The sequence below is a fragment of the Ammospiza caudacuta genome, chromosome 1 (assembly GCF_027887145.1).
Source record: "Ammospiza caudacuta isolate bAmmCau1 chromosome 1, bAmmCau1.pri, whole genome shotgun sequence".
NCBI lineage: Eukaryota > Metazoa > Chordata > Aves > Passeriformes > Passerellidae > Ammospiza > Ammospiza caudacuta.
Genome location: NC_080593.1, coordinates 33,846,187 through 33,990,365, shown reverse-complemented (window position 1 = coordinate 33,990,365; position 144,179 = coordinate 33,846,187). Strand labels below are relative to the sequence as shown.

The window sequence follows — 144,179 nt, the reverse complement described above, 5'->3', positions numbered from 1 at the left end:
ACACCATCTTTGTGGAGTTTCTTTGCTATTCTTTTTGTAGAAAATGTAAACTGGAAACCCAAACACAGCAGAGTGTGTATACGTATACACTGTGTATATATATCTGCACACATATATACTATATATATGTATACATATATATATGTATATATACACATATTACAAAAATAACTGAAGAATAAATTACATGTGGTAAGTCATAAAGTGATTAGGATATTGATATTGAAATAAAGGAAACCTCACTGTCAGGTTTAAACATGAGCTAGAAAGTAGTAACTTGTTTTATTTCATTACTTAAAAGCTTTTAAGAAATCATCATAAAAATGAGGATGTAAAGCTATAAGCAAAAGAGGAAAAAAGCTTTTGAATGCATAATTATTGCAATTAGATATAATGTAATCTGATTACTACTTCTAATTTATAAATTAGATATTATCCTGTTTTTAAAAAAAAGCTAGCAGGAAATGTCAGCGTTGTTCAAAGCTAAAAAATGAGAATCAAAGCACCAGTGACAACTGATCAAACTGTGTGTCATAGTACTGAAAAATTACCAAATCATTAAATTTAAAAAAGACATTAAAATTATTTTTTGTTTAACATTTACATTTGTAAAAGCTACATTTAATGTTTCAATGAAACAAAATACTTAAAGCCTTTATATGTGATTATATACAGCTGATACATGAAGGAGACATACTAGAGAGCATGGAGTACTTTCCCTCCCCCATTACAAAAAAAATTCTAGTAACACTAGCTACACAAACAACATTCAGAAGATAAATATTTGAACAAATTTCTCTCAAAGCTGAGAAGAAAGTTATAGTATCTTAGATTTTTTTTAACAGAATGACAAAGAAAATAAGAGAGTAACAATAGAGCTATTAGAAAAAAACATTTATTTCAGAAACATCTTCATTTGGAAAACACTTGCTGGTGTACTGATAAGCTCCTAGAATTAAAAAATACAATTAGCCACAAAGGCTCTCCAAACCTTGTGTTTCTGTTATTTTGGTCAGGTACTGAGGATGTGTTAGTAAGCCAGAACTGTAAAGTGCTTCAAGAGTTTAGCTCAATCTTTTAAAACAAAAGAAAAACCTACATTGTCTTAAATAAAAATGGTAATATTCTTCTCAACATTATTCCAGTTTTCCTTTTTAAATCCTTCCCACCTTTTAAATAAATTTGCTAAACAATTTCTTTGTAATGTGCTATCTTAAAAATAATATGGAAAAAGCAATCAAGTAATGAAAATCTCTGACTGGCAGTAACAGCTATTTTTACGCTGCTTTTAATGATAACTTGTTGCTTTAGTTAAACATTATCACGCTCACATTAAAAATAGCATTACTGCTAACTCACATAGAAGCTGAGACGGTGAATAGATAGATACATTTGTGCAATTCAGTAAGACTGAGCAAAAAGATACACAGATATTTATCTTACAAAGTGCTACCATCAACAAAATACAGCGGCTTAAAGTAGTTACCTAAGAGATGTTATTCCCAGGCTACTAAAACCTGTTTCTAAAATTACACAGATTCCCAGCTGGATGCTTTAAAAGAAAAAAAACATGCCCACACATGTTTATGCTACCCCTTACTAGCTGTCTATTTAATAAATCTGTTGTTTCTGTAATTCACAGGTTTAAAATGCTCCTTCTTTGAAAGTAACCACAGTTTTCTTTTTAAAGAAAAGGAAAAGGAAAAAAAAAAGGGGGGCATGTATTTACATCCACTTTGACGCCAGTAACTACCGCACTGAAGTTAATGGGAGCTTTGCTAGGGTGATCAGACCCCCTAGCTCTTTTTAATAGCAGTTAAATGTCACATATAAATACAACACCACAGTGAAACATACGCCTTTGACAGGATCTGGGACAAGACACTACACAGCTGCTGTGAACAATAAAGAGCAAAACTGACGTTTAATCAAAATAAGTGTTGGTGGTTAAGAAGTTGTGTTGAAGCCTGCCTTTTGCTTGTGAATAAAGTCAATATTCCAACGTGGTAACTACAGCCACAATGGAATCAGCAGCTCCTGTAACTCACAGGGAATGGGGAGGGCCACATCCATGCAGGGTGTTACAGCTATGCAGGGCCACATCCATGCAGGGTGTTACACCATCATCTCACAGAGGGAGATACTCCCCACTTCAGCTGCTGAACCAAAACACCTCTACCAGCACCTTCAAATATAGATGCCTAAAGTTAAACGTTGGGTGAAATCCTGGCCCTAGTGAGGTCAGTGCAAAATTCAGCCATTGGTTTCGATGGACCTCATCCAGGATTTTCACTGGGAATGAGTATCCATAATTCCTTGGGAGCTGAGAATCTCCAGCAAGCCTAGAAATGATGTAATTTTTATTTATATTTTTAAACTTCTAAGCAACCATGCTCAAGAATTTTTGCCTTCGGTACTTAAGCATGATAAAACCAGTCTTTCCATAAACATTACAGACGGACCAGAGGAAGATGTATTTATATCTCAAATTGTCAGCAGCATATAGTTTGTACCAATGTTGTTTTGCTGATGTTGCTGAGCTACTTTAAAAAGTGAGTACCTTGGTGGGGTGTGTAATTTCATCACCAATGTCAAATGACTTCTAAAGATGAAACTTCTCTGATGCAAATGTCTAAAAGATGCTTTGAATATGTTTGATATGATATAGCAACTTTTAAGATGAGGAATTAAGTTATCTTTATTTTTTAAATCTGAGACACGAACTCACTGAAGAAATTATTTTAACTGCCACATATGTCAAAAGAGCATGACTTACCCAATACCAAGATTTTAAAAGTCACAAAAACATAAATAGGTAGCATGTAGACCTTCACCAAGATACATTTTTAAAAAAATCATCAAAAAGATAGGTCTGTTTTGAGTATTTTGTAAGGACATATGGTTGCATTAACAACGGGTCTTCTAGATTCATGTTACCAGACAGCCCTGCTTGTGTGGCATACACATGACCAGTAAACAAAGCAGAAACTGCTCTGTGCTGTCCTTAATGTAGCAATACAGGAATGATTTTTCATGATTCTTCAGAAGCTGGGCTTGCTTTACATCCACATGAAATGCTGTCATCACTAGGTCCGAGCCCGGAGGATGAACTGCAGAAAAGGGGAGAGGGGGGGAGGAAAAAAAAAAATAAAAGGAGGAAATTGGTTTTCACAACACACTCAAAGCCTGAGTAACAGAGGAGAACTTTAATTATCTCCAGTCACAAAGAGAGACAGGAAATTTGGACTTTTAATTAGCCATTTGGAGTGCAGTTGGATATTTTTTTAGCAAGATAATTTAAACGCGAATAATTCAAGTCTGACTAAATGAAATTCACATAATCAGAATGCAGATAATTGAATTTCTACTGCATTCATTAATTCAGTGTGGAGGTGTGTGTGAAGACTTCTATGATGAGCTGTCACAGCTCAATAAAATCTCAGTCAATTAATTTTTTCATTATCTTAGTATTACATCAACAAAAAAGTGAAGCATGTGCGTGTGTATGTATGGATATATAATCTCAGAAAGTAAGGATATACAGAAATCACCTCTCTGAATCAGAGTCTGCATCGTTTTTTCCTTTTTTTTCCTCTTCGTCTTCTATAGGAAAACGTCTGTTCAGAGAGGCGAAACTGAGAATGGCATCAGCAACAGAGAATTTGGTCTGCCCAGACACACAGGCCTCCATGTCCTCTGGGCTTAGCTGAGTCTGTAGGAAGAGGTGCAGCCTACTATCTGAGAGCAGTAATGCATCTTGTAGGATCCTGGAAAAGGAAACAAAGGCAAATGTTTATGTATGACCTGCACACACACACATATATATATTCTAAAGTGTTTTCCCAGAACAAATTCTAAATGATGTCCTGCTTTTAAAGTTTTCAGATGAATCCTAAATCAGTAACAGAAGGCAATGAACATATTAAAATGATTAGATGTGTGTTACCTTCTTATTACATTATTTGGAATTTTAGGTGAGTAAAAACATGAAGTTAATAGTTAGGTACATCTGCTATTAGAATAACTTCAAGGACATTTTTCCATTTAACCATCTGCTATTACCACACGGATCAATTAATGATTTTTAGGCAGTTGGAGGCATATACTCTTACAAAAATTTGGTCTCTTTTTTTTTTTTAATAGCCAATCTTTTATAAAAATTACAAGTCATCAATTTGTTTGGTGGAGTAAAGAAGTGTGTAAGAGACAGTGTGTAGGCAGAACAGACTTCATACATGTGCAACATCAGGACTTTGGAATACCTGTCAACATCTGAGCCAACACTAGCCAAATGATTTACAGTTATGCTGGTTTTCAATTACTTGCAGATAGTTTTCAGGGCCTCTTAAATTTTATTTTATTCCAGCTATTATTTTCAAAAATAGGTTTTAAAATTTGGTTTGTATATATTTTAAATTAAACTTCCAAATAAATTTAGCACAGAGTATTTACTTAAAACACATGAAAGTAAACAAAATACAATACATTCCAGTAACACAGAAAGTTGTAGAGAGTTTTCCAAGGCCTGAGAATTGAGGATCATTGTTTCTATATTTAAATGAAAGATACACAACTTTTCTTCAACATTTCTTTAAAGAAGGAATTCTTTACTATACAAATCCTAGAATGATTAACAACAAACTTCTTCAATTTGTGTGTATCGTTTTACTCATGTAATAAAGACATCAGAGGCTATGACCACGCCAAAGAATGCTCCACAGAATATTATTAAAGTATCTTTAAACATCTCAAAGCTACTCAGACTCAATAATTACTTATTTATACCCGTTTAGGCTACAGTTTTTACCAAAAAAAGTCATTGCTGTGCAACAGGAAACAAGAGATGACATTAATGTAAGAACTAGTAAGAGCAGAAAGAAATATTGCATTTTAAAGGTACTCTGACTAAAATGAAAAGTGTAACTGATTAGTTCCTTCTCTTGAATAAGATTAATGGTGTGTTTGGACTGTAATGTTTTAAACACAAATACGTTCTGAAAACTGTTCTCTAAAGCGGCCAAGATTACAATAACATTTAATAAACACACAAAAGGATTTCTGGCTTCATTCAAGCCCATAAAAATCTGTCAAATTAAAATAAGTAGTAAGAGATATCTACATGAAACCACAAGAGACTTGTGTGCATGCACATTTCACTTGCCTAGGTGAACACGCATTCTCAACCAAACACTTCCAGCTCTGGCACCTTCCAATGAGGAAATGTCTCCAACAACCCTAATGATCTACCAGGTGTGGGTGAAATTGAGCCTCAGAATGATCACATTTTGCTGAAGTTCAAAATAAGCACACTTTTCACACACAGAGAAAGCCTTTTTAATCCAATCTGAGTTCTCACAATTTTAATAGCAAATATATGTCTGTAAAATCAATGTGGGTAATGTATTAATAGACAAAAAAACTTCTTTGTAGTCTAAAATCCAGCAAAGGCTGTGTAAAAATGATTCAAAACAGAATTTACAGGTCCACACACCCTGACAGCAACAGCTTCATGATTACAGTTTGAAAAGCCATCATTCAGCAGCCACTAAAAGAGGATTTCAGCCTTGACTCTTGATAAACGCACATTCCAAACAAAGACAAACATTGCAACAAAAAGGTAGAGGTATCATTCCAAACAATAAATCCACTTTTATAGTTTATGCAATCAGGAGAGTAAATATTCTACTTCTCTTTAAAAAAAACAAACAAACAACTAAAAGAAGAAAAACAAAAGAAAAATAATGTGCTGGAGTTTCCTGTAGAGTAACTACAGTTACTGTTTTTCCCAGGCACAGTGAGGAAATGCACATTTCTGCAATTCTAACATTTGCGTGTCTAATGCCAAGTAACACAGCAAAAAGCCAAGTCATTAAATTCTGTGAATGGCATTTAGTTTCACAGATTTTCCTCTTGCTCTACCTTCAAAAGTTTCCTGCCAACCAGTGAAAACACGAGTAACTAACTGTTCATGAGATTACACTACACTTACAGCTCTGTTGCTGTTTGAAATGTATTTTATTTTCTTTATAAAATAACGGGTAATCTTTAAAATTGATTTTAGATGGTTTGAGGCATTACACCAGAGAAGTAATGAGCACTAATGTCAATGATATTGGACACAAATTCATTTTAGCTTTATTTCATGTCCAGTACAATTCTGCTAAGCCTTGAACTGCTAAAGCACTGTTATTAACTCGGCAGTAACCTAACACATGGAACAGCAAACAAAAGTGATAAGAGTACAGACTGATCAGGACCTCAAGGCTACTGTCCTTTTTCTGCAGCTATAATTCAATTTCCAATTTTACTTTACATTGGATTCATTATTTCACAGTAATTTTCTTTTCTGCTTCATAGTGCCATCTGGAGGTGAAGGGAGTGAAGAGAAACCAAGGTGCAGAAATGGAAAGATGTTCATAAAGCTAATCACACCCACACTCATATATGTATATGTGTGTGTTCACTATGTGTTCACATTGAGACCAAACACTCAATGCATTGTGCAAGTCATTTAAAACCATCCTGGAAGCAGATATACAAATACCTTTTACCTCGTTGTACCCTTGAAGAATTTCTGTTTTCTCTTAATTAAAAAATAACTGCTGCTTTTCCCACCCCCCTCTGAACCAACAGGTTAGACTGCTTTTTAATTGCAAGCTTCAAGCAACCAAACTGTAAAATAAATTCTCCACTACCCCAGGAGTGTTATGCTTTCCTGTTCAAAATACTCTTTCTTCAAGGGAATACCCACACATTTGTCACCAGATGGTACTAGTAGTATTTAGTGCTGGTATAGTAGTTCCTCTCTGGGGGCTTTTGCTGTCCTGGGGGCTCACTGTGTGAAGGGCTTGACATTTAAAAACTAGACTTGGCTTTGAGGACTTCAAAAATGAAAATTACAAACCACCACCCAAGAAATTAAAAAGGCAGGAGGAAGGGAGGAGCATCACAACATTAATACTCGGACGTGTTCACGGAGGCCGGACGCGTGCGCAGTCTCGACACAGCAGGGAGAGCTCCCAGCGCTGCTCCTGCACTTCCAGTGCAGCCAGAGCAGGCAGGGCTGTGCTCACAGTGATGGAAATCAGCGCTCCTGGAGAGTCACGGCTCACGGTAATCATTGCTGTGAACTGACTGAGCATGCTGACGGAACAACAGACCTTCCATGCACGCCTGCAAGAACCGAAGGCTAAACCCTGCAAGTCTTGATCCCATCAGCAGTCATTACTTGTCAGAGATTTCACTCCTCTTGGCCAGATTGCTCACATGCATAATGACTACTTATGTGATTAAGGGGGCTGCAAGATAAGGCTCTACATTAGAATTAGATAATAAAATATTTTTTTATTCACAGCCATGTGAATCTTTGTTTGTCAGCTTTCAGTAAATGCTTGTGATCTCTAGACCTTTAAAGAAGCAAGACTGAAAAACATCCCAAGCAGAAGAAATAATGTCATTTTTGAGGAAATGCTGGATACTATATGAGGAATATTTCTCTTTTCCTGTGTTATGGCAAAAATATTTACAAAAGAAAAAAGCATGTGTTTTTTGTTATTTGGACAAGGTCCAAAATCTGGTTTTCTTCACCATGATTTTATTATGTATATTATACACTGTTCTGCTAGAGAAAAACAACATATGGCTGAACAGTACAACTTAATCCTAACTAAAGATTTCCTGTATCTACTGTAACCTAATACAATGACAGATGCATACTTGAATGTGTGTGGAAGGTTAACACTCCGATTTTGTTTTCAACAAATTTACTCTGCCCATTTACAACAGCTCACGAGAGCAAGGGAAAAACCCGAGGAGCTGAGAGACGGATGACAGCCTGTGCTGTGGTGCCCTCTATTGAGCTCCAGCCCCTCAGCCCCAGCCCACACCAAACAAAGCCCCAGTTTCCTCTGTGAAAAAGCTGACTGTGTTTCCTCCTTCACATTTTATAAGGGAGGAAATGTTACTGATATCAAGCAACTGTGAAGCAACTGTTGGGTATGTGATAATGTGTGCGGTTAGGAGAAGATTAAGCCACATGTGCCTACTACACATAATTCCCTCACCAGATAGGAAACAACAGCAAGGCTCCACTGGAGACAGACACCTTGCCCAAGGTGGTTCCACCTGCCCCACAACTGCCAATGCTCCTGCCTGAGCCCCAGTCTCCCACTTTCCACATCCCTGAGACAGCACCCAGCGGAGACACCTCCAGAAGAGACCTCTGACCCTGCACCAGCTGCAGCTCGTGGGACTGCAGTGGAAAAGGCAAAGAGGTGCCTGACACCAGACACCTTCAGAAAATGGCTCTGCCTTAGGCAGCTTAAATCTGGGTGGCTTCCTCACTCTGGCACCCAGCAAGGCCAGTGCATGGCCCTCTGCAGGAGCAACACTGTGGATGCCCTCTATTCCCTGTGGATCCATGCATTTTGTTTCTCAAAACTCTCAGTGTCTTCCACCCCATCATAAACTGCATGTCTGAAAAGTAATTGAAGAGTAATCCTTCTCCCTAAATCACTAAGTTTTTGGGATCTGACTATATTCAAATTTTTAAAAGTCATCAAATGAACTCAACTTCATTCAAAATGGCTTTGTTAATTAGTTTTCTCATGAGCAAACTCACTTGATTTTGTCTGAGGGTAATCTAAATCCCAAAGTTAGACCTGCACAGCTACAAATGGATGAAATCAAAGAGGATCATGCAGAAGCTAAAATTATAAGATAGTGTTTTACCTCTGGTTTAAGAGTAAACTTTTCTGTGAATTCACAGGCATCCTCAAAGGACAAGGATACTTAGCAGGAAAAACACAAAATTTTCCTTATTCTTACAAAGTAATTCATAATTGAAAAGGGGCTAGCTGACTTCCGTTAATGCAAATGGCCTCTTGAAATATTAAATTATGCCCAGACAAGAAGTGAGCTTTACAGCTCTTCATCACTCAGAGATAATAACCTGTAAGACAAGTAGATCTTACCCTGCATTTGTGCAGTAAAACCAAATCAAAATGGGACACCTGTTCCCAGATTTCACCAAAGTCTAGTGCTTAACTTCCCAGCTGTTGGCCTAATTCTTGAGCTACTGTGCTCAGCACGGAGGGGCTTCACAAAAGCTCTAAGTACACACTGTGCCCTGTGCTAACTCACCCTGGAGTGGGAAGTGAGGAAAGATAACAGAGCACTGTAGCCATCCACATATAGGCAATATGGAAGTGTTCCCAGGGCCAGAAGCTGAGCACTAGAGAGCCTCCAGCTGCTGCATCCTGGCTCCTGCACAGGCAGGCACTACAGCAATCTGGTCAGACAGCACATGCACAAACCTGGTCATACAGGCACAGGGCACAAACCAAGACTTTGAAAGATCTAAACCCCCTCTTCAGAGATGTCTTGGATCCTGGTAACACGTGGGAGTCCTGCATCACAAGCAGGCATTTGAAAATGTTCCCTGCAAACCCTTCCCCAGACAGGTCCACACAGGCTCAAATCTAATTCCTTCCCACTGCCACAAAGAATTGCCAGTAGGATTGTGAGCTTGTCATTACTGGGGTGAATGGAACTCTCAGCTTATCAGTTTTGGGTTAGGGTCCCCCCTTTCTACTGTGTCAGAATGTGCAGCATCCAGACCCAGAGCTTCAGTAAATTCCAGTGTGTATGTTTATTATTTTTATTATATGTTTATTACATGTAATACCTATGTAACATATGTATATTGTTCATATATGCATATGATACACATAGAACATACATCTATACAGAATATATGTGTATATTTTACATACACATGTATATTATACCTATATATTATACATAGGTATATATTATACATAGGTATATAAATATTTTATACTAACTCTCGTTAGGGAGTTCCACAAAATTCAATTTCACAAAAAGAATCATAACCTTTGGTTCAGCGTCATAGATGGGGTGGGGGGAAAGCATCACGGCAGCCGAGCCAATAGGAAGATCCTTGTGTGAGCAGCAGCACAGTGGAGCCAGCCAGCAGAGGGCAATGGTACAGCACATACGGTGCCAGGCTAGTGCATCTCAACACAACCTCCGAAAATTCCTTCCAAATGCTCCCCAGGGCTGAGAGGAAGCTGGCACTTTTCTTGCACTCAAGTTCAAACATTTAAGTAATTCCCTTACAATTGAGTTGCTTCTTTTTCCACTCCTGGACTAACAGCAGCATGGTGAAACATTCCACATGCTGTCATTTTCTGCTGTACTCATTTAAGCTACAGTCATCCACTAAATTGGAGCATGAGGATGCCTTTTAAGATAATCTACCTTTCTGGTTTGCCTTTTGAAGTGCAGACAGCAGTTATAAACATTTCTGATGCTGATATGCCTTGTTACCAGACAGGCCTCTTTCAAAATGAGAGTGTTTTTTGAAATACAACTACTCCATGGGCCAGCACAGCTAAGACAGAACTGCTCAGACACTGGAACCTCAGCTACCACACTCTTCATATTATCACTGACATGCTTCCAGGAGCACAGCCCTTCCATTTCACTGCTTTTCTTTCCTGAGGTATAAAAATATTTTCTAATCCTTTTCTGCTTTTTCTTCCCTGTCTCACATGCCTTCAGCCAGTATTTACTGGCTGACCTTTTGGCCACAGATCCTAAATAACTGCATGCAGAATATTATTCCTGCAGCAGTTAGCTGTCCCTGCCTTCAGCTGCTAAGCCTAACAAATATACCTCGGGACCAATGATTTGTTGTCTGTTAGGGAGGCCTATAATGCACTGACTGGAAAGAAGATGAATAGTCTCTAGTTGCAGTGTTTCACCATGCCCTTACCCTGAGCAGCAGCTAAAGGCAGCCAGCAGAGGCACACACAGCTCCTGCTCCAGCAGCTGTGAGCAGCCTGCTCTCACACCAGCAGTGCCAGGGCACGACAAGAATGGCAGAGAAAAAGCAGAAAATTACACCAACAGGGGCTCAGCCACTGCAGAAGGTGAAGTGTTCATAGCAGTGGGAATGAGGGATGCAGTACTGAAACTCATACACTGCTCCCTTGTAATGCAGGTCAAGGTCTAGCTAAACCTGATGGATGACTTTATACAGATTGCAGCTGCACTGAAAATGGTCACAGCTGCTAGAGCTTGCTTATGCTAGTGGGACTGGTAAACAAAGCAATTAGCATTTTAGGAAAGCTCTGTGTTACGAGATCTCACTAGAGAATTCTCCCAGGCTTGCAGGGGTTCAGCCCACAAAGACACTGATTTTCCATGAAAATAAAAGGGGGAGCTTTCTTTGTACAAGAATATCCAGCTTCTTATTGAAAGCTAGAATTAGACATCACAGTGAAAGATCTCCCAAACTTAGTATGCAGTTACAAAGTGATTTAAATTTAAGCCTATTATCTATAATCAGTGCAATGAAACACAATGGAAAAGCGCCAGCTGAAGTCTCCTTATAACCAACCAATAGAGCTGAAGTCACGTGTATGAATTATGACAGTGCAAGTAAAAAATATAACTAAATGTGTAGCACGTACACATGACCACATGGTGGCTCTCAAGTACCAGAGATGAGCTATTTTAAACTAGAAACTGATGACCTCATAAAAATTCCAACACCTCTGGATAGGCTGTACTCACTTTTCCAGGAATTCTTGTAGACCCTGACGGCGATGGTCCACGTGATTAGGATTGTTCATGTTGAAAAAGGGAGTTCTGGACGGCAGTTCTGGTAGCTGTCTTTATAAACAGGAAAAAAATACACAGTTAAACCAAATATAAAACAGCAGAGAAATATCAAGAAATCAAATGCTGACCCCAAGCATGTGAAAATCATGGGTTATGTTCCAGAAGCTCTTGAAATCACTTTGGGAACACAAGGTTGGGAAACTGAAGGGCCTCACAACACCTCAAAGGGGAAAAATAAATTAACCTTATTAAAAATAATTAATTCTGGTCCAGTTACTAAGCCTACATCCATGTCTGGCTGCATTTTATGGGTTTAAATGGAAATTAAAAACTTTTGCCAAATTTTCCCATGGAGCATACATTTAGATAGTAAAATGCATTCTACAGAATAAACTTGTGCTAGTAAGAAACACAGGATACTTTCCAGATCTGATTTCTGTAGTTCTCTGAATTAGGATGAAACAACCCTTCCCTCCATGACTGACAGATTATTAAATATATAAAGTTGCTCACATAAGCACTGCATTGCTCTGAAGCCTCTGCCGGAGCCAAACAAATTCTCGATAGCGTCGTCTAACACAGGATGTTTTTCTTGTAAAGCATATACTGTTTGTCTGTTGGGAAATAAAAAACATTTACTTTGCAAATCAGCTTAAGCTAAAGTGCAGGCATGGTATTAGCAACACATCCAAAATGTTATACTAATGCCCGAGACACCAATGGAAAGCTTGACATTAATTCAGTTTATGTTAAGGGCTGTGCTTTACCTCAGGCAGGACTGCTGACAGTTTCTACTGCTTCTCAGGGAAATATTTTTCATTGCTTTCTTTTTAAAAGCAAGAGATTTGGATTACAGAACAAAATACAGTGACAGGAAAAACAGAAAAAAGTTTCAGTACATAATACCAATCTTTGCAGGGGAAAAAGATTCTAGCTATTCTAGTTACAATCCTGCAAACAGGTACACAGAGTTTTTGCAGTGCGCAGTCCCACCTGAAATCAAACCAAAGAAACCAAAGTGACTGCTCTCTGCAAGTAGCATCATTTGGAGATTTTCCCAAAGAACACTATTAGTTCACTAGGAAAATGCCAATTTATCAAAAGAGAAACAATTTGTGGAAATTAAAAGCTTCTGCCAAATTTTCCCATGGAGCATACATTTAGATGAAATCCCATGCACCAGACAGGACTGCATTAGTAAAATGCCTGCAGTCCAGCCCACCCTCCCTGCCTGCCAGGAGCCATAACTCCAGCCAGCCACAAGGTGCAGTCTGTAGAGAGCACAAAGATGTCAGCCTCCTGGAACAGAGGAGCGCACCCAGGATACCACACAGTTTGAGAAGATAAATGCTCTAAGATCTGGGTAGAACGGGAACTCAGCTGGCCTAAAAGCCAGGCAGACACAATACTTGGAGTCCATTGAGAAGTCTGGATGGTAGGACTGACCCAGGGACTTGGTGTCCAAAAGCCCTGGCACTGTGGTGGCAGGAAGCTGAATTGATGCTTAATAACTTCAGAGGTGCTGAGTGATGGATCATATATCACTGTATGCTGGCTTTGGCTGGGGGAGAGTTAATTTCCTTCACAGTAGCTGGGGCTGTGTTTTGGATCTGTGCTGAAAACAGTGCTGGTAACACAGGGATGCTTTAGTTACTGCTGAGCACTGCTTGCACAGAGCCAGGCCTTTCTACTCCTCACCCCAGCCCAACAGCAAGCAGGCTGGGGGTGCATGGGAAACTGGGAGGAAACACAGCTGGGACAGCTGATCCCAACTGACCAAAGGGAGATCCATACCATATGGCATCATGCTCAGCAACAGACTAGGGTGGAGGCTGGCTGGGGACTGCCACTGAGGGACTGGCTGGGCATTGGCTACTTGGTGCTGAGCATATGTTCCCATTTGCATCACTTGTCTTTCTACAGTTTTATCTATTTTTCTTTTAAAATTTATTCGTATTGTTATTATTACTATTTAATATTATTATTAATGTTATTACTACATCTTGATTATTAAACTGTTCTTATCTCCACTCACAGGTTTTCTCTCTTTCATCCCCAAATCTGCTCCCTCCAACCTGCTGGTTGGGCAGGGGGGATGTGAGCAAGCAGCTGTATGGTGCTTAGCTGCTGGCTGGAGTTGAATGAAGACACACTGGGTCTAAACAACATCTCCCCAACTCAGCAGTCACTGAGAAAGCCTTAATACATTTTTATTTGGAGGCACTGATGTCTGTGAAACAGTAATACAGCACTCACCCTACCAAATCTACAGAATTTCTATTTACCAAAAATGAAAAATATAATTGCTTTGGAAGTGGTACTTGAAGCACATTACAAATTTAAAAGTTTCACAACTCTGATTGCCACACAGGAGAGAAGTGCTTATCACATAGGCATTTAATAAGTCATCATTTGACTGCTTGGTCTCATACAATAACTGCTTAACTCTTCCACACAATAAGGAAATGCTTTCGGTCTTGTGCCAAACATTAATCATGTAACTTGGTGCTCTCAAATACCTTCATTTTACACTGCAGTTAAAATGCTTGGATCTAGATTTGGCAAATTAGGATAACATCTTCCACATGTGATCCACCAACGAACAATCAAGAAAATAAAATTATGTAGGACAGATTTATGGCAGAAAAGCACCATAATGCCAAGTGGACTCCCATTAACATATGGTGGACTACAATCACAAACGCAAATGCAACCACTGCACACATCCAAGCACCACTAAATTAGTATAATATGAATGTGAAGGTACACTGAAAACAACCACACTGCAGCAACCAATAACTTGGCAAAAAGAACTGAGGACAATTTAAAGTACAAATAACTTGAAAAGAAAGTTGTTTTCCCATGAATACCTGAACATCAACATTCTTCTACATACAGTAAGTTATCACTGTCTGTAACAGTCTTCTAGTTGATAGGTAGAGCTAAGGATTGGTTGTTGCAAGACACTGTGGAATGCACATGTGAGCACATTAAGTTCCACCCCAGCTCTGCTAAACCTACGAAGTGGCAATTGGCAAACCCACTTTACCTGTTCCACTGCATCCCAGTTGTTAAAAGGAGAATAATAGCCTTCAGCATCCCAGAAGCAGAAATTCCATTAATACCCCAAAGACAACTCTGGCTTGGACAGAAACAGCAAAAAGAATCTGTTCTCATATTTTTATACTTACGTGAATAAATATCTCATAGTCTATGTAAGAATGCCATGAGTCTTCTTTCTGTATCCTGGGGTCTCGCACCAAGACAGTTACAAATTCCTGTAAGTGCATAATAAAAATCAAGCAATTAATTTCAGAAGACAAAGGCAGCCTTAAAGACTCTCTTGATTGTTCTGCTGTTCCACAAACTACTGAGTCAGATTAAAAGCTGAACTGCTGTTTTATTGAATTTTGCAACCCTATAAATGGAGAAGCATAAAGCAATGAATCATCTGAGCTACACCACATGCCTGGGAAAGTCCCTGCCAAATTGCTAGCTGAAAAGGAATATTTCAGATTAAGTAACACTGTGCAAAGTCATACATGTTTCATGCATGGGAGACAAGATCTTGGCAGGGACAAACTGAAAGTCTAACATTCAAAGTCACCCATGTAAAGGAGAAGGAGGCAGGTAATTCAGGCTTTTCCCACATTTGTAATCAAGACTGACAAAGAGCACAGCTGCAGATGTGGCATTGGGGCATTTCTGTTCCATCAACCTGCCCAGGGAAGCAACACAGCTACACTGCAGGGCAAAATTCCCCATTTTGATGGGACAATCATATAGAGTACTTGTTGTAGAAGTTGTCATATCTAGCTTACTTACTCATAATTTCTACATTTATGTAATAATTTAGAGGGGTTTCAAGAGAGAAAGAGAAGGCCTGTGGACGTTACTGTAATGTAACACTAATGGGAATTGGAAGAGACTGAAGAATTAAATGTTTCTCAATACTTTCAGCTAATGATCAAAATTTTGTTGTAGAAAAAACAAAACCAAACCAAACCCCCAAATCCTGATAAATCTGTATATTCATGCTAGGATGGAAAATATTCCTTTAAAATACAAAGGTCAAAAGTGTGCTTAAATACCAGCTACTTCTGGATGACATGTAAAGTCTGCCCTACTCCAATTGCATAAATAAGCTATTCACCCTAAAAGCTAAGCCAATCACTTAGCAAAGACTTAAAGAAAAGTGTATCACTTTAAGCAGTAGATGTATTCCCCCTGAGAAGAAGGCACTGCACAGGATCTCCAGGTACAGGAATCAACTGTGGGAGGAATGACAGTATCTCTGGTAAAAAAAATGCTTCTTTTTAGTGCATATTTGCATAAATCAAGAAATCTTGAACTAGAAAACTCTCCAAGCATGTCTTCCTATGTCCAAACCAAAGACACCAGAAATAAAAGCTTTATTCCTCAGCCAAGTATTCTCCCCTAACACACACCTGCATGTAGAACCATTGCAAACCTTCAGTGGACTGACAGGAGAACAATAGCAACCTTGAAAGATGAAGATACACTTTTTCCTGGACAGCCATTGTGCTCTGTAGGTAGCAGAGAGACATTCAAGGTCTGGATGAAATAATTTCCCTCCCTGATTTCCAGGCGTTACTGAGATGGGGAGCCTGTGGCCTGATGGCTGGACACAGCTTTTGTTTTTATGTTACTTAGCCCAGCTCCTGGTCCCAGGGGTGTTTTCTGTATAATTGGTGGTTACTTTTCTGGTGAGTATCATGAACACCTTGCTAAATAAAGCACATTTGAAAGGCTCCTCCTGCCACCTCTGCTGCTTCTTTCATCGCTGAAGAGCACCAGAGGGCCAATTCTCCCCTGCAGCTTTTTAACCCCATGCCAGCATGACACAAGAGGAACAAATGATCAGAGCTTTAATCATTCTTACCAGCTGAGGGTCATGCCTTTACTTTTACAAAAACACTAGTAGGGCCTTATGAGGAAGTTATTTCAGCTCCAGAGAAGATATTCAGCAATGTGCTGAACACTGGAGAGGACACCATTTTTGGGTTGTTTTTCTCCACCTGCCTCACTGCCTGTAGTATTTACCATACGTAGGTAGGTAGGTAGGTAGGTAGGTAGGTAGGTAGGTAGGTAGGCAGGTAGGTAGACTTTCAGACCCACTGTACCACCTTTTCATGCCACAAGGTTTTGTCTTCCCCAAATTCCTATTTCCCTGCATCCCAATCTTCTCCAAAGCTGCAACCACTTACTCAACATACTTTCTTTCCTTTGCTGAGCACTGAATGCATCAGTCCTGCAAGTAGAAGAAGAGAAATTATGCCAAGAAGCTTCGAACAGGACACTGCACTCATTTTCCCTTCAACTGCTGCAGCACAGGAGTCACAACCTCAGGCAGCCTGCTTATAACCTGACCTCAGCCTCCTTCCTCTCATTTACTGCTGTATCGGCTTCTTGTTGACTTTTCTTGTGTCCAGGTTCCCCAAATTACCCCATTTCCAAATAACCTTCCATAACCTTCTCCTTTGTACAGAATCAAAACAGTCTTTGAAGAAAAATACTTCTTTCAAACCTTTACAGTACCAAAGTATTGTGATTAAAAGTTGCTATTGGATATGCTGCTGGTTAGCTATGGTTTACTTTGCAAATCATTCCAGACCACAAGATTTGCACTGGAAAACTTCTGTACACTCTTAACTTGCAATTAACTAGTCACTGAGTTTCAACAAGGAGAAAGTTAAAACCCTTCAGACTCTACCTACCAAAGAAATGTGACCTGCTGTATATGCAGTGGCAGGAAGTGTCTAAGCAGTAAAGAACTGAGCCAAGATGAAAAATGATGTGCAGAACAGCAGAGCACCTCAGCAAAATGCAGCCCTCAGACACAGTCACTGTCAGCTTTGATTTGAAACACTAGGATTTCAACAGAAGACTGGGTCTTCCTTTTTTCCCCCCTTACTTCTTCCTTTTTTCCCCCCTTACTTACCGAAAAAATGACAATACTGAGTTTAGAATGAAGCAAGATATACAGTAAGCAATTAGAAATGAACAATAAAAATGTACAGCCTGTCTCAAGATTTAGGGTTACTTCCCCTATTTATCTCTTGAATCCAGGAAGTGTTGTTCCCATTACAGATTTTGCTGCTCTGAAACAGTGGCATTGCACATGTAGACTGTTCCTTCTCTTGACCTTTAAGTCTTCTCCAGAATACAAGATCCCACTAGGAAAACAGCATTGCTCTAATCAAAGCAGACTAACCACGCAGTATAAGTGGTGATCCACTGCCAGAAAAGGTGCCTATGCTTTTGCATCCCTAGAGTAAAGGTCAGTATTCATATACAGACTGTGTTATGGTCCAAGCAGAGTTGGGTGGCAGAACACTCACTCCTCTGCGAGAATGCTCCTTTGCTCAGTGCATCCTGCATTCACTGGTCACAAACAACCAGGAGATTACAGCAATTCTGGGTAATAACTACCTTTTTCCTCTCTATGTATTCCACTCCCTCCCCATTTTGCTATAAAACTGAGGACACTCTCAATAGATAAGTCTTTTCTCAAGGCACTGTCCACCTGGGGGAGGTGATGCTGACCTCTCCCTCCCACAGACCACTTAAAGACTAACTTAATCATCACAAAACTGCACCGTAGTCCAGCTGTACAATATGGGAGACTCAGTACAAAGACCGCCAAGGTTTCAGGGACTTTTTACTTTTGCCAGCTGCAATCCTGTACAAGGTGTCTCCCCCCATTGCCCAGTGCTGCTTGCTTTTTCCAGAACTGCAGATCTATCTAGCTATTATGTCACATTACACATATTTTCAGTTTTGTAATTTCAGTTTTGTTTCTTTTTTTTTTCTTGGTTGTGTTGTTGGGTTTTTTTTTAATTGAGGGGCACAATATATGCATTTATATCAATGCATATTCAAGAATATGTGTCCTGTAATGCTTCAGAGCAACAATTCTCTCAAAACCGAAATTTGCTGTTAAAAGTGTCCAGGCTTGGGCAAGGAGACCTCTTGCACTGGAAACAGTATATACTCAAAAGAAAGGTACTGGAAGATGTGGCATCTCCATTTATTCCTTTTCTCTGGAAACTACTAAATTCAGAGGCAAACAATTGTCTGTCCAAACTGCTAAAGCTATAGCTTTGATACGGAGCCCAGCAGCCATGCTGACCTAAACATCCTCATGAATATTCAGAATCTTCAAATCTGCCCCAAAAGCAGTCAGAACTACTTAACAAGCAGGAATTGCAGAGCAGTTTCTCTGGCTGCATGTGCTAAACCAGCCAGTTTAAGCATGGCACTGGTGGTATTTTGCTACCCTGTCCTCAAGGCCAGGAGCAGTCCAAGTACATAGGGTCACACATAAATGACAAAACAGCCAAAGTGACACCATATCTGGATTACACCTACTCCCTCATGGTTACAGATCCATGCAAAGAACATGAGTGTTGACAGGAGACTATAAGGACAGCACTGAGGTCACACAGACACAAGCATAGAAAAACAAAATGTTCCATTTTGAATCTGCCTCAAAAGGAAAAACAACCCATAAAGGCAGCTGAAGCAAACACAATAAATCTTTCTCTTTTAATTTTTCTGTTTCTTTTTTTCTTCCCCTTCTCTCTTTCCTTTTCTTGGATATATTTCTGCATAATGCAATGGATTCCTCAGAGAAAAGGATGAGGCAGAAGCCTTCTTATACAGAATTTGACCACAAAAAATGTGCCTTTCTCAGAAATCTCTTAACATTTTCCTACTAGGAAAATAGGAAATCTGACATGGAAATATCTATTTTTAATATTAGGGGAAAATCTGCCACAAGAAGGAGGAATAAAAACAATCTCACATTGGTTGACTACTTGTATTTAATCATTTCAGCTGCATTTTAATTCAAATGTCTATGCTCAAGACTGTATCAGGTGATGAGCTTGTGCTCCTATTACACATGTGATTAGTCAATAACCCCTGAAGAGTAATTTTCCACAAAGCTTCCAAGAAAAACAGCATATCCCATCAGGTTGCCTGTTAGTAAAAGGATCAGCAACAAAGGACATGGGACTTTTCATGCTGTGGATGTTGGCATCTTCACTCCATGCATGCTGTGTAGTAAGGCTGATAAGAGACTAAGAGCTGAGACAAAATAATTTGTTGAAACTTTTAATGTTCATTGGACTGAGCAGAAGAGAACATGCAAACAGGATTCTTGTGGTCCATGCAGCTGATAATCAGAGCTCAGATCCAGATCCAACCATTGTCCCTATAAAACATCTAAAACTGATAAAAAGAAGACTCCATCCAAATCCTTCTCCCCTGTCTCAGTGTCTGAACCCTTTATGCACAGTCACTTACTCTGAATGAATATCTGATTCTTCTACCAGATTTTAACAGAAGGAACTGGCACTGCATCATTCCAGAATATTCTGTATCCTGGCAACTAAAAGTATGAAGAATACAACCAGTCTTCTCTAATCCATGCGAATTGTAATGAAATTAAACCCACAACTTGAATCCTTTTTTATTAAAGCTTAGATACCACTTACCTGTTTTTCATGTTTTGGCGTCATATTCACTGGTTTGTTGTAAAAAAAAAATCAACCTGGAAAAAACAAAACCAGAATAGACATCAGATTGGTATTTAGTAGTTATTTAAAGGTCATTATCACTTTTGCCCTTTATTAGTAGACAGTGGAAAAAGCCAGGCTTAGTGCCATATATGGCAGAAAACACATTGCATTACCTGTGTATCTCAGACTTTATTCATTTTTAAAATAATCCCTTTTTAGAAGCACTGGGCTAGTCCCCTTCTCTATATATTTGTCATACTTGACAGTCCAGTTCATCTCTGGAAGTCAGTGCTTTTCTTCTCTGCTCCAAGAGCCATCTCAGGGCTCATCCTCGCACCCACGTCCAAGAGCTCTGCTGAGCCAGCATTCCCAGTGCTCAAACACAGCCGAGGCAGCGCTGCCTGGGCCTCACTCGCAGGGAACCAAGAACAAGTCTGTGGGACTGCAGCTGAGGTTCAGAGACCCTAAAACATCTGAGTCAAAAGAATCAAATGCCCATCTCGACCATCTTCCTCAAACTCAGAGAAATGGAGACACAAACTGCTTGATCCCTCAGGAGAGCTAAAACTCAGGCTAAATTTCACAGCATCTGTGTTTTCAAATCTCCATGTAGGGAGGGGATAATCAGATCAAAATGAAACATCTTGTCATTAACTTATATTTTAAATCTCCTCTTTTGCTGAAAATCCCAAGAAATCTTTAACTGTGTCTGCAGTCCAATAAACTGGACAGTTTGCTCAGGACAGGTGCCCACATGGGAAGAGTGGGACAGCTTTATTTACTTGCCAGGTTATATACATACTACCTTCTGTTTAGTGACAGAGCTTGAAGCTGCTCTTGTTATTATACAACTACATATTTATGTCAAGTCCAGCCAAGGAGCGCTGAACACCCCACCCCTGACCAATGCCTCTCACAAAGACTGTCAAATAACAAACCCCACCCATTTTAATAAAACAGAGCACAAAGATAAGCACATATACACTTCTTGGACCAGGAAGTTACTCTGGAACAAACAACCACTTTGTTGTCAAATTTCTATAGGGTCAGTCATATCAAAATAGGATACTCTGTTTCCAAATAAAAATGACCATACATAAGACTTCATCCTAAAGGGTGCCATTGTACAGTTCCCATTTCCACAAAGATAAGGCCATCATTTCACTTCTATAGCTAGAATGGTAGTGATAAAGTAGGAATAACAAAAACATATTTAAATATTTTTTTTTTTAAACTCCATTTACATATGCTTAACTAGCATGTATGTTCCAAGCTGAAGTTATAGAAGAGCACTCAAACACTTCTTGCTGCACAGGCTCAGCAGTGTCAAGCCTCTCTGCAAGGTGGGGGTAAAAATTTGGCTCACTGATGCTAACTGCTGTTAATGCAAAAGTATATTATAAACTTTCCTTTTAGGGAGATAATTAGCTTTTTACCTCACAGGAGGGCACCAGCACACATCACAGGCCTTTCATGGAATTGCATAATCATTTAAGCTGTCTCCAAGATCATCAAGTCCAACCTTTGACTGACCAGTACCTTGTCCACTATACCATGGCGCCAAAGCCCATGTGAAGCTGTTTCCTGAACACCTCCATCCACCACCACACCCTGGGAAGCCCATTCCAATGCTTAACAACCCTTTCTGTGAAGAAATTCTTCCCGAGGTCCAACCTGAACCTTCCTTGGTGCAGCTTCCCCTGTCACTGACTTCCCCTTGTCACCACCTCGTGCTCTTCCCCTGTCACTGGCTGATCCCCAGGCAGCTCCAGCCTCCTTTCAGGCAGCTGTAGGGAGCAATAAGGCCTCCCCTGAGCCTCCTTTTCTCCAGGCTGAACACCCACAGCTCCCTCAGCTGCCCCTCGTAGGACTCAGCCTCCAGACCCTTCCCCAGCTCCTTGCCCTTCTCTGGACTGGCTCCAGCACCTCCATGTCCTTCACAAGTGAGGGACACAGAACTGGACACAGGACTCGAGGTGCAGCCTCACAAGTGCTGAGTACAGACAAAAAAAACAGCTATGTTTGGCTTGGGCTGTTTGAAGAAGATTCTTTGTGCTATCTCTCCCCACTGAGTACAGCTATAAACCCATATAGTTTGATGTAACTTCCCCCCCTTTCTTGTTTGAGTGTGCTGAGGTTTTTTTTCAAAATGGCAATGCAAAATTTTTTTTCCAGTTATGTATCTTTATTCCATCAAATTCTGCAGTGTGTTTCTCTCCTGCCTCTAAGCTGATTCAAGTGAGAAATTTTACAAGCCCAAAATATCTCATTCCTAACACTGTTAGCAAATGACAAGGCTGAAATAGCACGTTTCATTCTGTCATCTGTTTTTCTAATGACCGAGTTATGTGTTGGTACAGGTTAGCAAGAACGGCTTAAACTCCAAACAGCCACCACGATTTAAAATATTTAATGGCAAAAAATTAATATTTCAACACCAAAAAGCTTCCTAAAATATTTAAAATACATCAGTTTTTCATCAAGTAATTCGGAAAAAAAAAATCAATAATGGAAATGCAAGCCCCCCAAGGCTGCCTTCTTTCACTGATTTCAGTGAGATTGCCCAGTCACACTGCAGCCACTTGCAAATATACTGAATGCAATATTCTGTCTGGTAGCAAGACATATATTTGGGAACCTCTGTAACACATAGAGAAGCCAGTGAAGCAGAACACACAGCAAACCTAGTGAAACTTCTGCTTAAGAAGTTATCTTTGTATCTTGAGAAAAAACTACTCAAAATACCAGTGATGGAGAAAAACAACCATCAGAAGACAAACAGAAGGCTTTTGGTCTTTTTACTCTAAGCAAAATTTCCTCTGACAGGGAAATGAACAAGTGCTGGGAAACAGAATCAAAAAAAGCCAGTGGTCGGTCTGTAGTTTTGATAAAACACTTCCGGCTGAGGGTGGGAAACCTCCCCCACATTGCTTTGAGTAAGTTTTTGTTCTGCTTCTGATCCATTATCAGTCTGAAAACTTCTCTTTTTTTTTTTTATTAGTTTCATATACTGTATCAACCGCTTCTTGCAGTACATATTTTTTTGGTTCTCAATTGCATAACCAACAAAACTGCCAGGGAACAGCTCCACAGCTGCTAACAGCAACCATCCAAAAGCAAAAAGATTACGTAGGATGAATTGCCATACTTCCTGTGCCTGAAAAAGAACCAGGAAGAAGAGGGAGGAAAAAAACCACAAGTACTGCAGTACTTTTCTTAGGGAAAACAGATAAACTGCAGTGCTCTTCTTAAGGGTAAGAGATAAATAATATCAAGTATTATATTTTATTTCATATTTTAGAGATTAGTTTCTATTTAAAAATCTAAATTAAAACAGATAATCTAACATTACTAGGGATATACACTTTTATCATGTAGATGGACTGCTCCTGAAGGAGGAAGTGATTCCTCCCCAGCGTTCTCATACTGAAAGATGAAAACTCAAGCAGTAGTGCAGACAAAAACCACATCAACTTGCTCTAAGAACAGCATGAACAAATGCCAGCCCTCCTGGCTGCCTCACCAATAGCTGTATTTAGCTGCACTGAAATTTTACAATTTCACTCATTACTGGGCAGTGACCTATACAATATCCTTATCTGCCCTGGGAGTGCTCATGCATTCCATGTGGTCAGTGTTTCCTCTCAAGGATAAATGCTGCTAGTCAGCCCATCCATCCATCCATCCATCCATCCATCCATCCATCCATCCATCCATCTTTGGTTATTTTTAATCATATAACTAAATGACCACCTTCAAGCTTTAAAGGGTAAGTGTGATTTAGTTTTAGACCTTGGTGATGATTCAAAGTACTATCCAGTCATAAGCAAAGTCCTCAGCTGTGCTTTCGGGGTTGTTCCCACTATCAGTATCAAATGAAACTTTAATTCAAGGCTTCAATATGACCAAGAAAGAGAGAAAAATTGAATCTCTAACTGCTTACAAGTCTTTCCTGCATTTTGTGGTTTGCTCACCTTAAGACTCAAACAAAGTCATAAAAATTTTCATTTAGAGCCTGTAGAAAGTTCAGCTGCATCCATACACGGAGCTCACTGTCAAAGAACATGCCCATGTGCACCTGGCCACACTATGTTCCTGAAAGGCAAGCAATCTGTGTGGATTTGTAAGGAAAATACACAGGCGGGGTGATGGTGGAACTGGGAGGAACAGGAAGAATAATAAAGAGACGCTCTGGAGAGCTCAAAAAACCCCTACACCTATAAAAACACAGCATTTTGTGTTGCCAAATTGACCACATCCTAACACAGCTTGGCATTTACAGTAATTTGATACATGGCTATCACAGAACTACTGCTCTTGTTGATGGGAAAAATCTTATTCAGATGCTGCTCCTCAAGCAGGGACTTTCAGTCGATCCAGAATAACTCAAACTCAGCATAAGCTAATGCCTTCTACTTCACCTGCTCCATTTAACACCTGGGGCCAACCCAACTGTACTGATCAGACCCATGAGTTCACTTCTGTTCCTCACTGTCCATGAACCAGATGGTGAGCACTGAAACTCCACACTGTGCAGGTCACAGAGCATATTTCCTCTTTTCATCTATCCTGATGGTAATATGCCTCACCCTCAGCAAATTACTGTAAGGATCTGTTGGTCAAAAGTGAAAGGAATATGAAAGTCATGAGCATTTTCATCTATACACAAGTCTGGGGTGTGCAGCCTGCTTAGTGAAGTCCACAAAATGAAGTACCCCTTGAGCAAATCCTTCTCACTTCCCAGGATCAAAGTACCAGTTTCATCAGTGTTGTATCACAGTAGGAGCACGATCACTTCACTGCTGAGAAAAAAATAAGCACACTGTCTAAACTGCTTTTAAAAGAATGGGAGCTTTCCAAACCACCAACAGAATTCACACACCTTCCTTTCCACCACAATACAATGTAGAAAGACACTGCCAAATATCATCCCTTTGTGGCTGCACTGGAAATTCCCAGGCACTGTTGCCAAGATGCTTAGTTAACTACTCCTTCCTATGGAATTTCACCTCACTTAGTTTTTAAACACTTTTTTATGGCCATGAGGTATAAGACAGTTTCTCCTTAACCATTACATTAGCATTTCTCCCCAGTCAGCCATTCCCCTGTCTTGCAATCTTGCTGGCTAGTAAGACATGTTTTACCAGAAGGATGAATCTGGAACATTAAAAAAGGAAAAAAAAAAAAAGACAATAGATAAGAAATTTTTGTTTGTTTCAGAGGAACTTGACAATCAAAGAGTTAATGAAAAACACTAATTTCCCTCTGCCCTCCAAAATAAATACATCACAAGGATTACAGTGTCAGGTGTGGGTCACAGATTTCCAATTACAGTGGTATTACACCACGCTTTCAGTTGCTTCAAGTTAATACAATAGTGCTGGACAGCAGCACGAGTTACGTGCCAAGCCCTTCTGAAACCTCTAAAAGCCTAAAGATAAACAAGGAAGAAGTGCTAAGAAATCTATTCAGAGTAGGAGAGAGCTATTCAGATGTTTCCCCATTCTCTTTTTGTTGTTGCTGATGGGTTGGTTTGGTTTCTGGGAGGGAAGAGCGTTTTGTTTGTTTTTTCTTTTTCAGGCTCAAATTTCAGATATACCCACAACCAAAGGACTTCATGGATATTCTGCAGCTTCAGTGGGTTGATGATCTCAGAGGACTGCTATGGTTTTCTCTTAATAGAAGCTACTGGTAAGGCTAACACAGGCATCTTGGGATTTCAGGTAACAACTACAGAACAGTAATTGTGGGTCAAATCACTGAAAAAACAGTACATGCCAGAGCTGGTCACAGTAATTATTAATTCCTCAGGGCTAATGCTTGCCACTGCTTCTGCAGACAACCAGGGGGCCACTCAGAACTTTCCTGCAGCTCCAGCTCCTGTGTCTTCCAGGCAGACTGTCAAGCTGGTCTGCCATGGGAGCCTGCCTTTGCTACTCTTTCAAATTTTTATGGTGCCTAAGATTAAACTATGCAAAATTATTTTTGTGCCATACATAATCGCAGGTTTTGTTGCTAGGACACTTTCAGAAGGTTGACAAAAAAATAAGGCAGTCTTTGAAGGAAGCATTGGTGACCTTCAAGGTAAAGTTTCAGGAAGTAAGCTTGCTCCAGGGAGCTTTTGAGATTCCTTAAGCTAGGAAAAAATCAATTTCAGAAGAAACAGCAACCTTGGCAAACTGGCAAATCAACCATCTTTTCAGCTGTACTCAACATGGAAAACACACTGGACAGGCACTAGGCTTCTTACTGATAACATACACAAAATAGGCACACCACTGGCACTGAAACTACCTCTGAGAAGGGAAAGAAGCAAGTAATTTCCAGGCTAAGCCACTTGCTGAGCAGCACTGTGTACTTTGCAAGTGACAGCTCCGTTCAGTTGCAGAAGCGACGAGTGAGGATGTACACACTGTGCACAAACCATACACATATCTTACAGGGTACACCAACAGAGAAAGATAAACCTGCCCTAGGTATTTATTACATGATGCAAGTTACAAACAATACATCAGACAGCTGTTACTTTTAGAAACCAACAAGGTGGGGGTTGTAAAGAGACTAACATCTCAGCACTTCAGAACATAGATTAAATTCCTAAGAAAAATATTAAATGTTCCCGAAGGAAGGTTCAGAGAATGTATATGTCTTTCTTTCAAAAATCATATTTTTCTCAAGACTTAAGTATTTCATTGCATAAAATAAAATAAAGTTACCTTAAAAATAGTATCCTTCTCAAGGTATCTCTGTAATAATTAATTTTTATTTATCACAGGAAAAGAAGGGCTGATGGAAGCTATATCTTTGCTGCTGAGTAAGCAGAGCAAAAGTCAGCAAATACTATGCAGTCTTATCACTACATTTCCTTCTCAGTCTCTAAGACGCAGAGGCTGCCATCACCTGACCCCTTCCTTCCTGACTTACCCGCTGAGACACTTTGAATCTCATGTACCAGAAATTTCTCATTTTCTGCTTATTCAAAATATTTTAATTTATGATACAATTTTTGTCTGCTGCTTGAATTGCTGTTACTTAGCACTACACGTTCCAGCTTAGCTTTTTTCCTGCTGTGGATTTCCTTATGCTATCAAAGCATCTATTTTTGTGATGTGTTACCTGCTCCAATCCAGGAAGTGTTAGTGTTTGGTCTTGTGCCCAGAGAGGAAAGTAAAGCAAAAGTTATAGTTTTGGCTGCAACCACAGAATTAGAAGTCCCAGTCTCATGACATGGGTCTGGGGAGATGGCTGGGAAAGACCCAGCACAGATATAGTAAAAAATGAAATGAACAGCTAAGCAGTAACATCCTGAGACAGACTGATCCTAAGTCTGTAAGTCTGTGTAACTGCAGCTTAAGACAGTGGGTAAGACAGGAAATACCGCAGTCAATATAGTGTGCCCACAAAGCATTCTGATCAACTCTCTTCAAACTCTTGTGTTTCTTGTGTCTTCTAAGTTGACCAAGCCCATGGCAGATCACTACAACAGCGCAGCTGGATCAGATATCCAGTCCTTCACACTATGGCAATTCACTCTTTGGGCTCTCTTCCCCTGAAAAATGCATCAGATGGCCCATCACTGATGCAAAATCTTACTGCTGTCACATTTGTGTAGCTGCAGACACATATTGCACTACTTTGTGGCCTGGGTCTATCAACCATCAAATTAACCAATAAAGAATGTATTAACAGTGAGTTCACTTGTTCAATGGGCTTTGTTACCTTTCTAGAAGCTACTCTGTGCCAGTGGCATGAGAACAGTATTTTGGAAGCAAAGGGCTTCTGAATAGTGTTACTTATTACTAAAGCAGGCAATTCTAAAAAACAAACAGTGTTTGGCAGGAGAAACTTTTCATGAGACTGACCAGTAAGAAAAACAAGCTGAAGATCAGTGATTCATCCATTTACCTAGATTTTCTACCTCTCATTTATTTGAGAGATGTGAATTTTATTGTTTTCAATAAAACAATAAAATGTTTTATTGTTTTAAGATGTGATTTTTATTGTTTTCACCCCACTGCTGCACCCTGACTTTATAAGACTCATGTCAGCTTTTGGCCAGTTCCTGGCATAAGAGGCTTACCTGTGATGTGGCAAATTTCTTTAAGAAGTTGTGAGAGAACAGCAGGAGGCATAGCAAATACACAAAAATGGGAGGGAGAGAAGAAAAGCAGCACTTGACTGCTCTGCCATCACAGCCAAGTCAAAGAAGTTGCTGGTCAGCCTGGAACAAACACTGCTCAAGATAAAGTGGTAAGAGAAGCAAACGTTGAAAACAGTGTTTGCAGGACAAGTAAGGTTCACAGCTTGCTTTCACAGTGCCCAAACCACGTGATGTTTTTCCAACAATGAATTCAACTAGACCACTAAGTAGTCTGAACAATAAATTCTGCCTTCAGTAGGAGAAAGATTTCACACTCACAGAGTAGATGCTGCTGAAATGAGCAGAATGCACAGATCTGTATAGCAAGTCTATGGGAAAACAGTGGACCAAGAGGAAACTGGTTTGTGTTAAATAACACTTATTCCAAGTTAATTTCTTAGTCACTGTCTTTAAACACAGAAGATATACACTAAACTTTTGGAAGTCCCAGACTGTTTTCTGCTTGTGAGCGCTTCAGAGGCAAATACTGTGAGAAAATGCATATGAAGTCACCAGTTGAAATAATTTATAGTCATAAACAATGTCCCAGAAGTCCTTTTCTTTTGCAACACTTGCAACAGGCCTAGTCCCATTCTTTTTGTTACCTGTTAGGTTTAATTTACTTCAGGCCAAAAAAAGCACAACCCAGTCTTAGAACAAGTATCAATTCATACAACCACACCTTTAACTAAACCAGCTGAAACCTACACATTTTGAATGGATGTATTAGAAGTATTACTTCATGATCCTACAGTTAAACCCATACCAAATATCCATCACATGGCTGGAAGGATCTGATAACCATCAAGAGATTCTCTCTAGCCCTACTGGTTTGTAGAAACACAGTGATGTTGCAGTGATATTGCTTTTCAGCCCAGCTCTCAGAACAAAACCACAATCACAGCACCCCAAAGAAACCAAGGGCCCAGACCAAGCAGGAGCAGAAGGTACCAGCTACCACACACCCCCTGCAGCTGGATGCCCACAGAGGGAAGCTCCACTGCAGGTATCCAGCCTAGACCTCACTGCCAGTAATTTTTCTGCAGAACTGACACAAGTAGGTCACTCGGTGTCACTGGAAATGTAAACAACCACTACTGAGGATGCTTTTCCCCTTTATAGGTGAGTTTCAAATCCTGCACCACATTATGCACAGCAAGTGTTTTACATGCTCAGAAAGCATTCTGTGAAGATAGCACTGTCCTTGACAGGGTCTGTATTATTGTTCTAGCAGAACAGGAAGGAAAATGGTTAGACTAAAAACAATACAACTTTTGTAATTATAAAAGCTAGTTATTAACTGACCACTGAAATCCAGAATTTCATCTACATTAAAGAGAGAATAAAGCTATTCAAGGTTGGAAAGTTATCTAGCTTAGCCAAGCCTATGGAGAAAATGCAGCACTCCTTAGAATTTAACTTTGCCAGAAACCCAGTGAAAGGGCAATCATATACATGAACCTACATGATTTTTTCATAACAAATTTCTATTTCAGATGGTCTAGGACAAGTCAGTTTACCACCCAAGGTTGGAATGACAGAAGCTCTAGTGATCCTCAGGTGGTCAACATAATTCTGGAGTGCCAACTAGTGTTTACACAGTGATGTTCAGATGCTGTAAGTTCCAAAGCCTTCTTTTTCAAGCAAACCAATAGGTTTGCTCAAAGAGAAGATATTTAATGTGTACAAGTCGCCTTGGTGCAAAGGATCTGTGACTCTGGAAATCCTGGAGAAAAAGAAAGAATACTTTTCTGAAAGAAAATTATTGCTTATGCACATATGCTATAGCATAGGATATTACTTTCCCAGTTTGACTGAAGCCTAAAGATTGCCTTATGTTTTCTTAAAGATAGTCCACAGGACTTCAAATTATCTTTATGGTTATCTTGCATTAGTTACAAGGTTTGGTGCAAATATTGATGTTTTCCTGAGAAAATCAAGATATTTTCTTTGCAAGTTGACCCACACTATTAACACCAACCTACCATGGTTTGCATCAAACCCCTGTAATTCCTCTGTGGATAGCTCACAAAAAAAGACCTCAGCTGGGAGAGGATCTTGCATTTCTACTCTGAGGTTTAGCACTGGATTACATCCTATTGTTGACATCTTTTTCCCAACCAGCACGTCAAACAGATCTTCCAGCTCAGCATATTCTGTGATTCCTCTTCATCCACCCCGAGAGGGGGAGACAAGGGGCTTTCTCTCATCTGGGATGAGCCATTTGCCTTCCTGCCCCCCCAACTCCAAACAGTCACACCTGCAAACAGTGGCCAGACAGATCTAACAAATGCCACGTAGTCCTAAATCCTTGGGGAGCACAACAACTCGTGTCCCAGCCATTAAACATCACCCTTATTATTTCACATGCCTGAACACACGTGAGGGTGTCTTTGGGCTGTGCATGAGACAAGGCTGTTAGACTCAGCTGTTCCCAAAGCACGATTGCAATGACACTGTGTGCCAACGTGACTATTTATACACAAGCGCCTGGCACGTCAAGGCTCTGGCATTATCAAGATGTTCTTCAGTGCCTTGCAGATATGTCCCTTCTCCCCATAATCACTCCCCAACACCTCCACTGCCACCTCACCTTTTCATATGTCATTAGTAGAAATTCATTTCTTCTGGGAAAAGACACACTGCTCTTGGGAAAACAAAGCCTTCCCCTCTGGGAAGACAACTGAAGATCTCATTAAAACAGAAGCTAAAGTTATGACTAATTTAAAACCACACATCACCATTACACAATTAAAACAATGAGACTAATAGAAGGCAGAACTTACAACCTGGTGACTGCTGCTGTACACAAGAAGCAAGGTAGGTGAGCAGCTAGGGCCTCCCTGAGGGAAAGGAGGAGCAAGAACTGGAAGGATGCGTGGGCACCACGCAAACAGAGGTCAGAGTAAATTACTCATTGTCAATTCTACAGTAAAAACAGAAGCTTTATTACAGAAGCAGAACAATTGGCTTTGAAACATGGTTTTAGCTATAAGTGAGTGCATCTTCCTAGACATCTCTGGTAGAGAAGAAAGGGAAAGAAAGAAGTAATTTTCTTAAGCCTCAAATCCTTTCAATATCAGGAAATAGAAATTCCTCCACACCACAAAAAAGTAAGTATGGAGGGTAACTGGCTTCCTCTTTTTATGCACAAGAGGGAAGATCCATAATGAAATCATTCCTTGTTTACCCATTCTCAAACAAATGGAACTTGATGGTGTGCATCCTGCCCCTCAGCTCTGTGACAGTCTGTAACACCAGGCATATGAAGATGCTGGAGCAAAGAGAAACTCCCTTCAGTCCTTCAAGTACTTCCTTTCGGGCCAGGCCCACAGAGTGATGCTTTTTGCAATAATTTTTTTCAAGGTTCATATCTGTTGATGAATTCACCTGCCATACTGGGAGACAGTTTGACAAAAGTCACGCTGAGGTGCCAGTGGGACAACGTGCAGTGCTGGGGTACTGCAGACACCTTGAGCAACACCTGCACAGCATCAAACTAGAGACATGCCCTGTTTAACTGCAGACTTTCAGCAAAGCAGCAGAAAACAAGCAAGAACGCAGTATGTATGTTAGTTATGTCTGTACCTGAAGTACTGAAGGAGTAAGCACACCAGGGAGCAAGTCAAGGGCCAGCACAAGGGCTGGCAGACCATGTGGGCTCCTTTGTCTGTGGAGAACAGGCCCAACAAAATCAGAAAGGAAACTGAAACAAGGAACCCTGAGGATATTTAAGGATTCTGTGAAGACATTTCACTAATTAGGCCTTGAGAAGACAAATACTGGTTTGAATTTCTCCAAGTTGAAAAACGATCCCTGGAGGAACACTGTGGGAATTGCAGAACCATTTGTGATTTCATCATTGGATTATGTTCCATCAGAACTCCCACTGCTCCGCCTTTTCTACAGAAATCTGGACAAGCAGGATTCAGACAGCTGAACTTAGATGTTCGTGTCTTTGTGAATGCTCACAAGGTGTCCTACTTTTCAGCTGCTGCTCAAGAAGAGGGTGGATCAACTGTGGGTCATGTGCCAGCCTCACACAAGTGTTTTGGATCCCTCGGGACAGTCACCTGGAAAGGCACCAGCCACAGACATCAGGCCACTGACCCATGCCCAAACCTCCGGATGCTGCACAGGCAGCACTTTGGTGCTATGTGCAGTGTAGATGGATTCCTCAGGAGATCCTGCTCCTTCTGCAACATCTCCCACCATGAGGGCCTGTCTGTGCCAGGGCTGCTGTAAGTGTTTCCAGCTCCAAGCTGCCTTTGCAGTCTCTCTGCTTCTTCCTTCCCTCCCACAGATGCTTGATTTTAACAGCACAGAGAGCTGTTGACCAAGCTCTCAGCAATTCAGTTGGAGCTTTTGCCAACAAGGAAATCGTGATGGCAGTCCGCTTTCTGTGGGTGGAGAGGTCACACCTGCAGCCACCAATGAAGTGGCATGACAAGATTTTTAGTTTTGCCTTCCTGTCTTTCAATGTCTCTATATATAAAATATGAATGTTTCGTAAACATACTAATCAAGGATTCTTCTGGATTTCTTTTCTTTTTTTTCCGCCTCCAAGCTGGAGAAGAAGAATGCTTACGAAAGATGTTTCTGTTCCTAATTTCTGTTCAGAGATTTAGCAATCTATGATACGAAGACCCAGAGCCAAACACTACGCAGCAAACTTGTGCATGTAACTCCCTGTAGACATGAAGCATGATTTGCTTCTCTTTTCCAAGACTTATCTTGCCAAGAAGTTGGGAAATTCCTGTAGGACACATCTTCTCTTTGTATTTTTATCGGAAGAACAAAAAAGTTGCTGAGGGTTTCTTTTTTAGATAATAAAAATATGCAAAATATTTAATGAGAAGAAATAAAAACCACAATACCCTAAATTATAGAGATCTCTTTTACTCCTCTGTTTACAAAAGCCAAAACCTTATGCATACTACACACCACACACATGGAAATAAGATCCATGTGACACACTGCAGAGATATGACACACCAAAGTTGTCACCTGTCTCATACTACCTACCTACTTCCAGGAAGCAAGAAACAGCCCCAGCAGTCCTGAGTAAATGTTCACAACTTTTTTGTTTTGTGATTTATCACAGTGTGGGTTTTTTTCTTTTGGGTTTGGTTTTATTTGTTTTGTTTTCATTTTCTTTTAAAATCAACCTGCCGGAGGAGTGCTTCCTTCTTTCACACGCATAAGTTACAGAATTGCGTGATAAAAGCAGAGAAGGTTGCAGTTGCCCAAAACGATGGCAATTAGGAAACATACTGAGCAAAAATTGACTGAAATGAGACCACAAGACTGATTCAGTCCTTTATGGTCAGAAAGGCCCCAACTTCAGCATTGGTACCCTTGAGAGTATCTCTCATTCCCCAGGAGGAGGGTGGGTGGAGGGGAACACCACACTGAAGCAAGTGCCTGATCTGTAGGCTTGGCCCAGCAGGCCAAAGGCAACGCTGCTCTGTGGCAGGGGAAATAAGCTGCCAGGGGAAGGAAGGAGGGAAGCATCAAGGAAACGTACTCTAGGGTTTCTTAGCAGCAGCACAACGGATCTAAAATTTCTGTGAACAGAGCCTTCACCCCCATTATGATGATCCCCATCTGCTCAGTGGTAGCACTGAACTGCCTTGCATCAGTCACGTCACCAGTCCTGGCTCAATGGTGACAGTCCACCAAAAGGTCACCCCATGTTTGCCAACTGATGGCTTGATTCAATGCTCCACTTGTTCTTAGGCCTGCGAATTGCTCAGTTTCACCCAAATGCTCAGTAGTTTTTGCTCAGTATGGATTAGTGCTTGGGAAGGGAAATCTGAGGACACTCAGAGCCTCAGCACAGCAAATCATTACTCATGTGCAACCTCTACACTGCACCTCTGCTAAAAGCACCTCATCACTGAAGGCATGCAGAGATCACAGAATTAGCTCAAGCAGCTACACCAGGGCTGCCTAACCTCCAAACAGGAGTTAACATGGAAAATCACAGCTGTTTTGCAACAGTAGAAGAGCAAAAATCCTTAGAAGTAATATTTTCAAAATATTTCCCTCCTTTAGAAAAAATAATCAAGTATAATTATTTTCCTAATAAAATTTAAAATAATCATCATCATCTATAATAAAGGTAGAAGTATTTCTATGAACACAACCACGGTGTACCAATGCAAGATATTTAAATTTATTAAAAGGCAAATACTCCTTAGACTCAATGCAAAATATACATTATAAACAAGAGGTTTCTGGATTTCCAGTCAAGCATCATAAATAACACCCTAGGCTGAGTCAGGCCTAATTATTACTTGCATCTTCTACACAAAGAAAACATTAGTATTTCCACTTTTCTAAAGAAAGTCCAGTATTGTGTCATTCAGGAAGGCCCTGCCTTGCATTAGTTTCAGTTTCAGTTGTCCCTAGCACAAATAGAAAAACGTCTCCCTTCACTTGAGCTATTTCTGTCAATGTGAGGCAATGAAAACTCCAGCTTCATTTTCCCTTGGGTTATGGGTGATGCGGGCACATGCCAGGTGGGTGCCTCAAACACACCCACGTGGGCCAGACCCTGATCCTCAAGAGCTTGCCTCCTCATTTCCACCTGCCTTTCCTCCCTGGAGGCTGCTAGCAGAATGAGGCAGTATTTCCCTAAAATCCTTGAAGGGCTGCGAGAACACCCAGCCAGCTGTCCTGATCTGATGGCGACTGTGTCTCGGGGTGTGACCCCAGCGAGTGCGAGACGGGCAGCAAACACAGCGCCTCAAGGAAAAGCACCGGCAGCTGCCCCCGCGCCTTTGTGCCCGGCTCCAGAACAGGACCCAAGGCAAATCCAGCAACCCTCAGCCACTGGAACTTGCTCTGCTTTATAAAATCTGTTATTTTTAATTGCATACTGACTTTTCATAGGCTGACTTCATTTGTACCTAAAAATTTCTCGTGCTGCTTAACTTGGATAACACAGAAATTTAAAAATAACATAAGACAGTCTCCTGACTAACAGAACATCGAATCGAATGTTCTGCATTTAATACAAAAGCACGCTATGATATATATTATATATTTGTATATGTATACTGCATGTTATATAATGTATATACACAACAATAACAATATGTATATATATACACACAGAGCTTTTGCACATCCCTGTGATCTTTAGATCGCAGTTGCCAAGGGCGATGGATTTGCCACAGCAAAACAAAGACGAGCGGACCAAAACAAGATTAGTAGTTGCTTAAACCAAATCTCCCGCTGCCCGGCGTTAATCATTGCCAAGGGCAGTCATTTACCGCGCCGTAAACCGCGGCGGAGCCCTGTGCCAGAGACCGGGGAGGGAAACACACTCCGAAGGGCCGGGAGCAGCCGAGCGCCGCCGCCGGGGCCGCAGGGCTGCCCGCTGGGCCAGGGCTTGCCGAGCCGCCCCTGAAACCGCTCGGTGCCACCGAGCCCGGCAGCGCCCTCCGGCACCGCAGCCCGGGGCACGGCCGCACCCCGAGCCCCGCACCACCAACAGGCCAGCCCCGCCGGAGCCGCTCCGGTAGCCCCCAGTTGTACGGAGGTCTGACACCCCCCGATCCCGGTCCCGATCCCAGTACCGACCCCGCACGGCTCACCCGCCGCCGCCGCCGCTCCTGCCGCCGCCCAGGGCCGGGAGAAGCCGGCGCGTCACCGACAGCAGGCGGGGCCGCGCTGCCCGCCCCGCCCGGGCCCGGAGACCCAGAGGGGCAGGGAGGCTTTCCTCGAACAGAGGCTGACAGTCCGGGCCGGGAGACCCAGAGGGGCAGAGAGGCTTTCCTCGAACAGCCGATCTGACAGCCGGGCCCGGAGACCCAGAGGTGCAGGGAGGCTTTCCTCGAACTGCGGATCTGACAGCCCGGGCCCGGAGACCCAGAGGGGCAGAGAGGCTTTCCTCGAACAGAGGCTCTGACAGTCCCAGGCACCGGGGAGGGGAGGAGGCTGAGCCCTGGGGTGCGCCTGTGGAGCGGAGCGGGCATGGAGGTGTCCTGTGACCTGCATCCTGATGGGATCTGCATCCTGATGGGATCTGCGTCCCGTGATTGAGTCACCTTGACTGAGTTGGGCCCCTTGGTGTTTACGACTTGTAACACCTCAGTTGTCCGCACCCCATGTGCTTTATGAGACTGCATCCTAAGTACGCATCTCGCTCCGACAGAAAAGGTCCAGGTTTACCGGGAGATTTAGAAGCCTTTTAGTTAAGGCTAAAAAACAAAGTTTAGTTAAGGGAAAAAACCCAAAGAAATAAAAATTATCCCTGGAGTTTTACAAGAAATGGCTGGACACAAGGGTTAATGCTATGGTCTAGTTGACAAGGTAATGATAGCTCAAAGGTTGAATTGGATTATCTTGGTGGTATTTTCCAAGCTCAGTGATTCTATTGCTCTGTGATTGGCAAATCAAATTGCCTAGTTTTTAAAACCTGAATAAAATATCACCTCAAGGTTTATTTTTGGCTTTACTTGGTTTCTCAGGAATCAATGTTCTAGTAAATTTATTTCCTCAATGGCTAGGTGTTAAAATTCCAAGAGGAATTTTAAATACGTGATTAATGTTGTGTGCCATCACTTGGAGATTTTCGTCGTAATAGCGTTTATGTCACAACTCCAAAACCTCGGATTCCTGGGTTTTGGAATCTGTCTTCTGAAAAACAGCTTGGCAAGCTGGGGGGAAATAATTTATCTGTGACAATGCTTGTCTCTTGCTGTTGCAGCTTTTATTTTGTGTTGGAATTTGTTTAAGAGTAAATTTGTTTAAATGAAAGCACCTTGCAAAATACCCACTGATGAGAGTGGAAGGAAAAGAGCTAAGGTTCTGTTGCAATAAGAAGGGGTAAGAGTTTCTACTTCTGAAGAGCTGGAATGATTACTTATCTCAGTGCTGATAAGAATCCTCAGAGGATCTGAGCAACTTCTCCTATTTTGAAAAAGAGAACTAGTTTTAGTACCATTATATGTATTTACTTAATTTCTAAATACTGAAAAGGCTATAATATTTTTTTTCTTAGCTTTTTTTTTTTTTTTTTCCTGTAAAGTGTGGACAAATTTTTCCCATAATACATCAAAATATGAAGCAAGTTCTGGGATAAAAATTCTCAAAGAAAATAATTATTAACTTGTCCTGAGTACTCCAGAAATTTTATCCAAAAAGAGCTCTTAAGCAAAACACTGCAGAGACAGGTAGGAATCAAGGTGATCGACTACTGGAACAGAGAATTGCAGGGATGTTGCATGAAGTGTCTGCATCACTCTTTTCCACCCCATGTGGGTGTACACAAGGCTCCAATTGTCACTTGTCCTGTAGTGGCAAATTTTTTGGTAGGATGGTGAAAACACCTAAAGGCTGAATGAACATCACCTTTTTTGCCATTGCTGTCAGATGTTACTCTGAGCAACCACTCTGTCCAAGAAAGGATTCACAAAGGATGGCCAGAATGGGAAAAGGCTGAAATGAAAGAATGAGACGAACACAATTAAATAGCTCTCTCTGTGATTGCCAGTATAAACTCATTTTCAGAAATCAAATTTTTTTCTTACATTCTAGCATTCAAAAACTAATATCAGTGAGATTTATAAACCTTGGTTATCTGTGCATAAATGTGAAATAGTGCTACCTGTCAGCCACACAATTTTGCCACCAAAAAAAAGTCATAATTAGCTATAGTTAAATTTAGCAAAAAGGGACTATACAGGCAAATTTCTTAATGGAATAGAGAACAATTATGACAGGGAACAGTTTTTTGTTTTGGAGAAGGCCTGTTCAAACTTCCAAACTGCTTATTTGTAGGATTTCAATTCTTCATTCATTTTCCAGACATATTTTTGTTCTGCCTCACTTCAGTGCTGTACTGAATAATCACCTTTCATAAGGCTATGATGTGCAGATATATCCCAGGAAAGAATGGAAAATGAAAGACCTTACTCAGATGACTGTGAATGAAGATGTGAATGATGCAGTAGAATGAAGAGCCCCTACAGAATTTTTCTTCCTTCCCATTTTTATAGGAAAGCTTACATCACTAGGACCAGATGCCAATCATCATAACATTCACATTTTCTGGTTCTGTAGTGGAAGGTCTATTCAAGCCCTTCTTGATGGATTTCCTCATGGGGAGGGCTTCTCTTTCCATAACCTAGTTTGGTCAATGTACCCAGTTTTTGTTAGCATGGACAACATTTTCCTACTCTAAGTCACCTTCATGATGTTTCTTATTTTATGTTTTTCTCTCTGTTTTTTCATGGATGATGAGGGCTGCATACTGCAACTGCTCTTCCTCATTGCTTTTGCCAGCAAAACAGGCTCTCAGCTTTGATCTATATAAAACTGTCTGGTGAAAGATTCAGAAGGACCAAACTTCAATATTATAAATAAATAAATAAAAAGTACAACATCCTAGGGAAAAAAACCCCAGGATATATGAAGGAGAAAAAGATGAAAGGACTGGAAAAAGGAGATTGATTTCCTGAGGAAAGGGATAGAAATCAGGGCAAGGGGGAGTTTTAGAAAATGGGTGTTGGCAATTTAGTTCTGTTGACAGATGAAAATTTGCATCAAGGAAATTCCTGTCCATTTTCTGTGAAGTCCTCATGGTATTTTTGCCAGTGGCATTGTGCCCCGACATGATGCCCAGGTGTTTCTCAGGGTGCAGCTGTAGTGCTGGAATGGGTGGTGGGGCCTGCTGCTGGCATTGCTGACCTGCTGGTCTCAGGGGACTTTATTCTTTTGACCAAGAACTTGACTTCAATGCTTTGATAAACTAATTGTTCCTCAGGGAGTTATCAAATCTATGTAAAGTATTTTTCCTTGTTTCAACAAAAAATAGACAAGGGAACTTTATTCCATAACAGCTCTTTCTTAAAATTTCTACAGAAAGAAGATTTTATTCTGCTGTCTTTCCATCAGTTTATTTCAGATTAAATCTGCCACAGATATGACCATCCATTTGTTCATAAGGGTAAACTTAAGTGTGCATTCATCTACACTGATATTTTGTTTTAGGTGAGGTATGTATTTTTTGAAGCTAATCTCTGGTTGCCCTCCTTTCGTGCTCTTTGGTTCATTTTGTAGAACAGCCCCAAAATACACAGTAAGAAATGTTCCACCTGAAACATTAAAAAAAGCTGCATTCTAGCCCCTGATGGAGCCAGTCTGAAACCAGTCTTCCAGAGGGAGAAGGTTACATCCTTCACATAGCTGGTTTGCACTGCAGAGCTTTTCCTGTTGGAATCCTGCTGCTTGCTAACATAGACCTAGCCTAAGTCACAGAGTGATTACAATGCTGGTTTTGTTACCCCATGTTTATAATCCCTCAATTATTTCATTCAAGTTGAATACATTTCTGCATTCAGAGAATGTTGGATCCTGACTGCTTGATCGCGTAATGAAAAAATTCCAGGTAAAAAGAAGGATTCTTAAATTTGCAAAGTACACTGCTTCAAACTAAATAATTCGAGTTAAAGAAGAAGGAAATGTGGGATATTATGAAGACAAATTAAAACATTATTTCTAAGACTTTCCCATATTTTCCTTGTCATGGCTGAAGAGGAAGAAATCATGCAGCTGTAGGCTACAGAGGGATTCTTAGGCATTACTCTTAGAAAGCATTAATAAAAAATGAGAAGAGTTGTGTCAATGATTGCAGTTCTGAAAAATGCTTGATAAAGATGCTCAGTGTTTTCATCTTATGGAATGTGTAAGGATTGAAAAAAGAGTGAGATGAACAAAAGAAGGAAATCTGTGAATATTTCCCCTTACTGCTTTGTGATCTGAGGTGAAAAACAGCAGTTGTCCCTCAACTATGGTGTTGTGTTTGGGAAGGAGGGATTTCTTTGTAGCTTATTTGCAAAAAAGCATGAAATCAACACATTTTTTTTCCAATGTCTTGCTACTGATTTGTGTCCATTTTCCAAGTATATAGGGCAATAAGCAGATGAACATATTTAAATACTCCTACCTGCAAATAGGATGTTCCCCTCATGTGGCTTGGGCAAATGTTCTCCTATCTAAAACTGCTGAAAGAATGAAACTCTTGGCTTTAGCTTGTCCATTTAGGTGACCATGGCTAAGGAGGACTTTTGATTAGAACAGGCAAGTTGCCAGGACCCTGGACATTTTCATGCAATGAGTGCAGTAGCTTTAGACTTGGTTTTGCAAATGCTGTGCTCTCACATTCAGTAGTATCTGCTAAATTGCTGTTTCAAAAGTGCCCAGCTTACAAGCACAAAGTCTGCCCAGGCAAAATTGGGTCAGACTGTGGGAGGGAGAGGATTATTTGGATTTGCATGTAATATGAAAAAGGACTGCTTATTTTGTTTTGGGGATTTTTTTCCCTTTTTTTCCAATAATTCCAGTTTTCCATACTATATCTGATCTGCAGACAAGGTCAAATGGAAGGCCTTGATGGTTTTAGTGTGAAGAAGAAGAAAATTATCAACTGACAAGAAAAGGATTATTAATGAAATTCCTTTGCCATCTTTTCAACTTGAGCTGCAGCCAAGAGCCTTATTAAAAACTGAAAACCATCAGAAAAGAGCTATGGTTCGTTGCCACACACTTGTTTTTGCATAACACTGTCTAGTCAGCCTGCTGGACTTGCATGATACTCTGCAGGAAAAAAATAAACAAGGAGGAAAGAAACATGAATATTTTTGAAAGGACTCCTCCTTTACATGTTTGATAGAAGCAAAGTAATATTTTTTTTTCCTTTTTCTCCCCTAAATTTTCTTATTACAAGGTTGTTATTTTATCCTCCCTTTCTTTCTAGGCAATTTTTGTTCCGCTTGGTTTTGTTTCTCAAAGTCAAGTTAAATAAAATTGCATAGAGACACTGTTTATTTTGCATGAATACACCAGACTGACCAACTAAAATCAACATCCAGGGCAAATTCTAAAGTAACAAAAGATACAGCCCTAAAATTTGCCTTGATATTTATGACTATTTCAGAGTGTAAAGCAGTGTAATAGTGTAAAGCAGTGGTTGACTGGAAGAGCCTTATACATTGGTTTTCAATCTGCAGTTTATTTATTCTGTGCTGGTTTCTTGCAGAATGTGAGACCAGAACAATCTTGTTCTTGAAGGGGACTCCAGATAAGTGGGTTTTCCCCATCTTTTCCATCTTCCCTTTCTATTTGTATCTTTCTAATGGGATGCAAGGCACAAAAGCCAAACAGCTGGCTGCCCTATTTTCCCTGCTTATATAGCATACTGCGATGTTTGCAGTCAAGGCAGATTCAAACATCTCCTTCAGACAGCTCAGATTGCCCAGGATTTAATTTGTCCTCTGAAAACACCTGTGCCCCCAGGGTCCAGAGCAGCAGCCAATGGCAAGTCTGTACCTCCAGTGGGAGATGTCTGGATGAGACTGGCTATAAAATGGTAGCTTTTTCCTTAAGTTTCCAGAGGCTTGGCCATGAGCCGCCATTTGGTTATCACAGAAAATGTGCATGTCATATGAAAGGCAGTGCCTGTGTGGATTACTGTGTACTGCCTGCTGTTGTCCTGATACATTCATAAAAAGAGATAGAATTAGAAGAAGCTTGTGATATTTTCAGTCCAAATACTCTCACTTGGTAGAAACCTTTCTGGTTTTTCTTTTGACAAGAAGAAACCAGCAATAAACCGTCATGTGCCATTTATCCCACATCTGGAAAAAAGAAAATAAAAATTTAGCCATTCTTCATAAACTTTAGATGGAGCCCTGCTTTAAGCACCTTGCACATGTGTATTTCCAAATGAGCATCTCTTTCCTCTGGTAAATTACCCCAGAGTTCTCACCACACTCCTGAATGCTTGGAAACTTGCTTCTTCTGCTGATGGGACCCCAAACCTGAGGTTCGGGTGGGTCTCACCTGGTGAGGTGAGCAAGACTGCTGCAGTTGACTTCTAGACAATGTCTTCAATGGCTTGATGAGGTAACTTTTTGTTCCCTTTGGGCAGATAGAAGTTGGAGTACCAACAGTGGGAACCAGGTGTGACAATAAAGAGGCTGGGAGGAATTAGTAATTTTGGAAGGTGTTTGGATTGATGGTTTTTGTCTGAGATGAGCACGGATGGGAGGGGTCAAGTTAGTGGCGAATGTTTTAAGACAAGCTGCAGCCACGTGGCTACCAATGGAGTGAGAAGATCCAGAACAGCAGAGATGCAATTAGGAGAAGCAGGCTTGGAAACAAGGTTTACAGGGTCTGGCATTACTGATAGTGGTGAGGGTACTGGGGAATGGACCCCTTTTCCTAACATCCAAAGACATCCTAACATCCTGGTCACACCCAGAACAAGCCTCTCCCATTGGTACATTGACAGCAAAGTCTCAGGGCTTACCCCTCTGCTGAAGATGTGGCAGCTGAACAATTTGCTGTGCGCCTGCTGAGCTTTGGTGACTCTGCTGTTGGTTCATGTAAATGCCACATCATACAAGCTCATTTAGCAGGAAACAAGAGAGGTTGAAGCTAAAGGCTGTCACCTTGCTTTCCCAGTGCTCTGAGGCGCTGCCTGTGGGTGGATCTCACCAGGCTGAGGAGCAATGGGAGCTTGCTCCTGTGGTTGACTCCTCCTGCCATTGGCCCTGCCTTGCCTGCATAGCCTGGTTACTTGCAGGGTCTGTGCTGGTGTAGGAGCCATTTAGGGTGAATTTTTTTTTCCAGAATAAATACACTGGTACAATTCCTAGTATTAATGTAGTAAGTCGATTTAAAGCTACATTACCTCAGTGCAACTTAGTCTCTTCAGCCCAGGCATAAGCATATGGCCTCCAAATGCTGATTTAGTGAACTCTTCAACAAGGCTTGATTATTTTAGGCATAGTTAGACTGAGACTACTCTCATGTGGTGATAAGATTCCCATAGGCAACCTGTACCTCCAGCATTTAACATGTCAATGGCTGAGGCCGTCACTTTCAGTTGTATCAAAACCTCATAGTTGCTAATAAATTTTACAAGTACGTGTGGTTGAAATCTACTGAACCAACTCTTTTGTTCAGCAAAGGAGATGGGCAAGCAAAAACTATCAGTTGTTTGTCGCAGTCGAGGCGGTCACGACATAAAGCAGAGACCACAAGCAGTCTCAGTTGGTAACACTTGGCAACAGTTTATTAATGAAAATGGCTGATCTTTTATACACTTTCCAGTTGTTTACCCTTCCTCTACCTTAGCTATTGGCCACAATAATTCAATACCATGCCATTGGTGAAAAGTTACTCTGACTCCACCTAACTTTCTAAAAATGCTTCATCCAGCTGCAGAATGCTCTTATCTTCCTTCTCTCAATCTCCTTGGTTACGGCCTTGGAGAAAGCTCCTTATCAGCTTCTTCTTCTTCTTACTTCTCGCTCCTTTAGCTAACAGGCCCACTGCTAGCCCCTTCCACAGTTGTTCAGAATCACCTCTTGTATTTTAGGATGTTTTCCTTAGTTCTTTTAATAGTCACATGCATCAGATGCCTCTTGCTGCCTGGCACAGCCACATAGACCGGTTTTGCCCTCCCTGTTTCCCACATATTCTGTTCCTTTCAGAATACTGTATCCATTTTCTTAAAGTTATTACAGTGAAGAAAAGCTAATACTTTTTTCAGACTCAGTCTAAAATGTACATGGAATAAGCAGTCACATCTGTGTAATATTTAAACTTACAATATGAATGGCACTGTATGCACTAGTATATTTGCAACAGCTTCTTGATTGTCTGAGAAACACCTGCAATGTCATTTACAGCCAAAGAAGCGTGTTGTAGGGTGTAAGTGGTGCTGGACTGTTGTTGCTTCTTTGCACTTGGCAGCCTGGGCTTTGTGAGACTACATGTATGAGTTGCAGCAGTAGCTCAGCACCACAAGAAACCTCTGACTATTACCTCATCATGAATCCATGTGGTCTGTTGTTCCATTTCCTTCATTTTGTACATTTACAGTGAAGGAGTAGTGCACTTTGGCTTGATCTGTGTAAGGTGGTTACTGGGAAACGATCTGAAGTGCAGAACTGAGAGCCCAGCAGCTGTGGTGTACCAGTTCCTAAAGAAGATGCTCTTATTTTCCATGATGGATGCTTCTGTTTGCTTTTAACACAGCTCACTTCTCATGGTCAGCTAAATGCATACTTAATGCAAAAAACAAATAAATTGTCCCCATGGAAAACTGTTGCAGAACAGATACTCTGCAGTGGTTATTCTTAGCTCTTTCCTGTGTAGACAAGTCCTGTGATGTAGATCATTGCTTTGTCTGCCCTTAATGTCCTCGTGTGAGGTTTTTAAATTATATTATGTGGCCAAAAAGAGCTAATGCCAAGATCTGTCTGAAATGTGTTATTTAATTAGCCATGGCTTTAGGAATTTGATTGTCTCTAGTTTCCACCTGTGTCCTGATTTCCTCTTTCTGACTCCAAATTTTAAAACGTTTGGGTTTGTTTTCTGATTACCTTGTAAATTACCAATGTTGGATAATAACAGTGTGGGAACAGTGGTAAGAATTCCTTATTTAAATTTTTACAAAACTGATTGGTCTGACCTTCAGATTTGTTGACATTACAATACTCCTAGGGAGATTTATAATGCCTCCTCTCTCATCTCAGTTTGGGATGTGGGACTCTACTATGCACTTGCTGTGATTTCATGTAATTATTTCCATACTCTACTGTGCTGTGTTCTCACTTCATTAGCACAGTTAAGCAAGAAACCAGAAGCACTTTTGCAATTATTTATTTCTTTTAAAAGAAAAAAAAACAAAGAAAAATTTTCAAAGTTTTTGTATTACTAAGCCAAACCAAAAGGAAATAATAAAGAAGTATTTTGCCTGTGTGAATGGAGAGCCTGGTAGTTGGGCTTGCTGTTGCTGTTACGGCCATTATATTCTGATTACAGAAACATTGAGTAATATCTGGGGAAGAGGGAGAACTGAGATTTGAAGGGGCTACATAATCAACTCTTCTTTACCTGTGCATGTTTTCATTCACATCTGCAATGTCCAGGCCTTGATATACTGACCTCCACTCAAACCAGCCTTAGCAACTACAGAATTAATTTCTCACTAAGTACAGGAAAGAGGCATGCAAATTTCAAGTGAGACCCTGCCAAATTGTCTTAATAATGACATGTGGCGGGGTCAGACACAGAAAGATGAAGTTGGACCTGGTTTTGTGCTTATTCAAAACAGACACAAGCAGTGGGCTGTCTGTAGCTGTTCTAAATGAGCAGCTTCAGGTGGCAAGGAATACGAAGGGTGATAAGCAAGAGAAGGAGGTTTGAACCTCAGTTTTGGTTCAAATATTTTTGAACCTCATTTCTTCACTTAGAGTATCTCTTAAGATTGGAACTGTCTTTGAAATACTACTGTTTCAGTGCTGATATCTTTAGGTACATACATCATCCTCTGCTAATTCAAGCTTTAGTATTGCCTTAAACTTTAATTTTGCTTTCTCAAAGCACTGTCAAATAGATTTATGTCTTTTTAAAAAATACAGCATTGCTTATTTTGAGAGAAGTTTATATCCATCATGGGAAAGAGTGAAGGATTAGGAATCAGGCCTGTGATGGCATTGGTGTTATAGATTTCTTGCAGCTGTGGAAAAAAAATGCTCTGTGTCTTTTTTGATCACATAACACCCCCAGTGTATATGCAGTCATTCTATCTGTATGGGTAAAGTGCTCTCATTTATTTTCACTATTCCTCTTCAGGTGCTTTGCTGCATCCTCAGCCTTGCATTGGCAGGTCAGCTCTGAGTCTAGTCCAGTGCTTACATGTTGTAGGGTGTGAGTGGTGTTACTGCAAAGGAGCAGGAATGTTTCTGTGGGTGCTGTGCTGCCTCAAGGGCTGCTTTAGTACTACAGCTTTCTTGGAAATATAGTGATTTATCAATGCATGGTCTTTTTACCAATTTGAGATATTCACATTTTGCACTTCCAGCTGTTGAGATATGTCCCAAATGTCTGTTTATCACCATTTGTTCTGATTCTTCTGTTGCTCTCGCACATATGCACAGCAGGCAAACTGCACATCACTGTGTACAGCTGGTCTGCATTCCTCCATATCTGCCACTCCACACCTGTCCTGCATGAAGTTAAACAACTCCTGCCTGCTGCCCAAATGTTCAATGAGGCCATTTGTAAGCCAATGAAGCAAATAGTAAGTCATATATTTAGGACATCACACCATCACCACTGTGACATGCAGCCATGAAATCACAAGCAGGAGGGCAATCATGATTCCCCCGAAATCAGCTTGAGAAGTTGTTATTTTTCAGCAGAATTGTTGGTAGTTTAAAATAATCCTTTACAATGTCTTTGATAAAGGGATTTAAAATTCTAATCCATGTCATTTTACATATCTATTGAATTCAAGTTTAAGATTTGTCATTCATCCTAAAAATGCATTTACAAACTTCAGCTTGGGTCTTGCGTATCTGCCATGAGATAAAGAAAACCAAAATCTCATTATTCAGTCCTTGACCCATACTTAAGCCGTTAATATCGAAGACTTATGTTACTATCTTTATTCCCCTGGTTCACTTACTTCCCTCTAAATGATCACAACATCCTCTTAATGGAGGCACTAATCTTCATGACAGGAGCTCTGGCTGCTGATCTACTGGCAGCAAATAGATCAGTCACTAGAAAGCAATGAGTGTAATTCGATTCCTGGACGAGATGTCAATACATGGAACCATCTTGAGGGAAGTCACCATTCATCTCTGAAATTCTTTGGCCACTGCTTGCCATTCCATTCCTGGGACTAGCACATCCTAGTGGATCTTCACAAGAAGATGGCTATACAAAAACAGGTGCTTTCATGGTCCCCCTTCTCCATATGTCATGTCAGAATGGCATAGAATCATAGAAACACAGAATGGTTTGGTCTGGAAGGGACCTTAAGAAGCACCTAATTCACACCCCCTGCCATGGGCAAGGACACTTTCCATTAGACCACGTTGTTCAAAACCCCATCTTCCAGCTCTTTGAAGTCATGCACCAAGAAAAGGGCCAATATGGTGAAGAACAGTTCAGTGTTAGTATCTGTCAGAAAGATGGTGCACGTATTTTGAATATAGCACCCAGAACGTTAGCAGCAAATTTAGTCTGGAGCACTGCACATGGAAAAAGGGGTACATTGTTAGTTTGAGCCCAATCCTTACTATTCTGATAGGCTGTAAAATACACAGAGCTGTAAAATACATAGAGCAGAGAGAAGGTATTTCACTGCAGAATAGCACACAGGCTATGAATTCTTTGCAGTTATGTGGGGAAACCCAAACATCACCCTCCAGCAGCACCTTTTTGAGAGGGGAGGAACAGACAATCTGCTGTTTGAACACAGCAGCTTAGGGTCCCTTTAGCCATGAAACGCGTGCAAGAGTCCACAGCAGGGTGGCACAAGGATGACTGACTCCCTGGAACACCACATCCCCGTTCGCACCGTGCCAGCCGGGTGTTCCCGGAGGTGCCCTGTGGCTCCCCATCATCTCCCCACGGCACGGCCGCTCCACCTGCTGGGCACCGACAGCGCTGGGTGCCGCCAGCAACGTGACTGCCAGGCTGGAGTGCCATCTACTGAGTCACCACCACTGCCACCCTTGGCACTTGGGTGGTTCAGCCACGGGAGTCCAAATAAAAGCAGCAACACCCGAGATGTTCAAATTATGTCTTATATATAACCACATGTTTAAATGAATTTGGTTATATAACCAAATGTTTAAACCTATAAATTGTGTTCTCCATTGCCCCTGAAAGGGTAAAATCAGCTGTAAGTCAACAACCCGTTTAAAAAAAGATAGAGCATATATTTTCTAAGCAGTGACATGCAGAATTCTGAGACACGCCACCTGTACATCTGTAACAGTTTAGAGAAACAGCAGAATTTCAATGGGAAGCACATGAATTCTGCTATTTATCTAAGAACTGTCAGGTATTATTCCATAAAAGCAGAAGTTCTAAGCACCTCCACCTGGGTCATTAATGCAGTGGTTATTGACACTGTCAGGACACAAGCATTTCCAGGTGGCTGGAAGCGTGCTGCCTGCACACGGCTTCACCTGGCTTTTGTTCAACGGAAACGCTGTGTCCTGTCCAGGCTTCTGATGGTGCTTGGTGATTGAAGGAGTAAATAGGTTTTCAGTTCTTCACCTTCCCAATTCATTTAGTACAAAGAGCATTTGGTGGTTCTGGGAAAACCAAAGTCACAATTCATTGCCTGACTTTTGATTGGTAATTTAAAAGGTGCGGTAAAGAAATTCAAGCAGCCTTTCAATTGCAGAGAGTGGAAGAATAAAAAGCATTTAGCAGCCTTCTGTTGTCCAACTTGTGGGAACATACTGGCTCCTGTACAGTAGCCTCCATAACTGTATTTGTCTTGATTGGTGATATTCTCTTGGCTTCTTTTGAAACAGATTGTCCACAAAAAGGAAAGATATTTTTAGCTTGCTGACCATAGCATGTGCACGCTGAAGAGAAATCGTTATTGCCTATGGGACAGCAGAAGACAATACAAATCAGTATTGTAGTAGTAAGTGTTACTGTTCTCTGTAGCTGAGAACTGCTTTTATGTATTTCTCAGTATTTTCCTGTTTCATTTGTGTTTAACTGTAGTTACCTAGTTTAAAATAGCTTTTTGTTGTCATTAAAGGAAAAGAAGATCTGACTTTCTATCGTCATTTATGGAATACTTGAAAATTTGCAACTTAGTCTATTAGGGCCAACATCACTGAGAATTATATTGAAAATTAAAATTTGTAATTCCTAATTTCTTAAGGAAGCAAGTACTGTTTGTCCACCTTTACATCCATCTCAGATGTATCTTTGTCACATCTCTTGCCTTAAATTTCCTCATCCAGAGAGTTGCACTGACCTATTTCTTTGCTGGATTTTGCACTGCAGTGAGAGAAATGGGGGAGTTGCCAAATATAAAATCCTGAATTCAGAGAAATGCGTTTACTAGAAAATTGACCGTGCTGTGACTTGTCAAAATCAAGAAATATTTAGCAACAGCATCCAAAACTGCAGATTAATCAGCTGCAGTAGGTGGAATCCTAGAGAATAATCAGAAATGCTGCCCAGTAACAGACAGTGGTGTTCCTGCAACAACTGCAGAATGTCTGTAACAACCATGTGAGATGCTGTTTCTCCCTTGAATCTCTGATTTTACTACCTGCACAGGATATGTGGTTTAGTACAACTGTTGGAGTATCATTTTAAAGATCCAGCATATAGGGTGATTGCCTTCCTTGCGCTCGTGAAAAATTTCTCCTTTCTAGTTTTACAGGTGTATGTTTGTGTCTGGTTTTCTCTTTTTTCAATTAATCAAATAAATGAAAATTAACTGAAAATTCAAACTGCAACTCTGTTCATATGACTAAAAATTAATTAATAAAACTATAATTTCTTTGTTACACAAAGAAGATTCCTTTATCTATCTGTGATTTCAGCTTTTCTGAAACATTAAGTCATGCTTTTTTGCAGGGTTTTTTGGTTCCAGGTCAATAATTTCAAATGATGGTAAACAATCCACTGAACACAAAGTCTTGCATTACAGTATGGTCTGGTAGAATCATTAGACCCTACCCAATTTTCTGTAACAGCTCCTTTCCTGTGGTGATGTAGAACAGGTGTGCAACTCTATGTGCAAAACTGATTCAGTACCTGCAAAAATGGTGGAGAAGATCATGCCATTTCCCTGAGAACCAGTTCAGGATATAGCATGAATCAGCAAAGTGTCCTTTCATGGCTTCTCCTGTTTCCTGATTTTAATTTTGTTCCTCTCCTGCAATAACATTGCTGCTGCAGTTCCATCCAGCTTGTCTCCCTCTGCCTTGGCTGCAGTGCTGGTGTATTGAACTGGTGTCCTCAGCACACACCTTCAACTGGACTGACCAGCACTGCTGTAATGTCAGGGCTTATTTGCAGATGGGTATATATATATATATATAGATATATCTATATTTACATATATCTATATATTCATATATCTATATACACAGATATAGACACGTAGGTAGATAGAGATATATAAATATAGATACAGATATATAGATAGATATAGATGTGGGTAGTTGTGTGTAGATACTTTTCCCCTAGTGATTTCTGAGAGGTGATTTTGCTCATTTTGTTCCAGGAGTGGGCAGAGACAGGAGCATTTTCAACTGTTGTTTTGAATGTGAATAACAGTGTTGTGCCTAAAAGAACAGTTTGTTCAAACAAGCACAAAAATTTTCTAATTTCAGATGGGAGCCCAGCTGGGGCTTCTGCAGCCTACAGCAACATCTCCAACAACAAACACAGTGACTTTTCCTTTTTCTCTGAAGACCACTCAAGAAATAAGCCTTATTAGGGGAGAGATCAACAGTCATTCTGCATTTCAAGCATATTAACAACATTACCAGAGTGATTTTTTATCAGTCTCTCAATATCTGCCTTCTATACAGTACTCTTAAGTGATCCTTAGCTGAGCTTTTTTAAACGCTTATTTTTCCTGAATATTGCAGGGAAAACCTGCTCAGTCCACAGACCTGTAAACCAAATTGGGATCAAAATGCTTTGTTGATCTGTCAACAATATGGAATTAAGCAGCAATCAGTGAAGTGTTGCATTCGAGTAGTAATGCAACAAGTAAACTCAGACTAGACACATTAGTGTTAATTAACACCAGCAATATAAACACTCCCTGCAACAAATGCAAGAGGTTTCTGAAATGCTACAAGCCTGCCTGACCACACATGCACATTGTTTTAATACTTGCGAGCATCAACTCTGAAACAGTTTCAGCAAAATCAAATTCTGTTTCCTCTTGCAACCTTTTGATTTGTCTTCTTGAAAGTGGTTTTTGTAGCTGATAAATCCCTGGCATGTCATGCAAATAAAGATGTAATTTTTATTCAACTAATGGTGAGTTCTGGGAAGAGAATAGAACAGAAGAAAATCTTTACTGTGAGGGTGGTGAGGCACTGGAATAGAACTTCAAAAAGTTGTGGATGCTCCAGCCCTGGAAGCATTTAAGACCAGGCTGGATGGAACTCTGAGCAACTTGATCTAGTGAAAGGAAGACAAATTCCCCTGTCTACAGTGGGAGAATTGAAACTAGGTGATGTTAAGGTTTCCAACCCAGGCCATTCTATGATTCTATTAATAAAATAGTATAGTTATGTAATGTTAAGACCAACATTATGCATGACAAACTCTGATGTAGAAGTGAAGGGTCCATCCAGGACAGCATCTCTGCTTTGTACATCCCAGGCCCATCCAGCACACGGGCAGAGATGGACACAGAAAGGGAAAGGTGGGCTCTAGAAGAATGTAATAAATAATGACTTTCTTAAAAAAGGAGAGTACTCTCGATTGAATAATTTAATCCAAAAATGATTGAGAAGAAAAAACCCTGCCACCATCTTCTTTTCATAATGATTTTCTAGAGCAGATGTGTGCCTTTTAATGTGTGAAAAAATATTCTCAGTTCTAGAATTTAAATACCTTCAAGCTGAGAATAAGGTAATTTGCTCATCTTCCATCCAAAGAGACATAAATCATCTTTGCTTTGGATGGGTGATGGTGCTTCACTTATAGTTGTGTGATATTACATTGCATTCAGTCCCCAAATCCTATCTTGTGATACAGTGATCACTGATAGAGTTTTTAATTCCCAGACAAGTAAGGAAGAGGGTCAGCAGAGCTGCACCTTGGACTTCTGGAGGGCAGGCTGTTTAGGAGACTGATTAACATTGTCCCTTGGAAGACAGTCCTGAGGGGCAAAGGGGTCCAGGAAGGCTGATAATTCTTCAACAGGGAAATGTTAAAGGCAGAGGAGCAGGCTGTCCCCACATGCAAAACGTGAACCAGTGGGGAAAACCGGATAGCTTTGGCTAGAGCTCAGTCTGTGATGCTTAATGCCTTCTTTGCTGAAGTCCAGTTTTCTTGGAGAATCTGGCCCCTTGAGCTGGCAGACAGGGACAGGTGGCAGAATGAAGCTCCCATAATCCAAGGGGAGATGGTCATCAACCTGCTACGCCACTTAGACAAACACAAGTCTGCGGGGCCAGATGAGATCCATCCAAGGGTACAGAGGGAGCTGATGAAAATGCTCAGAAGCCACTACCCATCATTTAGCAGCAGCCCCTGCTAACCAGGGATGTTTGAGTTGACTGGAGTCAGCAAATGTGACATGCATCTGTATGAGGGGCTGGAAGGATTTGGGGAACTACAGGATTGTCAGTGTAACCTTGGTGTTGGGGAAGGTTAGTGAGCAGCTCATCTTGAGTGCCAGCAGGTGCAGGATAGCCAGGGGATTGGGCCCAGCCAACATGGGTTGACCAACCTGATCTCCTGTGACCTTGTGACCCACTTAGTGAAGAAGGAAAGGCTTTGGTTTGTGTCATCTGCACTTCAGAAAGTCTTTGACACTCTTCTCACAGCATTCTCCTGGAGAAACCAGCTGCTCTTGGCTTGAACAGGTGCACTGTTCACTGGGTAAAAAACTGGTTGGAGGGCTAATCCCAGAGAGTGGTGATTAATGGTGCTATGTCCAGTTGTTGGTAAGTCACATGGGGTTCCAAAGGGCACAGCACTGGGACCAGTCCTGTTCTAGATCTTTATTGATGATGCAGATGAAGGGATTGAGCACCTCCTCAGTCTGTTCATGGACAACACTGAGGCAAGCAGGAGTGTTGAACTGCAGGAGGGTAGGAAGGCTCTGCAGGGTTATCTGGACAAGCTGGATTGATGGGCCAAGGCCCACAGTCTGAGGTTCAACAGGGCAAAATGTTGGGTCCTGCATTTGGGTCACAACAATCCCATCCAGTGCTACAGGCTGGGGCAGAGTGGCTGAAAAGTGGCCCAGCAGAAAAGGACCAGGGGATAGCAGGTGAACGTGGGCCCAGCGTGTGCCCAGGTGGTCAAGAAGGCCAATGGCAGCTTGGCTTGAATCAAGGACAGTGTGGCCAGCAGGACCAGGGCAGTGATTTGTCACTCTGTACTGGGCACTGGCGAGGCAGCACCTCAAATCTTGTGTCCAGATTTGGGCCCCTCATGACAAGAAAGATATTGAGGTACTGGAGTGAGTCCAGAGCAGGACAACAGAGCTGGGGAAGGCTCTGGAGAGTGAGTCCTATGTGGAGTGTCTGAGGGAGCTGGGGTTGCTCACCTGGAGAAGAGGAGGTTCAGAGAGGTCTTGTCACTCTCTACAGCTGCTTGAAAGAAGGCTGTAGCTAGGTTGAGGTCAGTCTCTCCCCAAACAAGCTAAATGATGAGAGGAAATAGCCTCAAGTTGCACCAGAGGAGGTTTAGATTGAATATTAGGAAATTTTTTTTTGCTGAAAGGCTTGTCAGTCATTGGAACAGGCTGCCCATGGGAAGTAGTAGATTCACCATCCCTAGAGGTATTTAAAAGATGTGTATTTTTGACACTTAGGGACATAATTTAGCAATGGACTTGGCAGTGCTGGGTTAATGTTTAGACTCAATGACCTTAAAGGTCTTTTCCAACCTAAATGATTCTTTGATTCTAAGTTTCTTTAACATCCATTTTCCTTATAAAGACAGAATTTCCTGATTGTTGATCCTGCTTATAGAAAATCAGGCAACAAGGCCCTTTGTTGAGGCACTTTGTTGAAAGTGCTTTTCAACAAAAATTCTGGAGCAAAACTATGTACACATTTCAAATTGTAACTCTGTGCAGAACAATGCATCTGGATAACATTTCTGGGAAGGAGAAATTGTCTATAGAAGCCAATGATGCCTCCTCTGGTCTAAGCAAATATGAGGGATTTACACATTCAATCAAGGAAAAAAAAAGAAACCAAACTCTGCCATCCCATCCCCTTATGGGTGACCTTTTCACCAGATCAAAATATTTTGGCAGACACTGCAATGCATGCAAGTACTTGACCACTTACTTTGTCTAGTAAGAAAATCCATCACAAAATGTTATTGCATTCTCAAACACCATGCCATCAACGCCAGCATCTTAAGACAATATGAACTTCCATCTGGCAGGTGCCATCTGGAGCCCTGGGAATCACATCCAATTCTCTCACCAAATTAAAAAGTGCTGCAGCACTCTACAAGGAAGAAGAGCACCATTTCTACTTGCATCAGACTGGAACAATTGCAGGATTTTTTTTTTGGGACAAGTGTTTTGATTTTGCTTGGCATAACTTACTAGTTTTTCAAACTTAAACCATCTATCATTTATTTGAAATCAGAGTCCAGAATGTCAGGAGTTCCTGACAGGCATTTTGGGACATGGAAGTTTTCTATTTAAACTTCAAAAGGATGTGGTATTACTCAAACTGGGATGGCTGGGATTGCACCAACAAGAGGCAGTAGGAATGAAGTACAAAGCCTCTGCAACTCTTTCTTGGTCCTGCTGAGATGAAGGTACTACCAAACACTTTTGGCTCCACTGCTGCATGCCCTCAAGTGTTGTCACAACTAAAGGTTAGGAGAATAGGAAAACACTGTCAGGTGGAAACTGCTTGTGAAAATATACATCAGTCTGGTAAACCCTGCAAGAGCTAGTCTGGATATTCACTCTGCAAAACAAAGCACAACTCCTTGAGCTGGTAGAGTCACAGCATCAAAAACCTAGAGGGAAAAACATGGTTCTGTTTGATACGGTGACATTTTGTTCCAGGAACCTCACAGCCCTACTTCCATGATACAGCACTTCAGCTTCTAAGGTGCAGTAGGTCTGTGCAGCAACTTTTCACTTCAGAAACAAATCTGGGGGCATCTGGCTTGGCTACTAGCCCAAGTTTAGAAACCTCTGTCAGCAGAGTAGACATGTCTTAACATAAGCAGCTAAATTCAGGAGTTGAATAAAAGGTGGCATTTTGAGAAGACATATTAAACAGAGAGGGACACCAATGGCAAGAAGAATACTGAGAATATTGGAGAAAGGTCTTAGAATAGGAAAAGAGTACAATCTTTTATGCTGCAAGAACCCAATTCAGGTAAGCACGTAAGATAATTTGCAGTTAAAGGAAAAATGTAGTTATAGTTACATTTCATTACGACAACATATGTTGAGTCCTAAATGTACTATAATCTATTGCTAAGAAACTGTCACACAGTTTTAAGGAGAACTGCACCATAAATCTAGAAGAATTACCACAAATGCAGAATCCATTTTTGCTGAACTGATAAAAATCACTTGCAACACTAATAGATTTTTTGCAGGTACCATACTTGTTTTATTCAATTTAATAGCAATTACTCTGATTAATTTGCAAGTAATACAATACTAATTAACAAAGTACGAGTTTTATTCTTTCCTAGCGAAGAAGTAGAAACAAGGCTATAAGAGGATGATATCATAACTGATCATTATCTCAATTTTACATAATCTAGCACTACCTGGTTATGTTTAACCTGAGTATTTTCTTCAGCCAGAGTGAGAAGCATTGGAGCAAGCACAACTGTGAATTTTGTGGTTTGTGTTTTTTTTTTTTTCAGGACAGCACTATTAACACAGAGTAATCACAAAATAACAGCCTGAAACCCATTTGGTTTGGTATAAGAAAGGAGACAATGATGAGAAACCTCTGCACAACTCAACTAACTACAGAAGATATCTCATTTATTTCATCGGTAAATTTTAAATTAATAACATTTGTTAACTTTTTGCCTATGTTTGCAGCACATTCAGCATAACTTTACATAACTTGTAACTTTAAAGTGTTGCATTTCATCACCAGCAAAACTCAGTTTGACACAAAGTGAGGACAAAAAAAAGGAAACAAATACCAGTCAGCATATTTACCATCATAACATAAAAAAATCAACACTCTAAAGAACTGTCTAACAAGCTGCAAAGTTGTTTAAAAGTGAATTCAGTGTATTTTTATTAAGTCAGAAGGAAGAACCAAATATAAGGTAAAAAGCTGTATGTAGTTACAATTCTGTATTTTAAGGGTTACAAATTGAGGAGAACCAACCTTTAACAAAAATCTTTGTCTACCACTAACAATAACCAATAATTAAAAACAACCGCTTAACCTGTATTGCTTCAAATCAGCAACTTCACACAGACTTGATATCCACACTTGAAATGTGTTACAGAAACTGCAAAGTTTCAGGCAGTAAAAAAAAAAAAAAATGCAACTTGTACAGAAACAGTTTTAAGACTCTTTACAAAGTACTCCATACTGAAGAAACTGGCAGGAGAATACAAGCTGCTTTGAAATTCCTCTTTAGCCCATGTGTTTATTAAGCTACTGGATAAAAAAGCAAGGATTTCAGAATCCTATATACTAGGTGTATAAATATTCCTATTACGGGCCTCTCAAAAATTAAGCCATGAACTCTGTAGGAGTCTTAAATGTGATAAAATCAGAGTGATTTGTCTAAGGAATAGGCAAGAGAGCTTAGTTAAGCGCTCAAATTATCATTATCTGGTGCAAGGAAGCTCCACGCTAACAGGGATATCAGATTTTTCCTAGAGCCACAAACAGACTGAATTCTGCCCAAAACCAGTAATAAAAAATCTTTAGGAAAAAGTTCATATAGCAAGTTTAGTCATTGCTGTTTAACTATAAGTAGGTGTTCTACGGTGGCAGGCTTTGTTTTGCAATATAAATGGCTTTTGAAAGTATTGAAAGGACAAATAATTATAGTAATGATTTGTGAAACAGTATCAAAAGAACATCAAGCACAGACTGGATTCCTTCCTTCACTCATCAGGCTATGCACACTATAGGAGGGTTTCCAGGAATATCCACTTTTTAAAAATCTTCTGAAAAAACATAGCCAGGCAATCCCAGCTGTCTCACCTTTGAGAAGGGCCACAAAGATGATCAGAGGGCTGTAGCACCTCTAGCACCTCTCCTGTGAAGACAGGCTGAGAAAGTTAGGATTGTTAAGCCTGGAGAAGGCTCCAGTGAGACTTCTAGAACCTTCCAGGACCTAAAGGAGGCTTACAACAAGGCTGGAGAGGAATTACAAAGGCATGTAGTGACAGGACAAGGGGAAATGGCTCCCAACCAGAGTAGGGTCAGGTTAGATATTATGGGAAGAAATTGTTTACTCTGAGGGTGGTGAGGCACTGGAACAGGTTGCCCAGAGAAGTTGTTGACAATCTAGAAGTGTTCAAGGCCAGGTTGGATGGGGCTCTGAGCAACCTGGTCAAGTGAAAAGTGTCCCTCCCTGAGGCAAGCAGGTTGGAACTAGATGATCTTCACAGTCCCTTTCAACCCAAAACCATTCTATGAGTCTATGGACACTGACAGTGTACTACAGGATTATATTTTTTAGTCAAAACTCTAAATTAAGGATAACTGAAATAATCTTGGCCATTGACATATAAGCACAGCTTAAGGCAAACTATACTATGGTAGTCAAAACACAAAGATGGTGTTTAGAAAAAAGCAAGTGAAAAGATGAATGGCAACTTTACTCTTCCTGAGCTCCACACCTTTTACTTCTGCCCTTCTAAAGGTATTATTCAAGCAGCTCATTATAGGACTAATTTCAAAATTCAGTCTGAAATAGAAAGAAAGTCTTTTGCTCCACGTACATGACTTAAGTATTTCATTTAAATATTCCACTTTAAAAGCTGAGCTATGTAAGTATTCTTGAGGTGATGGCCTGTAGAATAATTCCATCTGAACCAGCCCTAGAGTACATTATAGCCTCCTATTAAGAACTGAAATTAAAACAAGGGCTAATACTGTCAATACATGTCAAATATTTCCTAGTGTGCCTGCAGAGGCTACTCGGCCTTGTGACCAACTGCTGTAGCTAAGCTGTGCGGTTGCAATCTGTGACTTACAGGAGTACTCAAAGCACATTAATGTTACAGGCTCTTCCTGACTCAGAAAAACCCATGTCTCAGGCAGTATTCATGAAAACCTCCAACTAATAATCAAAGCCTGGTATTTGTCCAGTATTCTGATAAGAGTAGCAGTGGGGTAATATTAATAATCAACCTACCCCCCGAGAGAACAACTTACAGTTAAATATATTACAAACTGAGTTTAACATATCAAAAGTTGAGAAATACCCCGCTTCAAAAGAGTCACAGCCTATCAGTATAAAGGAAGAATATAAAACTATTTTATTGACCACTGCTCACCAGTATTTACAATAAAGTAAACAATATACAGTCTGATAACATTCAAATTACTACAAAGTTAGTTTTCACCTGCTCTTCTTAAGACCAAGTGATCCCAAATACTAGAAAGAATGACCTTACAGGTTTAAAGGGCTAGGTTTGGGTAAAGAAGATACATGCACATCAATAGTATAGAAGACTACAAAACATCTGTGAGTTTGTTTAGACATTCATTATGATTCTGTAATAACTAAGGAAGTTCATCAATGTTTTATAAAACTTTTACCTAATATGGAGGAAGTAGTAGTATCAAATGCTCTCTTGTGGTAAATGAAACAAGTTGCAGAAAGCTTTTATTTACTTGCTGTTGATGCAAAACATACTACTTCAAAAAAATATCAAATTTGAAACTTGTTAGAATGTATGCTTCTCACATTGCTAATAAATCAAATTTCAGGTTTTAATATTCTTATATATAAAAAAAGCAATGCAAACAATTATTGTGCTTCATCTTCTGGGCATGAATGCCAAGTTAGCCGTTCTTCATAAAAAGCGATTACGATCTGAGGACACTTCACATTAGCTTCTTTGGCCAGCACCAGATCTGCCTCATCAGAGTCTTTCCTGATGTAGAAGAGAGCAGGATTTGAGAAAATTAATAATCAGTATTTCAAAACATTTAGCAGCTCTTCCTAAGTTCTAAGTTCTGAAAACAATGGCAGCTAGAAACCAGTTTCCAGTACACCTTTCACTAAAGCTACCAAGACTTTCCATGCTAATGGTGATGATGAGGTTTCATAGCTCCATTGTTCTTCCCTTCCCATGTGTTTTCTGTTTGAAAGGAAAATGCTATTCTAAGGGAATCAGTCATAAGGTTACATATTGGAGTATATAATGAAAGAAATAAAACTCAGTTACTTTTGTCTTTTAAAGGTTAATCAAAGCTTCAAAGTAAGACTTCAAAATCAATAGAACCAACCAATCTTAAGAGTTTGTACTTACATGCATATTACATTTGCTGTTTATGCAAATAACTTCCTGTATTTCATACTGCTATTCTTGATGCTGTCTTGGGCTAACAAACCAAGTTTGCCAGTCTGACATGACTTCACTTCATTTTGAAGTGTATGCTGCCTTTAAAAGTCAAAGCTTTGTGCATACAAACTCATATCTATGTTTGTTACCTAAGACCAGCTATGAAAAACTAAACAACAGCAACTGAACTAAACAAAAAAAAAGTCCTCTGTGTTTGATAGTCAATTATCACTACAGAAATTCAAACACTTGTGATCTTTGTTTTTCAAATTTTCTAAGTTTCACATAAAATTTATAGAAAATTTGAGAATGCAGAAGGGAGACACTCTCCCACAGCACTAATTTTCAGCAGTCTAGGTAAATCCCAAGACAAATCACATCTCAGGAGATCACTCAGTTTGACTTCATTCAGAAAATCTGCCCTTCTCAAAGGCTGTGGAAAGTCATCCTTCTTATTCCATCACCTTAAGAAATCTGACTCTCAGCAAATATGAATTCAATCTCTTGATTTCTCAAAACTGTGAAGAATCATTAATTTTACTCCATTTGTTCACAAAGCAAGAAATCCTTCTCCCAACACTGTTGCTAATGAAGCTGGTCCCCACCTACCCTCCCAACAACACAAACTCCCCACATCACTCTTGCCTCTTACTAGCCAATAATGTCAAGCCTCTACATATTGTTTCTTCCTCATCTCCTCCTCTGCTTTCTCCCCTAGTTGCTTCCAATTCCACTTTGATGCATGCAGAACAGCTGGCACTATGCTTGGTTAAACAGCTGGCTATCCAGCAGCTGGCTTCTGCTTATTGGAACATGTAAAGCTGGATTTTGCCTGCCATTCCCTCTGCAAGAGCATTATCAAGATCTATTTTTCCATACAAATGCCAATTTCTTTCTATTTTATCAGAAATTACCTTTTAAAGTAAAACTGAACCAACAGAAATGAAATATATTTTGGGTTTTGAAGAAAGAGGGATTAAGTCCTAACTGAATATAGAAACCCTGTTTTTCTAAGAATACAAGGTTAATAAGGAGACCACCAGCTTCTGTGTCTTACTCCTGAGAGGAAGTTGTCTCTTTAGGGTAAGTGCAGCTGCCTGCCCTCCCTTTATGTACAAGAACTGTGGATGTAAGACTTACCATTTCATGAGGAACATAAGCTCTCCACTGCTATCCGTAGCCCCAATTATCCGCTCAGGATCAAGACCCCTTGCAAACCCTCTTGGTTTATCAACCTAGTAAGTTAGAAGATGGTTATCTAGTTTAAGACAAAATTCTATTTTGGTACTAGATACAGGAATTTTTGTACATACATGCACGTGTGTGTTTGTGTATCAGAACAAAAAAATACAGCCTTTAAATCCCATCAAATCTATAATTACATAGTATTTTTTCATGACCAATCTTCAGGCCAAGTAATTTAGAGGTAGGATAATAATAAAGGATTTTATATCCATGTTTCCAGCATTTATTTCTGAAAATATAATAGATGAAACAAATGGTCTAAAATAATTTCAGCAGATAAACAAACAAGCACGGTCAGTAAAAATAACAAAAACAGCAAAGTAAAAATGCATGCCTGGAAGTGGAAAAAACATATCCTTTTCAGCAAAACAACAAGCATGGGTTCCCTAAACCAACAATGAAACTGCACCCTTGGGGAACACCTAAACTCTTCTTGGCTCACTGACACCACACTGGTGACAAAAAAATATCACAACTATTTCCTGTATTAGCTCCTTTATAGGTTCACAATATCCTTTTAGAGACAGTGGCCACTATTGTACTAGATTAAGCCGAACAACTGACTTTATACAGAAAGCAAAATATTCTTTGTATAATTCATGAACTATTCTTCCTGATGCCTTCCAACCTTTTTGACAGTAACCACATGTCCAACTGCCTGCTGTCTCCAGTACATGAAAATGATTGGCAGTGTCAGGTTGCAAACCACTAGTCCAAAAGTTTACAAAAGGAAATGTGAACTGTTGAACACATTACAACGTGTGCATTATTCTGTACTTATCAGCATTAAATGTGTCAGTTTGCCTACTCATTTAAACTGAAGGATAAATCCAGACCTCTCAGGAAAGGTAGGGTTTTTTCACTCACCCCTTCTACTCCTTCTCCACCATTATGTCTGCTCCTAGTCTAAGCAACTGATTGGTTTTCACATTTTGCCATCTTGCCGCTCACCCATTCAAAATCATATACTAAATATGGTAGCAAACCAGAACTTCATCTTTGTTCCATTAATGGATCTTTTGTTCTAATAGAAACCTATCGCTTAATACCATTAATTAATAACTCTTAACCAATGTTACTTTCAATTATTCAGTAAGTGGGACAATGTAAGAACTTTTAATCATCATGTCAGTCAATCATCCTTTACTAACCATTTGGACAGTCTCATCACCCACAATGAATGTATACCCTTTTCAAACCACAGACCCAGATGCTATGAAATTTTTACAGTTTTAAATCAGTGTTCAGTCTCATTCTCAAAGTCACAATATGATTTTTGGGGGATGGAGAGGTAGGAGAGAGATAGAGGAAACCAAAACTTAACACATGAACATATACTTACAGAATCACGCTTTTTCTTTGATTTACTATCATCAGATTCACTATCTGACAAAGATTTTCTTTTGGCACCATCTGTTTTTTCTTTACCAGCTTTCTGAGAGTTCAGAAAAGCTTCAATTAGCTCTGGACAATCTAAGTTCTCTTCAGGTTCCCATGTGTTGTCAGCACTGAAACATACACACATTTATGTAGAACTAAGTAAAAAAGAAAAATGTAAAACTAGCCCCATGGCCCCCCCTTAAAATAAGCAACTTAATTTTTGTCTAATTATATAAGGAAGGTCTGTTAAACTTAAAGATGTTTATCTTGCCACCTTTAGTAGCCTTCATGTTGATGACTGAAAGGATGCTTCATTAGTATGGAAAAACAACATTCTTAATCTGAAGGTAACACAAAAAGCAGCTCTATTAACACCTGTGCTCTCAGTGGGGTATGAGAGCCGAAACAAGCAATGCACACCCTACCAAAACTGAACTGTCCATTGAAACTGACTCACTTCCCTGGCTCCTCTAAAGACTGTCCATGAAAACTAACAGTATGATAAGAGTACTAAGACTTACAGAGTGTACACAGCAGTCATTACAAATAGCCTAAGTATAAATCCATACATATAAGCTTTCAGACATGAGGAACACACTAAAGTTGTCTCTGAGCATTGAACACAACTGTACCTAGAACTATCTGCTTCCTTCAGTTGACTGCAGGAGCGAATAAAGGTGGGCAGAGCTGGGCACAGCCTATGTTTCAGTGAGAATGCATTTTGCTAACTAAAATTTTAAGAACATTCCTCACAACTGCTCTGTATCTCACATGCAAATACTGGCACAGCACTACTGCACCAGCAGGATACCTACAAATTATTTTCCATTACAATAACATATTATTACAAGTTCAAATCAGACCCTCAAATACTAAACACATTGTGCTTCACATTTATGCACACATCACTACACACATTCCAGGCTTCCAGACTGCACACTGTTGCAATGCACTCACTTTGGGAGGTATGCAACAATAATATCATAGCATACATAACCATTTATGCACAAATTCTTCTTTCAGCTGGTAAAGCAAGCTGCGACAGAGTGTCACTGGAAGGAGGCACAACTACATTCCTTCTTAAACAATTAACTGCTTAAGTCTACTGCAAAGTTTTAATATACATATGTAAGTCCTGGGAAAGACACTCAAAAATTCCTTTGATGTATGCCTAATGAAGGCAACCATTCCACAGGCATATTCAGTTAACTTGAGAACAGTTCAGGAAAATTAATAATAAGCGAACTATCGGCTTCAAAGCTGCCTGCAGTTTACATTCCTGCATGATTTGTTACTCAGAAGCACCATTCATTCTGCTACATATATGATAACTGTCAGTCTATCTTACCTTGATAGCTATGGACACAAGCTCTATCAGAATGGTAAAAGAACAATCACTAAGAACTTCGTAGAAGTCCTCAAATATTTTATATAGCCTGAACAATGAACTACATCATCTTCTATTTTATCTTCATACTCGACTGTCCCACTTGATTATGCATTTAAGGATGTCCTTCCCTCAAGCTTCTTTAAAGTGGATGCTCATTGTCCAATCTCTTGGCACAGTTTCAAATCAATGGTGTTTATCATTCTATCAGAAAAAAAAAAAAAAAAAAGGAATGCCTTACTCTGTAAATCCTTTCCACTTCAAGTAGTATTCCACCTTTCCATTTACAACACGTCTGTCCAGGACTTTCTCCACAACAAATTCTTCAGGCTCTGCCTCTTCAACTTTTTTACCTTTGCCATTCTGTTTCTTTCCCATTTTGTGCTAAAAAGAAATTCAGAATAACATTATTCTTTTTTTTTCTTTTGCTTTACACAGTTATTTCACTGGCTTATTAACATTAAAGCCAGAAGCTCAGACTCCTTTCATGTTAGTGCATGTGGTCAGGTAACCTGAGCAAGACATGGTAATCTTTTGGGTTTTTATCAGTTGCTTAATGAGATACCCAACATCAGTTTTTAAAAAGGTGAAATTTTTTTTGTTCACATACTTAGTGACTATACTCCCCTTAAAAATTTAATTCTCAGTGCTACATGCTCAAAACATCAGGAAGCTTCTAAAAGTTAGCTCTATGCCTGTGAAAAGGCAGAGGGCAAGGCAGAAGTAAAAAGAAGTAATAAGGAAACTGAAAATGCATAAAAAAGGGATGGTACTGAAAAAAGGTGGCTTCTACCTTTTCAAAAAAAAAACCAAGGAGAAACTGATGGCAGCAAAGTTTATGATGTATTGCTACAATAAGCAAAATATTCAATAATAACCCGCAACTATTGAAGAGGACACATGCTAGGAGCATTCCATTACTGCAGTCCCTTCTCATTCTTAGCCATGCACCCATGTAACTTACAAACAGATGTCACAAAGGTGCATAAATTTAAAACTGCTACACTTAAGTACAGCACTTAACACATAAATGGAATTTTGCTAACTTAGAAAACTTTTTAAAGTGTTTTAAAGTTTACATTTGATAGTTCAGGTAATATTCTTTAAGTTCTTAAAACAACTATTACATCCACATCATCCTCAAGGCATTCCCAGTTTAATAAGGCACAATTAAATAGCAGTAGAAGGACACATTTCAGAATTTCCTTGTTTGTAATCTTAAAAAAGTTGGAACAATCCTATCATGCTGTATCACAGTTCTGGAGGACTAGCAGACCAAAAGCAGTTTGCTTGCCATTTTGGACTGCATCTAATAAAGAAACTGTCAAGTGGCAGCCATAAACTAAGTATTAAGCTCCTAAGAGTTAAGCAGCACCCTAAATCAAAGTGGACAGAACTAATTCCTCACTAAAGCACTTCCTCTACAACAAAATACAGACAAGCAAATACCACAAAGCACCTCTATTTGCTTGATAGCCATTCTCTAGTCCTCTCTAATGTGGGTTAGTTTGACAACACTGCAATTTTGAAATTTTCAACTTTTAGACTTAGTAGAATTTTGTCTTGATGTGGTGAAAGGTAAAAAAAAAATGTATGTTAGAACAAAAACTGTATTCTTTTAGTGAAGACTGGAAGATGATTCTCTTGCCAAAGCCCTGTCTTTGTACCCCTTGTTTTTAATAATTTTTCTCTCCCTCCCCAAAATACTTCACTCTTTATGGTTAGCAACCCATAAATTGAAGGTTTAAACAACAAAGAGGAGAAAAAGTTTCTCGTTTCTCATTTAAACAGCAAGTTTCTGTATATATCTCACATGGCCATCATTTTGATTTGAGAGCATAGAAGAGAGAACAGAGCATGTATTTCCAATTAGATTTTAGGTGCCTGCATATCCCAGGTGTATTTTGACCACAGCATTCATGTCTGAAAAGTGTTAACTTAAGCATATTGGCTTTTTTTGCCTCCACAGGAAAAAGAATGCAAGACTGATATTGAAGGGAAATACAACATGAAGATGTCCAAGGCTTCTATGAGGGCAGCTTCTTTCAAAAAATGGAAGTGTGAAATAGAAAGGGGTAGATATGAGGGAAATTAACAAATAATAGAAGTAGCAGAGGGGAAAACGACAACACAGAAAAAGACAGACTCACTATACCATAGTAATAACATTATAATTACTGGTGATGAGGCAAGCAGGCTACAAGTGGGGAACATCTCCATCTGTATTCTCCGTTGGACTAAAATTCTTTGATTCAATGGAAGACTGTTTTCTGGTACTCTTTTCGGCTTCACTAATTCTTGTCACTTAAAGATCAATGTTTTGGATTTCTGTATCAAAGCAACAATTTTGTTTTTTACTTTCTAAAACTTAAGTATCTCAAGTATCTTCCACAGAGGAAAATGAATGTCATGGGGGTCTGCATTTTTTTCTTGAAGTGCAGTAAGAAATAGCAAAATAAAGAGTATGCTGCTTCTGTTTTAAATATTAGAGATTTATTAGGTCTTGTGCATCAGCACTGCTCTTCAAACTCTTGAGCCTATTAAAATAACACTTGATTGCAGAGCCTGCAGAAATACTGAACATGTTAAAAACCTGTACATTCTGGGATTATACAAGCCCATGCAAATCTCAGCCCACAAGTGAATTGTGACACCTGACTGAACTGAAAACATACTAAATGCCCACTTGACCCCTGAAGTTCTCTTCTCTAGGGTTGCATGTTGTAAGCTGTAAATTGGACATCTGACCACTGAAGGCTAATGTATGGCTGTTTCTGCATAGAGAAGTCATATGACACTACATATGACAGATGCAGAGCTATGGATAATCACTCTTTCTTGGAGGGGCAAACTTAAAACACTGATGTGACACTGTGGTGTAGAATTTTAACATACAAGATACAAGAAAATCAGAATTACAGCTCTAGAGCTGCCCTATCCCTTAACACATTTAGGTTTTGCATGCAAATATATAACGAAGCAGAATTAGTTATGGTTCCCATGGGAACCATAACTGACTCTCCTGATCTGTGCAGCAAAATTCTTGACATCAAAAGATAAAAAATACTGCATTTATAAGATTTTTTTCCTCTCTCCAAAGCACCCCCTCCCCAGGCTGGCTAACCTCTTTTTCAAATTCGGGATAAGTGGACAATCAATTACTAACAGAAAGTTTAGACATTCACCTTGGTGAAATATTTTAAACTAGTACAACACAGAGGAAGCACTCCATTGCACTTCTTAGCCAGGAGTTAATACAAGTTTTGGATATATTTTGAGCTGAGTAATAATTTCTGTAAATTTAGGAACAGGCCTTTTGAGTGCATTATAAACCAGCTGTTCTGCTACTGAAGTTTTGAATTGTGCACATATATTTTTTGCTTACTTCCCCATCTCAACCTCAGATACATCTCACATTATACTTCTACAGGTCTGTCTTTTGTGAAACTATGTATCATTATTAGTAGAACTGTAGCCAGCAACCAACTGCCCTTAGGAGTCCATATTTTAATGTCAAGCAAAGCTTTAGAGGACTTGAGATCCATGAATGCATCATTAAAATGGTCCAGGAGGGGTTGACATCTGATAATCTCTGCTCCTATGAAATTCAAAGAAACTGTTATTTGTTAAAAAGCATTTCAAAAGGCATCTTAATTATGCCACATCATTTCTCAATAATGTTACTTTTCATCTGTAAAGACTGCCTTTTGTCAGGCAAATAGTTTTCTCCAAATACACTGGGAGAAATTAAACGAGTACATTATTTGGACTTTATTTTTTACATGTATGATGAATTACATGGTATGCTGAAAGGAGGCTAAAAAAATCCTCAGTATTTTCTATCGTAGAATAGATGAAATAGTGCAGAGTCCTTTCACACTTTTTTCCCAACTAGTTTCTCTTTAGAAATGGCAGATTTATTAAAACCAATGTCCTTTCTAGTAGCCTTACTTTCTGGATCTGAAATTTTGGTCAGAATAATGCTGGGGAGGGGAGATGTGGATGTATCTTTTAAATGGAGATGCCAAGTTATAAGTTTGAAGAAAAATATGTTGATTAAATCCTTATATACTTTAGGTGTGCATGAACTTACCAATGTAGTTTTATTGGAGGCCATTTTTATTGCAGACTTGCAGAGCTTTTACTAGAAAAATGCATGACAATTAAAAGGAAGTTTGCATTACTCAAAGAAAGGCATCCCAAGACAAGCATGGTCCTTGTTCCAACCCCCATGTATTCACTGCATACAACATTTCTTACATGGATTAAATCCAGAACAAAAAGTAGGTTACTACTTTGTCTGGCATAACCCAGAATGCACCATTAGGCTAGCCAGGGTAAATGATACTGACAAGGTGGTATATAGGGTTGAAAAAAGATTTTTCCCAAGGCCTTCAAAAGCATAGACATGTTTCTAGGGGAAAGGGGGAGGACCATCAGGGATGCTTATTTCCTTAAACCAAATAGAACAAGAGTTCAGATTCTAGCAATTGAAGATACACCTAAGTTATATTAAATGCAAATATCTGATGGGGAACAGATATATATTTGTGGTGCAATGAATCACCCATTATTCTTACATGGTAGCAAATTCTTATAAACAGCAAATATTTATCTTAATGCAACTATAACGTTGCCTTCTGATTCTCAAGTTGGCAAGAGTTAAGGTCCTAGAACAATATTAACTCAGCTAAGATGCACATATTACATATTTAACCTATGCAAATTACGTTGAACACAATCCATCCCCTTTTCCATGTCATTTCTCATACCGACCAGCTCCATAGGCATGTATTGTCACCGCCCCGCAGCGAGCTATAGAAACGCTAGAATTCCCCATATGCCTAGGTAAAGCAGAGAAGTCCTTTAAGGCCAGAAAGCCTCCCGGACTCAGCGATCCCGCCCAATCCTCCCCTGATACGGGAGGTGGATTTTGGCAGTCCCATGGGTGGCGGGGTAGGCGAGGTGGGAAAAGGGCCGGGGCTAGGGGGCCAGTGCCGAAGGTCTTGCCTTGTGTCTCCCGGAGAGGTAGCAGAAAGGGGCAAAAAAAAAAAAAATCCCCAAAACCCAACAACAGCCCCCCCACCACGGAACAGAGGCAGCCCTGCGCAGGCCTGCTGGGGGCGGCTGCGCCTCGGGCCTGCGGCGGGCGCACATGAGGCCGGCGGGGCCGCCCCGGGCGAGGTAACGGGGACGCAGGCCCCGGGCCGCTTCCGCCGCCGCTGACAGGGCCCCTTCCACGCCGTCCTCCCCCCGGCCCTTCACGTTTCCCCCGGGCCGGGCACACGCAGGGACGGCCGGCGGGCTGGCTTTGTCTGCCGCGCGGGTGCCGCTGCCCCCGCCCCCGGCGCTGCTCTCCTTCCCCGGGGCGACAGCGCCCGCGGGTCCGGGGGCCGGCCTCCCTCCCTCCCCGAGCGGGTGCCGAAGCCCCGATTCCCCGACAGCTCCGCTCCGCCCGCCACCCCCCACCGCCAAGGAAGCGGGGGTGGGGAAGAAGCGGCGGTGGGGGGAGGCGGGCGGGTTGCGCTCCGCATCTCCCCGCGGCGGCCCGCAGCGAGCCGCAGAGGAAAGGGGAGTCAGGGAAAGGGACTCGAGGGTGAGTGGGGTGAAAGGAGGCGGCTGCAGCGAGAGAAAAGAGGGAGAGAGAGAGAGAGAGAAGGATACAGACTTCAATGGTGCCCAGCCGCTTGGGTCTCCTGTCTCCTCCTGGCTCCCGCCCTGCGCGCACTGAGCGGCGGCGGCAGCAGCAACAGCGACATCCGCGGGGGGCTGAGGCGGGGGGTGGGGGCAGGGAGGGAGAGAGAGAGAGAGAGAGAGAGAGAGGGAGGGCGGGAGGCGGAGGGCGGGGAGCGGCGCGGCGGTGGCTGGCGGGGCTGGGCTGGGCGAGCACTGCGTGCCGGCGGCTGTGACGGGGCAGAGCGCACGACGCCGCCACCGCCTACGCGCGAGCCGCTACAACCTCCGACCGTCGTCGCCGCCGGCACAGGAGGGGGGCCAAGACGTCTCTCCAACGCGGGGCGAGCGCAGGACCGCGCCAGGCGTCCAAAAGAAGGAAGATGCCTCGCGGCGACCGGGAAAGCGACTGGGTAAGCCTGGGGGAGCGGACGGGGTTGGCGGACCCCGGGAGCCACGGCCGCCATCATGGCCGCCGCTGCGAATGCGCGCCGGGCCGATGCTGCCTGCCGCGGCGGAGCGAGGCCCTCGATCGGTGCGGCCGGGCGGGCCTCGGGCCTGCAGAGGGCGGGCGAGGAGCGCTAGGGTGGGTTTGAAGCTCATTTGGAGGGGTCCCCCTTGGAGCGCGGCCATTTCCCGCGTTGCGGCGGGGAGGCCTGGGCGTGAGCAAGGGGAGGGGGGAGGGAAGCGGACTCGGAAAGCAGCGGGCCTCTGAGGCCCTAGAACTCATTCATAAGTGAGAAAAGAGGTTCGGGGAGTCGGCTGGAGAGACTTCGCTGCGGGCGGGAGATCCGCGGGTGGATCCGCGGTGAAGCTGAAAGGGAGGGGGAGCAGAGGGGGCGGGAAGAAAGGAGCTGCTCCAGCGCCATTTCTTTGGCGCGCGGGGCGGCAGCACTCACCCTTTGTCGCGGTGCGTGTAGGGCCGCCGGAGAGGGAAAAAGGGAGGGGATGAAGGAGGGGAGGAGAACAGAGCGGCGAAGCGGGCGGCACGCCCGATGCCGACGGTGCGGGGGAAAGAGCGGAGCGGGCTGCGGTGAAGTCCAACTCCCTCCCTCCGCCGGGGCCCCTCGATGTGTCGCACTTGTGCCAAAATCTGTGTAGCTCTCACTTCCTCCTGCCTGGGCGGAGGGGGAAGGGGGCCAGGGAGAGGTTTCGAGGGGCGATGTGCGGCCGCCCCCGACTAATATTAACGCCGAGGTTTGAGCCTTCGGGGCCTTTCCTCAATTTCCGGGAAAAAAAACCAAACAAAAACAAGTGACACGGTGCCAGCAGTGTTCGAGGCCGCTTCGGCTGCGCTCGGGCATGTCTCGCGAGCCTGTCGGTTGTCGGAAACTGCCGAGCTGGCTGAAGTAGTCGATGACTTGCTGCGTCTTTCTGTCCGGAAATTGCCGAGCTGGCGCCGAGCGCCATTTTCGCTTGCTGCGGCAGATTCCGGAAATTACCGAAGCGAGTCGAATGGGCTTCCATTCCTGGTTCGGCTTTTTCCGGCGGCTGTCGAAGCGGATAAGCTCGACGACGACAGCTCCTTCGGCTCATTTCGGAGGCGGCCATTACTAACGGAGTCCATGACTTTCCATTACACGATAAAAACACGTAGGGGCGTTATTCAGAACTGCAGCCCCTTTGGAGATATTTAAGCTCCAGAGCCTGCCTTTTTTTTTTCTTTTTTTTTTTTTTTTTCTTTTTTTTAATAAATTAAACCTCGGAAGCGAGCCCGAGCTGGAGTAGGAGGGCGCTAACACTACGCGGAGCTGAATTTCAAATTACGTAACACCTCGGGCAGCCATTACCAACCGGTTGTACGGTACTCTCAAGCAGGAATTCATAAACCATGAAGAATATGGTACGTGGAATGGGGGGATTTAGAGCTTGCTTTTAAGGAGGGAGACGCGTTTGCTTGTGCAGACAGTGAATTTTTTCGGGGCTGAGCATTTCAAGCAAGCTTGAGTGGTCCGCTCAAGTCCGGGCGCTGCTGTCGGGTCGCAACGCGGGGTGGATGCTGGATGCCTTTGCGCAGAGGAAGGTTCTGGAAGCGGCGACTGGGGCTGGCGCGCAGCCGGGCGAGGCGGCGGAAGCTGCGGTAACCGTGCATGGCGGACAGCGTGTTCTTGAGCCCGTGGCCATGGCTATTAGCTGCGCTGCTGCTGAGGTGTCGCAGGAGGAGGGGGAGTTGGAGCTCCGCGGGTTGGGGGCCGTCTTGGCCTCGCAGGGCGCGGAGCGGCCGAGGCGGCTCTGCGGGTAATGGCGGTGGCGAGGGGGAGGGGTAAAATGGCGGCCTGGCCGAGACTCGAAGTGCGAGGGGCAGTGGGGATCCCTCCGGTAGAGCGGGCAAGGCGGGGGCCAGCTGCAGTCGTCAGGTATTCACGGGGACGAGAAGGAGCGCCGGAGAGGTCTTAGAACCGCGTGTGTAGGTGCACGCTAGAAGCAATTTGCAGCGCTTTCCCTGGAGGCGGCGGCTGCTCCCGGGCGCCATTTTCCCCGCCCGGCTCGGGGCCGCGGTGTTCCCGCTGCCGCCACATGGCGGAGCCGGCGCGGCCGCTGCGTCCCGGCTGCCACAGGCGGCGGGCGAGCAGCGCTGAGGGATTGCCGGGCCCTGGAGTTCAGGGATCCCCCTCGCTTGTTTCCCTTAAACGTTTTTGTTACCCGAATTCTTAATTCCGCATTCAGCGTGGATTGTGTGTGCGCACGTTACCGCTGTATGAAACACCTTTCCTTGCTCTGGTGATTAATATTTCAGCAAAGGTTATGCATATTTTAGTGCTTTCAAGTTGCTTTAAGCCTGTGAAGGAAAGTTTAAAATACACACGGATGAAGATCCTACAGAGGTAAAAATTTGCTCTGGCATTTGATTCCTACCACGTGATGTACTGTGGAAATCTCGAAAGACGTGTTACCTCCAGGTTTTATATTGTGGCCTTTCCTAAGTATGAGGTGTCTATGTCTTTACCAAAAGAGTATTTTCCTCAGGATTCTAAGAGGTACTGGTATGATGATAGTTTTTGTTGTACATTTTATACTTTCTGCACAAACTTTAGATGGGCAGAACTCTGGACTTTGGTAGGAGGTTAGTGTTATTGCCATCCAGAGCTTCTCCAAACTGGCTTATTTAAGACAAATAGTTTCTCTGCATCTAGAGATTGTCTGCATGTTGAGTGGAGCAGTCTGTGTGTGCTGTTTTGGCACAATGGTTTTCATTAAGAACTGGTGATGAATTTCGTTATTGCTGTTTTCTGACGTGTGGTGCCTAGATGTTCTAGGTAGATCATGACCCTAAATACATCTGTAAAATGCATTAACTATTCTGTTCAGTGTCTGGTAGTTATATGTAGTATATTTTTATAATTGTTCCATTCTTTCCTTGAGTTCCATTTACAGGTTTATCGCTGTTTTCAGGAGTAAACGTAACACTGAAAAAAAATATCCGATCTGCCTACTATACTTCCTTAATTCTCATATTTTTATAATAATGTTCTTTATTAAATGTATGGTAATTGATTATACAGGAAAAAGGTTTCTTGTAGATCTATGAAACTGTAAGCAAGTGGTCCCTAATTCTCAGGCAGCAAAACTGAAGGGAGGATTTTTATTTTTGCAGTATTGTTGCTTAAATTTTTTTCTGCCTCCTACTCAAAATTAATAAATGACATATTGATGAATATGATTTTTTTATAGTGGTCTGGTGTGCAGTGTTCTTTTGTTCCTTTTATGTGAAGAGGTGAAAATAAATTAGTTAAAACACGTGTCGGCTACTTTTGAACACGTGTCTTATTTTGCCTGTCCTTTGTGTAAGGAGGAGACAGTACTAGCTTTTTTTTTTTTATTCCTAGAAGAAAAAGAAACTAGATCCAACAGCAGATTCCAAATAGTTTTCAAGAGAAATTTGAAGTCATCAATCTTAAATAGAGGATGTATTTGGAAGGAGGAGGGGAGAAAGTTGACTTCCTTGTCAGACTGCAGTACATGAGGCTGGTAATACAGAGGTGTATTTTGAAGAAAAAACCCTGGGTTGTCACTGCCCACACTAATTGTGTTCTGTTATATGCATCTTGATCCAGGCCTGCCTTGGACAACTTCAGAAAATATGTTGGTCTGCGTGCAGCTTGGCTTAATACTTCTAAAAGCATATGTGCACTGCAGTATTTTCCTTATTTTCTTAGGCTCAGTGTTTTTCTAGTTTCCTATTTCAATTTAGCTTAGTCCCCATTGCACAGTTAATCGTGTTTGTCAATTGCACTTCCTGCTGCTATATTTGAGTTGTATAAAAAATAACCACCACACTAAAGAAAACACACAACCAAACACTCAAGCAGATTTTCTTGATTTTTAAAGTTAGTTAACAGTAAAAAGCTGAATTGATTTGGTTTGAGTTCTCTTGTCCCTAGAAGAACAGTTCTTTTCAAAACAACGTTGTAGGGAAGGGAACTACTTCTTAGTGCATTTTTTAAGTTTGGCATGAAATTTTCACACTTATGAGCTAGTGATACTTTTGTATGTAGAGCCTGGCAATTAAAAGGCCTGATTTGTATGAAAAGTTACTGTAAAAGTGCTCTGAACTGGTCGAAGTCGGAAGGTTCTCCTTTCTGCTTTAGTTTACTGGTATATACAAGAAAAGTGAATTCAATAGCTTATTTCTGGTCCTGATTTTTGTTGGGTTTTTTTAATGATGCTCTTGTCATTACATAAAAGATCTCTTCTTAACAAGTGCAGTGATAGTTTCTCTGCAAGAAAATAAAGTCTTACTGAAAGCATTAGTGGATATGAATATGTGTTATTCACATTTCTACTTTGAAATGAATTATTTTAATGGTGCTCCTGTTGAGGGTGTATAGGTTTATTGGTAATTCCAGTGGTGTGGGATTCCAGATAAATTTTACAGATTGCTTGAGTTTCATTTGTTTTAGTAATTATGGAGAAAATAGGAATTGTTAACCTGTTACAGAACATACTTAGATGTATTTAATTGATTTTCGCTCACAATGCCTTGGATAAATAGTGCGGCAGTATTAATGTAGAACAATTTTAACCAGAATGGTTTTTATAATTTAATGTTACCCAGGATGGAATCAGACAGTATAAATTAATTCCTATTTTCTGTAATAAAAACAAATCCCAAAGTTCTCATTTTCTTTATAAAGCATCTCATATGGGTCTTACAGAGGAATATTCTGAAAGTCTTCAAATGTGGTTCCTTGTTCTTGATGTTTAGAGGGAGACACAGGAATAAGAACTAAAAAAGTTTGTATTGTAAAAGCGGACCTGTAGAATTCCATAAATTAGTTAAATCCTTTAATAGGGGTAGAACTTTTAGAAGAGCCAGGTCTCATTTTGAAAATAAGTCTTACTGAAAGTATTTAAAACCTACAAAAATCTTGGTTAGTGTTTGATTTGCTAATGCAGAAGAGGTGTTTCAAACTATATTAATGTAATCTTTTTTTCTCGTGGCAGAGGGAAAAGGAGCAGTTCCGCAAACTGTTCATTGGCGGCTTAAGCTTTGAAACCACAGAAGAAAGCTTGAGGAGTTACTATGAGCAATGGGGAAAGCTTACAGACTGTGTGGTAAGTTCAGCATACCAATGCATAGCAGTGGCATGGAATGTGTAGGAATTTTAAATGTTTGTTTTCTGGATTGCTTAGAGAAGATGGAATATTAGCTTTTAATGGTGCAGTTGGTTGCTTTACACACAGTTCAGTCCATTGTAGCAACGCGTAAATTTTACTCTTGCAAGCTTGATTAAGTTAGGGAACATTGACAATCTGTTTTCTGTAAAATTCTCCCATATTAACTACTGATTGCAACAGTTCGGCTTTGGTATCTGAAAGTTGTCTGAAGTGCATTAGAAAGTGCTTCCAGGGAGCACTATTACATCTGTGTGGTTGGTAACATTTGGAAAAAAATGGTGTCTTGGTAAGCAGCCTCAGTAAAGCTGGAAAAGGATGTCTTTCTCTGTGATGTTTTCATAGAGTTGTTAAGGTTGGAAGAAACCACTTAGTATTTAACCATGCACTGACAAGTTCATCCCTAAACCATGTCTGTAAGCACCTGCATTTGTGTGTCTTGTAAATACTAACAGGGATGGTGACTGGTAGAAGTTCTCTGCTGAAGTGTCTTGGGAGTAGTAAGTAATAACACAGGTTTAAAGTCGGGGGTCTTCATGAAGCTTAAAAGAAACTATGTGAATAGTTTTGGTTTTTTTTTTCCAAAAATAAACACAAATATAAATGCACCTCACTGATCTAGCTGCATTTCTGAGTTAACTGAGTCTTGGAGGACAGCAGTGGTTTGAATTTCTTTGATCCCAAGCAGTGTCACTCATACTAAATCAACAGACTGTGCTGCTTTGTGTTTTGAAATCAAACCAAGGAAAAAGTAAATTAAGCTTACACACTCTTAATACTGTTACCAAAAAGCTTAACATGAGACAGATAGAAATAGTTTAAATTTATTTAAATTTTATTTAAATAGTCTTTATTGATTCTAGGTAATGAGGGATCCTGCAAGCAAGAGATCAAGGGGGTTTGGCTTTGTAACATTCTCTTCCATGGCTGAAGTTGATGCAGCTATGGCTGCAAGACCTCACACGATTGATGGAAGGGTGGTTGAGCCTAAGAGAGCTGTGGCTAGAGAGGTAAGTATGGCTTTGAAAGCAGGTGCTTCTCATGCTTTGAAAAATGCCTGTTTTGGTCAGACAGGCTTTGTTCTTGTTTGAAATTGTCTGGGTTTAAATTACCTGGTTCAAAGCTGATAGCTGGGGCATTATTTTCCACACTTTTAGTCTCTTATATATATGTCTACTATTACAGTGAATTATGTTATTCTGGTTATGGAATCATGTCTGCAAGGGACATGTCTAGGGTCTGAAACATGTTGTAGCAAACATGTTCTGTTGAATATTTGTAATTATGCAAATTCTAAATTAACTTTTCTGGAATAGTTCCTGTTACAAGCCTCAAATTAATAAACTCCTGTCAGTCTTTCTGATTATTCCAAATCTTTCTGGGGTATTTCTAGAAGGTACATAAAACCAGAGCCAGGTTACTGTGGCACAGAAGTGCTTGAGGAGCAAGGGTGGATTATAAGGCAAGTTCTGTTCACCACACAGAAGCTCTGGGAGGGTTTACCAGATTAAGGTTGGACTGATGAACTGGATTTGAATGAGCTGTCCCAAAGGTATGGGGAAATGGAAATTGTAATCACTGGTACCCCTGTTAGTTATCCCAATTTTCTTTCCATTCCCTGCAGAATGCAGGGTTGGTTAGCATTTGGAAAAAGGTAATTACAACAGCATGTGTGTTTGCTGTTTAATGGGATTAAAATGCATAGTTGTGAATTTGCTGAGGTTGAAGGGCCTTGATACAAGTGCAGTGTGGGTCCGTTGCTGTCAGGGTATTGGGCAGAAGAAACTGATGCATCTTTGTTTTAACAATTACAGAAGTCTGCTGTAACTTAAGTTATTAAATACTTGCAGTTCTTTCAGACAGATAATCTGTGTCATTTTTCGGTGCTTTTAAAGCTTTGACATAAAAGAGGGAGGAAAAACCTCCAAGTAATGCTGTGTGACTTTCCTCTTAGAAGGCCCCTAAATGAGCCTGCAAGGTCATGCCTCACAAAAGGGCTGTACCTTAAAAATCGTAGTTTATCTGAATTCTGTTCCTGAAATCCAGGTAAAATAGTTCTTTGTGAAATTGATTTTTTGGTGCTAATTTAGAAAATTCTTTTAACAGGAATCTGGAAAACCTGGTGCTCATGTTACTGTGAAAAAATTATTTGTTGGTGGTATTAAAGAGGACACTGAAGAGCACCACCTTCGTGACTACTTTGAGGAGTATGGGAAAATCGACACTATTGAAATCATTACTGACAGACAGTCTGGTAAAAAGAGAGGGTTTGGATTTGTTACATTTGATGACCATGATCCTGTGGATAAAATTGTATGTAAGTAATTTCACTCCTTCTTTGGATAGTATTAATTCTTACAGCCTCAGTGTAAAGCTAAGCTTACAGATAATGGGATTTAGTTATGTGCCTGTATTATTTGCTACATCATAGGTTGCTGGATTGTGTGGGAACATGTATTTCAAATAAGCGTTGTCATGTTTGTTAAAAAATCGTATGGTATTTTGTGTTCTCTTATATGATTCAGAATGTGTTTGTGTTAGAAGTCTGATACTCTGACTCGTTGCCAGTTAAATGCTGATAGCCTGTTATCTGATACGGTTACAGTGCAGAAATACCACACCATCAATGGACATAATGCAGAAGTAAGGAAAGCTCTCTCTAGACAGGAAATGCAGGAGGTTCAAAATTCTAGGAGTGGGAGAGGAGGTATGTACAAGTAATGGTTAGTAGTTTGTGGTTGATTTTTGTGTTCACTTTCCACAATCTCACTACTTATAAATGTTAAACTGATACAGGAAACTTCGGTTTTGGTGATGCTCGTGGAGGTGGTGGCAACTTTGGTCCAGGACCTGGCAGCAATTTCAGAGGGGGAGCCGGTAAGACAGGCATGTTTGTAGCATTTACATTTTTTACCTTATTAGTGCTTTTTTTCTGGTTCTGGAGAACTTTGTATGCTGTGGTAACGTTTGACTTAAATGCACCTGTAGCAGGTGAGAGAATTTTTGGGAAAAGTAACTTGCAAGTGACCTTGTGTTTTGGTTTTTCTGTTTTGCTTTGGCTGTGGTTTTTTGGTTGGGTTTGGTTTTTATTTTTTAGCTTTTATTGAAAGCCAGAAGTAATCTAAACGTAAGTATTTGGTAAAAAAGGATTTCTCTGGTTCTATGCAGCACTTGCCTGACATTTTAAAACTGGGTACCATACAAACCCAAGAAAAGAAAAAATAAGCAATGATTGGATGTTTAGGTTTATTTTTCTGAAGTTAATTGTACATGTTCTTAATTGATTATTTCTGAGATTTAGTTCATAAGAGTTTGAGAATTTGACTAGTTTGCTACAGGTAAATTGAAATCCTTTGGGGTTTTTTCTCCCAATAGATGGATATGGAAGTGGCCGTGGATTTGGTGATGGATATAACGGATATGGCGGAGGACCTGGAGGTTAGTTTGCTGTTGTGCTGGTGATGTGTTTTTCTCTCATAAAGAAACACTTCCATATTTATATTCATATGTGTAAAATTTATCTGAATTACCTGAGCCATTTTGTTGGCTTTAAGAAATGTACATGGTTGTTGGCTTGCGTCAAATTTCCATATGGCAGATTGTATGGTTATTTTTTGGACAAGCATTATTATCTTTAGGATAAGAGTGGGTCTTAAATTTCCTGGAAAATGAAGATTAATTAAACCTTTCAGTTGAGGTCTTTAGGCAGTCTGACTGTTGGGGTTTGGTCATAGTTCAGTTAGGGTCGGTGTTAGTATGTGCTTTAAAAAGTACTGTCCATAGAAATGTCTTTACAAAACTATCTTTTTTGTTCTCTCTGTTCTTCTAAACAGAAAAATATTCTTTGTGTATAATTTAAGTGCATTTTATATTGAAAAGCTCATTTAAAAGGATTATGTTCACACAGGTGGCAACTTTGGTGGCAGTCCTGGTTATGGAGGAGGAAGAGGAGGCTATGGTGGAGGAGGACCTGGTTATGGCAACCAGGGTGGGGGCTATGGAGGTGGTTATGACAACTATGGAGGAGGTAACATTTAAGCTTAAATTGTTCAAGCATTTCAGTTACAAATTACTGCAAGTCATTTGAGGTTGGGGGGAATGGGTGTTCGAAAATGTTGTGTAAGGCAGTTGTTGTTTTTCAAGTAGTATGGAATAGAACAGAAATGTTGTTTGGTGCATGCACTGCTGGAATACATGTGTGATTTTGTACTTTATTTAGAATTTTTATAATGGGGTGTCTTTAAGTGTTGCGTCCATTTTAGCTCATGTCGGTATTTCTCCACTTTTGTGTTGACAATACAGGCAATTATGGAAGTGGAAACTATAATGATTTTGGCAACTACAACCAACAACCTTCAAATTATGGTCCGATGAAGAGTGGAAATTTTGGTGGCAGCAGGAACATGGGGGGACCATATGGTGGAGGTATATGTCCTGTATATTTCCTTGTAGTTGGAGTGGGTGGACTTCCAGGACCGGGGGGAAATAGAAGACATGGGGTAACTGTTTTGAACTAAAAAATGGTAGACTGAGATTAGGTATTAGGAAAAAGCTTACAGTGAGGGTGATGAGGTGCTGGAACAGGTTGCTCAGAGGTGGTGTGAGAGCCCCATTGTTGGCAGTGTTCAAGGCAGGGTTAGATGGAGCTTTGAGCATCCTGGTCTAGTGACAGATAACCCTGCCCATGGCAGAGGGTTTGGAACAAGATGACCTTAAAAGGTCCCATCCAACCCAGGTTATTCTGTGTGATTCCAAGGTGGGTATGTAGGAATTGGATAACTTCTGCAGTGGATGTATTGCAGTGCCTGTGTTCTTTCTGCAAGTTTGCTTCAGTGTCTTGAGATTGTAAAGCTTGTCTCAGGGAAATTTATTTTTATTTTGAAACAGATAAAACATACTAACTTTTTCCACAGTGTTGTGCAATTTCAATTTTAAAGATTCTATTTCATGTTCTTTGCTGTCAGCTCACACTATTTGTGGAGAGTCTAGTTACTTAATTTCCAGCATATTTGCTGTGATTTCTTTTTATTCTCCTCTTGTGTCTTTTTTTCTGAGGCATCCTACTTTTTGTTGTCTATAAGTTACTTAATATGGAGTATCAGACTTGTGAAATGGAAACTGAAACATGAAGCCCTTTCTTATAAGGTTTAGCCTGCAAGCAAATTCAGCCCTCACAGTCTCAAGACAGCACAGTGCATCAGATTACATGTGGCACTGTTGAATCTTCTAAGATTACAGCATGTAGTTGCTTCCTGTGGCAGTCTTTGGAGGTTCCTTAGAGGAAAGCAGTGAAATGTTAGAAGTCTGTGTTGCAAATGCTGTCACTGGAATTAAAGCAGATGTTACTCTTCATTTAGTCAAGCTTTGATTGATTGCTTCTGTGAAAAACTTCCCTAGATTTAAAAATGTACTGATGGGACCATTCTGTTTCTTGTTCTGCATCTGCAGGAAACTATGGTCCTGGGGGCAGTGGAGGCAGTGGTGGATATGGAGGGAGGAGCCGTTACTGAGTTTCTTCAAGCATGCCATGGGTAAGTATGTTTTTAAGTGTTAATATTGCAGTGATTCTTGAGAGTAGCTGCAGGAGTTAAAAGCTTTTTAGGATATTATCTTTCCTTTAAAAAATGGTTAGATGAATAATTTCATAACCTATTTTTTTACTCTTTACTTCTGTTGAAACAGGCTTCACTGTATAAATAGGAGAGGATGAGAGCCCAGAGGTAACAGAACAGCTTCAGGTTATCGAAATAACAATGTTAAGGAAACACTTATCTCAGTCATGCATAAATATGCAGTGATATGGCAGAAGACACCAGAGCAGATGCAGAGAGCCATTTTGTGAATGGATTTGGATTATTTAATAACATTACCTTACTGTGGAGGAAGGATTGTAAAAATGCCTTTGAGACAGTTTCTTAGCTTTTTAATTGTTGTTTCTTTCTAGTGGTCTTTGTAAGTGTAGAAGCATTCCTTTGATAATGTTAAATTTGTAAGTTTCAGGTGACATGTGAAACCTTTTTTAAGATTTTTCTCAAAGTTTTGAAAAGCTTTTAGCCAGGATCATGGTGTAATAAGACATAACGTTTTCCTTTTAAAAATTTAAGTGCGTGTGTAGAGTTAAGAAGCTGTTGTACATTTATGATTTTAATAAAATAATTCTAAAGGAAATATTGTGTAATTTTAGATTTTTTTTTTAATACTGTAAAATAAGGCAAGGAGTGGGTAGTATAAGGTCCCACAAATAATACAAAGCTATTGTTGTACGTGTAAAATTTAATGCTGGTGAGAAAAAGTATGTTGTCTGTAAATTACCAGGTTTAAACTATCTAGGTAACTTAAGGGGTATCTCTGCAAGGAGAAACACCTTTTTAGATTTTTTAGATGCTGCTTCTTCAATGGCAAGGAAAGGAAAAAACCCCAGCAAGGTACTCTTCCAGGGACGCAGGTCTAGTACAAGAGAACTCTTGAAAACGTCACTAAAAGTTCAGCCAGTCTTAAAAAGCTGTGCTGTATCTCTGCAAAGCTTTAACTACGGTAGATTGTTTATAAGGATGGCAACGAAGGCTGAGGGTGTAGAGCAAAATAGTTCTAAGCTTCAGTTAAACTTCTTTAGGTAAGATCTTGTTTACTTTTCCTTTCTTAATGTTTCAAACCCAAGAAATTAATAATGTATGACAGTATTCTTTGAGTATAGTGATTATCATTATGTAGCTTAACATATAGCAATGAATTGAGTTAACTATTGCAAATTGAAAAGAAATTTGTGAATCCTGTTTTCTTGTATTATTAAATTTTTTTACAAAAATAATTGTTAATTTCAGCTACTTAACATATTTTTTTCCTACTGGAATCTAGCTATGATATGAACCCTGGACAAGCATAGACTGCTGCCACTGTACACTGCTACAGTTGAACAAATGAGACCTGCAAGTGTCCATTAGTAAAGCTTTGCAAGGGTTCCATCCCTGGTGTTGGTAGTTAAAATGGTAGGTCACAAGTTAATTAAATCATACAACTTTATTTTTGCATCCTGCAACATTTTCTTTTTTCTTGGGAGTCTATGCATTATGGTGGTTGCAAGGTAATGCAATGAAGGTAGTTCTGTGCTGTTGAAAATGAACTATGTTGTTCCGTGTCTTGTCTGCTGTAATCTATTCTATATAACACATTTCATCCTGAAGGTTCCCAAGTAACTGTAGAGTGTTTACGTGTAAGGAAAAATTTCACCACAGAATACATCTGCCTCTGTGAAGGAATGTGTCGTCCATTCTTTTAACAACTGCATAAGCAGTTCTTTAGAGGGCAAGTGAAACCTTCAAATGAAACTGCAGGTGGTATTTCATAAATGTACAGTGTTTTTGTGTAAATTGGAATTTGGCTAGAATGTTGAGGTTTCCACCATTTTTTATAGTTCTTGCAGCTAACAAACCTTAGTGCCAAATTTAGTCAGCCTTACTCTCACTGCATTGAATGTGTGCACCTCAAATTGATGGAAATTTATCAAGTATTGAATGAGTTACTCTGAGTAAGGGTGGCATACTCTACTAGATTTGGTTTTAAAATCAACAAAACCTGTCAAAAAAAAAGGCAACCAAAAATGCCTTAATTTCAAAGTTCATTGCCTCTAAAAGGCTACCCATTGAAGAACGTGGACTCAGCTAACAAAAGTCCTGTTCCTTTTGTGTTAGACACACCAGTGAACTGCTTATACTTTTTTTTTAAAAATGGCTGAAGTTCCCCTATTGGTAATTTGGTTTAGACATATGTGATAAACATCTTCAGATACACTTTTTTTTTCTTTGGCAGGAAGGTGCCATGCTGCAGGTAACTAATGAAGAAGTGGTCAACCACAGAAACGCTTCAAGAAATAAGAAATTCTGTATCATCAGAAAATAGTTGTTTTTGCTGCCTTCATTAAAAATCTAGAGGTTAAATGAATACTGATAAAACATCACAATTAGTACAGATCCCTGTAATGATGGGTTTTTTAAATTATAGTAATAATGTCTTGTAAACCTTTCAAATAAAATTCAGATTCGTTAGGAGAAACAAATCACTAATGTTAAAATAGCAAACATTCTGTGAGTAGAAAGTTTAACTACATATATTTATAACTTTCATAGCTTTAAAATAAAAGTATTTTTATACCAAAGTAGTTCTAGTGTAATGCTTAATAAAATCTTAGTGTGTATTTAACATTAAATAATGTTTATGTTTAGACCCTTCCATGATTTGAAACATTCCACTTTGAGGTGAATTTAAAACAGAATCAATTTGACATGTGTGTTCATGGAACTTGTTTCTCTGACCATGGGCATCTGTTCTCTTTTGGGAGAAACAGGGCTGCAAATTTAAAAGTGCTGATGTCTTTGCTGTTGGAGACAAGTGCTTAAAAGTAGCTTTATTTGGCTGTGTTTTATATTACCTCATACTTTACTGTTAATGAAACTACCACCAAAGCCAGTTTGTCAGATTTCAATAGGACAAGAGCTTTATCCTTTTCACTTTTAAAGTGCTTTTAGCATGAAGACAGACAGACTGACTGGAATGTAGAGTTCCTGCTGTACAAAACTTATTACCCATAGCTGCATCTGGGGGCAGAAGGAAAATACCAAAACAAAAAATGCCAAACCACACAAAACTAATAAAACAAACACCAAGTGTGAACTTGGGAAAGCTCAGTTGGGAGTGTATTTAAGGGAAGATATCTTGAGGTTATACTGTTTTAACCACTTACCTTCATGCATGGTTTATTCAAAACTTGAAGTTTATATGCTTTGGCAGAATCATGTCTTTAACCATTAATAATACTGTTTAAGGATTCACGTACAATTTTCTTCTGTTTCTTAAGCTGAACTTTGAAATACTTGAATAGGTAACCGGTGGGCTGCAACGGAAGCAGAAAATGAAGACACACAAATCTGCTTTACTTTCTTCTTTCCAACAGAATGACCAGGTCATAAGGAATTTGCCTTCTTTCCTATAACTTAGATGTAGTTGATGGAAGTTTTTTCTTTACAGTTGCCAAGTCCACATTCATACACCATTTTAAAAAACTAACCAAACCACTTCAAAGGGCAGTAATTTTTCTGTTCAAAATACTATTTCAGTAGTGTAGCAACAAGGTTTAAAATTTGTTTGCGTTGAGTATGTTTTCCTTGAGAATGTTCTCATTTTGATCTGATGGCAGTGGGGGAAGGGAGCCTGTAGGGGAGACAGCACTGTGCAAGAATGAAATTACTGGATATTTCAAGTCTTGAAAACCTGGTGTCTTTAAGTTTCCTGATGTCCTGCTTTTGAACTTTCATAACTTTTCTCTTGGTACGGCCTTAAAAGTTAAGGAATGTGACAGTCAACAATGGTCACCAGCAAATGTGGTAAAACAATTCACTGTTTTGAGTCAACCTGATACTGGAGGTTAGCAACTTCAAATAAAAGCAGTATTGTGTGCTCAATTACTGGTCATCAATTTGTAGACAATGGATTCTTACTTTCAGTCAAGTGGGATTTTGTCACTACAGACTTAGTCTTCCAAGTAAGTGTAACATTGCACTGTTTCCAGGTACTAACAGCTGAGGATCAGGTGGTCAGTACTAGGTCCAGCTTTCCCCCAGCAAACACTTCGTGCAGCAAACTGAGGGAAGAAAGAAAAACAACGTAACTTGTTGCTAACTGGTACATGAGCCAAAGAACACCCAAAAGTCAAGTATGACTTGTATTTATAAAGTGATGGTGAAAAGAGGTCAGTAGTAGAGTTCTGGCCACTCAGACTTTGTGTTATATACAATGAAAGTTGAATTTTTTTCATTTCTGTTGTGCTGCAGATTCCAAAAAACATTCAGGAAAACGCCAACAATTGCTGTTAATGCTGTAAAATGAACAGGGCATGAACTTTTTTATGTGTAGGAAAGACTGTGTTGTTTTAGTTTGATGGTGAATGTACATGATCTGTGGTGAAATCATATCGCTTCTGGGGAAGAACACCCCAGCCCCAGAAATGGATCTGAATTTTCAAACAGTTGCCAGCTGAGTTTGTTTTGGCAGCACTGGTAGAGGATAATTTGCTGGGAACATACTGGGGCTGTGTGTTCCCTGTAGGTTCAGTGTTATTTTGGTGTTTGAAGTAGCGTGTGATGCAAGTGAGCGCTACCATAGTAGTGCTGTTGCTTTTCCATCTAAGGCTGTTTCTCTTCATGTTTATTCAGCCATACCATTCAGTGTGTCTAGGATAGGAGTGTTACATAGAAGGGTTTGTCTGGGTAATAATCCATTTTGGCAAGAATACTGTCCCTTATAAGAGTCATGTTTTTGCTTTGCAGCTACTGTTGGTTTGTGTTGCACAGAAATTTTGTCAGGAGTTACTCCAGTTAATGGAGCAAGAACTGGTTTGTTCATCAGCAGTAAAATTGTATAAATAATACCTGTGTGACTTACCTGACAGAGTGCTATGAACATTAGGTCAGCAGTGTTCAGGCACCTTGTGAGACCTCCCATGCTGCTTCACTGTACAAAAAAGGGTGACTGGGGGAAAGTCCTAGAAAATTGCTGTTAGCAGCACTTTTTCTTCCCCCCTTGTTATGTTCATTTGGGGATATTGTATGAAAATGGGTGGCTGGTAGACTTCATGGTGGTGTAGTAGCTGTGCAGCAGGTGTCAAGTAGCAGTACTTCATGAGAGATACACACTACAGTACTACAACTTCACGTGGTTACATCTGCCATCTCTTTAGTTTACTTAATAAACAGTTTCTCACTACACCCTGCTGTTGAGTGTCCTCTTGCCTTATTTATAGGTCTCTGCCACCTCCGTCCTCAAGATTCTTTTTAGATGACTCCCAGAGATGAAAAAATGTGTGTGTGTGTTTTGAGACAAAGATTGACAAGTTGATACTCATGAAGTGCTCTGTCCATTCTTTTCCTCATTGAAGTTTGTTCTGGTTCCTTCATCTAAAAACTAGATTGTAAGCTCTTGAGCAGGAACATCTTCAGCTTGTAAAATTTGGCATTGTAAAAAGCCAAAGCCATTGAATAAAACCTAAAACATGAATTCAAAGCTGCACTTTAGTGCAGTACAGCAATGGTCATTTAAAGTGCGTGCAGCGTTTCAGCTGTGTGTCTCGGGTGCGCTTGTTCGCAGGATGCCTCTGCGGGAGTGTCCAGCCTTACAGCTCAGAAAGCAACCACAGTGGGGTTGCAGTTGGATGGAGTACTCAGCTTGCCTTGGCTGCTGGTGGATGTTTCTCCAGAACAGGAGTGAATCTTGGAGCAGCCAGCAGGTAATGCTCTGTAGTACAAGTTGCTGCCATCAATAATGGGTATACAGTCCACAAAGTGTATTATGTAATCTGACCTTTCCTAACCTCTTGCAGATAAGCTCTTATTAACATAAGTGCAGTTTAGCACTGAAGTGTTACAGACTACTTCAAAGCTGTGTCATGGGACCAGTATTTTAATGACCACTCCCACTTGGGTATTTCTGAGTTTTGTTACTGTCAACAGCTATGTTTACAATCATCAGCTTAGTGGTTTCCTAGTTATATTTAATAAGTGTTTTCACTCTAACCTCAGAGGCTTGTGTTTCAACAGAGTAGTGGAAAGGTAGGATGCAGCTGTAATGTTTTTGTGCCATCTGGCTCCAGAGTAGGTTTGATACCATATTGTGTCTTTCCACGCAATAAAGCTCCTGGTTTGTACACTTGGGATCTTGATTTTGTGAAAATCTTGATCTGTCAATAATAAAGACAAGACAGACTTGAGTCAGGTGTTACCACATTTTACAACCCTTTCAGTAACAACTTTGATTTGTCCTGTTTACCTGAAAAGTTCAATTCTGTAGTGTCTCTATTTTGGTATAGAGGTTGCAAATACGGTCTAAGGCCAGTACATAAAGTGCATCAAAAGCTTCAGCTGGCTAGCCTAACCACACATCGTTTAAGGACATGGAACTATAAAGCATAGCCAAGACCAGGCCATGTTTGGGAATTTTCATTTAGTGTGGATTTTGTGTGCGTGTGTCTGTTTGGAATTTTACTTTTAAACAGAGGCTAGTTGCAGAAAGGGAAGTAATTTCAAATGAATGTCTACTCCAATTAAAAATGGGATATCCCGTCTGAATTCCACCTGTTGTTTTATCCTGTGGGCAGGTAGCTGATGGTTAAAAAAAATCCAGACATAAAGTTCATTGTATCATCAGTACTGTTGCAGTCTGCCCAAAATCAGTATTTCAGCTCAGTTTTTTGTAGTAGAGTTTCTTGTTGGGTTCTGGGGAACTGAGGGTCTTACATCAACATTAAAGAAACAGTTTCTGGGCAGTTATGACAGTTGAATTAGCTGAGGGCAGTTCATAATCCTTCACAATCTGCAAATTTACAAGAAATGGAATGGTATTGGGGCTGATAAATGGATCAGTTGGAGTAAGTTGCTTTTCCATTAGTATTGTGTTTTGAAAGGGTTACAGCATACTTTCTTTTTGGCATGTACCAAAATGTAACTGTGTAGCTATTTCCCAATTGGGTATATGCAATACTCCATTAGCAGCTGGCCTTACAAAAATCCACAGAGCTCACCTGCCACTGCTACTGAAGGAGTGGGCACCAAAAAGTTCAGGCTTTTTTTTCTTCCCTGTGTGAAGCCCTAAAGCAGAAATACTTGGCTTTCTGGATTTCTCAGTTGTGAGCGTAACTGTAGTAGCTATGAGAATTTGCATGTAGGCAGTGAAGTAGGTTTAAAGACCTTGTCCTGCAAAGAGTAAGTGCGTGGATTTTAAAATGTTTATGTCATTTAATTGATTATGATCATGCTGACTTGAATATGCACTTCTTTTTTCTTTTTACAACTAGAAATAAAGTTAACAGTTCATCATATATATATATATATACTGATTAGGATAGGTATGTCTCACACTGATGCTTAACCAATAGCAAAAAATAGCATACCGTCAGTAATGGGACTTTCTGCTATGAATTTACACTTAGCAATGTGAGACTGTGGTGGAATCAATAAAGAGCACATGCACACATTTATTTAAAGAAATATTTTAATAGAAAATGCTGAGAAAATTGTTCAAACAGTCTGATTTCATTACTGATAATTCAGTGCACTTGGCACTATCTTAGGGCTCCCTTTTTAGAAAATATCACTTGATAGTATCAGTTTTGTTACAGATAAGTGCAAGTAGCCAACGTGACTTCCATGGTAGTGGCAGTTTATTTCTTCAGCAGGTATAATTTGGCATTTAAGCTTGTATGTGGAGCTCTTACATCATTGGTACAAGTGATTTTTTTATCGTACCTGAATGTAAGTTTGTTCCATTGTCATCGTGCCATGACCAATGAGAACTTTTTAAATACCATTTTTATGTGTTTTAGTTATAAAATTACAAGAAGTATTTGTTGTTATCTAGAAATCAATATTAGTAGTTACTTTCATAATAATATACCTCAACATTCTTTCCTTATCATTCATTACAGGCCTTTTAGGCCATTGCTCTTGCAGACCTTTTTCAGGCTGTAAAACACTAAAGGATAAGATGTTGTAAGTATGTAAGTGAATAAAACTCCTTTCTAAAAGCACAAATAAATGTCAAACTCTTCATTTGGAGCACTATCAGAGTGTAACCTCAAAATTACAAGTATAGATAAACAGTCATTTGGTTCAACTTAATTTAAAGACTAAGTAAAATGTATATTTTAAAAAATTAAATCTGAAACATTAAAAACACTTTAAAATACCAGTTAAAAAAGCCACAGAGAAAAACTCAAATATTTCTTGAGGAAGGTGTCAAAATAGAGGAAAGCAGAAGGGACACAAATAAATATCACAGTCACTAGGAAACAGAACAGAAACTCCTTCACCATTGGTCATTTTTGTGGAAGAAAGTTGAGAATGATTTAGTTGCAGAGGATGAAGGTAAGAAAATATTGAATCAGACACTATTTTTAAGCATGTTTGCAGGTTGAGTGTATGAGTTGTAAAATTAAGTGGCAGGCTATCTTTGCTTGGAGTTATGATGCTGAAAGTAGTGAGGAAAAATGCAGTAGCCTCCTGGGCTGCTCTCCTCAAAGGAAAACCAGGAAAAGCAGAACTGTTCTGAATAAATGCAAAGCATGCAGTTATCTCTTGAGCTTATGTAAATCCACAGTGAGTTTAAGTTGGAAGATGCACTAGAACTATAATTTTTCTTTCAGTGCTAGAGAATAAAATAAGATCATTTTCTGTATAAGAGTCAAGTATTCAAGACTAAAACATTTTCCTGCATGTGTAACATTGATCCAAAGTTGACTTTATCTCTCACAGGTGTTTTCCCCTCTGCCCCCCATTACCAGTAACTAAATTCCTAGTTTTAACATAGGTCTATAAAACTACACTGATGGTCTAGCTCCTTTAATTCTAACTAAAACTAAACAGATTTCCTCATCCAGAAGCCTCAGCTCACAGACCTTCTAACAAATCTCAGCTGGTTAGGTTTGCCAGACTCTTCAACATAGTGTTTCTCCTCAAGTGGAGGTTCTGTTTGAACTGCTGTAATGACTGACTTTTAGTTGTTACACAAGTACTCTTATCATCCTTGCAGGCAAAATAAAGGTGATTTAGGTGATCTCCAGTCATCTTACTTTTGTTTCTGCTCTTTTCTGTTATCTTGTTTCTGTTCAGATTTGGCCAAGTGCTTGGGTATTATGAAAACACTACCATTGCTACTGCAGTGAATGACATACTGGCGTGGGTTAACAGGTCTACCCTGGTCATCCCTCAGTCTACTGAAAATGTCATGGTACAAGTTGTTTAATTTTTGCTTTATCTGGTTGATTAATTTGCTACACTGGGAGTGCTCCTTTTTAAGGCTCTCCTTTTGTGTTTGGAGATTACACACATCTTCTTCCAAGTTAAGAATTGCATTCAGTTTGCGTTTACGACATTTTTGGGCAGCTACCTTGTTTTTTCCTCTTCGCCTGATGTCACGTAGAAGTGATACCTGAGTTTCTGTCAGCTGGTTCTTTGCTAGCATGGTGTTGAAAGAGTCAACAGACATGCTTACAATTTCCTCCACTGAAAACGGTATTCTCAGAGCTTTTGCACGCCACTCATCTCTGCTCCGGTTTGTAGCAGTAGAATTATGGCACCTCTCCTTCACTTCGTTTGATTTCTTCATCCACATCTGTTGATAATACTCTGGAGTGGATGCTGCTTGACTTGGCAGCTGATTGTAAGTGTGATTATGAAGAAACTGCTGAAGCATGGCTTCTGTAGAACACTCTGCAACACCTGGATATTCAACATGGCTGTGCTTAATGTTTTCTTGGCAGTGGCCACCAACAGCTCCTAAGCCGTGCGAAGGAGCAGATTTAACACCGCTGCTGTACCCAACAGAACCTTCACAGCAGACTGAATAAGAGGTGGTGCTGTGATTTGAATTCAAAGGCAGTCCTGAATCTGAGCCAGGCTCTTCAAAGATCTGAGAAACTTCTATAGGACTAAAGCCTTCCTCCAAAGCCAAAGACATGAGCTTAATTTCATCAAAATTATCATCATGGGCTGTTAGATTTCTAAGATCAGCAGCTGAAAACAGCCCTGTCAAATTTGACCCATGAAATTGTGATTCTGGATTTGTGATATCAGTGCTTGATTGAGGGAAAAACTCTTGCCTTTGTAAGTGTCTTGGTTTTGAATTTAATTGAGTGGGGTAGTCTGTTCTTAGTAGTATGGCATCAGGAGGACTGAAACTGTTGTGAAGTGTCTGGGTCAAGTTTATATTGTGGTGTGAGGATGATGGGTCTTGGCCTCTACTAGAAGTAGCAACTTGTGTATCTTCCAGTAAGTTCACCTAAAAGATGAAGGGGGAAAAAATGAGATCTTTCATAAAACGAATGCTTCTACATCCCCTGCCTAAACAGTCACGAACATTTTTTAACATTCCACTACTTTATTCTATTAAAGCCAAATTTTTGTATGTTAAACTCTTCTTCTAGCTATTTGGAATGCTGTTTCCCATCTGTATAAAGCATAATCTGTATAGTCATATGGCAAAAGGAGGAAGGAAGAGTGAGTGCAGAAGTGACTGAAGGAATGGGCAAAGGACTTGCAAAGGACAGTGTGAGACCGATTAGGGTTGAGAGGGAAAAACGGGACTACTGCCAAGTGTACAAACTGTGGCCTATGTGTTCTGTCTGATCTGATCTAAAAAATGTCCTGCTGGGAGGAGTGACATGACCCTTTTACCTGGCAGTGGTATTGATGATTCAAGAGAGAGCTGGTTCAAGGTGCTACACTGTTAAAAACCAAACTTTTTAAAGAAGATAAATAGCTCATCTTCAGAAGTTAACCAGTAAGGACAGCAGTGAAGAAAAAGTGGAAGACAGGAATATTAAGACTGTGCTTTTGCAGTCTCACTACTTATTTCACAGTTTATGAAGTTTTCAGGCCTGTGAGGTGCCACATTTGGTTTAGTTCCATTTAACTGAATTCTATTGCATCCAAAATTCAGCTGAACTGTTTTACTGATCAGTTTGGAGGTAACGTCCCTCCCACCAAGTCATGCCTTTTGTGGATGTCTTGACTTTAAATTACTACTCAGGGTTTTTTTACAAAACCAAAGCTGATATGTGATGCCTCAGTCCTGATGTTCAAACAATAAAGTGGACTAGTAATGCTGTAGTAGCACTAAGGCCCACGTTTTGAGGACCTGAGTTAGAGTTGCTGGGTCTCAGAAGCACAAAGGCAGAGGAGTCATGAACTCCTCTGATCAATACAAAGTACTTGAGAATGTAAATACATCAAGTAGGAAGTGTATAGGATTCCTCCATAGTTGAGTATCCTTACTGTGTTTCAGGAAAGAACTTTCTGATTGCCATTCAGTGAACATGTAAAAAGCACTTTCCACAGGGAAGGAATGATGTACCATAAGGACCAGAACATCTTAGGTTCCCTATTATGCTTACTGGGAGCTCGGGCAACAAGAAGGTGGTCTTGCCTTATTTCTCCTAGGGAGTTACCTTGTACCAGACCACCTGCAGTCTGTGGGATAGAGATGCTATTTTCAACCAATCCTTTGAAAAGAATGATTCTTAGTAAGTCAGCTATCAAAAAATTCCACTCACTGTAAAGACTTGATACTTAGCAGAAACAATCAATCCAAATTCATCAGATAGATTGTCACAAGATGGCAGTGCATTATTAATGTTAAATAAAATATGCAATGTGTTACTGTGTATTGTAACAGCTGTATAAAGGCTGCAGCCAAATTCCTTTCAAATTTTGAGAACAGAGAAAACTAAACTGATGAACTTCTACGTCTCGTTAGTGTGCAATCCATTTCCAGAGCTGAACAGAAGAGGAAGCTAATTTATGGGCTAGAAGGTACTATCCAAGCTAGAGATTCCCAAAACCAGATAAGCATGGAGTTATATGGAAAACACTAATGACCCCAGAAGAGGATCCTGTGATGGGAAGTGTATATAAGATGCCCTTAAAGTATAGCAAAAGAGGAATGTAGGGAGTAGCTTTATGGTCAATAGTTGCAGCTATGAGCTGTGGGAGGAGGGGGAGAGTTCAGGTAAGATAACAATTGGTTTTTGTGAAGATGGGCACACAGAAAGTAAAATATAGTATCAGAAGGCCACAAGATTTAAAAATACAAAAAAACCCCAAAACACTAAATGGGTTTACTGCTAATGCTGACAGACCTGATTTCCAGTGAAGATGATCTGTTGTTCTTGAGACTAGCAACTCTGTAAGCACTTGACCCAATATTTATGACAAATGTAATCCTTCACCACAAATACAATAAATAAATGTGTAATAAATGTAATAAATCAGTGTTGCTCTAGAGAAACACAACAAGAGCTGCTGCATAAATACAAACTGGTTATTAGGCTTTAGAAACGCAACTATTAGTTGAACTAATTGAGTTGTCCAGTGGCTCCATCCAACTTTGAACACCAGATCACACTAAAGATAAAGCTCTTACACCAGACAAGTTGCTGGGGAAAACTTTTCAAGTAAAGCCAATGACTGCTGCCGTAAAAGGTGGATAGTAGCATCTTTAGCAGTTTCAGGTAAGTTTTACTACATTGATTTGTCAATAAATTCCCAGAGTGGGTAGGGTAGGCTGTGGTAGTTTCATTTGATAAAACAGAGTAATTGCTGACTGCATTCAAATCTATTTGAAATACCTGTATTATCTCATTTACCTCTAGCATGTTTTCCACCTGTGATGACAGAAGCTGTAAATAGCCCTCTAAGGAGAGAATGGAATCTACATAGTTGCTGTTGCTCTGTGACAAAAAGAGAAACATGGTGTAAGGCACAGTTATTTCACCTAAAAGGAGGCACAAATCAAAGTCTGAGAGGAAACAGAGCACAGTGCAACACTGCTGCTGACCCCACTATCAAGTCTTCATCCTGACGGGAGATGAGATGTTGCTAGAACGAGCAGATCAGCTCCATGGCCTGAGCACCTCTACTCTGCCCTCAACAGCAGAACTGGGCTCTCCTCTGAAGCTCTACCTCCCCACCAGCATGGAAAAATCAGGTATTTTTTCAAAGCCAAGCTCTCAGGGGAGTGGCAAACAGAGAGGCTGGCAAGGCACCTGGATCAGAGGTTCTCAGCTCTCACAAGGTCTCAAGAAAATTGAGTGCTCTTTTCATTGCAGCTCGTAGAGAGAGCAGAACTGAAGAGTTCAGTGCCCCAAATGTAATTCTACATCTGAGCATCAAGCTTTATATAAATTGTGAGAGCAGTATAATTTAGCATCGATGTCTCTAGTGTTTGTAGGCAAAAACATCCTCACCCACAAACACAACACCTTCATAACACAGAAAATAAACCCAAATTAAAAAATAATTAGTTGTAAGTGTTTTCTGTAAACCTCTGAATATTTCAACTACACAAAAAATAGTGAGGGATTGAGGGAAGGAGGCAATTTTCAAAAAGGTGTACAAGGGCATCATTCACAAAGCACTGTCTGAAGTGAGCATTTCTTTCCTGCCCTGGCAAGGAACATTTCAAATAAAAAGAGGAAATAAATTATTCCTTTCAAAACTTTTTACTACTATTTATCTTAGTGATAAGTTCTGTATCCTCCCTCACTTCCTCTTCAGTTTTCCCTTCTTCCCTTTTTTTTATCACTTACTTGATTTTTGTCTTTCTCCTCTTGTTCTTGCAGTTCCAGCTGATCCTCTCCTGGAGGTGGACAGCAGTCATCCAAAGCTCCCTGACATGCTTTCAGGTCAACATCCTGAAGACACAAATAAAACAGTTCTATTACACAGCTTGCTCTCAAAATTCATCTTTAAAAAGCACTTTTTTCTCTTCCAGTGATAGCATTCCAAATAAAATATGCACTGAACAGGTCATGTGGATGAACTGAGTGTGTAGACTTTGGGGGCAGAGTAAGACCAGTGTCAGTTCAGGGGGGCAGCCACCACCTCTTGGTTTGGTGCCCAGGCACTGAACCCATCTGCAGCAGAAATGGACATTGGAAACAAATTCCTCTAAACCACACAAAGAACCATGATGTGATTTCATGAAAAGTTTGGATTATCAGTGTCTTTTGGAGGTCATTTCACAACAACATATCCAAGCCAGATAGATACTCACTGATGGAATTATAAAGCAGCAATTATACATTACCAGTTGGCAAAATCCCTTGCTTACCTGCATAGTAACAGCAACTCTGTTTACCATCACTTCCATGTAGACATTACCCATTTTCATTTATCCAAGTGATGGAGGTTTTTAATCTCTAGTGATGAGACTGTTCAAATTTAGGGGCCTCCGTAGCAATTCTCAAATATAAAAAAAAAAGTTTTATTTTATTTATATTTGTATCATCAGACTTTTTCATTGTTTATTATATAGGGCTGGAGTATTGCTGTAATAAGAAGGAATCAGTGCTAATTCCTAATTTTTAAAAGTGTGTATTTATATTTTTAAATATTTTTACATTTCAGCTTTTGCAGGGCAAGGCTGTATTATTAAAATGTGAAACTCAGAGGAGCAGCAGCCAGGAAACCAAGTGGCCACACTGCATTAGTTCCAGGTATTCCCAGAAAAATGCTGTGGCAGGAGCAGTAAAAACAAGTTTTCAACAGCAGCAAAGATAATGAGACAGAGTTCAGTTCTAAAAATCTCAGCAAACAATTTACTTCACAGGTTTGTTATGAAAGCATAAACTACATAAAACTTGCAGTTGTAACAGTCATCAAAACATATAAAATTTTATAAATTGTTCCTTCATACAAAACACATTATAAAGTAAATATAAAAAGTTCAAAAAGAGGACTCTGGAGAAAAATTAAATAAATATAACTTTATAACAAATTAACATTATTTTCAGTTTTGTACATTCTATTTAAATATTTAAAAATATGAAAACTAATTTCATTTTAAACTAATTTTGTTTGCTTTCAATTTTTCTGTGCTTTCTTTTCAAGATTGGAAGAGAACTTTAGCTTTATAAACAGCCATTTGAAAAAACAAATAGATCTACAGGGCACTCATCTGTCATTTTAATGTAGGAATGAAGGGTTTCCTTCAGTGATGCCTAACACAGTTTCTACTCATTAGAAATTATATTCCAATACATTAATGTCTTCTTTGTCAGCTGCATCTGGAAATGACCAGATGATTTTTTTTATTGCCAAATATGAGAAAACAAATTTGCTTGCCTAAAACCAGACATACAGACATACAAAAAAACAGTAACAAGAAAACAAACCTCCTAACCAACAGTTTTCTCCATGTAGTTGAACAGGAGAGGGCATTTACTACACAAGACACTGAGAACATGGCAATTAGCTACTTGCAAACACTTAAATGAGTCCAATGGAGCAGATCACAGGCATGAAATTGGTCCCATACCTATGTGCCTGCAAGATCAGGGCTAGGCTTTAATTTTACAGAGAAGCAACCTACCACTTGTCAAATTCATGTGACCTGTTAATATTCTAATTAATAAAATGCAGGATCATCAAAAGTGAGTTAGAAGTCAAGGACAATTTCAATAAGGACCTTAAGCAGCTCCTCTGGAGCCAAGTGGCCTGGAAAGCTGCTGCTGTGGCAGAGCATTCAGCTCCTGGATAACACAGCAAATTCATTACTCTACTGGCTGCAGAAGAGGCAAATGCAGGAAATAGTTAGAAATGTGGTATCTATAATGTGATGCCTCTAAAAACCAACTGCAAGCATTAGGTTTGTATACAGAAGGTATATGAGTCACAAAGTTTTAAAATTTATCACTCCTTTTAAAATTTCCAGGGGTATAAACCTATTCCTGTGCCAGGGCAAAGAAAAGCTTGGGGAAGCCTTGGGAAGAGCCCATGGTGTGTCCTACAGATCATAAAAAATCCTCACAGTTCAACTTTCTTACAGTGGAAATCTGACTGCAGATGATGCTGGTCTGCCGAAGTCTACTGTCACGGACATCCTTTATGAAAAACCCTTTCCTTAGGATTTTTCCTCCTGAGAAGCTGAGAGGCCTCAGGAACAAAATGTAAACATTGATTATCTGCTGCTGTGGAATGCAACAGGTGGATCTGTGACTGGCCCATGTTGGATGTTTCTAATTAATGGCCAGTCACAGCCAGCTGGCTTGGACTCTCTGTCTGAGACACAAGCCTTTGTTATCATTCTTTCTTGTTCTATTCTTAGCTAGCCTTCTGATGAAATCCTTTCTTCTTTATTCTTTTAGTATAGTTTTAATATAATATATATCATAAAATAATAAATCAAGCCTTCTGAAACATGGAGTCAGATCCTTGTCTCTTCCCTCATCCTAAGACCCCTGCGAACACCGTCACAGTCTACAATGGAGATGGTCCTTCCCCAAACCACTGTGAGGACAATTAAATTTCTGATGTACCTGATGGGACATCTCCTTTCTGAAGGGAAACCAGATGCTCCTGAAGCTCACAGAAATTTGTGACACTGTCTTGTATTAATTTCCCCAAAATTTCAAAGACAACTGAATCTTCAGGTCTTTTCTTATCAGTAGATAAAACTCCTGGCTGCTAAGGAAATGGAGAATATTTCCAACTATAAATTTTGGAATTTATCTGGAGTCTACATTAATTTTTATGTTATCTTTTAGGAAAAAATATATATCTATTTTCTCTACTCAGCCATAGATGGTGTCATGGTACCCACAGTTTCCAGGCTGAGAGCCACCAACTGCACTACAGGATCACAAACCATTTTGCCTAAAGGACTCTTGGCCTTAAGCACAAACGGAGGTCAGAATGTCCCTCTGATCTTTGCACAGAGCTCCTGCTGACGTGAATGGAGCAGAGGTGCCGGTGGGGAAGGGAGGGAGCAGGGTCTCACGCTTGCAGTCGTGCCCATTCCCTGTGGCTTGCCAAAGGCAATGTGTCATCTCTTCTGAGTGAGCCTCACAATGCTGCACTGTGTGGCTCTGAAGATCAGTCTTACTAACACCATTTCTTCCTCCAGCAGATGATATTAAAATAGATATCATGACAGTTCACAGTGATTATTACTACAATAGATTTTCCATCCTTTGAAAAAAACTGTTTTCAGCACTACCAGAGGACTTGCGGAAGGATCCTGGCCCTGCAGCCAGGTTTTCACAACAGTGGTGGCATAGATACAGCATACGTAAGGTATTTCACATCACAAATTTTCACCTAGGGCATCATTTCAGCAAAACCCTCTATACAGCAATCAACCACAACCTTTTTGCCTTCATTTCTCTGTTTTGGCTTTTCACAAAAATCCCCTGGATAATGCTGTTTTTTGCATAAACCAGGTATGCCCTGGTTTTTGCTTTTTATTGCACTTTGCACCAGCTTGTTAGTCTTCCTCAGTGATGAAGAATGACTGAACAGCACAGCTCAACAACAGAATGCTTCCTTCCATGCCTGTTGTATCACTTGGGACTGACTGCAGGATTACTGCTATGGGGAGAATAGGAGGGGTCTCTCCACAAGAAACAGCCACACTGTGTTTTTGAATAAGGCATTTCATTAAAGATACCTTAATTCTACAGACTGGATGTACATCTATTGACAGAAGTTTTATTACAGAGGATATTAATCTAATGACAAGAAGGATTAGGCATAGATACTATTTATTCAGCACTGTGCTGCCACATTCAGTGTTTCTGTCCTTCCCATCCTTATTTTGCAACAAGGGTAACAGAATAAACAGTAATAGAGCTACAGCAATTCCACTGAGCCCAGGAAATCAGGAAAGCACATGGTTGTCTCTGTCTAGAGAAAAAGACTTAATTTTTGCTGATTGTAGAAGACTTAATAATACCATCAACTGCAGAAGCCTTTCCCTTTCTACCACTGGAGGGTGTGGAAGTTCCTGCCTCCATCAGTAGGCTGCTTCCAAATGGTAAACTGCAACCCTACCTGAGGGCAACCTTTGATTTGCATTTGGAAGGATTCGGTGCAAGCACAAAGCCAGAGAGCTACACTAAAATTCTCATCATTAAATAATAATAAAAAAATAAAATCCCAAGTATCTGAAATTTTCATCTTGCTCCTGCCACTTAAATTAAAGAACACAGTCTGAGACTGAATATGACATACCAAATTATCCACCAGCCTTGTATGTGGGAGGCTGGGCTCTAACCATGTACCTGCCCTTTCCCTAAGGTGCAGCTCACCACAGGTCAGCTACAGGCTTCAGTTTATCAAAATGAGAAGTAGTAGCTTATGTCAAATCTGCTACTTAAGGAGGGCCAAGAATCAATGTGGAAGGGAGAGAAAGTACGGTTTTGTGGGTGGCCTGGCCTACACTTAATTGGAAGCATGCTGCCTGCTCCAGCAGGTTTCCAGAGTTTCTTACTCTGTGTTAAAAATAGAGCCTTCAGATTCCAATTAAGTAAATCACAGTATTGATCTCAGCATGAACTGGGTGTACTGTACATCAAACTTTCCTCCATGTATCTCCTCCCCTTGCTTCCTACACCCATGCCTTATCTGCTGTCCTTAAAAGAATGTACAGGGAGCAGAACCTGTAATGACACCAAAATACAAATAGGTCTACTGTGGTGTATTGGATGGGTGAAGAAGATCCCTCTGAAGGAGCAGCAGAAAGCATAATAAATCTATTTTCAGCTATTGATCTATGTGCAGGTGGCACACAGGACTAGAACTACACAACCCAGGGCTACAAGTGCACAGAAATACCTGAACTAGCTCTGGAGTAACAGAAAGGGCTTGCTGGAAGAGAGCAGAGCAGACAGGGTGGCCTGCCTGGGTGCACAGACAGCGCTGAGAGGCAGGGGGTACCTGCCCCTGCAAAGCAGTTTCACTGCAGTCACACTCAGAGTTATCACTACAAATACCCCAGGGCTGGAGCAAAGGCACACAAGCATAATTACCTGCAAAAGAACATTTTTATTTTGGTGCTGTTAACTTATGTATCCTGTTCATATGCTATCTTCTAATTACTCTACATTATGCTCTCTTTATTTTAGTTGTTAAGTTTTAAACTGCTCATTAATCTTTGAGATGGTTTTCTACAAACTTTTGTCCCTTCTCCATTACTAACTGCACTTCTCTGTGGAACCAGAGAAGTTATTAGCTGAAAAGATGTGGCACAGGCCTGGTGCTCTTTGCCATGTTTTGAATAATTAAGTGGCATTTCCAGAATAGAATCATTAGAATGGTTTGTGTTGCAACAATCCTTTAAGTTTGCACAATATCAGCAGAAGTTAAGCAAAACAGTTTCTAGTAACATAACCAGTAGTAACCACTTTACTACTTGGTAGGATTAAATACAATTAATAATTAAATATAATGAGGTGTATCTGATATAATTCAACTCTAATTGTAGTGATCTTGCTCTTTTCCTGTGTACTTTAAATATGTGATAATAATCTTACAAACTGATATCTACTCAATAGATAAGAAAAATAGAAAGAAAAATATTTCTTGTTGTTTCTCTATAGGCATAACAAACCCTAAAATATCCTGAAAACACCAGAAGAGAAGAGTACTTTATTTTTTGAAATGCAGCTGGGGTTTAGGATGTGTGGAGGGTGGAATGGTGGATGGACACACCAAATATCAAAGTTACTTCCTTGTTATATATGGCTAGACTTAAAAATGACAATAAACCATGCCAGGTAGGCAGTGCAACTGAGTTAATCAAATGGTTCATAGATGTGACTCCAAATGTGGCACCTGTCAAACATTTATGACCTATCTACTCTAAATCCCAATAGTGCCATCTGGGCTGAAACCCAACACTCCCTGGGAGAGCCCTCCTGTGTGCTGCAGTGAGATGATAGCACCTCTCCAACCACATGCATTTCAGGGCTTTAGATAGCATGGGCCAGCTGTGTCAGCTAGAACAAAACACACATTCTGGGTGCACTCTGTTCCAACACAAAATTAACACCAACCTCCTCCCCAGATGGAGGCAGACACAGGTACACGCTGAAGATACAGAGACTGACAGTGTTGTCATTGACTTCAATTCAAACATCAGTTTTCATGCTGAAAGTAGCTCAATAACCTCCTCAAAATGAGATTTTAAAATACACCAAACAAGTGCCCACTCCAGCCATTTGGTCCTGTGCAGATGTTTTTCACCAGAAACCAATTTCATTGTAATGACAGACAACAAAAAGAATAGAAATTTTCAGCTTCCCTCGAAGTTGCTAAATAGAGCTTAAAGACTAAATAGCAAAATAGATAAAAGAACGCAAAAGTAGATACACAGGATGCTAAATACAGCTGGAACCAGTGGATAAAGAGATAATGAGGAATATATTGGTTTTTGTGGCAAAGCCACGCAGTAAGAATAGCGCATGCCCTAAGGCCAGTTCATCTGTCACACTGGGGGCACTCAGTGAGACCAGGGACTCCTCCAGACAACCCTCCAGGACCATAAAAGGGCTTCCAGTAAGAGGCACATGCATGCAAATTAGTTATCAGAGAAGTGATGTTTATGTATTTGCTAGTACACTGTAGTGAACATGTATGGTCCTGGTGGAATAAATATCTTCTGGTAAAGTTTCACAATACATTCGATCAGAGGAGATATTCTCTGGGTGTGTTCAGCACACTGAGAATAAAGAATGCCTGCTTTCTAGTACTTGCAATTGTGTTTGAAAGTTTGTTTTCTGTCCAATTTCAGTATCAGTAAAGCATGCAACATCCCTGAGAGTAAACGTGATGAGGGTAATTAAATTTATTCAGTCACTGTTTCTGACAGAGCACAGTAAAAAAACCAAAAACAAAACAAACCCCATGTGTACCCTTTCCCTCCTTCCTCCTGAAAAACAAACCACCCAAAAACAAACCACTCAAAAGCAAACCACCCAAAACCAAACCCAAAATCTCTTTCTATGCCTCTGGTGCCCCAAGATGCTTTCTTTTGTGGTCAGTGAACTACCTGACATCAGGGCTCTGTAAGGTACCTCCCTCCCTTCCTGCTCTACCTTTACCATAGAGTGGTTGTATACCCTTATTTGCAGTAGTCAGTATTGAATAAAAACAAAACACCCAGTAACCCTTTTGGATAAAATTACCCTTTCAGATAAAACTTTGTCTGCAATTCAGTTCCAGATGTCTTCCCTTTGAGTCCTCTCAGGCAAACACACTTTCTCAGGCATCCAGTTTATCCAACTCCCAGCTTTTCCAAGGTACCAGCCCCTCTGTAACACCAAATGCCTGCCAACTCACAGTTCTGAATAGAGAGCACTGCTAAAAGTCACAGTCTGACACCTCAGCTCCTCTAGGATTTGAGTATCTCCACCTTCCCTCTGACCCTCACTTGTAATCCCTCTTCTACTTCCCCTCATCTACTCCCTCAGGCACTTTTCATCCACCCCTGCACTGGCAATACCTTGGCCACTCTCCAGAGAGCAGGAAAATGCTGCTGTAAGTCAGTCCTACACCACAACTCCAACTTCCTCCAACACCCTCCCTGAACACTCCTTTGACCAGGCTTTTTCAAACCCTTGCAAGACTAAGTTTGAGGCTTTTCTCTTATGCCACCTCTTTCTGAGACACCATGAAGTCCTTCCCCCACCTCCTTAAGGTGAGTTCTGGCTATCAGGTAAGGGCCATCCACAAGCAGGGACCCATCCCATTTATCTACTTCCAGATGTCTCTCCAGAGCAATATTGCCATGTCCTACTGCTCAATGAATCCAAAAGAAAAAAAGAAAATAATAATTTGAAATATGTTCTGTAAATTAAGCACACAGCTTCAGTGGGCAGCTCTCAAATGGATTACAGAAACAGCCTTTGGAGACAAACCTTCAGAGAAAAGCCTTCCTGGTTCCTACTTAACTTTCACTTTACCAAAATTTGACACTCACCAAGAAAAAAAAATTCATAACCCAAATCATTCTCACTTAAGATAAATACTTCAAATGGTGTTCAAAGTCAGGGATACATTCCCCGCTTCCATAAAACTCTACCTCTGATGTGTTCAAAGAACTGTGCTTGTATGAGGTTTTACATAACCTCACACTCAATTTGACTCACACTGCCCTTTCTAAAAAGTAACATAGAGACAACAGTACAAACAATACAAATTATCCACTGTGCATCCTCTTCCTTAAATTTTGGAATTCATAAACAACAGCAATGTTATGCTGTTAATTATTAATTAGAGCAGGTGTTGTTTATTCAAGTGCAGGAATTCAGCTCTTGGGAAGAGCCTCAAAGATCTGTTGAAAGAATGCAATACATTCAGATATAACAAACCTACTTGACTTGTGTGGGAGCAGAACTTTCCTTCTCTGTCCCACCCTGAGCTGGAGCTCGTTTCACATGGAGTGCAATGACCTAGCACAGCAGCTCCTGCTCTCATTCAGTCAGGTACTGCCTCTTCGGCTGGCATGGGCAGCATCACTGCCTGGGGTTCATGTGATTTGGAACGAACATTTTTACTGTGAGACTAACACAGAGAAAAAGCTGAAGAGCTACACAGTCCATTCCTGCTAATCTAAATATTCTCTCATGTATATTCTGTAAAAGATAAAGAAACCACTGAGTTTTTAAACTCCTTTTCTTCAAATGTCTACATACATACATAAACACTCTTGCACACACAGAAATACTGATATACAAAAAAGAAAGGGAAAAAAAAATCACTGAATCAAGTAGAGCAATTCTGAATCCTTGCAAGACCTTCAGCTAAGACACTGCAGTGTGACAAGCTTCTTGGGACTTTGTTTGGGAGGGCATACTACTACCTACACAGAGGACTGATGTCACCTCTTGCAGCACTGAGGCCTCCCATTTCCTCACACACAGTTTTCAAGGTGCTTTGAAAAATGTGCCTCATTTATTTTTCACATGGACTTAGGGCTTAGTGTAAGAGCTTTCAGAAGTGTTGTTGAGGCAGTGTTACATTGAGAAGCCCAAGGAAAATGCAGTTGGCAGAGTGGGGCATGGAATGTAACCCAAGTTATGTGCCTGTAGAAGGGCTCCTCTTTTCCCCACCAATATAAGACCCATACCCCGTGTCAGCTACATGCCTTTCCCCCATCTCCCCTTTTATAGGCTCTTTCTGAGCTTAAAACTTCAAAATGTACACAGCCACACAGCGCCTCTAAATTTCAGTTTTAGTTTTCCTTAGAATAAGCCATGTCCTTGAGCAATCCAACAATACTTTACAAGCACATTGGGGAAAAATAAGCAGATATGCCCAACTTTACCTGTGTGACTAATTCAATGTGGCCTACTCAATGTGACTTACTTGTATGAGTAGGTTTGAGTAGAACAAAAAAAGTCAGGCATCCTGTTTTCAATAGGAGATGTTAGTATGCAAACAGGTGCTGAATATTAAGGAGCAAGTGGTGCTCCCGTTATAAACCTGGTTGATTTTGTTTGTGTTCTTAGAAAGAACACAAAAAAAAATCAACCAGGACTGCAATCTCTTTTACCAGCAAACTGTGAAGAGAAAGACTATATGCAGCACAAACACTGTTGGAACTGGGAAAATAAAAGTAGCATGAAAAATAATCACCCCAAAGAAAAGACCTGGATCACTCTTAGGCTTTTTATCTGTTTCCTTAGCCAACATGCCCACTGGAGCACAAACTCTTGGACTCAGGTGTTCTGCAAAGAGGTAGGGCCAGAATCACCACCTTTCATTACTACAGAAATGAATCCATTTCCTTGCATGAGCTGATGAATGCATTTCCAGTCACCCAAAGCAAATGTTTATTGTTTTTTTATTTCTTTTCCTCTAAACTCATGGTTCTCAGGGAGCTTAGTCTCAATCTTAAACATCCCTGAGAATGAAACCAACAAGCTGTGATTCTGTAGCTGACCCAGATCAGAACAGTGCAGAGGCATTAAACTAATACCCTAAGCCATAGGGCACATCTACCAACCCTGCTCTGACCTGCTGTAGGGGATGCAGGACAGGGCAGTATGCACAGTGCAGAACTTGGCACAAAAAACCTTTTTTTAATGCAGTCACTGCAGTGGTACAAACACTTCTATCCCTGGTTCTGTTACACACATTCATCTAAGAAAACGAGTAGCAAGACACTGACTTAGTATGATTGTTTTGTCCATTAAAGGGTGTATTTCAGAGGAAGTATATTTTGCTATTTTTATTACTAAAGCAATAAAATATTGTGGGGTTTACATTTCATCAGCAAGCCTATGTTTGATTACAGAAACAAACAGAATGAAATGGTTTGCTGGGAATGTAGTGAATACAAAGGTTAGGGCTGATCTCAGACTGCTGGGCAGCAAGCTGAGTGTAGGAACCCCCCTACTCACTTTACTCCTTGTCAAAGCCAAAGTGCTCAGCCTGTTCTAACACTGCACCTCAGCACAGGACAGTTTAAACCCCTGCAGTTTAGTATGCCTCAACAGCATGCTTTGGCCACTGAATTAATTTTCATCTGCAGTTGTCTTCAAGAGTAGTTTTAAGCACCAGATCTCGAAAGACAAGGACCAATAGCTTGCATTGTGTTGCCAGGAATGTTCTCACCGGGGACTGGAGTCCAATGAATACAATCAGTCCAGGGATGGCTAAATCCAACTGCAAACTTTTCATGATGCCACACAATACCAAGCAGAAAAAACCCAATACTTCCATCTGTTTACACAGACTTCTCATCCTGATCTACTGTGGATAAGAGAAATGACAAAAATAGCTCAAATCTATGTTTACAAAAGGCAAATTGAAAGTTACAAATCAGCTGAACCACTCTGGAATCCATTATACTATTACAATAACGTTTTGACAACATAAGTAGACTCAGACAAAGCTACCTAATGTCACCTTAAAAACAAGGACCTACTTTTTGATCTGTGTTTCATGTTTTGGACCTGCTGTGTGCTTCAAAAGACATCCAGTGGAAGTGACATGGGGGTTTCTAGACAGATGTCCCTTTATGCTTTATTTCAAGAACTGATTATCTTCCTCCAATCATCATTTCACTTGAATGCATTGTGGTAAAGAGAGAGGCCCAGAGCTACACTCAGCAAAGAAATGAATCATCTTCTCTTGACATAAAAAGAGTCATCTCTTACAGTCAGGGTGTTGAAACTAGTTTTGCAACTACTTTACAAAAATAACCAAGTTAACCCATGGGGAAATAGGGAAAAAGAAAAAAAAAATTAAAAAGAAAAATAAAATATATAATGTATGACAAATTAAACAATTACCAGTTGATGCTGGTCCATTAATTCACAATAAAAACCAGCTATTCACAATTGTTCAAAACCAACTTGAAAAATGTTGGTAGTTCAGCTTGGTATTTCGAAGTGTACTGAACATCAGTCACAAGCCCACCGTCTTGGCATTCCTGTATCTTTTGTATCCACGAAGTGCACCACAAAAGTCCCAGACCATAAACTACGCAGGAAACAATGAAACTGTTCCCAACAGCGGTTTAACTGGGAAAAGCCAGCCCCGCAGCCGAGCGGCTTGGCTAATCTTGGGGCTGCAGCTGTGCACAGCTCCTCAGCTCGGTGCAGGACGGGGCCTCAGCGGGCATAAGGCGACACAAGCGCGGCAGGGACTGCACGATGAGGCGCGAATAAGCAGGGAAACCTGGTCAGCGCTGCCAGCTGCTTACTGCTTCACGGCGGGTTTGAAACTGCCGCGCTGATAACGGAGGGCAGATAAAGGGAGCCCGCAGGTTTGCCCTGGCACAGTGAGACCCTCTGCATGTAAGAAATGTTACTGACAAATGTAGTTACCACATTACTACGCACAGGTGCCCTGCGCCCAGGTGAGGGGTGCACCATGTGAAACATCTGGAGAAGCTGCGTTTCTGCAGATGCCTGATATTCCCGAGAAGCCTGTGTGCTGCCCACATGAAGAAAGCAGAGGCGATGCCGGAGGCAACGCCAAGCAGAACTGTCCGTCCTGGCCTTACCACCCTGCCGGCAGGTGCCAGCGGCGCTGGGGCCGGGCTGTGCCCGGTGCACGGCAGCTCTGCGGGGCTGGCCCCGCTCGGTGCGGGAGGCTCCGCCAGCAGAGGCAGCGCGGGAGCCCGGCCCCGCCGCTGGGCGCTGTGCCTCCCGCCGCCCGGGACACGGGCAGCCCCGCACACCACCGGAGGTGTGCATCCCTCCTGCCCGGTTTTTTTTCCTCTTCGTGGGACGGTGCCTGGCTCACAAAAGCGTTCTCCTTCGCGTCCCCACCGCTCCCCCCACGGACACCCCAGACCTCCCCGCTCGGCCGAGGCGGCTGCGGGACCGCCCGCGCCTCACTTACCTCCGCCATGGGGCAGCCGCCTCGGCCGGGGCCGCCGCCGCCGCCTCATCCCGCTCCCACGGCGGGGCGGGGCGCGGCTCCACCCGGGCGGGGCGGGCGGGGCCGGCAGCGGGCCGTGTGGGCTCCGGGGCTCGGTGCCCTGTGGTTGCCCCGTGGCTGCCCCGTGGCTGCCCGGCGCAGGCCCGCGGGGGCCGTGTGGGCTCCGGGGCTCGGTGCCCTCTGCTTGCTCTGTGGCTGCTCCATCCTTGGTCCATGGCTTCCCGCCGCAGGCCCGCGGGGGCCGTGTGGGCTCCGGGGCTCGGTGCTCTGTGGTTGCCCTATGGCTGCTCCATGCTTGGCCCAGGGCTGCCCGGCGCAGGCCCGCGGGGGCCGTGTGGGCTCGGCGGGACGCGGAGGGCAGCGCAAACCCGCCCCCCGCTCCCCTCGCCGCCGCCGCCGCACCGGCCCTGCCGCGGACAGGAGGCGGCGCGGACAGGGGCGGGACGGGGACGGGAGCGGGAGCGGGGACACCGCGGGCACGGGATCCCACCTGTGTGCTGGGGGTTCCTGCGTGCCGCGGGCAGCAACAGCGTGCTGTTGCTGAAGCGAGCTGGAAATAAGGGAGATGAGTTACAAGGGGCAGTATCCAGGAGGAAATTAAAAAAAAATAATTAAAAGCTGAGGGATTCTCCACAGCCCCCGTCAATAGAATCTCCAAGTAAAGTTACAGGATGCAGATACAGGTTTTAACTACAGTGAACCTGCTGCTGAAGCATCTCTTCAGTGCCTTTTCTTCCCCACCTATTGAACTGCATTTTCCTCGGCACATCTACTCAGCACTACAGGAACTTTCACACATGCTGGAGATACATTTCCAGTTGTGTTCTCTCTGTCCTCTGAAAAGGTCTCTTATCGCTTCTCATCACTTCTACTTATCTGAGTGTTTCAGACTTGTTTTGGCATTAGCAAAGCGTTGGGCTGCTCGGGCAGACCCTGAAAGTGTCACTTCTCCAGTGATAACTCTGTGTGTAACGGGTGCAGTTGCTCAATTCCGCTGTTATCACAGACGACATTTCCCTTTTTCTGCGGGGTCCAGTGTGATACCACGCAATGAGTGTATTACAGTATCCCTAACGTTTTATTGCACAACTTGTTTCTTGAATTCTAACGAAGTAACAGTTTTCTTTAAAAAAATCTAGAGTACTGGAATAAGATTCAGTCTTCCATTTCCATTTTTGGAGGGGTTTTTTTTGCTGTTGGATTTTTTTTTTGTGTTGCCTTTTTTTTTTTTTTTTTTTTTTTGGGTTTTTTGTTTTGTTTTCGGTTTTGGTTTTTTAAAATTTATTTTCTTTGTTTTGTTTTGATTTGTTTTGTTTTGTTTTGTTTTTGATGCCTGAGTGAGATCTCTGACTTTTTAAGTGGAAGTAACATTGATTTTGCTGTGGGAAAAATAAATTATATATGTGCTAAGGTAAATATATTTGCAATCATGATTCACTGCATAAAAGCCAAGACACCACAAGTCTTTATATTCCACATTATGCACTGGTGTTAAACCTTTTATTTTTTAGGGGGGGGGGGGTGGTTATCATGGTCAAAATCTCTGCACATAATTTTTATGTTTCTAGATCAAGTCTTCTGATGATAAGAAAATATATGACATTTGAAGAATTTCAATTTGCCTGTTGAATTTCTTGCAAGAGACAGAGAAGGAACTTGGCACATCCCACTCCCCAAGGGAGACAAGAGCCTCTTTGTGGCCACTGCAGGCCACTGCAGGGATATCCATGAAACAGGCTTGTTCAATGGTTTAGTCTTCAACAAGTTGTGTTAGAAATGTTTAATGGCAGCTCTGAATTGTTACTGTTGATTTTGGCTGCTAGGTTTTCATCTCAACTGAGTTTTAAATCAGGGTCCTTACGACACTCAGCAACACACACAGGCCACTAGAGAGGGACTGAAACCTCAGGCTGGCCCAGATGCCTTAAACTGGGGATAACCTTGACTCAGAACACATTCCATGGTGGCACTTTAGGGATTCTCTGGCTCCCAGTATTCAGAACTTTAAAATCCTGTCCTGAAATAGTGATGAGCAAGTGTGTACTCAGTTAGCACTGTCCTGCAGAGAAGGCATTGGTGTCAGAGAGCTCTTGTGTGCCCTCTCCCAAAAAATGCTGTGACTATTTTGCACATCAAACACCTTCTACATAGACAGCCAGCCCTTTCTTCTGATCTGCAAAGTCAGTACTCTTTCTGTGCATCTTTACTAAGAAACCAATTGCAAAGACCATTACAATGTCAGCATGAACATTCCTTTTAGAATGAACCTCTTAAACAAGACACTTCCCCAAACCTCTTAGTCAAGTTAAGCACAACAACACATGTGACAATTTACACCAGTTTGGCCTGTTCTGGCAGCTCCTTGCTGAGGGAAAAGAGACAATTGGTTCCCTATGTCTGACTAAAAGCTTGATCTGAGACTGTGAAAAATCACAGAACCATAGAAAATGCTGAGTTGGAAGAGACCCATCAGGATCATCGAGTCCAGCCCTGGTCTTGCACAGGACACCTCAAGAGTCACACCATGTGCCTGAGAGTGCTGTCCAAAAGCTGCTTGAACTCAGATGGGCTCAGTGACCATTTCCCTGGGGAGCCTGTTCCAGTGTCCGGTCCTCTCTGGATGAAAAGCTTTTGCCTGGTATCCAACCTAAACCTCTCCTGACTCAGCTTTGTGTAATTTCCTTGAATCCCGTCACTCATCACGAGAATGAAGAGATCAGTGTCTGCTCCTCCCTTCCCCTTGTGAGGATGGTGGAGACTACAGTGAGATCTCCCCTCAGTCTCCTCTTTCTGAACAAACCAAGTGACCTCCTCATAAGGCTTCCTTTCCAGACCCTTCACCATCCTTGTGGCCCTCTTTTGGACAGTCTCTGATAGCATAATGGGTTTTTTATGTTGTTGTGCTGAAAACTGGCCTCAGAACTCAAGGAGAGGTCGCCCCGGAGCAGAGCAGAGTGGGACAACTCCCTCTCTTGTCCATCTGGGGATGCTGTGCCTGATATGCCAGCTAGGACATGGTTGGCCCTCCTGGCTGCCTGGTTTACATAAAAATGAAAGCTGCCTTCTCCTTCTTTGCCTCAGTTTGCAATGTAATAACTTCTCGGTGTTTCTCACGAGTGACTCAAATGGAAATGGAAGTTGATCCCCATGGCATGTGGTCCCCTACACTTGTCTCTGCATACAGGAACGCTGGACACATAGCCTGGGTGAGTGCCACAATGGTTTTCAAGACTCGTGGTATGAATTCCTAGAGAGCAAAGAGTGTATCTATGTTCATGTATGGAGCTGCGGGTGATTACATCCCAGCTGTTTACAGCCTCCTCAGGGCATCTGTAGTCATTAATTCCAGAGAAATCTTTTCAGTAGTTTCAAGTACTCAGGCTAACATTCAGTGAATCTAGTAAATAACTGGGTTTTGTTTTTCCTTATGCTAAACTCTGATAACAATTTATTTAGTTCAATAACACATCGGCAAAGTTGCTCACATATGACATTTCATACATAATTCTGGATTCTTTCAATTTATAAAGCTACTTCTTGTGAAACATGCTTTTAATCAAGGTAGCCTATTTAGATAATCTTCTCTCAGGGAAGCATTAACATCAGCTTTAAAACTATGTTGCTCAACTGCTTGGTGTTGATTCTGCCGTGCTAGACTGGTCCCCATCATGCCCTTGTGCTTCATGCCAGTGTTGAAAAGGAGGGACAGGCTCTTCACCATCAGAGCATTTGCAGCAGAAGGCAAGTGATGGAGTGGAAATCCTTGTGGCAGCTAATGCAAGTGTTAAGTTTGGACCCCTAGAGCAGGCAGGTACTGTCAATCACAAACATACAAATGTCAAGAATTTGTTGTCTGGCTTTAGACTGTAATAGTTTTCCTACTTTATTTTCTGACTAATTTCTTACCATAACATTGTTTGTCACCCTGAGTGTGACCAAGTAACAGCAGCTTTATTACTTCCCTAACAGATGCCCCTGTTCTAGTTTCACTTTCATACTTTTTGTGTCACAGGAGATTCTACAACTGGTACTGGGTTTAACAATTCTCTCACAATCTGTGCATAAATGTTTTAAGTTATCAGTTTTTTGTTATTACCTAACAGTGTTAGCTATAAAACAAGTAGAAAAAAAAACCCCTTTGTTAATTTTGGTCAAAGTTTTGCTCTGTGCTTTGCAAGAAATTAATTCATTACAGATGTTTGTATGGGTAGTAAGAAAAAATAGCAAACGAATCTTCAGTGGCCAGGTCTGGCTTTTTCTGAGTCAAAAGGCACAAGCTGAGTGTGGACCTGGAACCCATTTTCTACACATCACATTTTATCACTTTCACACACTCACACCAGCTCTCCTTTATGTCAGATGCACAGATACAATGCCAGTGAAATCAGTGTACAAATACCAGGCTGGATCATGTATCCTGCTATACTCTTACACAAATCCTTTGGAAGGGCTCTGAAATAGCTGCATTAATGCTGCTGAGGCCATGGCTTATAGAACTGGACACAGATCACGGGAGAGTGGCTTATGAAGTCCTCCTAAGCTGGTCTGTAAGGCACACATGCTTTCATGTCTTGTCTCTGTTACACCTCCTTGCAAGGGATATAAGCAGATACAGATCTAAATCTGTCCGTCTGTCTATCATTTGTCTGTCTATCTATCTATCTATCTATCTATCTATCTATCTATCTATCTATCTATCCATCTATCCTCAGGGGTGGGACGTCAGTTGTGCCTCAACACAGAAAGACCTTCAGTTCTAGATATTGAAAGAATAAAAAGTAAAAAGCTTTGTCCCCTGCACACTGAGCCACTCATTCACAGATTTAGCTAGTTAAGTATGAAACTGAAAATCACTTTCTTTTCACAGCCCATCCCCTAGATTCGAGCTGCCAAGTCTCCTTCTCCAAATGCTAACCCAGATGCCCCCCATGCTGGCACTCTGCCTATGCACAGCAGTCTCCCATAAGAAGGGATGGGTCCTGGTTTTCTCTTTTGACCCATACCATCCACCTACTTAGTGTTTTATCTCTGTACCATCTGGAGAACATAAAATGAATGTCAATTCCTTTCAAAACCATGGGAGGTATCATTTTTCCTCGTTGACATACAGTTCAAAACACAGCAGACATCCAACCTTCAACACTGCCTTTTTTAAGGTGTGCCTGGGTATAATCCAGCTCCTTCTCAATCCTCTTTAAGGGAGCCCATTTGTCCTGTCCCAGTAGCCTTAACTCTGGGAAATTCACTCTCTGGTCCTCTGTGGCATCTTTTTATTACATCAGTTGATCTCAATGCCCGAAGAATTGGTGGCAGCCCTGGATAGATGGGCTTTGTGTGCATCTGTGCCTTGATGCTTTATTCCTTCTTCAGGCAGTAGCTGGGGACCAGCTGAGGCCATAGCTCAGCAGGAATTTCTCCTACCAACACAGTCACAATGGCATGTGCCAGAGGAGAAGACAGCACTCATGTACAGAAACACATTTGGAGTACAAGGCTAGTGAAAATAACAGTTGTAACCTGAGGAACACTTGGCTTCTTCCTGGAGAGAGTGATAAGTAAGAAGTGATTGATCCGTATTCAAAAAAGAACCAAACACCAAAAGCCAAAAGACAGCAACAAAAAGCAGTAGGGACACTAGCTGAAAAGTAAGGAAAAGAAGATGGAATAAAAAAAATCCAAGAAGGAAATCTTTTAAACACTCTCAAACAGAACAAAATAGACTGAAATAGAGAAAATAAAATAATTTTATGTATGTGGCAGGAATGTGTTGGCTTTGTTTGGGAAGAGGACAGAAGTCATCATGCACTAAACTTGGTTAGCATTTGTCAGTAGAAAGAACTACATTTCCATTTCATTTTCAGCTGAAGCTATCACTTCCATAGTAGTGGCATCTGTGGAATCCAAGGATATATGGTATGATAAGAGGTCCTGATTTTTGGAGGCAGTCAATGCCTTAACTGTTGAGAGCCTGAAGCACTGTTCTACTTTTGGCCACTAACTACGAAAGTAGAGAAAACCAGTAAAGACAGAACACTCGGTGCTTTCAAGATGTTTTTATATTTGATTTCTTTTTTCCTAATTTATGCAGTTGTATGCCAGGAACAATTTGTCACTGAGACTGTGGTAACTTGGGGTAGAAAGGAAAGATAGTGCAAGGTGAAAGGGGAGATTGCATTGCATTTTGCAGCCACAGCATTTGGAAAGATAGCATCCAGCCAGGAATGGAGTTCATGGCTAAATGCCAAACATGTTTTGACTCATGAGGATTTGCTGGAATATAAAGAGTTCAGAGAAGTAGCTCTGCAGTTTACCTCAGTCTTAAAAGACTTAGCAATTTTAGGCATTTGTTAGACTGGAGATTTCAACAGGAACGTGGGATTTTCTCTTTTGCTGAGGCCTACAGCAGGTCAAAAGGTTTATTCTTAGGATTTAGAAGATTTAGGGATCCACACCTGGCAGAAAATATTTTTGTATGCCTGGAAGAAAATATTTCAGCTCTGAGTTTTCTTAGTCAAGCTGCCTTTATGCTATTGATAATTACATTAGCAATTTTGAAACTCAGTTCAGTGCTTATTGGCGCTTACATATTTTGTAACTCTATCTTCAAAGCATTTAAATATTCCTTAATCTCTTTCTGCTGTCTTTTCTTTTAGATATCTTAAATATGTATGATTCTATGATTCTCTCCTATTGGATTGCTTTGTGTCGACAATGCACTGTATATAGCTGGTTTGGCTTGGAGATGCTTTCAGAGAAAGGATGAAAAAGGTAGAAATTGTCATATTATTTATGTTTCTACAGCAGCTTCCACCTTTGTAAAGGCTGCATCTTTACCTTGGTGAGACCAAATGTATGTTGAAAGTACATGTGTCTCATAATCTGTTTTCTCTTAGAAGCTGCTTGCAAACAGAGGCATTGCTAACACTGTGGTTACCTTTTGAGTAGCATCCCTTTTTTTCTCTGTTGGTTTTTTTTTTTTTTTCCTCAGCCCTGTGTATTTTTTTCTTTTGTTGTTTTGTTTGGTTTGGTTTTTTTTTAATTACATTTTCAGTGTCAGTATATGTCTCTTTCAGGCACCTGCTTTTGTTCTCCCATGGCATCCTTTACAGTTGGGATAAGGTACACAAAATGGTTCATTATTGTCGGATTGAAAACATCTTTTGCACCAGTTCTCCAAGTGAGGAGCATGTTGAAAGGCACCAGTTGTGCATGACTAAATAAAAAGCTGAAATTTCTTTTATCTGCTGGGGTCCTGCAGCTTATATTTATTTTAAGTTCTTTAATATGGTTGCTGTTACTAAAAATGCCAACAGAGGTGATAACAATAGCAATAAAAATAATATTTGAAGAACTAACAGAGAACAAATGTTCTGTTAGTGATGAGTCCTACTAGTGTGGAAACTGCTGCCTGTATTTATGTGCAAATTCTGTGTTGGCTGAACCACTCTCTTCTGTCTTGGTGTGTATGGAATGCACAGAATTAATAGAATAGTATAAATTGAATTAATAGAATAAATAGAATTAATACTTAGCCTAAGTATAAAATTGACTTTAAATCCCACAATCAAATTAGAGCCACCACTTTCTCAAGCACTCCAAAAATCCTTTGCCAACTTTAAATAAAGAAATGTTAGTGAAAATTTCACATCATTTCAAACACAGAGCTTTTATTTGGTCACCTGGTAGGGCATGATTTTAAATTCACTAATGGCACAGCTCTTCACAGAAGGCAAAGGAAAAAGAAGCCATCCCTTATGGGTTTGTGAGTTGGTGCAGGGAGTGCAGCCACCTGCTGGGTAACCCACCGAGGTGCTGCTGGCTGCACAGCTCACAAAGCAGCATCACCAGTGTTAGTGCCCAAAAGGAGCTGGCAGAGAAGGAGGTGGGAATTGCTGCCAACTCATATCCTTCCCATCACTTTGTTCAGGACCAAATGAGATCCATCAGTCTTTTTCTGGAGTAGGGTCTTACAAGGACTTGCTTTCCTCCCCCTGTGGTGTCAGATGCTGACCTGCCTGATGAATGAGCTCATTTAATAATGATTCTTTCTTCTGTGCCATACCTGCTCCTGGAGTCACTCAGATGATACCAGTATGCACATTTTAAATTAAACATTTTTATGTATTACTTAAAATAATAATAAGGAATGGGATACTGTCTCCTTAAATCACAGTCCTGGGTAATTACAGCTAGGATAAGCACGGGAGACCAGAATTCAAACCCAAACTATTAAATTGCTGTAGCAGAAAATAGTTTCCTAAGGCTCTGTAGCAAGGTGCTCTGCCTAAGCAGGGATACAGCAGCTTGAACTTTGTCACATTTACAGCTTATCAGTGATGGATTGAGCAAGGAGGGTCTGCTGATCACTGATAAGGCTGAGCAAAGGGTCTGCTGTTTTTAGAGGATATGAAGGCCAGGTGCTTCCTGACTGAGGCTGGGATCAGCAGGGCTGTGCAGGCACTGATACGGAAGTGAGAGCCAGAAGTGTCAAGCAGAAGAAACCAAAGAGCTCGTAACACCTTTCCAGCAAGAAAGCATATTTTGCTGAGTAAACCTGACAGAACATCTAATAATGCATGTGACTGACAGTAAAACACTTTATTCTGTTAGAGGCCAGCCCCACATTTTCATGGCAAGGACATCTAGCATACCTCCCTGGAGGTGTGGGAAGAGCCTTCCCTGAAGGTTACTCCTCAAGGCTGAGCTAGGCGCTGACATTGCTGTTATTTTTCTTTTATATTCATAATGAAATATCTTTCATGACATCATTCACTAGAGTGATACAGAGCTGTTGGCTAAAGCATGCATTAACAGTCAGGCTTAACAAAAAAAACCCTGAGATTAGGCATGCAGCCAAGTGTTTCTGGAATAGTCATGGTTGCTCTTCAATGCTTCAACAAGTTATTTTCTTTCCAAAAAATATGTGTCTTTCACATATAAGCTGTGTTTGCTATCTCACACTATCTATTGGTTTTTGCAAACTTCTCCAAATATTTTAAGACTAGAATTCAAGCAATGACATGAACCAAAATTTGGACTTCTATGCCAACAGTGAAAAGTGAAAGCTTAAGTTTAGTTATAATAGGACATAATACCAACCACCAGATTTGTGGTTCCCTACATCTGATACCATAGGACTTAGTTTCTTTGACGGAGGGCAAGTCTGCCTCCTCTTACTCATGCTGGGTGTCTAGTTTCTAAAAAAACTCCTTAGTTCTTGAAGAATATTGTAGGAGACCAAACATGCTGCATATTGTGGTGTATATTCTCTGAACCCCTAATGTGAGGGAAGTCTATGTGCCAAGTCTTGTGACCAAGTAGGCACCAAAGCACTCCAGAGGGTGTCAGGTTCATTACTTGCATTTACTTCTGTCTTTGGACTTTTGAATATGCTCCACAGCATCCTCCCTTGATTATCAGCTACAAATTCTGGTTTTTGCCTTGACACCAAAGATCTGTAAATTCTTGATTCTTTTTCTAGTAGTATTCTCATTTGGCAAACTTGTAGAAGAAAGTTAGGAAAAGGTCACAAAGAAGTTGCACTGTGACTCACTCAATGGAACCAAGATGTCTGATTCTAGTAATCTCTTCTGACAAAGTAAAATTTATTTTAATAACAAATTTTTTCAGGATGGATAGGAACAAAGTTTTGTCCTTTGTGTAGAACTCAGGCAATAGAGAAAATGCAACATACTGAAAAGCATGAGTTGTCAAGTTCAAACCAAATCCTTAATTTTATGCCCCAGTTTTTATATTTGAAATTTACTGGGTATGCATTTTTAGCAATAATTATTAAATGTAGATAATAGCTATTAGCAATGAGATCTCTTACTGAGGTGCAGCTCAGAGGTCAGAAATCAAATGTGTGGCATCCATGTGAGATGGCTAAGCATCTAAACAGATTGCATCTGTAATTTTTTGTCTGCAATTCAAAACTAGGACCTTTCCATCCTCATTTAAATATTTGGTTCACAACACTTATTTAGTAGAACCTTCTCTTTTGAGCTGCACAAAATGACACCAAAATACTGAGGCTAGACTTTCATGACCAGTTGATGACACCAGAATAGTACATCAAAGAAAGTGTCTTGTAGATGACTGGTCAATAAATCTGCTTGACAATTTAATTGGTGTAATTGATAAAATCCATATAACTACTAGAGAGGAAATTAAATTACTTTATACAAATCAGATTGGGATTTAGATTAAAATTTTCTGGATCAATTTGCTCTCTGCAAATTATGTTATGGAAGACCCCCTGGTTTGAAACACACTTATTAAGCTTTCTCCTATAAAGTGTCTTAATTCATATAGAATAGCATAGCCTAATATCTCTGTACACAATGTATCCATTTTTCCCATGTGGTCTTCAATTTTCCACATGTAGAAAATATGCAAACACTCAAAAATGCCACAAACACCCCACATTGTACTGTTCTTTTATTCTTGTGTGCAAAGATAGTGCCTTAGGAGGCACAACAGGTTGTTGCAATGCTTAGATCTTGCTAGTGTTATTTATTGAGGCCTTTTACCTCATCAGTGATGAGACTGAGGGCTTCTCCAAGTTCTCAGCTAAAGGGGAAGACAGCTGGAATTGCTGAATGGAGGTCCACAGCTTGCGTTATATTGTGGTACAAAGGCTAAATAATCACAACACCTTCTTTCACCCTTAAAACCCATTAAAGGAAATGCATTTAGTTTTTTGCCTTTCAAGCCTGATGGAGAGCAAAAGAAGAGCTTTTTCTTTCTGTTAAGTAGTAGAAAAATTATAGGATTTTTTCCAATCCTGTGGTTCCTGTGATGATGCATCTGGACCTTCTCAGGTTCTGACGGAGAGGCACAACTGCTTCTGCCAAGCCTCAGAAATCTCTACCTATTTCAGATACAGAAGAGTTCAATCAAGAGTTTAATTGTGATCTTGGCAGGCAGCCTTGGGAATGCTTGTACACACATTTGTAGGGAAGCAGAGACTCACAGGAAAATGGTGCTCTTAGATGGGAGGGACAGACAAAGCCTGGAGGCAACTCCAGTCTGGAGTGGGAACTCCAGTCCCGCTCCAGTCCTGCTTCCAGGAGATGGTACTGCAGTCCCTGAGAAGGGAAGATGCTTTTCATGGGATCATAATGACATCTACCAGTTGTCAAGGAAAAGAGATGGTCATAAGCCTGCTGCTTGTGTTTACATGACTGCATACCAGCTGTACAGTAATATTGTAATAAAAGCTGTTGGGGCAATCATTGTTATGCTGCTGCTGTTTAGCAGCTTGCTTCCAATATTGCATTACAAAAATTACATATTTCATGTAATCAGGTCTGTCTCTTACTTAATCATCCCACTCTGTGTATAAATCTTTAAAGTGGACAGGTCTATAAATCACATGCATTTTTCATTTACCGTTTATTCTAAGCCAGGCAGTTTCTTATTTAAATTGCCGTATGAATAAATCTAATAATCCTTATTCACTTACATCATCTCAAACTTTAAATCTAGTTCTGACTGAGGTCATAAGTGAAATCAGTATTAAGGGCAAAACTAGCAGCTGTAACAACTGTAATAGCTTACCAAATTATGTTAACGGGCTGAAATAACATTAAAAATGAGGAAAAATTGAATTATATTATTAAAGCATGCTATGCTGAATCAGGAAAACATTTAGCCTAACCAGAGATCCTGAATGTGCATGTACTGCATTTATCATTGCACTAGTCCATATGCCCTGGACAAATGAGGAGTAAAGATACTCACCCAAACATGTCTATTTATAAACTGCACTTGTATATGGTATTATGCAGATTTCTGTAATGCAATTAAAAAATTCTAAACTGAGGAACAGTAACAAAGCAAAGCAAACATTCTGTGTTGTAGGAACGTCACAGACCTTTCTCAGCCAAAACCTTCTGCTGAGCTAGTCCATACTTCGATCCACCCTCTTGCCTGTTTCCACACCTTTATTGGTGCTTCATGCATTGTAAAGATGCTCTGTTTCCCATTTGATTTCCAAGGCAGCAGAGCATTTTATGTACTAATGCAGTGGTTGGGAGATCCCTGGGATTAGCAGGTTCTGGGACAAAGAGAGAAACAAATCCCCAGCTGCCCAGCCTCTCTTGCACCACCCACATCAGCACTGCTGAGCATGAGCATCCTGAGGCAACCATTGCTTTGATTCCTTCAATTCTGTGCACTTTGTTAGGATAAAGCCAGATTGCCTTTATGAATCCTTTTTTTACTATAATGGATTTTCTAGAAACAGACTAATTGGCACAAGTAGCCAAAAATTACTGCAAAAAAAAAAATTAATTGCTCTAATACAGAAAATTCAGCAAGCAAACACACAGACACAGACACAGACCCAGGCACGCACAAAAAAGGTCAGAATAATGCATTGGAAAACACTCCAAGCTTATTTATTTTGCCAACTATAATTATTTATTGTTTAAAAAACCAAGTAGAACAATAAAATTTCATAGGTGACATGCAGTAATTGCCATGGCACTATGGGGGCTGGGTGCTGCCTGGGGTCCAGCAGCATGGGAACATCCCAGGGGCAGCAAACCAGGATCTCACAGGTAGGAGCTGTGTCACCACCCTGGCTTGAGAGCAGGAAAGCCCTGGGCAGCCCCAGCTCTTGTCATGGGCACCCCCCTGGGGACAGCTGGGGGACTCCAGGGCCGAGGCAGAGTTCATCAGTGGCACAGCAATGTGGGGAATCCTGAAATGTGGCAGAACTCAAACCACATTCAAACCATGAGGACACTTCTGTGCTGACCACTGTGGGCTGTGATACCTTGTAATGTATTTTGTAAAAGAATTAATTTTTAGCAATATGGGCCCTTACACTATTAACCAGTGTAATATTTTTACTGGGAGACAAGTCACCTCTCATGGTTTAGTGACAATGATTGAAGTTATGATTATTGGAGAAGAGATTGGTGAGATCTGGTATTTAGTAAAGAATGACACCTTCCAGTAGGAGGAAAAGAGCAACTTTTCTGTTAGGTAAATAAAGATATTTGCTAAGCCTCTACTTTAATTCAGCTTTAAATAGTGACTTGTTCTTTTTAGCCATATCATTGTAATTATATTCTCATACATTTTGAATACATGTCTTCAAATTAGCAATGAAGGACTTGCAAACTTTCCATACTAAGTCCCTGTGGAGAGTGCCAGGTCCTGGCAGATTTTAAGTGCACCTGATAAACAGAAACACATCTGTGTGTACCAACAAGATACACTGAACATCTGCTGCTCTCTATCTAATGGGAAGGTGCTGGCTTCATCAGCAGTCTCGAAGGAAATCACATGAGTTCTTTGTGCCTTCATTACCTCTTCTCTGACTTTAACATTTTCTGTGACTTTGCAACTGCTAACAGCTGTCAAGAATAAATAGGGCATCTTTGACTTGCTGTTTTTCACTGCCAGAGGTCTCCAAGTGATTAAGTAAAAAAAGTCTTTGTGATTCCCTCATGTCACCTGCATATTGTTTCAGTACATTCAATACTTACACATTGAAAGATGCTACTCTGGGGATGTCAGATCTTGTTTCTCTCTGCAGACAAGATTTTAAGATAAAAACCATCACACTGCCCCTGTTTTGAGCTGGTCTTTCCCTTTAAGGAAATGTGCTGGGTTTGGCTGGGATGGAGTTAATTTTCTCCACAGTACCTAGTATGGGCTGGGGTTAAACCATGACAGAATGGAGGGAACTTTTGTGGGCAAATGTTCTTAATTTCAGTAATAACTTCTTTTTAATGATGGAGTCAGAATAAAAACAGTGGTTTTGTGGGGCAGGCATAGGGGAAGTTTCAGCAGGGGGAGGAAATTCCTGTTTTGCATCTAGATATGCTGGTAAGGACCGGTGGTGCAGCTCCTCGAGCAGAGTGCTTTAACCTCTCCTTTTCCTCCAGCTTCCAGAGGGGAAAAAGTAACTCAGAGACTGCTGGGAATTGCAGTCCTAAATTCTGTCAGCCTTTAGCACAAGAATCTCCTGGCAAAAGTCCCTCCTGGAAACAGCACAGTGTTTATACAGAACCTTCTCTGCACATAGGAGGAAATCCAAAATGCAAACCCCTGTCCCAAAATGCTGAGGAGCCTCCTCTTTTCTTCTCAAGCAGGCTCTAAACCCCACAGCTGCTCTTGTCCCCATGCCCCAGAGATTAAACCCTCTTTTTTCTTTCCTTTCTTGCTCACTTGAACCAGAATTTTCAGAGTAAGGTCCGCTCCAGGTTAGGGGTGTTGCCTGTTCTCCCCTCCTCCAAGGAATTCTGCTGAACCCAGGGATGTCACTTCCTAAGTGCCTCTCTCAGAGCTGTGTCATGCACTGAGTGCCACCCACTCAGCACTCTGAGCCTGAGACCTTCTCCATAGAGTCTATCCTTATAATGAATGATTTTTAGGGAAACTGTAAGGATTGTGTTTTTTTTTCCACTTCCCCCCCCCCCCCCTTCCCCCCTTGTCTTTTAAAAAAAGCACAGTGAAGCTGTTTATCTTTTGTTTAAGAGTATGCTTGGTTAAAACATTCCCTCTGAACAGCCTTTGAGCCTCTGAACAATTTGGGGCCTTTTTCCACATAAGAAAGAGGTTTCATCTCTTTTCTCTCAGAGGGCAACTTCATGACATCCACAAGAGCAGAGAGAAACTACAAGGACATGGAGAACCCAGGTGCTGCCAGCTGCTGGGAGGGTGCTCAATGGGAAGGGAGGATTTTTGTCTTTGGGCTGTAGGTCATATTCATACTTTGATTCAATGGAAAATCCATGGCCACTGTGAGAGCTGTCTCTGCTGTGCTGCACATGCTGGCACAGCTTCACTCAAAGAAAGGCTGAACAAACCCCTCAGCCCAGCCAGAAGCCTGATACCATAAAAGATGAGAATTTGAACCCCTAGGGGCCAAGAAGGGAAATCTCCAGGTTATTTAGGCTGCATGCAAAAGAGGGATGAGAGCTCTAGCTCAGCCTTGTTGTTATGTGTCTGTGTATGTGGAAAAGGTAGGTTAGGCTTGGGAGATTTTGGCTGCCTGTGAGCCTGCAAGCTGATGCTGGAGCTCCAGCCTGTGTTGCCTGGGCACCTCCGGAAGCAGGACCACAGGCACTGCCAGGGGTGGATGTAGGCAGGTCAGGCATCCCCACAGCTCAGCAGCAGCTGCATGGCTTTTTGGAACAGAGTTTAGCCTCTGCTGTCCACAGTTCTCCTAAGCCATCTCTAGAATCTGCCTAAATAAAGACACTAAGGTGAAGACATGTGATGTTAGAAGGGAGTTGGCAATCTCATCCCTGCTAAGACTGTGCCATGAGTATGGCCACTTGTACAGGGACTACCAGGAGGGGGCTCAGGGTCTTGAGGAAAAATCCACGCTTGCCTCCACACTCTGGCACATCCCATCCAGCATCCCTGCCCATCTGGCTTTTCTGTCTCTGTAAAGGGTGAATGGGTCAAATTCATACAAATGGCAACACATACAAATGATTTAATGCATTATAGTTCTACTCAAACTGACATACACCTGTGCTTGAAGGTATGAGGGATCTGGGGCATTATTCAAGCTCCTCCTAGCACAAAAATTCACATTCAGCACAAACAGGGAAATGATGCACTGCACTGTGTAACATCTATGTCTTAGTGTCAGTGATTCACTTTTTTTAAGCTCTGGCATGCTTCTACATTAATAGGAGCAAATGGAATCATAGAGCAGTTGAACCAAATTAATTGTAGAACCATGTGATACAATTTCAAAATCAAATATATCTGTTCCTCTGTTTTTATTTACAAATAGGTAAATAAATTCATGTCAAGGCAATGCCTCAATGGTCTGCCAGTAAAAAAAAAAAGGCTTTGGAGGACAGGTTTACAGGGCAAGATCTATGAATGTAAATTCTTAGCTTTTTTCTTGCATTTAAGAGAATGCTGTGGAGTTGAATGTCTCTCAAATAAAACACTCTGGAAGAAGTTGTTAATGTTTGAATAGACATGATGTATCATGCTCTGTGCCTTTAAAACATTATCAAGCACTACCTGCCAATCTTCATCACAAAGAGATAAGACACAGTGTTCTGTGCTGTAAGAAAGGCACAAAAAACCCCATAAGAGACACACACACAAAAAGAAAAATTAACAGTTCATGTGCAAAGTCTTGATTCTGTCAGACTGAAAAATGTCTCTCTTCTGCATCCTGCCTGTTTCTGCCCTCAAATGTTTAACATACTTTTGGGAGCTGTATAAATAAATAAAGCTCTTATTTCATGACAGTGTTCCAAAAATGAGTAATTTGTGAAGAGAAGTGGCTTCATGAAGGTGAGTCATAATCTCCCATTTCACAATCTCTGTCATGGTATAATCTATAGTACAAACTACTTGAGACAGGGATTAGCTCTTGAATTTAGGTCACTACAGTGTCTAGTCCAAAACATTAGGTCTGATTTCTAATTCTGCAATATTCTTAATTCCTGAGCTGTTCTCACTGCTGCAGTTCTTGATCAGTACTGGTAGATAAAATGCAATACAAATTTATGCTACCCATTGTTCAACAAAGTCATTGGCTGCAATATTAGCCAGGATTATGAGTTAGTAACTGGTGAGGTTTTCGGTTCAAATAAATAACACTATTCTAATTATCAGCAGAAGGTAAGTGAAGTAATTTACATTATTTTTACTGTAAAGAAGGTGGTGGAGCAGGGGACCTGAAAAAAATGAATTTTGTAAGGACAGGGAAAAGTATGAGTAATTAGGGCATAACAAAAAATTAAGCAAAGCACCAGACTCGGTATAAAAGTTAGCACACTTGTCTTGTAAACACTGTGGGCTGAAGCCATCAAACATTCTTCAAATGGAAGAACTGATGGCCTTCTTTCAAGGTATACATCTCTTTTTTCTTTTCTTTTCTTTTCTTTTCTTTTCTTTTCTTTTCTTTTCTTTTCTTTTCTTTTCTTTTCTTTTCTTTTCTTTTCTTTTCTTTTCTTTTCTTTTCTTTTCTTTTCTTTTCTTTTCTTTTCTTTTTCTTTTCTTTTCTTTTCTTTTCTTTTCTTTTCTTTTTCTTTTCTTTTTTTTTTTTTTTTTTTTTTTGGCCTGGAACTGTGCACTGTTGAGAATCAGAATATTTTTTCAGCGTAAATTGAATAATCAGAACCCATATTCATCTCATGACAGTTTGAACTTGATATATATGAGGGTTTGGATCACAGGCTTCATACCTTACTTCCTGTCCTCTCTTGCCCCTCTGAGGACCATGAACTTCACCACATCCGTGATTCCCTTTTTAAAAATATGTTGGATTCAAATAAATTCTCTGTCTTTTCAGGGCAGCCTTGTTCTTTGCCTGTATTTCTGCGTGGAAGGAAAGGTCTTTCAGGTAGTGGAAGGTCTGACTGTCTGCTCACTGTCTCTGCTCCTCTCTACTGCCCTCTGGCATCATTTTGGCCAGGTCTGTGCAGGAGGCATCTTTGGCTCTGCAGTAGGTTTGCATGCTGTCTTTGTCACCTTCTTTTCTTTGGCAGAAAGGTTCTGTAGAGACGAGTGTGTAGATGTACATGTGTATAAAACTCCTTGTTCATCACTTGATGAATGGATGAATTCACAAAGAAAAAATTAATTTTTCCATCACATGCTTTTTATTGGTGTAAATTACACAAGCAAACCTCTTTGAACAGGCATGAGGCACAGCCCTTACCTCGTGCTTGCCTACTGCTCTCTCAGCTTTCCTCCTCTCCTTGAGTCCTACATGCTCAAAACAACATTTTGCACTTGGATCAGCCCCTCCTTCATGAAGATAATTCCTTCTTTGCTTTCAAAACTCACTTCAGATGTCTTCCTTCCACTTAGACTCCACACAGTGTGCCCCCCAGCACTATCTGCCACCATCTCTTCACTTGATCTTTTTGTTCTTATCATCTATATTTGTATTAAATTGTCTTCTTCTTGGGGTGGAGACCTTGCTTTCCACGCTCTTATGAAGGGATATTTTCATGTCCAGGAATGCAGAACTAGGAGATACAAGCCAAGAAGAAAATATTTTCAAATTCTATTCTGAAATTTCTACTGCAATTTTGCTATTGGGTAGGCAGACTGAAACCACCATTTAAAATCTGCCAGTGTAATCTCCAGAAGCAAAAAAACCCCTAGCCCCTGGAGCTCAGCAATTAGAAAATGAAAGAAGATTGCTTTCTATAGATATGTTATGATTTGCAAAGATCTAGATACTGGAATGAATAGCTAATTCACACATATTATCATTTAAGAGCCAAATCTACTGAACACACCCCTGACTTGAAAGAAATCTAAGAATAGGAGGCATGTCAATTACTGTAATCCTTAAATTATGCATATCTTTCAAAATCTTCTTCTATCAATGTCTTAGGTTTTTCTTCTTAGGAGGTTTCTGTACTTCCTCCACAAGGCAAAATGAAACAATGGTTTATTTCAATAAATGTTGTGCCTGAAGGACTGTTATTTGTTACTAGGAATTAAATAATTTAAGGGATCATGTCTTGTCATACTGTCCTAAAAGTCCATCAGATGATGGACTTTTGATCCATCAGATCTTCCATCTTGCTTCAGAAGTGATCAGCAGGTAGGGGAAAATGCTCTGCTTCTGTTTCCCAGAAGGGAATAAATTATTCAAAAAATGTTAATGAAGAAGGCAAGCAGAAAATAACTTTCTCCAACAGTAACTTAAAAAAAAACAACCTTTCACATCTGTCTGTATCAGAAAAATGCAGATACAAGATGATTTTGGGTTTCTGTTTAAGAACCCTAAAATAAGAGCATCTGTTAGCTGCAAAGGTAATCACTATACAAACATATTGGTATGCAATGAAAAGAAAAAATGTATGTATCTTCATCTTTTTGTGGCTTATACAGTAAAAGGCGGGGATAGCTCACTTGCATAACAAAGGCAGCGGAGCCTTAGGTTACAGATTTTGAGGATCATTCTCATTCTCCAGGAAAAGCAAGTATATAGCTTATTCTTAATGCAAGGTCTGAATGTACACAATTGGATCTGAGGGGAAATGGAGCTGTGGAGCTGCTCTCCCCTGCTTTCATGGAGAATTTCTATTTCTTTCACTCTCCTCCTACCATGGCACAGCCTGCCCTGACCAGATTCAGCTCTGGAGGTGCAGAAATTCTCATGCCTGAAAGATTTGTCCTTGGTAATCTTTGGTAAAACCATATTTTAATTTTATTTTAAAATTATCTAAATCCTGAAAACACAAGTCACAGGCTCAAAGTCCCTTTCCAAAGCTCCTCAAAGTGTCATGTCCCTCCTGCAGGAGGCTTTTCATTGATATTTCCTTTACTAATGCCATAAATCCTTTCTTTTCACCTGCAGCCTTATGGCTTGACCTGAATATGAAACTGGCCAAGCTCAAATGGCGTTTTGAGCTTACCAAGACAGTTAAAGCACAAGAAAGACAGTGAAAGCACAGAAACCTCTTAAGAAGAAAAACCTGAGACATTGATAGAAGAAGAACAAGAAAGCACAAGAAGAACATTTGCCACAAGCAGGCCCAGCCACCTTTGGCTCTGTGCTCCATCACCAAAAACCTCCTTGTGAATGGGTGAGGTTGAAGCCTGGCTCTCGAGCAAGCACTTCTCTGTCCTGTTCCACCTTGGATCAGAGCCACTGCACCTCCCACCTGACAGGAATCACGCTGTGACACACACTCTGCTTTGCTTAAACCAGGATTATTCATGACTATCCACCATATCCATACTCCTGATCATTATACAATCATGGCAGATGTTTAAGTCTCATAATCCCATTTTTTGTCTAGAATCAATTTTTTGTTGGTGGCTTTTCCTACAAGAATTTCAGCCATGGTTTTGAGGGCAAATAAGAATCTGATTGCGACTTGTCACTATCATATTTTCTGAAAAATCCCTTCACCAGGATTTCTCTCCTGGGAAACTGAGAAGCCTCAGAGAAAAAGGAAAACAATATTATCTCATTTGCTTCTCCTGTGTTTTGCTGCTTTGGAATGTGGTTTGAGATTGTTTATCCAACATGTGAATTGTTTTGACTTAATGACCAATCACCATCTAGCTGTGTTGGGATTCTGGAAGCAGTCATGAGTTTTTTATTATTATCTTTTACCCTTCTTTAAGTATCCTTTCTCTGTTACTTAGTAGAGTTTTAGTATAGTATTCTTTAATATAATATCATAAAGTAATAAATTAGCCTTCTAAGAACATGGAGTCAGATTCATTCATTCCTTCCAATGACAGGGGGCCCTGAAAATACCACAGCAATTACTCTGTTTGCCTATGCTAATCAAGTGACTACAACTGCTTAATACATCTTTTTGGAATATTTGTGCATGTGGTTGTCCATATGCAGCTATAATACTGAGAAATATCACATTCCTCAAAATGATGTCCTCACTCTGTGCAAAAAAAAAAAAAAAAAGAAGACCAAGCATCAACACAATAGAGGACCAAATTTCATGGCAATTTTTGGACTCAATGTCTGTTTTAACTCTGTTATAACTCTGCTGCCAGATAGGACTATCAATTAATCTAGCAGTGTTTTTTTTGAATATGATCTTCAAATTGCTGGACTTGAATGATAAACCTGTCTTATAGAGTCTATGGACAGATGGATTTTATGCACTGATACTGAATCAGTGCTGAATGCATCCTAAAGCATCCATTTCTTCTGTCAGGCTCTGAAGAATTGCAGTCTTTAAGTGTGATTTTAAATTATTTTTCTTTTTTTGAGGTGTGCATCTAGAAAATTATTTTGATGTCATAATCAATCATCAAGAAATACACAGCTGCAATTAGCAATACAATCTATGAGATGCCATATTTCTTTGTTAGGGAAACACTTCTCATTTGCACATTTTTTGACACATGAGGACACCCTCAAACTGTTTGTTGAGATAAACATCCTAAGAAGGTTCCAGTTTGAGACAAGTCTTGAGGCAATCCACTGCAGGATTTTAGGATGCTGATCAAAACTGCTTATATTAGCTAAAAAAGCTTCTCTCAACCCTTGCACACATATGTGGGTGTATCCTAATTAAAGCTTGGTGGATAATGAATAATTTATTTAAGGTCTTCACCTCCTTTGTTTGTAAGTTGTCAACAACAAGATCACAGTTTTCTTGATTTTTTTTCTGGAAATTACTCCTTGGGCCTCATTTATTTCCCCTTTTTACCAGTTTCTACCTTTTTTTGTATCCTATTTTTCTTTTGTCTTTTTCTCTCTGGACTCTTACCACACATGATCTGTATGTGTCACTAACTACCTTTATACATCTTACCTATCCCTGCATTGCATTCAGACTCTGCTCCAGCTAATTTTTGCTCCTAAAACTGTGGAGTCATCCAGATCCTGGTAAAATGGATATAAAATGGTGCCAGCTCAGAAGGGGATTTTTTTTCTGCTTCTTTTGAATTCAGATTATACGCTCATAAATACATATGTAGGTGTAAGGAAATAAAAAACCCTCTCAGTCCATTGTGGTTCATCTTATTCTCCCATGTTTAGCTGCTAAGGTACTGTAATGATTTTGCTACAGTTGCTACATTTTGCTTAATATTTTTTTCCTTGTCATGCCATATCAGTCTTTTTTCCCAGTTCCCTAATTTTTTCTTTGTTTTTAGTAAAGCTACCATTTCTCTACAGCCTGAGAAGGAAGAGCAGTGACAGCTCAGCAACAGTAGTAACTCATTTCTATTTCTTTCAGATGCAGAAATGGTACTCTGTATATTACTGAGCTCTGACATTCTGATAGTCAAACATTTTATAGTTTCCCACTCTATTCCGCCTTTTTGAGACACATTCAGATGGTGTTACCTCTATGCATGAGGGATCTTTCACATGTTCACAGAAATTCCAAGTCCAATGGCAATGCTGGATATTGAATTTGGATATAATGATTCTTATGACTCGGTACCAACAGACTCAGAGGGTCCTCAGGTAGGCTGTATCCTTGGAAGCTTTGTTGTTCTCTGCCAGCCTGGAATAAATCCCTCAACTGCAGGTTCAGACTCTGCAGAATGCTGGATATGCCAACACAATCGTGTGTACAATAACATGTACAACTGTTATTGCTACGGTCACAGAGTGCAAGGTTACTAATGGAGGGGAGACAGGCATGGATATCCCTAGCAAGAAATCACTGTGTCCAAAAAACACTTTTTAGGCTTTGGACACATCACATCTTAGTCTGTCATATCAGAAATCTCTCTTGTGACCTTACATTTTCTTAACATCAGTGTGGCTTTGTGGAAAAAATTACCCCTAGGGTTTTGTGGCTGCTATGGATCCTACTAGGATCCTGCAATCTTTTACTTTTGAAGGAAATACATGGAAAACACTGCTGAACAGGAGAGACTGGATAGTAAAACACGGTTACATTCAGGAGTTGTTTCTTCAAATAAAAGGTGACTAAAATAAAGAAAAAAATTGGAAGGAAACAGCATGGCTAAACCAGTCTATAAAAAGAGGAAAAGACAGATTTTTGGTTAATTTCAAAGAGTTGTTTATGGTTCAAAAGAGAAAAAAGTAGTGTTCAAGCAGTGTCATTCCAGGGAGGCTTGGAGAGCCTGCAAGTGGTGTGCACAGAACCAGGGAAGCAGTCCAGTGCTGCTGCGAGCTCCTCACTGGACCCACCACTCTTGTTTATAATGCAATAGAACCCAAAAATCAAACTTCAGGCAGAATTTAAAGTGTTGGTAAACTCTAGAAAGGCAAGAGCAAAACAGAAGTGGCAAACCTCTGACTCTCTAAACCATTGTAATATTACTAATGCAACACTGAAGCCTTCTGTATCCAGTACTGAAAGGTTTTGGTCTTCCAGCTGGTGAATTTCTTTAGATTGTTTTCTAAGCAAGACTAAAACATATAAAGCAAAACCCTGAAAAGTCTGTCTGTTCCAAAAAGAACTATGTTAAAATCTGACAGCTTTATTGCTGTATATAAGGTGGGAAAACCCTAGGACAAATGACTTGCAAAAATACGTATTTGTTCCATTTTCTGTTCCATCTTATTACAGTCCTCTTTGAAAAACTAAGCAATTCTTAAAAGTAAGCTTCTCTGCTTTCTATATTACTAACCACCAAATTTGTGACTTCTGCTACCTCACTTCCAGGTGTCTGCCTTGAACACATTAAAAGCTGAGTGTACTCCTCCCCACTCCCCTGCTCCCTGACTATCAGGGCCATTTTAATGTTTTGTGGATTGCTGCATTATTTAGTAGCTGGTGTCACTAGAATGCTGGTAAGTTTTAATCAACCATTAAAATACACTTATATGCTTCAGAGCACGTTGGCTTCTTATCTCAGGGGCTGACTCTGGAAACAAAAATAACCCTGAAACACTTGGGTTAAGTACAGTTATGCAAAGCTTTGCTTCCTGCATGGCAGAGGCACCAAAAACGTTGAAACCTCTTCTAGCCTCAGTGGCTGTGGGCTATGTTGCATTCCTTGCTTCACTCAAAGCTGGTTTGTCTGCTTTTCTAAGGGAGGTTAAAACTGCCTAAAGGGCACTTGCTTTTTTGGCAGAGCCACAAGCTACTTTTTCCTGATAAGAAATGAGAGGTGCAAGTTAATACCCAGTACCAAGGTACTATTTTTTGGCATCTATTTTTGTGGTTCTGACTTAATGTACCTTACAGCGACCAAAGTTGCACCAGGTAAAATAGACAAACAGCAGTTATGTTGGGTTTTTTTACCCTCTTGTATTATGAGGTAATTCTCCTGGCTTTCCTGGTGTTTGCCCTCACAAAACCAGGTGTTTGCCTGGCAGCAGAAGAGTCGGTAAGCCAGCTGCCTGAGTAAAAAAACTGCACTGTAAAAGGCTGCCAGTGGGAAAACCCTGCCTAGATCTGCTACAACACCTCCTATATGGGGCAGAAGGACACCAGACAAAGTGTTCTACATCTGCTTTCTGTCCCTGCAGCCCAGAGTCACCTCTGAGATTTGCCTGCTGCTGTGCAAATGTGTGTCACCTCACTCAGCCACTGTCCTCTAGGCCAGCACCTTGATGAGCGTAGTAGACTTGCTTAAAATGATGGGACTTCCAAAGGAGTCTGGAGGATTTTGGCCACAGGTTTTCATTAGGAATGCGTTCTCTTGCTCTTCAGCTGGGGCACAGGAGAAGGAAACGAGGTGGGTATGTGATCTCTAGTGGGGGCACACCTGCAGATGGCTTGCCTGTCTTTGAAACAATGGAAGTGTGACATCCACGTGGAGTGTGACATCCACAAGGAGTGTGACATCCACGTCCCATTTTCAGTCACTGACACTTCCCTTCTCACCATGCTGCTCCCTCTGGCTCGTTCAGGGGGGCCCTGTAGTGCTGTGAGGCAGGAGGCACAACCCAGCTCCTGTTTATGTTCCTTTATTAAAATTCTCTTTGAAAAACTAAACAATTCTTAAAAATATGCTTTAAAGCCCAGCTCCTGGAAAACACTTCCCCTCAGCATGGCCATCACTGGCAGGGAGTTGCTGAGGCTAGGAGGGTCCCTTGGAAAAAAGGGGTGTGAGAGGTGGGTGAGGGAAGCAGCTGGCACAGCCTGAGTCCGGGCAGCAGGCAGCTTGCTCACTGCTGCTGTTTTATCACAGTGGGGTTTCTTGCTGCCTCTTAGGCACAATTCCTCTGCTTGGCAGAGCTGGGTACTGCAGGTACCTGGTCAACTTTAGTAGTGCCTGGTGTTCATGGACATTCTGGCTTGCTTTTCTTTTTGGTGTAAGAGTGGTCAGAGCAGGGCATCAGCTTTGTAATGCCAATTACTGTACCAGTGGAGAGGAGCATCATTAAATCAGTGTCTGGATCACTCTTTTAAGTCTAAAATTCACCTTGGTAGAAGCCAGCTCCCTCTTTGATATTCAGCTCTATCCACACCCACTGTTGCTTTTGGACAGAGCAGTTCAGAATGTGCATATGAGGGACTGTCTTCACTCAGGGTGGGCACTGATGTAAAAAGGCTAGTCAGTGTTTAATTGATGGATTTAATTGTCCATCAAGATGACCAAGGGCAGGACCCTAGTTTAAATGTGTCATTTCACCTCCCATCTCCACTGAACATTTCAGAAACCTTCACACTTGGTACTTATTTTAGGCACTTGAGGGAGGCAGCTCCATAGATTTTGCTTGCTGTTCTGCATCAGAGACACTCACAGCACTGTAACCTAGTGACAATAATCTAATGCTAGTAAGTGAACAATAATCTGGGATTGCTTTAAAATATGTATCAACGATAAACATCTCTTTTGTTACAGATAGCATTTGTGACAGCAGCTCTGTTTGTGTCAGAGTAGAGTGGTCTGTGAAGATGTCGTCACAGTACAGGATGACTCCCATATTGCTTTGACTGACAGGTTTTTAAAAGTCTCTTGGGCCAAATTCTTTATTTCTTCACATCTTGTATCATTAATTCCACCAGAGGAAAAAAATCAATCTGATGAGAGCAGTCACTGTGCAATGTACCTGACCTAGCATGGGGAGAAGTGATCAGGAGTCTGAATTTCACTGCCTCTAGTCCTCCCTCAACTCAACTCTTCACCAGCTTACATCTTCACTGTCTGCCCAAGAATTACTTTTTATTAATATTATTAACAACTGACACACAGTCTGTCTTAATTACCAGTGAGTAATTGTGGCAGACTGGAAAAAAGGAAAGGTCTTAGGCGCCCCTGAAAGTAACATTATGCTTTCGAGTTTGTTTACTACTCTTATGATGAGTTTATTCTGCATTGTCACCGTTCCATCACTTTCCCAATTCAGATGAGCACAGATATTGGAAAAGTTATACAGACCACTATTGAAAACAATTGAAACATTGCAAATAAATGAACGAGTAACAAATAGCACACCCTTTCATTTGTTTAAGGCCAACAGGAAGGTGAACTTGCTTAAAATAAGAAATTTTCAGGGATTCCAAGATTTCTGCACCAGTGAGCTGGTAGTGTCAAACCAAATGCCACTGTTGTTGGTTGGACTTAGCAGGCTACTCCACAAACATAAAGATGGACCCTTGACACTGGGATTCTACCACCTACCATAGCTCTTCAAGAAGTTACGTGCTTACTGTGACATAGCAAAATACTTTAGTGCAAGCTTGTGAGTACTCCCAATGAAATGAACAAGTCTATAGTGTGTAATGGAGCACCTACTGGGTGTGGAAAACATTGTTCCTAAAACTGAGCATTTTCATCACAGAATTTAAGCTTTAATCAATGTTTGATTATAAAGGCTTCTATTTCAGGCAGTTTATAGATAAAATGCCAGTATCTGTGTGACTGTTTTACAACAGACATTTAAGTGAATGTGCAGAGGGAACACATCATACCGCATAAGGCAACCCACGTCTGTAATTAATACTGTGTTTGGTGGAGCCTGTACTTAACTGAAACATAAGAGAAAATTGCTTCAGGAAACTGAAACACGCAAAGATGCAGAGCAAGCACTTACGGTGGTCTCAGCCCTGTGAAAAATAATAAGAATATGAAAAGCATCCATATGGTTCAGATAAAGGGGAGCACGTGTTCCCAGTTAATGGCACGCTTAGCAGAGAGAGCCATTCCTCCTCCTGCAGGGGAGCGGCGAGGCAGCGTCACCTGGAGCTCCAGGCAAGCCAGCAAGGCCCCTCCTCTGAGACCACATACCAGGGCCTCCAGATGTGGAGCTGTGTAGTCAAGGCTACTGTGTTTGATTTTTAGCTCCAGCCCTCGGACACTGGGGAGGATTCCCTTGGCCTAGACTGCCATTCCCCATAGGATTCTCATGCCTTAGCGAGGCAAGGTCAAGAAAAGGGGAGAAGGAGGAACTGGACATGATGAATTACAACTGTTATTGCTACGGTCACAGAGTGCAAGGTTACTATGGCAATAATTATTTGTAAGAAGATCCCCAAATCTGTGGGTCTGGCTAATCCTGAGAGGAAGCCGTGAGCTCTGCGTGGCTGTGCAGCTGAGGGATGGAGCCAGGCAGACGGCCGGGGTTTTACACTCCTCAGCGCTGCCCTGCCGGGCTGCTGCCACTGCCACAGCTGGAGACACTTTGGTAGGCTCTGCACTACCCCTGCCTTTCAAAGAACAAAAGCAGCCCAATGCAAAGCAGCCGTTCTTTACATTCTGCTTTCTACTAAACATATGGTAGAGTCTCCCATATGCCCCGTGATAACGCAGCTGATAAAGAACCTTAATATTTGCAAATGCATGTGAGAAATCTGTATGTTATTGACCTCAGCTCTTCCAGACCTTTTAAAGGTGCCCAAAGTATCACGCTATGTATTCCACGAACAACCTTAGCTCTGCCTCTCTCTCTGAGTGGAAAACTGCTTGGTGTGAGGTAGCAAAGAGGCTTTTGAAATTCCTTGCCAATTCACTATCAAGGAGACTTTTAGGTGAATCAGATAAAGGCCTGACTGGATCCCTTAAAACCAGACGCTGCATGTGCATTCAATTATTTTGTGTGAACGCAATGAGTAGGAATTGAATTAAACTCCCCTCCTAGCCAATATATCTTACCTTTTTCTGGTCTAAGAGGGATGGTTTGCAAAAGTCTGTGGGGTGCAGAGAAAGAGGAAAACAATATGATATTTTATGAAATCTATGATCATGTATTATTTGTTTCTACTTCACAACCTACTGGATTGATAGATAGTATCTTCAGGCTATTCTCCTGATGGATGAGGTAGGATCAGCCAAACAGGGAGCAGAGCCAGTGTTACAAGACCCTTGAAATCACGGGCAAAATCAATTTTGAATGAATTGTGTGTGTGACACACACATGCACAACCAAAAACTGAGCATTCTAATTGATTAAGAAACAAAGACTCAAGTTGCTACCCTCATGAACAAAAAATGTTAACTATGTTTGGGTAATTAATATATCTGGTGAAATTTCAAACTAAGTGCAGCTGTTACACAACCACGAAAAGCAGAAGATTTGTGTGTAATTGCTTGCTCAGCTTTATTAATTGGCACTGTAAACCAAATACTGTTTGCTGTGTTCATGGGAAATGGAAACTTCTACAATTAATTCAATTTCATCAACAAGATTTTTCTGATGAAACTTTACTTATCAAACTGCAGCTTAGCATTTTTTCCCATCTTTTTATTTGAAGAAAATGGGGAGTTTGAGTGCATAGCATAAAACAGGATCAGATTTAGGACATTACAGTAGATTCTGATATACATTTGGTCACCTTAAGGGAAGTCAGAATTATTTAAAATATGAACTCCTGCATCGAATGGAATTCTTAGATTCTTAGTAGTCACAGCCAAAGGAATGCATTTTATTAACATCAAGTGGTATTTATTTCTGAAACAGTTTATGCTTTAAAGGGCTATTTTTGATAGTGATTGTTCCTTGTACATGAAAACTAGAGAAAAAGTACTTTCTAAAATTTTTTTTTTCCACAGAAGTGCAAAATATGATCAAGTAAACAAAGACGTTTCTATAGGGATAGAAAATGTATCTCAGCTCAGAACCACACAAAATCTCGTAAAAAAATTTTTGGCCTAATAAAAACTACGTGGTGAATGTATGGAATTCAGAGAATGTGTTTATCTTGGGAGCTCTTGAGATCTTGTTCTTGTATTTCTCTGGAAAGTATATAGCATACTTCTTTTTTTTTTTTTTTTCTTTTTTTTTTTTTTTTTTTTTTTTTTTTTTTTTTTTTTTGTGTTACAGGATGGAACAGGTACTGGGAAGCATTTATGAAAATAGAGGTGAGAGAGGACCTTGAGTCACTGAGGATTGCAGTTCATTACCAGGACTACATAAATTAAAAAAATGGCATGGTACATTTGAACCTCTATAACTACTTCAGTAGCAACTTTTTGGCAAGTGACTCAGAGTGCACTATGTATCACACTATGTATATTTTGTAAGTTGTGATGTTTCCTTTAAGGAGTCAAGGGAAAGAAGAGAGGGCAGGGACAGCCACAATCACCCTGCTCTGCATCAAGTGCTGTCTCACCTTCATGATTTTTCAAAGCTTCACAAAGATGTTCCACATCCATCAGGCCTCAGGAGTCCCATGGAGATAAAGCAGTGGGCAGATCCTCCTCTACAACTCTGCATGGGAAAAAACCAAACACAACACAAACAGTTACTGGCAGCAATTTCAAGGGGCCAAATTTCATATCCCACCACACTCCAGGGCCTAAGAAAAAAGCAAAAAAAGTGACATTCAGTCCGTGCAATTTTATTGCTAGAGGTTTTATTGGCTGCCCTCTAGTGAGACCTCTCAGTGGCACAATCCCTAACCTTGGCTGGACAGGAGTCAAGATGCTGTGTTTAACCTCCTTGCCTTGGTCTGTTGTGTTTAGATCTGCAGCATTTACTCCCTGAGCAGTAGTGATTAGGCACTGGACACATGTTGGGGCAGGAAAGAGAGAGGCTCTATCCTGGGAATTTCTTGGCATTGTCAATTAAAGGCCAACAATTAAAGCATGACTTTCTCATTAAAAAGATGGGCAACAGCATGTAGTAGGTTTCCACAGTTATTTTACATTCTAAGATTTAAGGATGGATGATTTTCAGTTGTTAGCCATGAAAGATCATCTTATCCAAGTGTTTTAAAATCTGGTTTAGCTAGCTAAGTGTGATACTCATTATAGGCCACCACTTCTTAAAAAAATCTCTCTTGAAAATAAATATGTTCTTTCTTCATTTCAGGTACCTCAAAACCCCTATGAAACTGTGATATTCTCTTGCAGTCAACACTTGCAGCATGCTCTGAATTTCTAGGTAATCCTTATCCAGAAAAACTTGTGTTCAGCAGGAACTTCGGGGGTCCTCTTGCTAAAACCTGGAGCTGGCCAGACTTAGGCAAGGAGAACAGCAGGTCTGTGAACTCAAGAGGGGCCAACTTTACTGCTTCCATGCCTGGACATGCTGCTGGCATGTTTGGTTTAGCTCACGTTTGACTTTGGAAATAAAGAGGAAAGGTCGGGCCACATGAAACAGGCTTGGTAACTCTGGGAAATGAGACAAAGGCTCTTTCTTCTGAGCTGCTTTCAGCTCCTATCACCCACATTTTCATCAGAGGGTAATTTCCCAACACACACCTGATGTGCAGAGGCTGTTCTTGAACCCACACCTGTAAGGGCTGCATGCCCCTTTGTTTTGTTTCTCTCCAGTATGGCAATTCCCCCCTTCCTGACTCCTGGCTCAAGCCATACTTACGTGGAATGATCTGAGCATCCACAGGAGCTGTGTGTGACGTGCACACACTTTCAGAAAGGTCTGCATCAGCACTGGCACGTGTTCTGTATTAGTGTTGGAAAGGATGGGTGAAAATGGTATGATCAGGAAGTTGGACAAAGACATTTGCTCACCACCTTTGGCAATGGATGCAAAATTTAAAAAAAAATTATTTTATAGCACTTCCAATTCTGTTTGTAGTAATCATAGTTTGGCACAGACCCTCTACCACAGCAGGCAAAATGCTCTTAAATTGTGTCAGATTTAAGGGAAAAATAATGGAATTTTTCTTCCATAAATCACAAAACCCCAAGTCTTTGCAATCTTGTAATCCAAGCCCTTGCTTACATTACTTTATCTTTATGAAGGTGATAAAGAAAACATAACATAGTGTACTTGATTATAAATTATAATTTTATAAGCTTCAAAAAATGCAAACTTGCAAAGCCATTGTTTGTACTTAGGTTTTCACATACTTAAGTGCCAGCAGATGTTCAATGATCAATAAAACTCAATTTATATACATTATTCTGAAGCATCCTTGATCATAAATACAGGCTGGGAATGTCTAACTTCACTCTGAGTAAGAAAGATGATAATAGACTACAAAGCTGCAGTATGGAATTCTATTGTGGTAAATTTTACTTCAACTGTAGAAATAAAACACTTCTTGATTTTCATTGAGACTGCTGAGACAGAGCCCATGATTTAGAACGTAAACTGTAGCTTTATGGAAACAGCAAGTGGCTAAAATTAACTTCAGCATTGTCAGGCAAGAATCTTACTTATTATGGTAAACTAAACATCCCCAGAGGCTATAGGCTTTCTAACAAGGAGTCCCTGAACTGCGGTGTTTGCATTTGCAATGACAAACAAATATACCTTTACTGGAGAGGGATCACTGATTCACACAGAGACCAGGAAAGCAGGTCCAAGGATGTTCTTCATTTCAGAACTGACTCTCCAAAGCAAACACTGGGAGCGTAACACTGTGCATGTGAACTCATACCCATCTCAAGAGTAGGACTGGAAGAAGAAACTCTTCTGAAACCAGGTGCCTGTCAGACAAAATACAAGATTGTTCAAACTGGAGCAAGAAGGACCAGCTTTATGTACTTCACGTGTTAAATAAGAAAAGATTAAACAAACAATGGAAGAAAAAAAGGTAAAGTGATTTATTGTCTTCCTCTTTCCTGTCCTTTCACTGTACTTTGTCCACAGAAGTAGCAAACCCAGCAGAACTAGACAAGAGTGACAAGAGACCAGCCCATTTCCCCAGATGTAGAGTTACTTCAGTGCTGAAACTACAATTTCTGGTTTTCCTGACCTCTGCACTTTTCTTGGATATGAAAGGGACACTTGACCTCTCAGAGGTTTTATCTTTGCTGACACAATTGCCAAACACCTGTTCCTTCAGTGTGCAAAGCCGTCTCTGAGGTGCTGCTGCCCATCCCCTTCCAGCACAGATGTGGTACAATGCCAGGTGTCAGTGAAGAATTTGCATTCCGGAGAAACAGGTTAGGCCAGACACTTCCCAACTGTAAGCTCCTATAAGAACAATCGTGTACAGTTACAACCCCCAGGTCATTTTTCAAAGTTACTTCTTTCTGTAAACTTCAAATTATTTTTTCAAATATAATCTCAAATTACTTTATCTTATGTTGAAACACTTCCCTTTCATTGGTAGCTGTCATTTAAATTTAAAAGAAACCAGCCTGCAGGATTGGTTTATAAATCTTTGCAACTGCCTTACATGGTAGAGAAACCTGATAATTATTTTACTTTCTACTTAAGGCTGTTTTTTTCAGATATAACACAGCTTATGTTACTCTTGGTTCATACTAAGCCTATGAGAGCACAACCATGAAATTTTCAGCTGTAAATTTTCTTAGTTTAAGACTCCTTTGAAACATGATAAATTGTGGAGCTCAGAGACATTCTTACTAATATGTTTATTTTTGTCATATAATCTTCTGAAAGGGTGCATGTTGTAATTTTTGGTGCAATTGTTCATGTACAGGCAGTGCCTGTATCTGGTTCTACATGATATCTGTCAACAAATTCATTACTGATGCTGAAAAGAATTTTCTGTGAACACATTTCTTTTTCTGGCTTATCCAGCTACAACCCCTCTTTCATTCCAAAAGTCATCCTGATTCAGAATTTACAAACCCAGTTGGCACTTTACTGCTAACAGTAGTGGGCTTTTAATTGTGTCCCTACTAATTCCATGTGCTGAGACAGCACTGCTAGGGTTTTCTTAATCATTTTGTGATGTACTGTTCAGATATTTGTACCTAACCCACCTGTCATAGATTTGCCTTCTTGAGAGGCTGTGGTGTAAGTATTTCTATATAATTCTCCTGCCAAACAGTCTCTCCCCACATGCTAGCACATTGATAAGGGCTTTCACACTGAAATGAAAAACACATCCTTTTCCAAAAGCACCAGCATATGTTCTTGCTGGAGCATACACACAAATGTCATGATGCCCTTGAGACTGCGACCTTGTTTCTGAGAAATGCACTGCAGAAAGTTAACAAAAACACTGGAAGTTCCCCAGTGAAACCCCAAGTTTCTGTGCAGAGAAGGTCTTGCTGCTGGTTCAGCAGGCATCCCACCTCCTGTTTCATTAGTACTGAAAATGTGAAGAGACGCTTTTCAAGATATGCCATCTTCAACTTGCTGCTGTTAAATGTCTCCTTATGTCACAGTCATTTACAGAACTCCTCCAAGCACTCCATGTATGTGTGTGTCTGTGTGTGCTATTGGTATCCATTTAATAGACATGCACAAATAATAAAAAATTTAAGAGTGCCTTTTCATAAGTAATTTTTAAGGCAGAGATATGTCTTTGAGACAACAGTGTTATTTAACAATTTTTATTAAAACAAACTTATCTTTACACTTGAGAGGATTTGGTCATGGTTAACTTCAAGAATTATGTATCTCATCTTTTCACATGCGTATCTTTCACTGGTTAAACTGAGCAGAGGTTATGAACATAATTCTTGGTGAGAACACAGCTGACAAAGACAGCACATGGAGCCAAGTGATGAAATATGATTTTCACCTAGTAATAATTTCTAGGTGTTCTGGTAAACATCTGGAAGCTGTACTTTGGATGTAAAGATTTTGCCTGTGTTTTTTAAAGGCGTGCTTCTTTGAATATTTTGCCAATTCTCCACATTTTGCTATTGATCTATATGGACCAGTGCACTTGAAAAAGACTTATGCATGGAACTGCATTCCCAGAACACCACCAGTATGATTCCTGCAGGTTTGTGTCCAAAGGCTGGGCTCCTCTCCTTGCCCTCAACTCCAGGTGCACGCAGCCATGCGTCACAGCTGGCACCGTGTCCCTCTCTGGGCTCTGCGGGACCTTCTTGTGCAAATAATTGCTGATAAAGGGGTACTTTGTATTGTGCTTTGGAAGGGTTTTGTTAGCATTTCCTTTGATCATTTCATAAGGAAACTTCTGTTATTTACCTAGGAGGCACTCAGAGTGATATGTTCATTTACTACGTCGGCACATAAATGTTCGAGCTGCGCTGCCTGCAAACTGCGGATGTGCTAAATGCTCCATGTGTCTGGAAAAAGTCACACCGGGGAGAGATGTGCCATCTGCAAATCATTTTCTGAAAAACTCCAAAGAGTAAGGGACTCTCATTTGAAAATGCTTTTATTTGAGAAATCAACGTGTCCTTCTTTTGATCCTGAATTGCCTTGGGCAGAAACATTTGAGCTTCCTCTTTGGAAAAATACTTCTTATTTTACACAGCTGTCTAATGTTTTGATGGTGGAATTCATTCTGTGCTCTGGTGAGACTTGTAGTGATAAGGGGAAGAAAGAGTGTAAACTTCAAAGACAAAAAGACAGAGGTCTTCCTTTCCAGGCCTTTTAGTGCATAGTCTATAAATCCTCCCAATTTCTCCGGATAAAGGTGGTTGAGACCCCAAAATGGTGCTGCTGTCACTCATGTAGTCTTTGAACACAACTCCATGAGCTGTGTGTGGAGGGAGGCAGAGATGACCTGACCTCGCTGTCAGTGCCCCTCATTGCTGAGATGCCTCTTCCCTCAACCTGCAGGGTGGGTAGTGGGGACTGCCCGGTCAGCAAAACCTTTGCTGTTGCCTTGGCCCTTAGCTGGACCTCTTAACTGCTGAGTCAGGATTCTGATATCACCAGAAGTCCCTGCTTTGTGCTCTGCTTTGAACAAATTTAGCTCTTTTGGTCTCTGTGCCAGTGCAAGTCATGCATGCAGAGCCTTCTAAAAACCATGGGTTGGGAATTCAGCATCTTTCCTTGGCCTCTTTACCCTGAGCAATTGGCTTCTTAGCACAAAAATTCCCTATTGGATTCTGCGCAGCTACATATGATGGGGGTGAACTACATCCTGCTACTTTGAATTGTCCAAATGTTTCCAAAGTTTTTCAAGCTTCCTATGACCTTACTGCTCTTATACATCTATATCATCTTGGTGTGATGTCACAGGACTTACTCTGAAACTCACTGGGCTGGACCAGTTCAGCTCTCAAAGCTGGCAGACACCTATGCACAGTTTTCTGATGGCTTTAATTCACCCCTGGGCTCTTGAGCTGAGATCTAGGGCTGATCCTGCTGGATGCTGGCACAAAGGTAAGTGGGCAAGGAAACTGGAGCCAGCAGCAGAACAGAGAAGAGGAAAATGAATCTTCCCATTTTGCTGCACCAGAAGCAATCATATTTGATCTAATCATGTTGTATGACTTCACACTAAGATCTGGGGCCTTTTGTAGTTATTGGGGGAATCAAAATCCCTTGGAAAGTGACTAGAAAGCCGAGGCTGTCTATGCCAGCAAGTTCTATGCTCATCTTATGGGGATACTCTTTTCAGAACATCATCAAAATAAAGAGAGGATTTTTACGTTTGGACTTCCCACATTGTCCAAAAGATCGGAGGACAGGGACCTATTGTGCTGATGACACAAATAAAATTTTGAAAGACTTCTTTAGCTGAAACTTTTCATTTGTTTGAGGTTAACGTCACTGCCAATAGAGCCAAACAAACAGTACATGCTTCTCTCTGTCTCCAGGACCTTTATTTGCAGTATTGAAATGCACAAGATTCAGAGGCAGAATAGCAAATTACAGCTTGCCAGTACAAAGTGTTACCCTCTCTCTTTCAGACAGCATTCAGATTTTTTGCAAACAGCATTTTGCAAACAGCTTACAAATCTGTAAAATCATACCTGTAAATAGCAGATTCTGCGTTTGTCCCCTTGATAAGGCGTGGAAATAAAAAGAAGGTAATACTGATTGTGGTAGAAAATAGACACTCCAAACCAATGAGGATTTATTTATAAAACAGATTTCAAGTTGTTCTGGACTCATACAGCCTCCTATAGCTTCACCTCAGGACATCAGATGGCTTCATTTCCTGGCATGGAGATTAGCTGGCTGACTCTCTCAGTAAGAACATTTGATCTGAACTCCCAAACATCCTGATTCAGAGCAAAAAACACTCCACAGAACACATGTATTCTGCAAAATGGGGAGATTAGCAATATGGTCCCCACTGTGCTGATCACAGTGTCCTGATATGCTGGAGTGGCTTCTGGAGCTACAGAAGTCAGGAACACAGCTGACCTTGCTCATTCTGGTACCCTTGAGCAGTGGCATTTTGAGACATGCTTTACCATGGGCTTCCCAGACCTGTCTGGAGCACACTTTCTAAATTCTATTTAATCCACACACCTAAATCCTATTTAAATCTTCAGATGGTTTTTCCTTATGAGCACCTGGCAACACAATTTAAACTTTTAAAACTTTACATCAAAATTTGCAATCAATGAAGAATGCATCTCTTTACTGCATCCTTGCTAGCCACCTTTCAGAAAGGTGGGGAGCTCACAAAGTTTATTTTACAATACTGCCACAGAACCACTTCCAAGAAGACAAATTTCCAATATGACCTCACTCAAACACCACTCTGATTTCCAATTTCTGTTGAGATCACATATTTCAGTGTTTGCTTATTGGAAGTTTGGGGATTTGCCTGCAGTTATGTTTGGTATTTCATTTTTCTGCAGTAGAAAGAAATGGGGTGGAGTAAAGGACATACTTGGCAGCAAGAGCTTCTTTCCAAAACATAGCCTGTGGTAGGAGGTGCCTGGCCCTGAACATACCTTAAGAAGCAGTCCCCTTGGGGTGATGCTATCTCACTTTATTTGACTCTGGTACTTCTGTAGCAGCATCTTTATTTTGTCTCACTTTGCAACACCAAACAATCTTAGTGAAGAGGAAGGTTGAAGAAGGAAATGGTTTATTCTGCAAGAATTACAGCAGGAGTTGTAGTTATGAGCTCAGAAACAAAAGGCTGCAGGTAGGGAATGTGTGAAATACAATTCCAGTCAAAGTGTAAAAACTGGATATCTTGGCAACTGCTTATTCCAGTTTACTTGCGTGACTTGAAGTATTTTTCTGTCAGAACTGCGGCTTCTATCTCCCAGCAGCACCCTGACCTCTGAGGGTTTGTGAAAGGCTGATTTGGGAATGGTCACTCGTGTTGGCTCTGTGCCTTGGACTCTCCCCTCCTGGGCAGAAATTCCCTGCTGCTGTACCAATCCTGGATGGCCTGACTTACATCTACCAGCCCCCACACGTGCACAAGCAGCTGATTTTTCTTTCTGTCTCCCTCATTTACTCTGCATGCTACTTCCTGGTTCATATTTACTGCTGGCACAGTCTCAGAATATTCCACTTGCCACGTGGGCTAGTTCACATGCCCTGCTGTGGACTGCACAGGCACCTACCCATGGCAGCCTTGTTTCAGCCTGGGGAATTGAAGAGCAAGCTCTCCTGTGCTCAGTTCATACCTAACCCACCTGTGGGGCCATTCCATTTTCACCTAATCCAAGCTGTTACCTTATACATTTAAACTCGAGTTGCAGCTTCCAACATGTGATATTTGATACTGTAGAGGATACCAGTAATACACATGCTCTGTAAAGTTCACAAAATTGTGCTGTAAACTGGCATAGGACCAGCTCTTTATGAAGCCCATATGTACCATATGGGCAAAGCAGCTGATAAAGCTGGTGACAAAGGTACTTTGCCCAAATTCCTGATGGCCTTAAAGGCCCTGCCATGCAGCTTTCCCAAGCCACAACAGCAACACAAAGCACCGCACCATGGATATTGTCCAGGTGTCTTCATCATCCAGGCAGCACAAAGCCTTACAGGCCTCGTTCTCTCTGGAGACCCTGGAGGAGCACACACAGTGTGCCTGCTCAAAAGCTCTCAGAAGGCTCTTAGCAGTCTCTCCCCACAATCAAACTCTCTCCTTCCCTCCTCTATCAATCTTTTTCCATTCTGCAAATATTTCCATTCTGGCAAATCTTGACACCACTATTTGTGCAGCTACATGGTGACCCGCACTGGGGAACTGATCTGAGTTAAAAATAACTCCACAAAAGAAAAGGTTTTATTTTTAACCCAGCTGAGTTCCCCAGTCCAGTTTTAGGGGCAGTTGTAGTGCCATGGGGAGGGTGAAGCACGGGAGCCACAGTGAGTGGCAGTGGTGAGGGGAGAGGTAGGAGCTGACACTGCTGCTGGGCAATATCTGTGTTATCCCACACTGCTGCCACA

At 40.7% G+C, this 144,179-nt stretch overlaps 4 protein-coding genes across 14 annotated transcripts; 1 reads left to right on the top strand and 3 right to left on the bottom strand.

Moving 5' to 3' along the window:
* Positions 1 to 879: 879 nt before the first annotated feature.
* SNX10 (sorting nexin 10) lies at positions 880 to 35,961 on the bottom strand. The gene is made up of 7 exons (XM_058804418.1): positions 35,940 to 35,961; positions 20,172 to 20,227; positions 14,841 to 14,927; positions 12,163 to 12,263; positions 11,602 to 11,700; positions 3,552 to 3,767; positions 880 to 3,110 (listed from the first exon to the last, which is right to left on the bottom strand). The coding sequence occupies exons 2-7, from the start codon at positions 20,193 to 20,195 to the stop codon at positions 3,032 to 3,034; spliced, it is 606 nt and encodes a 201-aa protein (XP_058660401.1). The 5' UTR covers positions 20,196 to 20,227; positions 35,940 to 35,961; the 3' UTR covers positions 880 to 3,031.
* A 19,898-nt stretch (positions 35,962 to 55,859) lies between these two features.
* On the bottom strand, positions 55,860 to 70,721 carry CBX3 (chromobox 3). Of its 6 annotated transcripts, none has more exons than XM_058802840.1 (6): positions 69,064 to 69,223; positions 67,489 to 67,539; positions 63,637 to 63,779; positions 61,971 to 62,136; positions 60,524 to 60,618; positions 55,860 to 58,972 (listed from the first exon to the last, which is right to left on the bottom strand). In XM_058802840.1, the coding sequence occupies exons 2-6, from the start codon at positions 67,510 to 67,512 to the stop codon at positions 58,846 to 58,848; spliced, it is 555 nt and encodes a 184-aa protein (XP_058658823.1). In that variant the 5' UTR covers positions 67,513 to 67,539; positions 69,064 to 69,223; the 3' UTR covers positions 55,860 to 58,845. The 6 variants fall into 6 exon arrangements, 4 of the variants coding, with proteins under 4 accessions (XP_058658823.1, XP_058658814.1, XP_058658840.1 ...); XM_058802831.1 differs by lacking the exon at positions 67,489 to 67,539 and adding an exon at positions 65,574 to 65,723 and having other exon boundaries at positions 69,064 to 69,082; XM_058802857.1 differs by lacking the exons at positions 67,489 to 67,539; positions 69,064 to 69,223 and adding an exon at positions 69,968 to 70,445.
* Positions 69,255 to 82,836, top strand: HNRNPA2B1 (heterogeneous nuclear ribonucleoprotein A2/B1). Of its 5 annotated transcripts, XR_009274608.1 has the most exons (12): positions 69,255 to 69,481; positions 74,514 to 74,624; positions 75,548 to 75,694; positions 76,791 to 77,001; positions 77,290 to 77,391; positions 77,481 to 77,570; positions 78,060 to 78,122; positions 78,592 to 78,711; positions 78,987 to 79,109; positions 80,133 to 80,215; positions 81,540 to 81,670; positions 82,491 to 82,836. XR_009274608.1 is itself a non-coding variant. In XM_058802806.1 (11 exons), exons 1-10 carry the CDS (start codon positions 69,452 to 69,454, stop codon positions 80,192 to 80,194), a joined length of 1,059 nt encoding a protein of 352 aa, XP_058658789.1. In that variant the 5' UTR covers positions 69,255 to 69,451; the 3' UTR covers positions 80,195 to 80,215; positions 82,491 to 82,836. The 5 variants fall into 5 exon arrangements, 4 of the variants coding, with proteins under 4 accessions (XP_058658789.1, XP_058658798.1, XP_058658780.1 ...); XM_058802806.1 differs by lacking the exon at positions 81,540 to 81,670; XM_058802815.1 differs by lacking the exons at positions 81,540 to 81,670; positions 82,491 to 82,836 and adding an exon at positions 80,367 to 80,852 and having other exon boundaries at positions 77,481 to 77,561.
* Positions 82,837 to 87,737: 4,901 nt separating this feature from the next.
* Positions 87,738 to 106,402, bottom strand: NFE2L3 (NFE2 like bZIP transcription factor 3). Of its 2 annotated transcripts, none has more exons than XM_058816585.1 (4): positions 106,358 to 106,402; positions 93,811 to 93,915; positions 92,869 to 92,952; positions 87,738 to 90,503 (listed from the first exon to the last, which is right to left on the bottom strand). In XM_058816585.1, exons 1-4 carry the CDS (start codon positions 106,364 to 106,366, stop codon positions 89,292 to 89,294), a joined length of 1,410 nt encoding a protein of 469 aa, XP_058672568.1. In that variant the 5' UTR covers positions 106,367 to 106,402; the 3' UTR covers positions 87,738 to 89,291. The 2 variants fall into 2 exon arrangements, with proteins under 2 accessions (XP_058672568.1, XP_058672559.1); XM_058816576.1 differs by lacking the exon at positions 106,358 to 106,402 and adding an exon at positions 94,335 to 94,468.
* Between the last annotated feature and the right edge of the window lie 37,777 nt (positions 106,403 to 144,179).

Coding starts and splice junctions, on each gene's coding strand:
- CBX3 (XM_058802831.1), bottom strand. CDS start 65,615: ATGGAGATGTTCCCCACTTGTAGCCTGCTTGCCTCATCACCA. Junction 63,780..65,573: donor GCCTGCTTGCCTCATCACCA/GTAATTATAATG, acceptor ATTTCTTTTTAG/CACAAAATGGGAAAGAAACA. Junction 62,137..63,636: donor AAGTGGAAAGGATTTACAGA/GTAAGGCATTCC, acceptor TGTATGTTTCAG/TGCTGACAACACATGGGAAC.
- NFE2L3 (XM_058816576.1), bottom strand. CDS start 94,394: ATGAAAATGGGTAATGTCTACATGGAAGTGATGGTAAACAGAGTTGCT. Junction 93,916..94,334: donor GAGTTGCTGTTACTATGCAG/GTAAGCAAGGGA, acceptor TTGTGTCTTCAG/GATGTTGACCTGAAAGCATG. Junction 92,953..93,810: donor AGGAGAAAGACAAAAATCAA/GTAAGTGATAAA, acceptor TTTTTGTCACAG/AGCAACAGCAACTATGTAGA.
- SNX10 (XM_058804418.1), bottom strand. CDS start 20,195: ATGACGCCAAAACATGAAAAACAG. Junction 11,701..12,162: donor CAGAGCAATGCAGTGCTTAT/GTGAGCAACTTT, acceptor CTGTTTATAAAG/ACAGCTACCAGAACTGCCGT. Junction 3,768..11,601: donor CTACAAGAATTCCTGGAAAA/GTGAGTACAGCC, acceptor TTCCTTTTCCAG/GATCCTACAAGATGCATTAC.
- HNRNPA2B1 (XM_058802806.1), top strand. CDS start 69,452: ATGCCTCGCGGCGACCGGGAAAGCGACTGG. Junction 69,482..74,513: donor GCGACCGGGAAAGCGACTGG/GTAAGCCTGGGG, acceptor TTCTCGTGGCAG/AGGGAAAAGGAGCAGTTCCG. Junction 78,712..78,986: donor TTATGACAACTATGGAGGAG/GTAACATTTAAG, acceptor TTGACAATACAG/GCAATTATGGAAGTGGAAAC.